Here is a 133,051-nt window from a genome sequence, read left to right as displayed (position 1 = left end):
GAGAGATTGTTTACGGACATGTCCGTCATGTGTTTTTTTGTGTCTTTTAAGTACTCATTGAAATATTATTTATATCGTCAAGCCGGTTCTCGCTTCCTCATTTCCATTGACTGCTTTACACAGGTGTAAATGGGTCAATGACGCCTTGGGCAGTTTGAGGGGAAAACAATCATGCTGTAAGGTCGTTCCAAACAGAAATAAAAATAAAAATGACTTGAGTTCAGAATGACTGTAATTTTAAGCCCCAGACCTTTCAGCACTCCAAGCACTCACAGTGGAGTGTAAAGTCTTAGAGGGGAATAGGGTATTTTCTGAATGGAACGCAACCTGGAACAGATAATGTAGTAAAGATTTGTAGCAGTCTACCCAATGAGCCCTAAAACTTTGCTTCATATTTTTCTTCTTGTTAGGTGGCGTGGATCCTCTGCTCCGAGGATTGATCGGTCGGCCAGCAAAACTTAACACACAGGATCACATGATGGTGAATGCTCTTAGAGAGAGGCTGTTTGCTTTTACTAGCCACATTGCTTTGGACCTGGCTGCCCTCAACATGCAAAGAAGTCGTGACCATGGTATACCAGGTAAACATTCCAGTCTCTTACCAAAGTCTTGACCGTTTGAAAACCAACCACATGAAGCTAATTTAGCCAAACTTGCTGCATTATAACTTAATTTAGTGCTCCAAGTGTTTTTGAGATAAAACTTACCAGATACCTACCTTTTGTTCCTCATAAGGTTATAATGCATGGCGGCAGTTCTGTGGACTGTCCACACCTCAGAATGAGCAAGAATTGGCTGTGGTGATGAACAACACTGAATTAGCTCGCAAGCTGATTGAGCTTTACAAAACCCCTGCGAACATTGACGTTTGGTTAGGAGGCATCGCTGAGCCTTTTGTACCTGGTGGTCGTGTTGGTCCACTTTTTGCTTGTCTTATCTCTACACAGTTCCAGCACATCCGCCAGGGCGACAGGTAAATCTCTGTGCATTTAGTCTAATAGTCTAGTATGTGTGTGATTGGTGTTAATGCCAAGTGTGATTGTGTTCAGGTTATGGTGGGAGAACAAAGAAGTGTTCACAACTAAACAAAAAGCCTCACTTGCCTCTGTGTCTCTGGCCCGCATCATCTGTGACAACTCAGGAATTCGTAATGTTCCCAATGATCCTTTCCGCTTCAGCAGTTCTGCAAGTTTTGTTAGCTGTGACAATATCCCAGCCTTTGACCTCACCCCTTGGATTGAGACTGGTAAGGCACCAACCATAAGAACTCTTAAATGCATACTGTGTGTATGTGGTCATTTATAACACAAATCATCTTCTTCTGACTGCAATTTTCTGCCTAAGCTTCTACCTAACTATGTCAAATTTTAAACTGATTTCTTTAAAAAAAAAATACTTGAATGCTAAATAATTAGGATTATAGCACATAAATGTAACATCTATTCATTAACGCCTCAGATATCGATACCATTCAAGGGCCTCCCGGACCCAGAGGACCTCCAGGGGAACAAGGTAAGTCAATCTATCAACTCACTGAAACCCTGGTTTTAACATTTGTTTCTAGTGAATAGATCATAAGCAGACACTGATAAATAGAGATAGATGGGGTCCAAAACATCTTGTGATCCGATCACTCAAACCACATTTGAAAGTGGTTGAAAAATCATTTGTGTAAACACTAATTTGTTCCTATGCGTCCTAGACAACTGTGACTACTCACTGGTCAGTCATCCCCTGCGTTAAAATAAGTATATTGGGAAGCAATAGTGTGCTGACCTTTCATGCATTTTGCACTTTCTTTTGTGCATTAACACACTGACATATTGAGTGATGCAGTCACAAAATCAAAGATCCTCACCTTGAACTCTGATCACAATTGGCCACAGGAGATACACAAGTTCAAAGGTTAAAAGCTGTAAACAGTTATGTGTCTCAACTAACTACTTGTGATTTGATCACCCAAGAATAATTCTAATATCTGGTGTTAACAGGGCTTCAGTGTTCTTTAATCAAGCCTGATGATAGAACTAACAAACATTAACCAATGGAGGCAAGATTTAATATACAACATTAGAATAAATGTTCTGCTCCTTCTTTTCCATTTAAAAACGGTGGGTAGAGTGGCCAAAAACTGTACTGTAAGTAAAAGTACAATTACTATTACTTCTACTCATGTAGAAGTAAAAGTACTTACATAAATAATTACTTGAGTAAGAGTAAGACAGTATCAAATTAAAAGGTTACTCAAGTAGTGAGTAACTCCTTACATTCACAAATGACATAATGGATGTTAACTCCCTTATATTCCATTACATAATACACATTTAACTTTTATTATATAATTCTTATTATTATTATTATTAATGGAAATTCTGTCATCATTCAGCATCATGTTGTTCCAAACCCATGTTACTTTCTTTTTCCATGCAACACAATAAGTAGATATTAGACAGCATTTTAGCCTTGGTCACCATTTACTTTCAGTGAATGTGATTTTTTTCTCCACGTTATAAAAGAGAATGGTGACTGAGAATGTCAGTCTCTAACATTCTGTCTAACATATTTGGTGTTCCACAGAATACAGAAGGTCACATGGGTATGGAACAACATGTCACTCTCATGTCATCCCAGATATGTATGACTTCCATTTTTCTGCAGAACACAAAAATATGATTTTTAGAAGAATATTTCAGCACTGTAGGTTTGCAAGTGAATGGGTGCCAACATTTTGTTGCTCCAAAAAGCAAATACAGGAATCATAAAAGTAATCCACATGACTCCAGTTATCCACATGACTCCACATGACTTTTTTGCTAGACATTCTTCTCCCTGCCCAGCAGGGGGCAATATGCAGAGAAGAATGTGAATCACCAAAAACACAAGAAGAAGAATGTGAAAGTGATCTGTTTCTCATCCACACCTATCACAACGCTTCTGAGGATATTGATTTTACCACTGGAGTCTTACTTTTATGCTGTATCATGTGGGGTTTTTCTTAGCTTTAAAATGTTGGCACCCATTCACTTGCATTGTTTGTACCAAAAGAGCTGAGATATTCTTCTAAAATCTTCATTTGTATTCAGCAAATGAAAGAAAGTCATACACATCTGGAATGGCATGAGGATAAGTAAACGATGAGAGAATTTTCATTTTAGGGTGAACTATTCCTTTAAGGGCTCTTGTCAGATCTGGATGAATTTGTCAATAAGACAAGAGGTTTGGAAACCCTTCTAATTATTATTACGGAGAAAACGTGAGTGCGAGCGGGCGAGAGAGAGACCCCAATTTACTGCTTCATTCACTCCTGCAATGTTTTATTTCATGCTGAATGTATTAAATTACTTGACAAATCATTACTTGATTAAAATAACATATAGAGAGGCAAAACATACAGATACATTTTAAAATGTACTCTTTATTTATACTTCTACAGATTTTTGCCATTAAATAATTATTTATTGTCATGCCAGTTTCGGGCCCAAAACTTGTATTAGCCCTTAAAGCTGGATAACTGCAGAAGCTATACAACTCCAATCTCCCAACTTTATAATGAATGAGTATATTTTGTAAAAAAGTCTGAATATAAAATAAAACATTTAGTATGAAGTACAAATTTCACTTAAATATTTTTTTTTAATCTTCCTCTCTAATATTTGCTCTTTCCAGGTCCCCAAGGTCTAGCAGGCCCACCTGGACCTCAAGGACCACCCGTTAATACCACAAGACAACAGTCTGCCTTCTTTGCTTCCCTTGGCACAGTCCTCCCGGCCTCTGCTAAAGTTGTTGTGTTCAGTAAGGTCCTTTACAATGGCCAGAACCATTATAACCAAACAACAGGGTTGTTCCACTGCAATATATCTGGTGTATATGAATTTCATTTCTCATGCATAGGAACTAAAACGTTGGGCACTGTGACCTTAAAGAAAAACCAAATTGTACAGCTGACTGCTGAAACAATCAATCTAAATGTACGAACATTAGCTGAAGGGCAGGTAGTTCTGACACTTCAGACAGGAGACCGTGTGTGGATAGAGACTTCTCAGGGTGCAAATGGAATAACCAGTTCCAGCTACTTCTCTGGCCATATTCTCTTCGCTGAGTGAAGAATCTATTACAACATCAATTTCGAAAAAGTTGGGATAGTATGAAAAATGCTAATAAAAACAAAAATGAGTCATTTGTAAATTATAATCACCTTTTGCTATATTGAAAGATCATCAACTACACATTATATGTTTTACCTTGTGAATTTCATTTTCAATGGTAATTAATTATTTCTTAATGTACAGTAATTTCAAATCAGATTATTGCAATACACTCCAAAAAAATTGGGTCTGTCGAGTGTTTACCACTGTAAAACATCACCATTTCTTCTAATAACAATTATTAAACATTTAGTTTGTTAAGTTTAGAAAGTGGAATTTCCCCCCATTCATCCATTATGTAAGTCTTTAGCTGCACAATTGTACAGGGTCTTCATTGCCATCTAATGCGCTTAATAATGCGCCACGCATTCTCAATTGGAGACAGGTCAGGACTGCAGGCAGGCCAATCTTGCACCCGCACTCTCTGTTCACAGAGCCATGCACTTGTAATCCAGGCAGTATGTCTGCATTAATGGTGCACCCACAGATGTGCGAGTTACCCATGCCATGGGCACTGACACACCCCTGGCCCATACAGACACTGACTTTTGGACCTGACGCTGATAACAACTTGGATGGTCCTTTTCCTCTTTGGCCCGGATAAAACGACGCCTGTGTTTTTCAAAAACGTTTTGAAATGTGGATTCTTTAGACCGAAACACAGTTCCACTGTTCTTCATTTCATCTAAGATGAGACTGAGCCCCTTGAATTCGGCAGGACTTCTGGACAGTGATGATGTAGGGCTTCTGCTTTGCATAGTAAAGTCTAAAGGTTATTCCAAGCCCATGTTCACAATATTCATTATAGATTAATGCTTTTTAAGAGCGGGATTAGAGATCACATGCATTCAGAAGTGGTTTTCATCTTGCCCTTTACGAACCGAGATTTGACCTGATTTCTTGAATATTTTAACTATATTGTGCACTGTAGAGGGTGAAATACCCAAAATCCTTCCAATTTGTCTTTGGGGAACATTGTTCTCAAAGTGCTGGATTATTTGCTGAAGCATCTGTTGGCAAACTGACAAATCTCGAATGATCATTGCTCTTGAAGGACTTGGCTGTTTTTGGAGGCTCCTTATATACTATAACAAGATTGCCTCACCTGTTTAACATCTCCTGTTTCCCATTGCCTTGTTATTTCAACCCGTCAAATTGTTAGTAGTCTTAAATTGCCCCTGTCTAAAATATTTTGGAGCGAGTTAGAATAATCAGATTTTAATTTTCTGTACATTTTCGAAAAACGGTTAAAACATCGTATTATGTGTAGTTGTGGTTCTTTCAATATAGCAAAGGGTGAATATAATATACAAATCACTCCTTTTTGTTTTTATTAGCATTTTTCATACTGTCTCAGCTTTTCGGAATTGGGGTTGTATGTAAAATATTGTTTTCATTTTATATTCCGAAGTTTCTTATTTATAAAAACAGCAAGTAAATGCTTTATATCCTGTTTTAATCTAGCTTGAATACTCTGAGATCATTGCATAATATTACAATGTAACTTATGTTACAACTTTGAATTCTTTGTTTATTTGAATAGCAAGAAAAATATTTATCAGAAAATAAATGTTATAACCAGAGTAAAATCCTTTGCACTAAACCGAACAGTGGAAGCCTACAAAATGCTAATTATATATTCAATTTAATATGTGATTGCATATCTGGAGTTTTATTGTCACCAAATATGAGTCTAGTATAGTATAGAATTTAGTATAGAAACAACAAATTTAAGGGTTCATCGATACTCATTATGTTTTGTAGCATTATTTAATGCTAAACTATAGTCATTATTATTTATTAGCATTCTTCTAACTTGACATGGACTAGCTAGTATATTTTATGTATGCTGGTTTTGTTGTCATATTGCAACTAAATATTTTGTGGTCCATTCTGTTAAAACGTTTTTGTGTATGCTTTTAACAAATTGAAATAAAAAAAATATTTATCATCCATTGATTAGCAGTCATTTTCTTCTTTCTAAACGCAGAGGTATCAGCGTACCAATATTTAACCAAACAGGACATAATAGGAGTGTGCAACAAAGACATTAACTTTATCTGTTGCTATAGCAAAAGTATCTGTATTCGGATAGAACAGGATGCGTGTGCGGCTTAAACAGGAAGTGCGTCAAAACTAAATGAAAAGCCCATTTTCAAATGTAACTATTACATTTATAGTTTTGTACACTGTATGTTTTGTGAATTACTATTCAAATAATAATAATACAGTTATAATATTACTACTACTACTACTACTAATAATAATAATTACTAATATTATTTTATAATGTTTTATTAACCAATGAAGCTGAATATTTAAGATAACTGTGGAATATGTTGTTAATTGTGGTTTCCCCTTGTATTTCTGACATTAACATATGCTGAAAATTTAATTTTGTTTTGTTTATATCTGTGCATATTTATCAATGTTATGGAATCATGAGGTGTCAAGCAATTGAGAAATCAAACACACATTTTGCAGTGAAAATGAAATACAAATACAAACATTAAAAGAAATGAGAATAAATCAATATAGCATACAAACAGGTCCAAGCACAGTGAGTCTATCAGGAAGTTTTACAATACAGTCAAGGCTGATTTTGTGCACAGATATTTTAACATAATGTGGAGGACATCACAATTAAGTTAAATTAAATATGCAGAATTAGCTAAATGCAGTCGAATAAATGGCAAGAGCGGGCCTCTAAAGTTTCAGAAGAGAACTGTGGAAAAGAAAGATAATTTTTTCGTTTCTGGGTCATATTTTGAGAGTGCTATGCCTTAAGGGCAGCACAGGCTTGGGGAGTAATGAATCAGAACCAGAATCAGCTTTATTGACAAGTATGCTTGCACATACAAGGAATTTGTCTTGGTGACAGGAGCTCAGTCAGTCCTCAGCCCTATTATGATGTTGAGCCCACAACCTGTCCTGCTTTCCTTACCAAATGCCCTGTTGTGTTCCCTATACAGCCTATTATGTTTTGCCACAGAGGAATATAGTGGGTAATATAGTTCCCAGATAGTGGGTTACCACTATCTGGGAAGTCAAAGCTCAGGTTCTGTGCTACTTTTAAAGACTATTAGGAGGAGATGATTAAGGTATTCAACTGCTCGATCAAAGAGAGGGAGGCAGCACATCACTTGGCTGCATTACATTAAGGGGAGCGGTCCGTGGCGGGGTATTCCATCGAGTTCTATACTCTGGTGGCATCCGGTTAGTGGATAAGGGCACCTCAGGTGGATGGGCAGAGGGAAGTTAAAGATATGATATATGCTCGATGATCGAATCTATAGTGGCATTGGCCATTTAGTGGATAATCCCTTGAATCTTTGTCATAGGAACCGTCTGGTTCTTCCTGCCTGGAGAGAGTCTTTATCTCCATAATTTCCTTCAACTTCCGGCCCTTTGTCTGAACACGAGCCCATGCAGGTGGGCAGAACCCACCTCACCACAGAAGAGAGGCAGCGCCTGATTAAAAAGAAAATACTGGCAAGCACCACACCTCATTCAAACTCCTCCAGTACCCAAACTCTCTTTCCGGCTATCCTGCAGTGGGGAAACAATTCAGATCAGTGCTCTGTTCTGATTGATTCTAAGATTAGGTTAACTTCCCTGACACTGATCAGGTGGGCCAGATTCCCAGCAAACACCTACCAACCCCATTGACTGCCAGTGTGCTCAATGGTTAGTCACTCACCGAGTCACAAACTCTCCTTTTACACCCATTATCCTTGGACATTCCTGTTTGTTTTTACTTAACCCTCACATTAGTTGGGCTGATAATTCTGTGCGATAAATCGTATTTTGTTTATCTTACTGTCTTGTCGCTGCCTCATCTACTGTCTCCTGTATTTCTGTGTTTCAGTAAGAGGCAGTGAATCACTCAGGTGTATTGTCCAATTGTCACGAATCTAAGGCAGCCGGCTGTATTTGCATTTGCATTGCTTCTCTGCATTGAATAACATGAGGTTAAATTACATAATGATTAAGAACAGGTACTCCAGGACCAGGATTGGAAAACACTGCTCTAAGGGGAGGGCTGTCACTGACTGGGCAGTTTGTGACTCTCGCAAAGCTTTCCAAAAATGATTAGGGTTTGCCAATTTTCATAAAAGGTTTATTAAAAACTACAGTCTGGAAGCCATGCCACTGACTGCACTTACTTCCAAAAAAACACTATTTCAGTGGTCCCCCATTGCCCAGTCTGCATTCAGTTTTCTCAAGTCCAATTCACTTCTGCTCTCATTTAGGTGAGACCAGACCTGAAAGGCAATTCATTGTGGAACTGGATGCAACAGATGTAGGTGTCAGGGTGGTTCTCTCCCAGCAATCTCCTGATAATGAGAAGATATATCCCTGTGCATTCTTATCTCAACATCTGTCCTCAGCTGAACAGAACTACAACATCAAAAAAGGAGTTGTTGTCAGACAAGTTGGTCTGGTAGGAATGGGGTCACTGGCTGGAAGGAGTGGCTGTTCCATTCCTGGTCTGGATCGACCACAGACAATTGGAGTATATCCATTCAGCCAAGAGGCTTAACTCCCAGAAGGCTCAATGGGCTCTGTTTTTCGGGCGTTTTGACTTCAACCTTTCTTATCGCTCAGGTTCAAAGAACCTTAAACAGTTTGCCCTTTCACATCAGTTTGCTGCAGGGGAGGACAGTTCCCTTGCTGACACTATCCTGTATTCGGATTGTGTTGTTGGGGCTGTCATCTGGGGAGCTGAGTGGTGCTTGAGTGAAGCCTTGGTTTGGGTCAAGGCACCTGTCAGGTGTCCGGATGGCCTGCTGTTTGTTCCTGAGTCAGTTCAGGCTGCTGTTCTTCAGTGGGGTCATTCGTTCAGGATGACTTGTCATCCAGGAGTCAGGAGGATGCTGGCCACTGTCTGCCACTGATTTTGGTGTGCAAGCCATGGAGAAGGACGTCTGTCGGTTTGTGGGGGCTTGCTCGGTCTTTGCTCATAACAAGTCCAGTAACAAGCAACCTGTTGGTCTCCTTAAGTCACTTCCCATTCCCTCCCCCTCTGGTCCCATATTGCCCTTGACTTTGTCACAGGTTTGCAGTCGTCCAGTGGCATAGTAATTCTCACAGTGGTAGACTGTTTATCTCAAGCTTTTCACTTAATTCCCCTTTCCATATTCACAACTGGTAAGGAGACAGGATTGGTGGTGGTAGACCATGTCTTCCGTCTCCAAGTATTGCCAGTGGATGTGGTTTCTGACAGGGACATCAGTTTGTCTCCATCTTTTGGAGGGAGATCTGCAACAGTTTGACACCTCTGTCAATCTGTCGTCAGGCTTCCTGTGTGATCCACTCTCTGCTTCCCCTGTTTTTCATTGTGTTCCACTGTCCCTTTCCTTGTGTGTTTGTTTTGTTTTGATGGGTGCCACTTGTTATCAGTCGTTATAATTACTGTAACACTCACTTATCCATTTATCTGTCAATCTGATATGACAAAAATGACATCTGAATAAGGAAAAATGCTTGCATATCATAAGAAACATAAGGAAAAACTGTGAATTAAATTCAGATTTGTTCAAGCTTTATCATTGCGGCTGCTCATTATCAGCTACACCTTTTTCCCATTTCCCCGGTTTGATTTCTCTCCTTGTTTATTTTCCCTTAATTTGCTGTCTTGTGCAAGTCTGTGTTTTATTATAGGGTTTTCAATTTATGATTAAAATAAGGTTTGTGTTAAAAAAAAAAAAACATTTAAAAATACTTGGACATTTTGTTCTACAACATAAATTACACACAGTCATACCTCAAATGTGAATTTTGGACTACAACGTGAACAGCTATATTGGTAACATTTTTCAAAAGGTTGATTTTGATTGATTAATGTGATTTAATTATGTGATTTCTCTAAGAAATCTAGGAAAAATCAAATGCAACAAGAAAAAAATAAGCGTGTTGTTTAAGGTGAACTAAAATTCCCTCAGTTATTGAATAGTTTTCCAAATTCAAATTCCCCAAAATTATGCAAAAGCCTTTTTTCCTAACTAAGTTTTTTAGTATAACCAACAGGAGACCACTGATGTGTAAACTGAATTTGATACTACACTTTATTAAAGTTATTGAATATTTTTCATCATAAAATTCCCTAAAATTATTCAAAAGCACATTTCTCCAAACTAAGTGTGGTAGTATAACCAACAGGAGACCACTGATGTGTAAACTGAATTTGATGGTACTACACTGTGTAGCGAATCAGCTCTATGAAATATTAATAATCAATCATAACTTGTTATAATCGATTATGAATATTTGGATCAGTTAATCGGGTTAACTTGATGTAGCTACATTAACATTACAACCAAATACTCGGTTCATCCCGTGAACACTCAACATTGGTTATTAATTAATTAATTAATAGAAAGGTACATTTCCGGGGCATGGGAAATGTCTTTCTTACTAAGTATTAAGAGCAAGTAGTCAAAATCTATGATTAGTGACTTTAGATATGAGCTTGAGACACAGACAACTTTACATGTGACATGAACAAGACTTTATTAACTAGACTAAACATTTAAACTACTCTAACATACATATACATACATTCATACAGTTTACCAAGGGAAAGAGGGCTGAAGCAGAATACAGGAAGGCAAGAAGTTATAGCATTGTTTGAAGTTCAGCAGATCAACAGCCTGAGCAAACCATCATATTAGTTCTGACACGCCCTTTTAGAAAGGGGTGAGGATACTTAATGTATCAAATAATGAGACTAAGTTTGATACTTGCATGTCCCATTTGAATTAAACTGTCCTGATGCAATTTGTTGAGGCTCCAGTTGATCTTTGATGATGTTGTCTTGATGAGAGAGAGAACCAGTGGGAGTCAGAGACAAGGCCGTAGCCTGGCGCACGCTTGGGAGTCCTTGGGGCCTTCTAGTTCAGCATCATTCAGCAAGAGAGTGAGAGAGCACAAGGCTCAGAGGACCAGAAAACAGGAGAGGCAGGAAGCAAGAGCGAGAGAGCTAAGAGAGGGCTAAGCGAGGGCGAGGAAGTGGGCGCAGCAATTTTATACCCTTAGAAAACATGTCCCACCTCTCATTGGCTCGACCAATAAGAAGGGTTTGAGTTCTAGGCGGGAATTTGGTTTATTGCTCTTTGTTGTAAAATTGCCCATTGCATGTGCAAGAAAGAAAATAGGAAATATACTTGTGATACTAATATGTTGTTGTTATCGACATATCATGTACACAGTCATTTCAATCTTCAAAATACCAAGTTATAGAGACCAAATATGCCACACATATGATTTTGGTTAACCATAGTATGCAAAGTCTGTAACATTAACCCATTAGAGTTTGCAAGAAACATAGATCAAGCAACATTTAAGGAAATTGTGAGATGGCCCATTAGATACATGTCAATATTTTTATCACATGGATTATATATATATATAGCATATATAGGATTAAAAGGTGTCATTTCTCCTTCTCAGTAAGAAAGCAGTGAGCTTCAGCAGTCTGAGCATTCCTTTGGGGGTCGTAAAAGTCCCTTTCTTTGGGCAGGAGAATGATTCCTTTGTTCCGTCACGGCTCATTTGCATGTTTCTTATGACCGGGTCTGGCTTTGGTTTGAATAACTCAAAAGATGGTAATACCTAGCAGAACACCATTCTAAGGTAATCTTATATTTATATTCAACTAGGACAAATCGTAAGGTTTAATTTGATACCAAGAAACGTGTGTTTAGTACACTTAAAAAGGGAATATACACTGAGGCTATTAAATATGAGGCCTCAGAGTTTAAAACACACAACGAAACAGTTCTAACGAGTTTGATATACCTCAGAAATACACAACATACAGGGATTACACGTATTTCATTAGCAATATGCAGTTCTGTGTTTAACTGAAAAACACACACACACACATTGTTACGTTCAAAGTTTCCCCCTTCCTGTCCACACGATAAGCACATGGTGAGCATGCGGATGTCACATGCGGTTCTCTGTCAATAGTTCATTGTCTCTTTGTCAATACATTTATTGTGCTTGTGGAGACTGGTTGGCGCTATTTCAGTAATTAGGGAAGTTTTTAACAGTAAGTTCTTGTTTGTTCATGAATCTGTTAAGGCCACTGATCCTCCGCCATACCTTACAGTCCCCCTTTTTCGCCAGGTGGTGTCCCTGTTGGAGACATCATCGGACGACAATCATCACAATGGCGGATGGCAGGTGAATCATGAGGGTTTTGTAGCAGGTGGTTGTTCCACGGTGGGTGACGTAGACAGTATCCACATCCAGGTCTCTGCAGCAGGTGCAGAGGCAGCAGGTGCAGAGGCAGCAGGTGCCTTGACAGTGTGTCACCTGTCATTATGAAGTCAGTTTGTTTGAGGCAGGTGCTTGTTTGTGGCTGCAGGGAGTGGTTATGGGCATTGTGTAGTGTGGAGAGAGTTTCAGACTGACCTAGTACTGGTAGCAAAAGGGCAGCAGGTGGCCGTTCGCCCTTGGTTCGGCACCCAGTCACCAGGTGTCTGAAGTCTGCAGTGTTACTCTGCTCTGGCAGCAGTGCTGACTTGAGCTTGCCTGAGTGGTGTTGGGCAAGAGTCAGAGGTTTGTTCTTCCCAGTACTCCTCAGGGGAGTTCTGTTCCAGGAGCTCTTTTGCTAGTGCTAGCAGCTCTTGTAACTCAGTAACAGGCGTTTCTAGCTGTCTTTGTGCAGCCTCTGTTTGGCACCTGTTTGAAAGGTGTACAGGAGGATGTTGTTGTAGACTGCTGTGGGACGTCCTGTGGTATTTGCTGGGTGAGGCCTTGTGTTTGTTAAAGGCCTTCTGTGTCAGGTCACGCAGTTGTTGGATAGGCATTGTGTGGGGGCAGGCCATAATGCCTAAATGGTGACTTACCATAGGATGGAGGTTTCGGAGGAAAAGGCTCTTGAAGCTGGTGTCCTCCTCCATCCCAGGTTTGTTGCTGAGCTCCGAAGTAAACTCGTCTGAGTCTGTGGTAGTAAACATAGGGAGTTTCATGCCGACCCTGTTTGGTGTCTAGGGCAGCGATCAGTCCGCTTTTAGACTCTGAGAATTCCCTTATGATGGCTTGTTTCAGCTGCTGGTAGTTAGACTGGATGTTTTCTGGCTGTCGAGCCAGAAAGCGTCGCAACTCTGGGCTGGACGTGATCCAGATCAGATGGAGTCTATCTTGATGGTTCACACTCATCAAAGACTGCAGGTGAAAGTCAATGTCTCGCAGGTAAGCGTGGACGTCGTGGTCTCCTGCAAGCTCTGGTGTAAATGCAGGGATATGTCTGGCCATTCGGTTGAGGTCTTTGAGTGTCGCTACACGTGTTGTTTCAAGATTCGTCTGAATCAATCCTTTTCCTTCCGTGGCTGCAGAAGTTTTAAGGAAACTGTCCGATGACGTGTTAAGCAGAGGGGTTTGTTTCCCCCCTTTGTAACTCTGTGCTTGGCTGGGGGAGGTTTCTCTGCTGATTGCAAGTGGGGGAGTGAGATGTCTCTCCTGCTGTGGTTCCTTTTACAGCAGGTAAGAGTGTCTCAGTTCTCGTTGGACCATGTCAAGTTCATCTTTGGTGTTGTCCAGCTGCTGAGTCAGCACTTTAACTTCAGCTCTGGACACATTCAGTTGACCTTCACAGGCCATGATTCTGGCATCTTTGTCCAAGAGTTCAGAATTTGCTGTTTTTAACAGTGAATCTTTGTGAAAGAGTACCTTTTCCAGGTGCTCTCTGGCTGTCTTTTCCAGCTGCTCTTGTTGTTTAGCAGCTGTCAGAGCCGTTTGAAGTCTGTGGATTACCTCCTGTGACTCCCTTCTGCCAGGGTCCTTGTGTCTGTCCTGAGCCTCCATCTCTAGCTGATCTATGCGGTTTTTAGCATGTGTCAGCTCCGTTTGGGACTCAGTGATCTGGCGTTGGAGGTTGTTTACCTCCTGTTTCAAACCTGTGAGGTTGTGGGCCAGGACGATAACCTCAGTCAGATATTTGTGCTCATACCTCTGGTTTGAGTCGTCTGTCATTAGTTCTTTTCCCTCGTTTTCCAGTTGCTTTTTGTTCTGTTGCTGAAGGTCGTCAGCAGCCATTGATAAAAGGGTGTTCCTCAAAACACCTAGCCAGTCCTTTTGGCCTGCCATCTGGGCAGTTAGGCTAAGCATCTGCAACATTTTGGCACACTTCTGGTGAGAGTAAGGGCAAGAGACTAATGCAAGATCAAACAGAATTTGGAGCTTAAGGCAAAGTGAGACAGCAAGGTGTATAATGTACAGCTAGGTTTTGCTAGGTGTGGTTAACAATTGAAATGTGTTCCTGATTATTACTATCTTAGCTGCAAATAGCAGGGTGCTCAGATTTGTGTGGATCTGAGTGGCTTTGCTAAAAGAGCGTAAGCCTAGATTTAATAAATGACTTAAGATGTTTCTTTGGTTCAAATTATTTATCAGCACTTACTGATAGCATACAATAGGCTTGATCTTTGAACACATGAAGAGGAGAAAGAAAGAGGAAGAAAAAAGCTTTCCTATTAGATTGTGTCTATTAGTGGTGCTCAAAATTATGCCATAGAAATCGTCTAGATTACTAGTGTAGCTGGCTCATAAAATTTAAGCAACTTGTTGCAAATAAACACAAAATCGAGAAGAAAAGTATGTCTAGTTACTTTTGCAGTTTTATGGGGAAATAAACTACACTAGACCAAGAGGGTTAAATGGTAAAATGAATAGCTGACTTCTATTATTAGTAAAAATAATAAAAAGACTTGAAGAAGTGATTAAAATAGCAGAATAACCTTGTATTGGGAATAATCAATAGCACTTATGATCAACAATTAGATTTGCTTTGGGCATCATTCTATAGTTGGTCACAGGTGTTGCGTGTTCAAGACCACACAATGTGTTTGTCCCTCTATAAAGTTTAGTCAACGTGTATGGGATCAATTCCATGCCACATATATTTGCAAAAATATAAAGTATTGCAAAATAAAATAAAGTTTTGCAAAACAAAAAAAGTATTGAGCAAACAAAACAAAAAAAATTTAAAACAAAAATTAAGTATCACAAACGTAAAATAAAGTATCGAGAGAAAAAAGAAAGTTTTGCAAACAAAAATAAAGAATTGCAAAATATAAATAAAATATAGCAAAAATCAAGATGTAATTAATTGCAAAAATCAATGACTGTTGTAAAATAATCTAAAGATCTTTTATCCTTTTTTATCTCTGCAACAGATTTTTAGGCAGCAATGATTTTGCCACACATCTTTTTCTTTGCAACGCTCGTTTTAATCTGCATTTCCATCACGAGTGAGCTCGTGATACCGTTTTGCCTTTGCGCTTCACTTTTCTCTGCGTTTCACTTTATGGCACTGTTTTGACGTGGGGGTGGAGTCAGGGGATTGGGGCGTGTACAACGGGCTCAGAGATGCCTCTCTGGAAGTTACGTCATTAGCTTGAGACACGGATCAAACATCATGGCTGAGCACAGGCATGCAGGTGGATCTCAGGTAGGCCTATATAAAGTTGATTGTTTCCTTTTATTGAATTAGCATTAAATGTGTTTTAACAGCGTTTGCTTCAGATAAAGAAGTTAGAGATCAGTTAAAGCGGTGGATTTATTAGCCATACTCGCTAACATAGCCAGCATCTGCAGTTTATTCTCTCTCAATTGATTGGACTATTGATTGATTCTTATGTTTATTTTATAGATTATAATTGTCTATACCATAGTATGTTGTCTTCTAAAAAATGTAAACTCCATATTTAGATGTAACATTATCACTGTTAAAGGAGACAATAAATAGATTACAAATAAAAAGTTAAACGATCGTAACAAACGTGCATGTGTTCTGTCTTTAAAAATAAAGTTTTGAAATATAAAATGTTCACATCCCCTATATTCTTAACCCTGCGTTATACAGCTATGTGGCATGGGGCGTGGTCGTGTGTCAGTCTGCGGAGAGAGAGAGCGGTAAGGCTTGTCACCTGGTTTGTAATTATCTCTAACACCTGTGTCTTGTTGTAGTGATACGGAGAGAGACATTTAAAGGGACGCCAAGTGTCGAGAGGGAGAGGATCCAGAAAGCTCCACAGACTGAGTGTGATATTGTTTTATGTTTACATTTCTACGGCGGTGACCGTCGTATGTTCGTGAAAGAAATTAAAGTGCTGATTTCAAACCTGCTTCGCTGTCTCCTGACTCCTCCATTGCTCAACGAACCTGTTCACAAGCTACTTAAGTTCTTACAATGCTCACAGTAAATGTACGTGTATCTAGGTCATCTCATGTAATGATTTGCCATGTCACATTTAGCAGAGAGAATATCCAGATGTCGTGACGAATCTTATTAGTGTTCTGACTCAAAGCTTCGGTCATATTCAGGCGGGTCAGCAGCAACAACAACAGCTTTCTCCTGCTGTTTCTCTGCCTTGAGTATAATCAGCAGGATATAACCAGGTCATCAGCACCTACTCTTAAGAATCAATCTGTTAAATTTGTTTTGCTTTTGCACAATTAACATTATAAGTGATGTTCTTTTATTGTTTGTAGATCGTTTCCTGGGATGCTTATTTGTTACGATCGTTTAACTTTTTATTTGTAATCTATTTATTGTCTCCTTTAACAGTGATAATGTAACATCTATTTATATATTTTTAAATATGGAGTTTACATTTTTTAGAAGACAACATACTATGGTATAGACAATTATAATCTATAAAGTAAACATAAGAATCAATCAATAGTCCAATCAATTGAGAGAGAATAAACTGCAGATGCTGGCTATGTTAGCGCGTATGGCTAATAAATCCACCGCTTTAACTGATCTCTAACTTCTTTATCTGAAGCAAACGCTGTTAAAGCACATTTAATGCTAATTAAATAAAAGGAAACATTTTTTTTTTTTTTTATTGAACACCAAGAACAGAACAAAAAACAGAATGTACATCTACAATGGCATTGGTAAGTACAGGTAAATGAGTATTAAGCAAGGCACATATCAGTTAAAATAAATAAATTAAATGTATAAAATAAAAAATACAAATACAGAGGGGTCTCTTTATTCCTCTTTTAAGAGCTCAAGGTCTCTTATTATTCCAGCCAATTTCTGGGCCTTTTTACTTCACGTACATTCCAACGCTGGAAAGAAATTACAATTCTCTTTTAAATACAGAAAAATAAGGTTTCGTCTTCATACATTTGGACTTATGAATGAAAAATGTGCCCATTACATTAATAAGAAATTCATTTCTTTTCTCGTCCAACAGCACTCCAAACATAACATGTTTCCTAGCAAAAGTGGGCAGTGAGTGAATCTTTGATTCCAACCAATAAGACATATTTTCCCAAAAAGTATTTGGAGAAAAAAGATGATCAGAACGTCTCTGTCAATTTGACAAAAAGTACAGGCATTTTCTTCAAAATTAAACCGTTGTCTTAAAAATTCACTTGACGGGTATACCCCATTGAATATTTTAAAATGAGTTTCCTTAAACAATCAACTTTATATACCTGAGATCCACCTGCATGCCTGTGCTCAGCCATGATGTTTGATCCGTGTCTCAAGCTAATGACGTAACTTCCAGAGAGGCATCTCTGAGCCCGTTGTACACGCCCCAATCCCCTGACTCCACCCCCACGTCAAAACAGTGCCATAAAGTGAAACGCAGAGAAAAGTGAAGCGCAAAGGCAAAACGGTATCACGAGCTCACACGTGATGGAAATGCAGATTAAAACGAGCGTTGCAAAGAAAAAGATGTGTGGCAAAATCATTGCTGCCTAAAAATCTGTTGCAGAGATAAAAAAGGATAAAAGATCTTTAGATTATTTTACAACAGTCATTGATTTTTGCAATTAATTACATCTTGATTTTTGCTATATTTTATTTATATTTTGCAATTCTTTATTTTTGTTTGCAAAACTTTCTTTTTTTCTCTCGATACTTTATTTTACGTTTGTGATACTTAATTTTTGTTTAAAAATTTTTTTATTTTTGTTTGCTCAATACTTTTTTTGTTTTGCAAAACTTTATTTTATTTTGCAATACTTTATATTTTTGCAAATATATGTGGCATGGAATTGATTCTATAAACGTGCCATTGAAAGTTCCCAATAACTATAAAAATTATTCTCTATCTAAACAGTTTACATGTAATTAAGTTTTTAGATTTAATTAACAAAGTAACTGCAAACTTAGCTGAACAGCGTTCAGTAAGGGATGCACCTGAAAGGTGCAGGTGAATTTAGATGAGAAGAATTAAAGTTAAGGAAAGAGAAAGTGAGAATTCAGAAACCAGAAATGGGGTTAAAGGAAAATGGTTTAGATCACTTCACTCTGCATGCACACAAGCTGTAGATAAAGGCTTCATGTAAATTATGCTAGCAGCTAACTGTTGAAGCTATTAGTTAGCTTAGCCTAAGCTAAGGGGCTGCTAAGTTGGGTTAGCTTAGCCACCTAGGCTGGTTTGTTTACAAAATGGCGTCGGAAGGAAACACATGTGCTATCTGGAGTGAGCACTTCCTGTGACAAGTTGTTGTCATGGGAACCCATGCACTTCAGAGTTTCAGTGAGTGAAACACAGTTTTGATCACCAGGAAGCTAAGCCTTTTAGATGCACAGATAAAGTTTAGATGAAGGACATCAATCTAACTATAATTTGTAAGGCCTTTATACTGTGAATAGGGAGCATCGCCCAAATCTACATTTATATAACACTGTACTGAGATTTCTTCATCAGAAACAGGTTAAGCAATCAATTCTGGTACAGTTTACATGCCGCTGAGCTGAGATTCCTTCATCAAAACAGACTTACACTTTAATACTGAAATTAGGGTTTCTCCGCTAAAATCATATTACTCGTACACTGATACCTTTTGAAAATATGCTTAAATGTGTTAAGACTCTTTCAATTACAGTAGAGATGTCAATTCAAGCCATCACTCTATCCACATCCAAACAAGCCAGCAACTAGTGAAGCAAATGCCGTTTCGCATGTCATGTCCTATTCTGACCGGAATTATTCAATGCACACTTTTAGGTTGACAGTGGTTCAAGCTCATAACCTTTGTTTAATCATGCCCGCATCATTCTCCACCATCAGGTTTAATCATGCCCGCATCATTCTCCACCATTAGGTAGCGAATCAGCTCTATGAAATATTAATAATCAATCATAACTTGTTATAATCGATTATGAATATTTGGATCAGTTAATCGGGTTAACTTGATGTAGCTACATTAACATTACAACCAAATACTCGGTTCATCCCGTGAACACTCAACATTGGTTATTAATTAATTAATTAATAGAAAGGTACATTTCCGGGGCATGGGAAATGTCTTTCTTACTAAGTATTAAGAGCAAGTAGTCAAAATCTATGATTAGTGACTTTAGATATGAGCTTGAGACACAGACAACTTTACATGTGACATGAACAAGACTTTATTAACTAGACTAAACATTTAAACTACTCTAACATACACATACATACATTCATACAGTTTACCAAGGGAAAGAGGGCTGAAGCAGAATACAGGAAGGCAAGAAGTTATAGCATTGTTTGAAGTTCAGCAGATCAACAGCCTGAGTAAACCATCATATTAGTTCTGACACGCCCTTTTTAGAAAGGGGTGAGGATACTTAATGTATCAAATAATGAGACTAAGTTTGATACTTGCATGTCCCATTTGAATTAAACTGTCCTGATGCAATTTGTTGAGGCTCCAGTTGATCTTTGATGATGTTGTCTTGATGAGAGAGAGAACCAGTGGGAGTCAGAGACAAGGCCGTAGCCTGGCGCACGCTTGGGAGTCCTTGGGGCCTTCTAGTTCAGCATCATTCAGCAAGAGAGTGAGAGAGCACAAGGCTCAGAGGACCAGAAAACAGGAGAGGCAGGAAGCAAGAGCGAGAGAGCTAAGAGAGGGCTAAGCGAGGGCGAGGAAGTGGGCGTAGCAATTTTATACCCTTAGAAAACATGTCCCACCTCTCATTGGCTCGACCAATAAGAAGGGTTTGAGTTCTAGGCGGGAATTTGGTTTATTGCTCTTTGTTGTAAAATTGCCCATTGCATGTGCAAGAAAGAAAATAGGAAATATACTTGTAATACTAATATGTTGTTGTTATCGACATATCATGTACACAGTCATTTCAATCTTCAAAATACCAAGTTATAGAGACCAAATATGCCACACATATGATTTTGGTTAACCATAGTATGCAAAGTCTGTAACATTAACCCATTAGAGTTTGCAAGAAACATAGATCAAGCAACATTTAAGGGAAATTGTGAGATGGCCCATTAGATACATGTCAATATTTTTATCACATGGATTATATATATATATAGCATATATAGGATTAAAAGGTGTCATTTCTCCTTCTCAGTAAGAAAGCAGTGAGCTTCAGCAGTCTGAGCATTCCTTTGGGGGTCGTAAAGTCCCCTTTCTTTGGGCAGGAGAATGATTCCTTTGTTCCGACCACGCTCATTTGCATGTTTCTTATGACCGGTCTGGCTTTGGTTTGAATAACTCAAAAGATGGTAATACCTAGCAGAACACCATTCTAAGGTAATCTTATATTTATATTCAACTAGGACAAATCGTAAGGTTTAATTTGATACCAAGAAACGTGTGTTTAGTACACTTAAAAGGGAATATACACTGAGGCTATTAAATATGAGGCCTCAGAGTTTAAAACACACAACGAAACAGTTCTAACGAGTTTGATATACCTCAGAAATACACAACATACAGGGATTACACGTATTTCATTAGCAATATGCAGTTCTGTGTTTAACTGAAAAACACACACACACACATTGTTACGTTCAAAGTTTCCCCCTTCCTGTCCACACGATAAGCACGTGGTGAGCATGCGGATGTCACATGCGGTTCTCTGTCAATAGTTCATTGTCTCTTTGTCAATACATTTATTGTGCTTGTGGAGACTGGTTGGCGCTATTTCAGTAATTAGGGGAGTTTTTAACAGTAAGTTCTTGTTTGTTCGTGAATCTGTTAAGGCCACTGATCCTCCGCCATACCTTACAACTGTATTAGAGTAAAGTTATTTAATATTTTTTTTAAATTACGCAAAAGCACATTTCCCCTTCTGTCACTCACCCGAAGTTGTGTCGAATGTAGTGACACAAGGGGTCTTTCTTGAGAGCCTCGCGTACCTCTGAATTTGAGAAAAGGCCAATGAGAAATTGGCAGATAGAATTTGCATGTCCCGCCCCGGACATACGGGTATAAAGGGAAGCGGGCCTGTGTATGTCAGTCAGATTTTTTCTTCGGAACGAGCGGTTGTGCAGCAGCAGGCTGAGTCTCACTACTGTTCCACGTACTTGTATCAGAGCATTGCTGTTGAATCTACGGCGCGTTACCAACGGCTTTCTCCCTCTCTGCACACTGTGCAGTCCATGCCCCTGGGCACTTCGACAGCACTTCTGTAAAAGAGTGTATACCTCTAAAAGAGAAGTATCTTTCCCCTCTAAAAAAGAGTATTTTCATTCACAAAAGAGCAATACACAGCAGCATCGTCTTTTTGTCTTTTGTCTTTCCGCCTCTGTGTAGTTCCTGGATGCGGCTGTTTTCTCTACGCTCCTGACAGTCATAAGCGCTGCCTCGCGTGTCTGGGCTGCGATCACACAGAGGTAGCATTTATGCATGGTTTATGTTCTCATTGCGAGAACATAGCCATGGCAACGTTGCTATCGCGGCTTTCTCCCTTCCGGGGGAAAGCCATTTTAGCTGCCCCCTGTGCCGTGCCTTCTTCCTACAGGATTAAGGCTGGTGCAGCCGGCGATGAAGGCGATTTTAGGAGAGCAACAGGCTCTGTTTCGCCGGGTAAATCCCTACGAACCACCCGCCACCCCAGCGTGCTCGTTTGCTTCTGTCTGGGTCCGATGCAAGACCGGCTCACCTCACAGCCAGTCCGTTGTCTCATTCGGACCCCACTAGCTGGATGATGATTGCGCCGCTGCATCGGAGAGTGTCAGAGCGGCGTCTGGTGCTAATGACTCGTCTGGGCTGCCACCTTCGGGTCTGCTCGCTCAGTCTGAGGCTGACGCGTGGATGTACGCTATGCTTTTCTAGGCCGCCGTGAGCACGTGGCTGGACAGGAAACTTCCATCCCCCCCACACCTCTCACGGCTAGTTATTGGTTCCTCAGGTCGTCACTGACTTCACTGGACAGGCTGCCTCCGCCCTGCATGCCATGGCTCTCCTGCAAGGCCAACAAGCCAAGGCACTTAAAGATCTGCACTTGGGTAGTCCTGACCCCGACATGCTGAAGGAACTGCGCTCTGCCCCCGACCTCGCTCTCAGTGTGTTTTCCCACATTGTTAATAAAAGAGAGATTTCCTAATTTCCTGGGTCATCTAGCCGTTCTCACAGCACCCCGGCACCAAAAACCACAGTCCCAGCTCCCTGGATGCATTTACTTCACCTGCGGACCCGCGACTGCCCATCCCCGGCGGGCCAGCGCTGATGAGTTCTGAGGACGTCTTCACAGGACATCCTCCTCAGTCTCAAACCCGCCTCCTGCCGGGTGCGTGGAGTAAGGTACGTTTTTTGAATTCTCAGCACCCAAGTCTTGGGATGCGCTTTTGCCTCCTGACGCACTATTACCTGCTCCCCCCGCTGCGAAGCCCCACCTGGTGCATCAAAAAAGTTTGTCCCCTTAGTGCCCCTCGCACAGAGCTTGGACACATGGCTTTCGATGTCCAACCCGTCGAGCTGGTTGACCAGGACCATCTGACTCGTCTGCATGATTAGATTCACCAGGCTCCTGCCTCGTTTCAGCGGTATTCGCTCAACTTCGATGCGCAGTGAAAATGCCAGCACCTTACAGCAGAGACTTAACTCTGCTACTCAAGGATGCAATAGAGCCTGTCCCTGCAGCCGAGATGAAGAAGGGTCTCTACAGCCCTTTCTTCATCGCACAGCGGCAGCACAGCGGTCTAAAACAGTTTCAGAGGCTCCTGGGGAAAAAAGATTCATTTGAAAAGTGAATATGCTTAACACTTGAATAGCGCCATTACATGACATATGTTGCGTATCTAATAGCAAAATCCCAATTGAAAGTTTTGCCTTTAGTGCAGTTAGCCAAATAAATTAACTAGTAACTGAAGTAACTTTCTTTACATTGTTTTAAAATAGATGTGTTTATACATGTAACCAAAAAACAAAAAACATCTGTAGACTCATTTAGTAGTACAAAAGTAATGAATATAATTACTGTGACAGGTCATTACTTGCCATGGCGCCACTAATTATTGTTGCAGAAGTTGGCTGTAAGATTTCTATGGATATACTGAATGCCCAACAATAGAAAGTAGGGCATCTAACAAAACACAAACAACCTGATAAGAAAATTATAATAAAAAGGCAATAAACTCATTTAGCATTCAGCCAAGAGGCTTAACTCCCAGAAGGCTCAATGGGCTCTGTTTTTCGGGCGTTTTGACTTCAACCTTTCTTATCGCTCAGGTTCAAAGAACCTTAAACAGTTTGCCCTTTCACATCAGTTTGCTGCAGGGCAGGACAGTTCCCTTGCTGACACTATCCTGTATTCGGATTGTGTTGTTGGGGCTGTCATCTGGGGAGCTGAGTGGTGCTTGAGTGAAGCCTTGGTTTGGGTCAAGGCACCTGTCAGGTGTCCGGATGGCCTGCTGTTTGTTCCTGAGTCAGTTCAGGCTGCTGTTCTTCAGTGGGGTCATTCGTTCAGGATGACTTGTCATCCAGGAGTCAGGAGGATGCTGGCCACTGTCTGCCACTGATTTTGGTGTGCAAGCCATGGAGAAGGACGTCTGTCGGTTTGTGGGGGCTTGCTCGGTCTTTGCTCATAACAAGTCCAGTAACAAGCAACCTGTTGGTCTCCTTAAGTCACTTCCCATTCCCTCCCCCTTCTAAGGGCTGTAGAGAAGAAAGGGTCTCTACAGCCCTTTCTTCATCGCACAGCGGCAGCACAGCGGTCTAAAACAGTTTCAGAGGCTCCTGGGGAAAAAAGATTCATTTGAAAAGTGAATATGCAATAAACTCATTTAGCTTATATAGAATATTCTCTTCATTTTAATCATTCTTGTTCTCATCGAGCCATTGTGTGTGAACGTGCAGTATTACAGATGTCAATGAAATATTCTGTAAATATAGACATTCTTGGCTTAGAATAATGCTTGAAACAAGTTTCTAATCAGCTTCAAAGCTCAGATCAGTCACAAAATATGCTTTGTTCAAAGCCATAAACTCATTGACAGGTGCAAAGTCAGTAAATATGGTCCCTTTGCTGATAAATAGTTAGAGAAGGACATTTTTGTTCCTAGCATGAACGTTTACTGCCGTGTTAGTCAGAGATTATAGGTCACTAGGTTGTTCGATTTTTTTTTGCCTGTCTATTGTTCATCAGTTTCACGGAAAAGATTTGTTTTAACAAAAGTAAGAAAAAACAATAGAAAAAGGAAGACAAAAAGGTAGTGAAATCATTCACTTAAACAAGTAATTTTTAGGGTTAGATCAAGTTAAAACAGATCCTTGAGATACCAATTGCTTGTTTCCACATTTTACAATGTCTGCCAGGAACAGGGTTGGGAAACACTGATATCAGTAATTTAGAGTAAAAAAGTTTCAGAATATCACTTCAAATAAATCAATAAAACCAATAAAACACAAGGAAGAAGGAACAAATCCTATTGCCACAACTGAGACTCCCTGAGTGATGCTTCACAGATTGAGGATGAGGGTTGCTTTAATAACTCATCTGTTCCATCCTCAGCCAGAACAACACTCTGAGCCTTGAGTTAGAGTTAACTTGTGTGCTGCCTGTATGTTGTAAAAATGTTGTAAAATTGTATTTGCCAAATTATATGTGGTTATTGTTATTCTTAGTAATGCTTATCCCAATGCAAGGCATGCATGTAAAGAATTAATGTGTTAAATTAAAGTCTGAAGACTTTTCTGCCCCTTTAAGTCAAAACACAGTAACTTCTAGGTTACGGATGTAACCTCCGTTCCCTGATGGAGGGAACGAGACGTTGTGTCGAAGAAGCGACACTAGTGGTCTCTCTTGAGTGCCGAATATGCTTCTGATCTATGAAAAAAGGCCAATGGGAATTAGGCAGACAGTATTTGCATACCCCGCCCCGGACATATGGGTATAAAAGCAGAGAAATACATCAAGTTGATTCATGGAATTTCCTGAGGAGCCGGAAATAGTCCGGCCACTACAGTGGCTCGGCTCAGCGACGTGGTCGGGAGGACACAACGTCTCGTTCCCTCCATCAGGCAACGGAGGTTACATCCGTAACCTAGACGTTCCCCGTCTGTCGCTCACTTCGACGTTGTGTCGAAGAAGCGACACTAGGGGTCCAATTCAAATCACGCCATGCGCTGAGCCGTGTAAGTGTACTGCTGACACAAGAGCGGGCAGGTTTTTTAAGTGCAATGGCGACCAGTTGTGTCAGACTGCACGTATCCTTCCTCAATGCCCCACAAAAAGTCATCGGAATCCTTTTGGTTACCCTAAGCAGGGGAACAAGGCGACGCTTGCCAACCTGGGAATGGGCCGAGCCTAGCCGGGCCTCTTTTCTCTCTATGTTTCTCGCATAGAGCCAAATGGCTGGGGCCCTTACACGCATCGTGGGAAGGGGTTCTTAACCAGTTTCCTATTCTTTCAGGGGGAAAAGACTCTGCGGAAACCACACCTGCCCAGAGACGGGGAGATAAAGTGGTGAATACATCAAATGGGCCATTCAGGTCACATGTGGAAACATGGCGTGGTGGTAGATCTAGCCTCAAGGAGGGGGGAGTTGCTACAGCATGGCGACCGGAGGGCAGCTGGAGGGTCGAAGGGAGACGCTGGTCCACTCGCAAGGGGACCGTAACACGGAAAATACACGCAGGAGGAGTCCAAGCAGGAGTCCCGACCTGTGGAGCACCTATTCCTGTACAGGGTAGATTTGAGTACACACAGTGGATTGGGTCAGTAAATTCCTTCGATGAATTGCGGACCCACAGGGCTAGGGACCCACGAGGATGCAACACTCCTTGTTGAGTTTGCTAGGACCCGAAAGGGGGGGGGGGCACGGCCTGGGTGTGATAGGCCAATGAAATGGCGTCTACCACCCAGTGGGAAAGTCTCTGTTTACCAAAGCAGACAAAGAGCTACTCAGAACGTCTAAAGCTCTGCGTGCGGTCCAAGTAGGTACACAAAGCACGTACCGGACACAGAAATGAAGGGGCTGGGTCTGCCTCCTACCGGGGCAGCGCTTGCAGGTTCACTACCTGGTCTCTGAAGGGCGTGGTAGGAACCTTGGGCACGTAGCCCGGTCGCGGTCTTAGGATCACATGTGTGTATGCCAGACCGAACTCCAGGCAAGTGTCGCTAGGAGAGAATGCTTGCAGGCCCCCGACCCTCTTGATGGAGGCGAGTGTGATCAGCAGGGCAGTCTTTAGAGAGAGGTCCCTGAGCCCAACTGATTCTAGCGGCTCGAAGGGGGGTCTCTGAAGGCCCGTGAGGACCACTGAGAGATCCCAGGAGGGGAACAGGATTGGCCGGGAAGCATTTAACCTCCGGGCGCCTCTTTGGAACCTGATGATTAAGTCATGCTTACCCAAAGACTTGCCGTCTACTGCGTCATGGTGGGCAGCGATAGCAGCAACATACACCTTCAAGGTGGAAGGGGACAGCCTACCCTCCAACCTCTCCTGCAGGAATATGAGCACTGACCTAACTGCACACCTATCTGGGTCTTCAGCCCGGGAAGAACACCAATTTGTGAACAAGCGCCACTTCAGGGCATAAAGTTGCCTGGTAGAGGGGGCTCTGGCTTGGCTGATTGTGTCTATGATGGCAGGTGGTAGACCAGCTAGATCTTTTGCATCCTGTCCAGCCCCGAGAGCCAGCTGCCAGTGCGTCTGCCCCGAGGGGAGCCTCTGTTTGGGCATACCAGAGCGGGCAGTGGGAGGTCTCTCGGGAGGCAAACAGGTCTACCTAGGCCTTGCCGAATCATTCCCAAATTAGCTGAACCGTCTGGGGTTGAAGCCTCTACTCTCCACCGGGCCAGCATTGTCGTGACAGCGCGTCCGCTATCACATTGAGGTCGCCGGGGATGTGAGTGGCACACAGCGATTTGAGTAGCGGCTGGCTCCAAAGGAGGAGACGACGGGCGAGTCGCGACATGTGGCGGGAGCGTATGCCGCCTTGGCGATTTATATACGCTACCGAGGTGGTGCTGTCTGACCTGACTAGGATGTGTTTGTCTCGAACTAATGGGAGAAACTTCCACAGGGCAAAGACAACAGTCAGCAACTCTAGGCAATTGATGTGCCAGCGCAGCGGGGCCACTTTCCAACAGTCTGCTGCTGCGTGCCCGTTAATCACACGCCCCAACCCGATCTGGAGGTGTCGGTCGTGACCAGGACGCATCGGGACACCTGCTGCAGGGGCACTCCTGCCGGTAAAAAGCAGAGGTCTGTCCAGGGTTTGAATGTTTGGCGGCAGGCGGGGTGATTGTTATCCAGTGTGTGCCGTGGCACCATGCTCGTCTCTGGACTCGAGTCTGAAGCCAGTGCTGAAGCGGTCTCATATGCATCAACCCCAGCGGCGTGACTGCCGCGGAGGATGCTATATGCCCCAGGAAACTCTGTAAAAGTTTTAAAGGGACCGTTGTGCCTGTTCTGAAGGTGGCGAGGCAGTCCAGCACTGAGAGAGACGTGCTAACAGGAGAGAGGTGCTAACATTGAGACTGAGTCTAACTCCATGCCAAGAAAAGAGATACTCTGAACCGGGGTGAGTTTGCTCTTTTCTGACCTGAAGCCCCAAACGGCTGAGGTGCCTGAGCACCTGGTCTCTGTGAGTGCATAGTAACTCTCGGGAGTGGGCCAGTATGAGCCAGTCATCGAGGTAATTGAGTATGCGGATGCTGGCTTCTCGGAGCGGGGCAAGAGCTTCCTCTGCGACTTTCGTGAAGACGCGAGGGGACAGAGACATGCCGAAGTGGAGGACTTTGTACTGATACGTCTGGCTGTCAAACGCGAAACGTAGGAAGGGTCGGTGTCAAGGCAAAATTGGTCTACAGGTCTATAGGTCTACCGCTGCGAACCAATCTAGATGCCGGATGCAAGTTAAGATGTGTTTTTGCATGAGCATTTTGAACGGATACATTCGGCCTTTCTTGGGTACGATGAAGTGCTGTAGAAACCCTTCTTCATCTCGGTTGGAGGGACAGGCTCTATCGTGTCTTTGAGTAGAATAGTAGCGATTTCGTAGCGAATAGTAGGGCTTCGCAGCGGGGCGGAGCAGGTAGTCGGGAGGCACGGACTCGTCCCGAGGCTCTGGTGCTGAGAAAGGCTCGAAGCACTTACCTTGCTCCGCGCACCCGGCAGGGGGCGGGTTAGTGAGTGAGGAGGAGGTCCTCTAGCGGCGTCCTCTGGACTCGTCAGAACAGGCCGGCCAGGGAACAATCATGGGGCTGAGGGCGGAGGGTCCGTGTACAGCATGCCGGAACTGTTGAGGTGTGGCGGCAGAGTGCCGTGAGAATGGCATTTGTTGGCCAGGTAACCCAGAGACAATGGAAATAGCTCTTTTACTGAGAATGTGGTACGCAAATGAAATAAATCCAACAAAAGTTTCTCCACCGGGGATGGAGCGGTCCGCTTACCCGCTCCGGAGCTAACGTCTTGGTCCCTGGGTCGATCATCTCAGGAGCGCCTTGGAGCCTTGCGGGTCCTCGAGGGGGTCCGTGAGATGGGGGGCATTGACTTCCTGCGGGGTGCTTAACGCATGGGCTGAGAGATGGGCCCGGGTTGAGGCGGAGCAGGACGTTTCTTCGCTGCAGGAGGATGCCCTCAGCGAGCAGATGGGGCATGGTCCATGGTGGCTTTATAATAAATATTAGAATTCAGATAATACAATACATTACATCCTATACTGTACATACATACAGGCAGCACACAAGTTAAACATTTCTACAATACAAAAAATTTTGTTAGTTGAATATAACCCTATTATTGGTCTAAGTCCGTCTGAGCTACCATATTTTTAATTGTTAATAAAAAAAAACAAATCTATTACAATTACAAGTACAAGTACACCTTAAAATGTAATTTTAAGCTTTGAAAAACGCATCACAAGATCCTTGTATTCGGTTGTGCTCGGGTCCAGTTGTCTTTGAGCTTAAAAGCACATCTGTAGAAGGTTGTGCTGCCTGTTGCTCTTGTTGGTTTGACGAGGCATGTTGGCTGTATAGCTGGAGCGCTGACTGCCCCCTACTGCCACATCAATGTGGAACATCAAGTTTGGATGTTTAGGAATTAGCATATGGCTCAGGGGCATGATTAATTGCATTCGTCCTTTTTTATGTGTACATTTTCATGTAATTAATTGCACTAAATTAACGTGTTAAATTGACAGCCATTAGCTGCAAGAAATGCAGTTTTGTGGTCATGAGTCATTAGACTTTCAACTCATTCGTCTGAAAAAAGTTTGCTATTGTATTAGTCATTATTAGTCTGTCTAGCATATGTCTCATGTCATAATACCCTTTTCTTATTTAGCAGAAGAAGAGAGTCCTGGGAGACAATTCATACTAGATTCAATAGAGGAAGCTAAAAAAATGGTGGATGCTGCCTACAAATATTCCCGTGATGAGTGAGTAAAGTGTGTAAGAATGTAAATTGCTCAAAATTATTTTGCCGTCATGCCAGTTGTTGATCTATTTTCATACATTTTCCCAATCCCAGGAGTTTAGCAAGGGTGCGCAAGGATGTCATCAAGCCTTCGGACAAACTGCGTCTTATGAAACAGCCAGTTTGAAAAACCTGTGAAGCTGTGAGAGCCGCAGATTACATGGAGCAGACGCTTATACTGATCAATGAGAAGGCTCATCATGCACACAAGAGGTCCATCAATGCTACGTATGAGGGCAATACCTTGCAAAACTCACAGAGTAATGCAGATCTGAGCCATTACAGTGTGATATTCCATGATAACAACACTCATTGTGTTTTTTCTCTTAGGCCTGCTCACTCCAGACGAGCTTAACACCATCAAGCGTCTGACAGGCTGTGCTGCTCAAACACAACCCCCATCTTGTAGGACCACACCCCTCATAAACAAGTATCAAACTGCCTCCAATGTTTGCAACAACAGGTCAGTCCTGCCCTCCTTATTCAGAGTATTTTTACAAAGTCTGAGTGATTCTTCATCTAATTACCACCTGATAGAAGTATTTTACTGATACAATACATTGGGGTTCAAAAGTTTGATTATTTACTGTATAGGTCACTAATAAAATTGTGACATTGTGACATTGACCATGTTAACCCCTTTATACAAAAGGTCAGGTTTCCTTCCTTATATAGAATTACACAAGATATCTCAAATCATGCTTGCAACATACAGGCTGTCATTAAAGCAAAAGGGGCACAAATAAATACTAAGAAACTCTGAAAGTCATGATAATTTTTCAAATATTTTTCCCCAAAGGAACAGTCCTGACACTTGTCTCCCCTTCTTCCGTTCATCACCTGCTTGTGGTTCTGGGAACACCGGCTTTATCTATGGTGGTGTCCCCAAAGTCCGAGAACAGATCAACGCTCTTACAGCTTTTCTAGATGCTGGGCAAGTTTATGGGGCAGAGGACAGGCTGGCAAAGGAGCTGCATGACCTGACCAATGATGGTGGTCTGCTATGCTTCAACGATCAGTTTCTTGACAATGGGCGAGAGCACCTGCCCTTTACCAATGTACAGAGCAAAATGCACGTAGAAAAATCCTCAACGACACAAGCCTGACAGAAGTGCCTTGCTTTATTGCAGGTCAGGAACTTTTTCATTCTTTGATGGTAAATGCAGCAAATTTGTCTTCATATAAAATTTTCACATTGCATAGTAGTTGACAGTTGGTACATTTTGCCTCTCAAATTATGCATTTGTGTAGGGGATGGTCGTGTTGATGAGAACATTGCTCTTACCTCCCTACATGCCCTATTCATGAGGGAGCACAACCGATTGGCTCGTGCCCTTCACATACTCAACCCTAGTTGGAGTAGTGAAACCCTCTATCAAGAGGCACGAAAGATTGTGGGTGCATACCAACAGGTAAAGCCACCCAAAAAAATCCATTGATAAACATAAACAATTACAAATTTTAATTAAACAGATATACACTATCAAAAACTCCTAAATCTTTCTCTTTTAGATACTGGTGATTAAGGAATACCTGCCGCACATTGTTGGCCCTGGTGCTTACAATAAACACCTTGGCCAGTATCCAGGGTATGATGAGAATGTGGACCCTAGCATTGCTAATGTCTTTGCCACTGCAGCTTTCCGTTTTGCCCACCTGGCCATTCAACCCATCATATTTCGTCTTGATGAAAATTACCAGAACCATCCTCAATTTCAAAACGTGCCCCTCTTTGAGGCCTTTTTTACTCCTTGGAGGGTGATTTTTGAGGGTAAGTTTAGGAAAAATAGAGATGGCATAAAATATCTTGTTTACACCTGGTATTAAGATGCATCTAGGTTGATCCGATAACATGTGGTCAGGCGAGACACATCACTGTTTACTCCTGTCAACATTTGTGTTTGGTTTTTGAGTGGTCTCTGATTTCATTACGACATACATCAATCATATGCATGATAATAAATGGCAAAAAAGATGCAAAAGTCTCTCCTAGATGCAGTTGAAATTTCATCTTAAGCACAAACGCAACATTTAGAGTAAATTTATTCATTAATTTAGTTGAATAACCATGTTAGCTGAGCTTCAGATGTGTGTGATCCAAAAAGAATTCCAATAAAAATGACTTGAGTTCAGAATGACCATCATTTTAAGCCCCAGATCTTTTGGCTCTCCAAGCACGCACAGTTGAGAGTAAACTCTTAGAGGGGAATAGGGTATATTCTGAAATGAACACAACCTGTAACAGATAATGTAGTACAGATTTGTTGCAGTGTACCCACTGAGCCCTAAAATGTTTCTTTTTGTTAGGTGGCGTGGATCCTCTGCTCCGAGGATTGATTGGTCAGCCGGCAAAACAGAACACACAGGATCACACGTTGGTGAATGCTCTTAGAGAGAGGCTATTTGCTTTTACTAGCCACATTGCTTTGGACCTGGCTGCCCTCAACATGCAAAGAAGTCGTGACCACAGTATACCAAGTAAATATTCCAGCCTCTTATCAAAGTCTTGACCCTTTGAAAACAAACCACCTAAAGCTAATTCAGCCAAATTTCATGCTGCATTATAACCTAATTTAGTTCCATGTGTTTTTGAGAGGAAACTTACCGTATACATGCATTTTGTTCCTCATAAGGCTACAATGCATAGCGGCAGTTCTGTGGACTGGCCACACCTCAAAATGAGCAAGAAGTGGCTGTGGTGATGAACAACACTGAATTAGCTTGCAGGCTTATTGAGCTTTACAAAACCCCTGCGAACATTGACGTTTGGTTAGGAGGCATCGCTGAGCCTTTCGTACCTGGTGGTCGTGTTGGTCCACTTTTTGCTAGTCTTATCTCTATGCAGTTCAAGCACATTCGCCAAGGTGACAGGTAAATCTCTGTGCATTTAGTCTATTAGTCTAGTATGTGTGTGATTGGTGTTAATGCCAAGTGTGATTGTGTTCAGGTTATGGTGGGAGAACAAAGGAGTGTTCACAACTAAACAAAAAGCCTCACTGGCCCTTGTGTCTCTGGCCTGCATCATCTGTGACAACACAGGAATCCGCAATGTTCCCAATGATCCTTTCCACTTCAGCAGTTCTGCAAGTTTTATTAGCTGTGACAATATCCCAGCCTTTGACCTCACCCCTTGGATTGAGACTGGTAAGACACCAAACAGAAGAACTCTTAAATGCAAACAGTATATGTATGTAGTAATATATAGCACAAATCGTCTTCCCCTGACTGCAAATTTCTGCCTAAGCTTCTACCTAACTTTCTATGTGCTTGTAAAGTACTGTACTTTATTTCATGGTAGCATAGGCTATGTCCCTGAAGGGCCGTTCAATGCTCATAACAGCATTGGGGGAGGTTATGTGTCGACCTGGTGCGCTGGCTATGAGGCACGCAGTAGTCTGCCTGTCTCGCACCGCCAGTTCACGTAACACAGTTCAGCTAGTTGTGACGTTTTTGTAGGGGACCCCTAGTGTCCCTTCATAGACACAACATCGAGTGAGTGACAAATAGGGAATGTCCTGGTTACTTCCATAACCTCTGTTCCCTGATGGAGGAAATGAGACGTTGTGTCCCTCCTACCACAATGCTGGACTACCCGCTGAAATGGCCGGGACCTTCTCTCTCGGCTCCTCAGCACAAAACCTGAATGAGCGGTTCGCATGCCAGCTCCTTTATGCCCGTATGTTCAGAGGAGTAGCATGCAAATATCACTAGTCAATTCCAATTGGCCTTTTATCAAAGATCAGAGGTGTCTCGGGCTCCCAAGAGTGACCCCTAGTGTCACTTAATCGACACAACGTCTCGTTCCCTCCATCAGGGAATGGAGGTTATGGAAGTAACCAGGACGTTTGGTTCACCTTTGTTTGACCGTCCAGGTGACAGTGGCATCCATGTTACAAAGTTTTTATTTTCTGCTGAATGCAAGAAAAGGAGCAAATAACTGTGTTTTGTGTATTGACTATTATTTAGCTTGAATGAAAGTGAACATCTCTGCAAATCCTTTCAACTGGCATGAGCATGAGCAGATTTGAATTGCAAATATGTATTGCTTTACACAGGTTTAGTGCAGTGACATGTATGATACTCAGACTAACTGTTAAGCAGTAATTTATAGATCACCAAGGATCTTAACCAACTGTTAAGTCCTGAACTTCCTTGATTTTACTTGCTTAAGATTAGATTAGATTCAACTTTATTGTCATTGTGCAGAGTACAAGGACAAGGACAACGAAATGCAGTTTGCATCCAACCAGAAATGCAAAAAAAGCAGAGAGGTGCAATGTGATATTCAAGTGTAGGTGGTGCACAGGCAGGACAAGAAATATATTGCAGTGTTAAGAGCCAATTGTCACCGGGATGCAGAGCTAGAGTTCAGTCCTCCCGGTCTCCCGGACAACAGGGTTGTTCTACTGCAATATACCTGGTGTATATGAATTTCAGTTCTCATGCATAAGAACTAGAACGTTGGGCACTGTGACCTTAAAGAAAAACCAAATTGTACAGCTGACTGCTGAAACAATCAATCTAAATGTACGAACATTAGCTGAAGGGCAGGTAGTTCTGACACTTCAGACAGGAGACCGTGTGTGGATAAAGACTTCCTGGTGGCGACCCTGCTGGTGTGAGAAGGACCCTACCTCACCATCCACAGGGGAGTCTCTTCAGCCACCCCCGGCGCCCCCAGTAACACCAGCTCCACCTTTCAGCTAACCGACCCTCACGCCAGTCGCCTTCCACGAGCCAGTGCGGCCCACTTCGTCTGCCCGGAGGAGGGAGAGAAGACTGGCTTCCGCCTTCCGGCACACGCCTGCCCCCGTCAGCGAGCCAGCGCCTGTAGCCTCCGATGTCAGTGAGCCAGCGTCTGTAGCCTCCGATGTCAGTGAGCCAGCGCATGTAGCCTCCGATGTCAGTGAGCCAGCGCCTGTAGCCTCCGATGTCAGTGAGCCAGAGCCTGTAGCCTCCGATGTCAGTGAGTCAGTGCCTGTAGCCTCCGACAGCAGTGAGCCAGCACCTGTAGCCTCGACCGTCCCTGAGCCAGCGCCTGTGGTCTTGTCCGCCCCAGTGCCAGTAGCCATGACGTCCAAGAGCCAGCGCCAGTGGTCGTGTCCGTCCAAGAGTCAGCGCCTCTCGAGCCTCCCAGGGCTCCTCCTCCCGAGCCTTCCACGGCTCTGCCTCCCGAGCCTCCCACGGCTCCACCTCCTGAGGCCCCCGAACCTTCCTCGGCTCTGCCTCCTGAGCCTCCCTCGGCTCTGCCTCCTGAGCCTCCCTCGAGTCTGCCTCCTGAGCCTCCCTCGGCTCCGCCTCCTGAGCCTCCAGAGCTTTCCATGGTTCCGCCTCCCTCTGCTTCATCTCCAGAGCCCCTCTCCGCTCCGCCTCAGGACCTGTCCCTGTCCTGAGGCTGCCTCCCAGGCCTCCAGGACCGGCCCCTGTCCCTCGACTGCCTCCGAGGCCCCCCAAACCTGTCCTTGCCCTGTGGCCAGCTCCCAGGCCCCCTGAACCGGTCCCTGTCCTGTGACCACTTCCCAGGTCCCCAGAACCGTCCCTTGCCTTGTGGCCAGCTCCCGGGCCACCCAAACCTGTCCCCATAGCGTGGCCGCCTCCCAGACCACCTAAACCTGTCCTTTCCCGGTCAATACCTCCCTGGCCTCCTCAACCTGTCCCTACCCGGTGGACGCCCCCCAGGCCACCTGACCCGGTTCCCTTCACACACCCCCAGAGTCTGCCTGTCTGCCCCTTGTACCCCCATGGACTGCCTAATTGCCCCCGTGAACTGTCTCAATTCCCTTTTTTCCCCCGTGGACTGCCTACTTGCCCCTTGTGCTTCCTTAGTCTGTCTCTGTGTCCCTTGTGCCTCCTTGATCTGTCCCGGTGTCCCTTGTGCCCCTTTTGGTCTGTCTTTCCTCCCCCTCTTCTAGCCCCCCTCGCCTGGAACATTTTTTGTTTTTGTTTAGACCCTCTGGAATCCGGTCCTTTTGAGGGGGGGCTATGTTACGATCCCTGTGTTCTCTGTTTCACTGTCACGTTTATGTCACAAATGGTCCGCCCCACGTTTTCCGTTTCACTCTCGCCAGTCGCGTCCCATGTCACTCTTCTTTGTTGTCCGTCCCGTGTTTTCCGTTTCACCAAACACGCTCCCTGTCATGTCTTCCTTGTTGCCCGCATGTGTTTCACTGTCTCTGTTAGAACTACACTTCCCTTCGTCCTCACTCCTCATCACCGCTGTCACGGCGTAATTATCGCACCTGTTCGTGATTTTGTTATCACCGTGTCCGGTCTATTTAAACCCGCTTGTTTTCCCGTTCCTTTGTCATTTGTTGAATGTTCATGTCTGGTTTCTGGTTGTGCATTCGCCCTTGTTTCCTGCCCTTCATGTTCATTCTTCCAGCTGTGTGTTCGTTTGTGTTAGTTAAGTTTTTCCCATCGTGGACTGTTCTTTTGTTCTTGTGATTGTTTATTTTGCTAGTTTGTTAATAAAACCTGCTTTTGGATCCGCAACCCCTGTCTGCCTTCTCCTGCTTCCTGCATTCGTTACAATAACCAGTTCCAGCTACTTCTCTGGCCATATTCTCTTCGCTGAGTAAAGAATCTATTATGAAAAACATTGTTTTCATTTATAATATTGCTTCTTATTTATAATAAGTGCAAGCAAATTACATTTTTCAACTTATGTTACAACTGTGACTTTTTGTTTATTAGAATACTAAGAAATAAGTGCCTTCCACAAAATAAATGTAATAACCAGATTAAAATCCTTTGCCCAAAACCAAACTGTGGAAACATATTGAGGGTAATATAACACTTTTGTATTTTTGAATTTATTTTACATTGTGATTGCTTATTTGCCCTGGACTGAGTTTATTGTTAACATACATATTAACTATGTTTTTATCAAAGTAATGCGCTGTAATAATTTGAAAATCAGTTTAGGTTTAGTGATACTTATTGTTTAATTTGTAATGTACTACATTACTACAGAATATTCAGCACTATTACTGTATACTATATGAATATCAACTACTGTATATTCATTGTTTAGAGCATTATTGTAACTTTACATGCACTAGCTCATTTTATTTTTTGTATGGTTGTTTTGTTGTCATATTGCAACAAATCTGTAGTCCATTCTGTGACAACTACATTTTGTGTATGCTTTTAACAAAGCGAAATAAAAAATTTAAAAACTTGATTAGCAGTCATTTTCTACTTTCTAAACGTTGAGGTTTCAGAGTGTGAAAGCATAAACAAATAGGAAATAATATAAAATAGGCCTAATTATGTTTGCCTATGACACAATTATTAATGCTAATCTACAACTGTGATGTGTCTGCGTACAGGAATGACAGAAATGTCTTCACTAGAACTGTCGCAAGTCCTGAATGTCACCATCTCTAACCACCACTGACCACTTTTTTTGCCATTGCAGTGTGTTTCTCAACAACTGCTTTCACACCAATCTTGTGTTTTATAGTTTGAGAACCACACTAATATAAAATATGAGGCACTGAATATAAAGAAAGCTCTGTTGTAAATGGTTTTGGAGATTTTCCACAGAAGTCAAATTTGTAAGAGTTTAAACTAACATTTATACATTGAGGTTGAAGTAGTTATTTAATGAATATTCAGATAGGATATATATTTAATTATTTTCTAAATCTAAAAACAATTTCAGCTATTATAAAGGCTAAATAAGTGACCACCCCAGGATGATGTCAAACTATGCTGTTGCTAAACTAAAGAGCTGAAAGAGTGCAACAAGTTATCAAATGTGTCATACAACTGCGTATGTGCATTATCTTCTATCAGCAAGCTAAGACTGTGACGTAATGAAGCTAGGAAGCAAGTTGCAAGTTGACAATTAGTTTATTGACAGTCAAATTGAGAAGATAGGGGAAAAGTCCGGGGTGATGGTCTAGTGGCGCAGAGTCTCCAATGGTCAGATGATCGTGGTGAGAAGAGTGAAGAGAAGTGTTGAGCAGACACGGCGAATCCGGGTAACAGCAAACAGGACACGAAACAGGGACAACGAGAGAACTGGACTGGAACTCTGAAGAGCGAACAACACCGGACATCACAAACAACGATCTGACAAGGAGATGAGAGAGTGGTGAGAATTTAAAGGGAATGGGAATGAGTAACAGCTGGTGAGAGGAGTGATTGCGGCAGACGCTAATCATGGTACAAACAACACGCCCACACATTCACGCACCCACACAACACACACTAAGAACAAGGCACGAGACAAGGAAGAGACATAGGATTAAATACCGTGACAGTACCCCTCCCCTAGGAACGCCTCCTGGCGTTCCCAGGCTCCCTACCTGCCGATTGTAGTCATCGATAAGGGAGTGATCCAGAATGTCTCTGGCGGTACCCAACCTCTCTCCTCCGGACCGTAACCTTCCCAGTCCACCAGGTACTGAAATCCGCGTCCCCTCCGTCTTGAGTCCAGAATACGGTTGACCGAATAAGTAGGTTCCCGTCTACGAGTCGGCGGGGGAACGGAACCGGCCGGGTTAATCGCGGGAATAAAAGACGGGTTTTATTTTGGATACATGAAATACGGGGTGAATTCTCCTGTGCGCTGGAGGAAGGTTGAGGCGGACTGCCACCGGACTAACGATCTTGGTGACAGCGAGCGGGCCAATAAATTTAGGTGCAAGTTTATTAGATACGGAGCGTAGAGGAATGTTCTTAGTAGAAGGCCACACTTTTTGACCAACGGCGTATCATGGGAGGCCTAGACCGGTGGCGATCAGCTTTGGCCTTGGTGCGTGACCCCACTTGGAGTAGAGTCTCCGGGCCCTAGTCCAAGTGCGGTGACACCTCTGGACCGAAGGCGTGGCGGAGGGACCGCGACTTCGGATTCCAGACTAGGAAAAATAGGTGGCTGGTAACCTACACTACACTCAAGCGGAGATAGGCCCGTGGATGATACTGGTAGCGTGTTGTGGGCGTACTCAACAAAAGACAGTTGCTGACTCCATGAGGAAGGATTCTTGGATACCAAACATCGTAACGTTCTCTCCAGATCCTGGTTGGCTCGCTCAGATTGACCATTGCTCTGGGGATGAAACCCTGAGGACAGACTAACAGTCGCTCCCAGTAATTTACAAAATTCTCGCCAAAATTTGGACACAAATTGGGGTCCTCTGTCAGAGACCACATCTGTCGGGAGGCCATGTAGCGAAAGACGTGGTCAATGACAATCACCGCTGTCTCCTTGGCAGAGGGTAATTTGGGCAAGGGAATGAAGTGGGCCGCCGAGAACCGGTCCACCACGGTTAAAACTACCGTGTGTCCCTGTGAGGGTGGGAGGCGGTGATAAAATCTAGAGCGATATGGGACCAGGGTCTCGATGGCACCGGCAGCGGTTGAAGTAACCCGTCTGGGGGTCGATTGGAACTCTTACCAGTGGCGCAGACTGAGCAAGCCAAAACAAAACTGTGAGCGTCCACGAACCATCAAAGGCCACCAGAATCGTTGCTTGACTAAAAACTTAGTTCGATTAACTCCTGGATGACAAGCCACATTAGAACAATGTCCCCACTGAATAACGCTGGACCGTAACCCCTCCGGCACAAACAAGCGGTTCGGTGGGCACCGAGCCGGGCGTTACCCTTCTAAGGCCGTCTTGACCTTCGATTCGATCTCCCATGTGAGTGTAGAGATGAATAGAGTCTCTGGTAAAATGCACTCGGGAGTAGACGGGCGTTCGGAGTGATCAAAAATACGTGATAAAGAATCGGGTTTGATGTTCTTGGAACCCGGGCGTACGAGAGTAAAATCAAAGCGACCGAAAAAAAGAGCCCACCGAGCCTGCCTGGAGTTTAATCTTTTAGCTGTGCTGAATATATTCCAAATTCTTGTGATCGGTCCAGACGATAAAAGGTACCCCGAACCCTCCAACCAGTGGCCCATTCCTCCAAAGCTAACTTGACTGCCAACAACTCTCTGTTACCAATGTCATAATTACGTTCGGCCGAGGACAAGCGATGAGAAAAAACGCGCAAGGGTGTATCTTGTCGCCTGAAGGAGAACGCTGGGATAGCACTGCGCCTACCCCCACCTCTGAAGCATCGACCTCCACCACGTAACTGACGTGATGGATCAGGGGTTATCAGGATGGGGGCTGAAACAAAGCAACCTTTCAGTTTGGCAAACGCAGCCTCAGCTGCGTCTGACCACCTGAACGTTGTTCTGGGGAGGTCAGGGCGGTCAGAGGTGTGGCTAGTTGACTGAAATTGCGAATGAAACGCCGGTAGAAATTGGCGAACCCCAGGAATCTCAGTAGGGCCTTACGAGACTCTGGACTTGGCCAATCTACCACAGCCTTGATCTTCTCAGGATCCATCGCATTCCCTCAACCGACACGATGTACCCTAAGAAAGGAACAGACTGTGCATGAAAAGCGCATTTCTCCGCCTTGACAAAAAGCCCATTCTCTAGCAATCTCTGAAGCACTAGCCGGACGTGCTGCACATGTTCCTGGAGAGAAGAAGAAAAATCAATATGTCATCCAGGTAAACATATATGAACTGATCAACCATGTCTCGCAGCACGTCATTGACGAGTGCCTGGAAGACCGCTGGGGAGTTGGACAAGTCGAACGGCATGACCAAGTATTCAAAGTGACCCCTGGGGGTGTTAAAAGCGGTTTTCCATTCATCCCCTCCCTGATGCGGACCAAATGATAAGCATTACGTAAATCCAATTTCGTGAAGATAGATGCTCCCTGCAACCTCTCAAAAGCTGAAGACATCAACGGTAGAGGATAAGTATTCTTTACCGTGATGTTGTTCAGCCCCGTAATCAATGCAAGGTCGCAGAGATCCATCCTTCTTCCCCACAAAAAGAATCCGCCCCGCTGGAGAAGAGGAAGGGCGGATGAATCCATTAGCTAGAGAATCAGAAATATATTTCTCCATAGCCTCCCTCTCTGGAATCGAGAGTGAATATAGCTTGCCCTTAGGCGGAGATGTACCTGGCAATAACTCTATGGCACAGTCATAGGGACGATGTGGAGGGAGAGAAGCCGCCCGAGACTTACTGAACACCTCCTTCAGGTCCAGGTACTCCGCGGGCACGTTAGATAAATCCACCGCCTCTTCCTGAAAAACAGGGACAAAAACAGACGAACAGGCAGAAACAAGACAAGACTTATGACATTGAGTGCTCCACGCTGACACAGACTTAGACTGCCAGTCCACTTTAGGGTTGTGATGGGTGAGCCAGGGATGACCAAGGACGATGGGGGCAAGAGGAGTGTCCAGTATGTAGAAGGAGATGGTCTCGGTGTGATTGCCTGACGTGACGAGAGTGATGTCTTCAGTGGCTAGGAAATGGTGGGAAGTTTCTGGCCATTGAGGGCGTGAACAGCGATCCGGTGAGTGAGAGACTTGAGGGGACTTGGTGGTTGAGTGCAAAAGTGTAGTCCATGAAATTTCCTTCGGCCCCAGAATCCAGAAGTGCTCGACAGTCGTGGACGGTGATTAGACCATTGAAGACTTACCGGAAGGAGGGTAGATGTGGATGAGGTCTTCTCGTGGAGATCCCACCCGATAGTAGCCTCATACTTGCTATCGGGCGGATCCTTTTAAAGGACAGTTGTAGGCAAAATGTCCAGCACCACCACAGTACAAACACAGTCCCTGGGATCTCCGCCTTTCCTTCTCCTCCCGGAAAGCCGGGCTCGACCCACCTGCATGGGCTCGGGATCACAGATGGGGCTGAACGCGTCCCGCCTCCAGAACATTGACCGCCTAATCCTCTCAAGGGGCGGTTGGTTTGTACTCGCTGTTCCATTCTGGATAACCTTAGCGTCCACTCTAAGCGCCAAGGCGATCAAATCGTTTAGCTTGGTGGGGAGATCCATGGCGTATATCTCCTTTTGGACGCGATCAGCCAGCCCATGCAGGAACATGTCCCACTGCGCCTCCTCGTTCCATTGGCTCTCCGCCGCTAGCGTCCGAACTTCGATAGAAAAGTCTGATACAGATCTCTCCCCTGACGCAAGTCGGCCAGCACTCTGGCTGCCTCTCTACCGGAGACAGCACGGTCGAAACTCGCTTCATCTCCGCGGAGAGTGCTTGAAAAGAGGTGCAGCATTCATCTTGATTCTCCCACACCGCCGTTCCCCAAAGGGCCGCTCTCCCAGAAAGTAAGCGTCAGGACAAAAGCTGACCTTGGTTCTTTCATCACAGAATGTTCTGGGTTGTAAAGAAAAATGCATTGAGCATCGTGTTAGAAAAGCTCGGCAAAAATTGGGTTCACCTGAATATAGCTCTGGAACCGGTAGGCGGGCTCCGACTGGGAGGGGGCTGGTGGTGGTTGAGGAATCAGCGGTCGCGGGTGGCGCAGTGGGAGCTCGCAGAAGTTGAATTTGCTGGGTGAGTCCGGACACCTGCGCCACTAGAGCCTGGACAGCTGAGCCGTGTCATTGAGATTCTTCTCCTGGTTCTCCATACTGAAGTCTGCTGTTCATCACGAATTCTTCTAGGCTGTCTGAATTGTTACTCGCTGCTTCCATCTTGTGGTCAGATCGTTCTGTGACGTAATGAAGCTAGGAAGCAAGTTGCAAGTTGACAATTAGTTTATTGACAGTCAAATTGAGAAGATAGGGAAAAGTCCGGGTGATGGTCTAGTGGCGCAGAGTCTCCAATGGTCAGATGATCGTGGTGAGAAGAGTGAAGAGAAGTGTTGAGCAGACACGCGAATCCGGTAACAGCAAACAGGACACTGAAACAGGGACAACGAGAGAACTGGACTGGAACTCTGAAGAGCTGAACAACACCGGACATCACAAACAACGATCTGACAAGGAGATGAGAGAGTGGTGAGAATTTAAAGGGAATGGGAATGAGTAACAGCTGGTGAGAGGAGTGATTGCGGCAGAGCGCTAATCATGGTACAAACAACACGCCCACACATTCACGCACCCACACAACACACACTAAGAACAAGGCACGAGACAAGGAAGAGACATAGGATTAAATACCGTGACAAAGACAACATGCTAGCAGGTTTGTGTAAGTGAATGGTAGGTGGGCTTATATCTTCACTGTTTTGCATTTGCCTTGTGTGCCAGCGATTGAGCATGTTTACATGCACACCAATATGCTGACAACAACCAAAACTCAGCTTATGCAAAAAATAATCAGACAATTAACACAAGAAACCCACATTTACATGAGATTTGATATCATCAGTTTATTCTCAGCTTTTGATGACAAAACACGAAAAGGCATGAGCACAACATTGCCGTATATTGGATAAACCCCAAAGTATACTTTGCAGTGTAAATTTGGTCCTCAGCAGAGTACAAAACTGTACCCAGTTTTCCTAACTGTATCCTCTCCCCATAAATGTGGAATATTTTGCTCAATCTAGTGGGTCCACAAGGTAGAAACACTCACATATGGGCCATTTCTTTCATGAGGTAGTGCTCAAAGACAACACAAACGCTGGTGAACAAAAGGAGACGAAGGTTGAAACAAAAACAGTCAATGTGCAAGTCAAGAGCACGTGTGTGAGGACCAGTGTGGTTAACGTTACTTTTAAAAGTAACTTGTTAGAATATTACATTACTCCTTAAAAAGGTAATTGAATTAATTACAATTTTTTATTTTATATAGAAAGTAAAGAGCCACAATACTTTTGTGTTACTTTTTCTCACAGCCACTTTCTCTTCTGCTATGTTATGCATTCCATACAAATAATCCATGCACTGCATACAAGAGACATTACAGGTCATGCTAGCTACTGTACAACACTCATGTCAAAACAACATAGTAAACAAACAGATATTTAGAAAGTAGATATTAACGTCATATTTATAATAAAGAATCAATAACATGAATATGCATGATTTGTTTTTTCATCAACATGGCAGCCAATATGAATAATGAAGAATAACCACTGTCTTACATAAAGCAGCAAAGTCCAACACTTGAACCTGCATCATATATATCATCATGTGCTGTGCCCATCGACACTGTCAGAGTCAACTTAAGAAGTTTTTCAAAAGTCAGGATAAAATTCAGTGGGGAATGCCAGCCTAACATGTTCAAGGAATAAATTAATATTATTCACTTGATCATCTCAGTGCATGCTTATTTTGAGTTGATCCATGGTGCGTACTGACGCCACAACTTCAAAGGCGCTTGTTGATACAACTTGAATGAAATTGTTTTAATGCTACCAAAATGTCATAAAAATGGTTTGTTTCATGAATCAAACTACTTGTTAATTATAAAACAAAAATGTAGAATATTTTTAGAAACTAAGACATTATCTCTGCGTACACAAACATGTAGAACGTTGTTCTGAGCCACTGATCCAGAGTCAGCTTTTTTCATTCCATTCTCCTGGTTACAGGGAGCTCTAACACAGAGCAGTTCGGCTGCTTAAGTCCATGAATTGAGCGAGTCATGGCCAGTGGAGGACTAGTCTTATAATCCCTCTGCCTAAATGTGTTTACTGATTTTTTTAATGCATTGTGTATTAACACACGAATCAACCGTGATCCACTCAACCGAATGTTGTTGAACTCGTATTACGCTAAAAACACGAAATGCGCATGCACATTAGCGAGATGAAGGTGATATGCTCTTTTACCTGCAATGCAGGACTTCTTTTCTATATCCATTCACTATTGGGTGCTTGGTTGGACATTCCAATTTGTCCCATTCATTTAAATAGAAGTGACTTGTTTCTTCTGCTAAATAGTCTCTGGCCTCACACTCTAAACAAATACAATGCCCATCATGCACTATGTCTCCTCCCTGAAGTCTGCACACTTTTACTCATGATTTCTCACAATACAGGGACTGTAGAGGTGTACAAAATCTAGGAGTTACTTTATTTAAAACGTAACTCTGATACTATGGTCTTAAATAAAAAAAATTGCCTTAATTTACTCGTTACTCAAAAAAGTAATCTGATTACGTAATGCACGTTACGTTTATCACATTACCCCCAACACTGGTGAGGACGTAAGGAGATACCTGCATTTTTATGACTCAAGTGTGAAAGATATCTTTATGGGTCAAAACTCCTGAAGAACAATTTCAGTATTGCATAGCAATAATCAGGCAAATCAAAGTCTCAGAGAGGGATAAAGGCTGACTGGAGACTGCAGTGCGACAGAGAGAGAGAGAGATTTATGGACAGCTGTCCGACACCTATGTGTGTTTGTCTTTTTGTTTAAGTTCCTATATTAAAATATAATTTATATCGTCAAGCCGGTTCTCGCCTCCTCCTTTCCCTTTAAACCCTGTACAATGTTAAATCTTAAAATAGAATTCATAGCTAGAAGTAAAGTACAGTGTAAATACTTTAGTATGTGAACAACTTGAAAAAGGGAAGGAAGGAATTTCAATTCACAACAGTACAAAGTGACGGATAGATAATTTGGAGAAAAAGAAATATAGTAATTCGAAAAGTGAACATGCTTAACACTTGATTATCGCCATTACATGACATATGTTGCTTATTTAATAGCAACATCTCTTTTGAAACACAAATTTTGTCTTGAGGTTTTGCCTTTACTTCAGTTAGCCAACAAAATGAAGTAACATCCTCTACATTGTTTCAACACAGATGTGTTTATACATGTAAGCAAACATAAACATCTGTAGACTCATTTACATTTAGTATTACAAAAGTAATGAATATAATTATTGTGACAGGGCATTACTTGCATGGCACCACTAATCATTGTTGCAGAAGTTGGCTGTAAGATTTGGAATTGACTTCTGTAGACAAATTCATGAAAAACATATTGTACTATACATGAGAGACCCAATATACTGAATGCCCAACAATAGAAAGCAGAGCGTCCGACAAAACATAAACCTGATAAGATCGTTGATAATTATGAGACAATAAATTACGTGTTTTTTGGCTTATATTTTATTTTTATTTTGTTTTTTCATTTAAGTCAATCTCATTCTAGTCAGGCCAAAACACTTTCTAATCAGGCTATGGGCTCAGCTCAGTCACAACATGTGCTTTGTTCAAAGTCATAAACTCATTTACGTTGACTCACAGTCTCTTTGCTGATAAATAGTTAGAGAAGGAAATTCTAGTTCCTAGCAAGTCCATTTACTGTCAGAGATAAAGTCACGAGATTGTTAAAACTATTTTGACCTAAATATTGTTCGTCAGTTTCACAGAAGATATTTATAATATTTTTTAAAGAAACAAAAAATTGTGACACTTTACAAAAAGGTTCCATTTGTTAACATTATTTAACAAGAACTAACAATGAACAATATATTTAGAACATTTATTAATCTTAATTAATGTTATTTTCATCATATACTAATACATTTTTAAATTATTGTATTTGTTAACATTAGTTAATGCACTATGAACTAACGTAAACTAACAATGAACAATTGTATTTTCTTAACTAAAATTAACAAATATAAATAAATGCTGTAAAAAAAAACTGTACATTGTTCATTGCTTGCTCATGATCCCTAATGCATTTACTAATGTTAACAAATTGAACCTCATTGTAAAGTGTTACAGAATAAATAACAGGAAGACATTAAGTTAGTGAAATAATTTACATTAAATCACTTCCAGATTCAGAAAATGTTTTATTCCTAGGTGGTGCATCTTATGGTCTGAAATATATTTATACCCTCTTTTACCCTCTCTAAATCGCTAACTGTCAAACTTCATATTGTATTAATTTTTTATAATTATTTTGTGATTTATAATTTATGTAATATAATAATACACATGTCATACTGTTTGTCACATAGTGTATCATCATTTCCACAATATGTTTTCAGTACTAGAATATTATTACATATTTTGTGTCAGAAATGTTGCTTGTTCTGTGTTGCACATTGTAAAAAATGTTTTGTCAAATAACCTAAAAGTGTGCTTCATTTAAGAACAACTAAATGGCCTGGTTTCACCTTGGTCATATTAAATCAACCTTCCTACATAAGGTTACCAAGTGGAAACAGATTCTTTTAACAATTGCTTGTTACCACTTTTAACAATGTCTGTCCCAAAAATCTTTATCTATTTTCTCAAATGAATGTAATGTTTTTCCCAAACCTGGTCCAGGAGTTCCAACAACACTACACACAACGCACCTGACCCAGTTGCCAGTAGAGACTCTGTGACCTGAACTGGGTGTCCAGAATCCAGAATCGGTCTGTCTTCGCCGGCCAAAGGTGGTCAGCGCAGACCACAACGATCTGCCCAGGTCTGTCGGTCCTGGGCGAGTCCCATCCAATTGTGTCCCAGATCTCGTCGTAGCGAGTCACGACATCGTGTTGCAGGGCGCCCGCGTGGCCGCTTGATGTCGATCGGCAACCAGACGGTGACTTCGCGTGTCCATCTTTCGTCTGTCCGCCGCATCAGGTGTCCAGCCCAGCGCTTCTTGGCCTTGTTGGCCAGGTCCACCGCGTCGGCCACCCTGGTCATGGCCCGCAGCTGCTCATTGCGGACGTGGTCGATCCTTTTAACCCCGACCATGCGGCGCTCGATTGCGCGTTCAGTCACGGCCAGCTTTTGTCGGTCGGCCGCCGTCGTTGCCCAGGTCTCGGCCCCGTAGAGCATGGCCGGCAGGACGGTGCTGTTGAATAGGGCGGCCCTGATGTCCGGGTCGATGGCTCTGTTGGTGGCCGTCTCGGCAATTGAGCTAAAGCTGACCCAGGGTCTGGGAACTGGGTGTGTCATTGTCAAATACAGAGACTTTCAAAATGTGTAGTGATGTGGGGCACCAGGGACAGGGTTATGAAACACTGGTGTCAGTAATGAAGTATAAAAAAGTGCTCAAATGAATCACTAAAACAAACTACACATGGTCATTGCAATTGTACTTGCTACTACACTGTAATACTACAGTGCACTATTTCTAGGTCACTATTTTCACCTATTGTCAAATTTGTGACATTGACCATGTTAACCCCTTTGTACAAAAAGTCAGGTTTACTTGATTATATTGAAGCACACAAGATACTCTTTGGAATATTCTCAAATCATGCTCATATACCATGAATCATCAGGTTTTGCACAAACTTCTAACATACAGGCTGTCATTAAAGCAAATGGGGGACATGCCAAATATTAAAACATTCATGTTAATATTTCAATTATACTTTTCACTCAACTTGCTATGGTCATAATATATATGTTATAAAACAAAAAACAAAAAATATTGTATAAGATAAAATGAAAATTGAAGCATTTTCAGTTGTGGACTCCCAGACCCCACAATATTACTAACAACTGTATTTATACAGTTATTGCAAAACATGAGAATCAGTGCTGTGGACTGAACATGAAATCAGTGCTGTGGCCTGCAACATATGAGGATAGAATCTCACAGCCAAAAGGGTGGGATCCAAACACATTGCACAATGGTGCATTACTGCCCCTGGTATGATGGAGATACTTATAATAAGCTTACTAATATGCCCTTGACAATCAAGTAGGTCACAAATCAGTTCACAGATTCTAAATTCTGTCATTTTCGTTCCAGGTCAGACTGGTTTCCATTCATATTCACTGCAGATGCTGACATAGAGAATGATACTGACTTCACCTTCATTCTCACCATCTTTGGACTCTTACGCCCACCTCACCGAGCATTAGGTCTTTCAGCAATGGCCTCAACTGTGATGAGAGCTGTGAGCGCTCCGAACCTTGCTTCCCAATTCCCAATGTTTGTACCTTTCATGTCATGTCCACTTGTTTACTTCCATTCCTATTTTGTTGTGTCTTTTATGCTTTTTTTTAATTTTCTGAACTCTGAGTCCTGACACCTGTCTCCCCTTCTTCCGTTCAACACCTGTTTGTGGTTCCGGGAACACAGCCATTATCTTTGTTGGTGTCCCCAAAGCTCTAACAGCTTTTCTAGATGCTGGGCAAGTTTATGTGTCAGAGGACAGTAATTTAATATAACAGATATGCTTGGTCAAGAACCCCTAAATCGTTCTCTTTTTGATACTGGTAATCAGGGAAAACCTGTCACACATTGTTGGCCCTGATGCTTACAATAAACACCTTGGCCATCCATGGTATGATGAAAATGTGGACCCCTAGCATCGCTAATGTCTTTGCCACTGCAGCTTGCCATTTTGCCCATCTGGCCATCCAACCCATCATATTTCGTCTTGACAAAAATTACAAGAACCATCCTCAATTTCCAAGCGTGTCCTTCTTTGAGGCCTTCTTTTCTCCTTGGAGACTGATCTTTGAGGGTAAGTTTGAGACTTGCACTACTTTCTAAATGGCATAAAAGACTTAAAGTGTGTCTCCAGTCTCCAGTTTGAATTCACAAACTGTTCTGTGCATTTCCACTGCAGAAAAGGAGTTGTCAACGTTTTAACAGATGCGCAACATTGTAAACTGAAAAAATGCCTTTATTATTTTAAATATGTTTTTATTCAATGCCTTTAAAATATTGAATCTACTTGGCTACAAATGTTTGGATGAAATAATGGTTCCTCTGATTAAAACAATCACTTTTGAGCCATTTCAGCGCAAATACATAATCATCAGTATATTGAATATCCTCAGTAGGCTGAAAAATATTGAGATATAATTTTGTAGCCATATCACCCATCCCTAACCCTAAGATATAGACACTGTTGTTAAGATTTGTTGTAGTATACTCACTGAGCCCTAAAATTGTCCTTTCAATTTTTCTTCTCATGAGGTTGTGTGGATCCTGTTTTCCGAGGACTGATCGGTCGGCCAGCAAAACTGAACACACAGGATCACATGATGGTGAATGCTCTTAGAGAGAAGCTGTTTGCTTTTACAAGACACATTGGTATGGACCTGGCTTCACTCAACATGCAAAGACGTTGTGACCACGGTATACCAGACAACATTCCAGTCTCTTAAAAAGTCTTGACCCTTTAAAAAAATAACCACATGAAGCCAAACTTTATGCTGCATTATAACTTAATTTAGTGATCCATGTGTTTTTGAGAGAAAACTTACCCAATACCTACCCTTTATTCCTCATAAGGCTATAATGCATGGCAGCAGTTCTGTGGACTGTCCACCCCTCGGAATGAGCAAGAATTGGCTGTGGTGATGAACAACACTGAATTAGCTCGCAAGCTGATTGAGCTTTACAGAACCCCTGCGAACATTGACGTTTGGTTAGGAGGCATCACTGAGCCTTTTGTACCTGGTGGTCGTGTTGGTCCACTTTTTGCTTGTCTTATCTCTATGCAGTTCCAGCACATCCACCAGGGTGCCAGGTAAATCTCTGTGCATTTAGTCTATTAGTCTAGTATGTGTGTATACTCTATGTATATATATATATATATATATGTATATACACACACACAATATCACATTAGTCTTCTCATTGCTGGGAAGATCCAGCCTGCTGACTCATGTATGTCGACAGCGAAGTAGAAGGTTTCTATATGAGAGATGAATTGCTGTCTTGAAGGAAGAAAATCCTGAGGAATGGTGTTTGCGCATCCGCTTTTATCCCAGACAGTTTTGCACCTAAAAGGGGGGCTTTTAAACACCATAGCCAATTTTAGAATTGCCGTTATTGTAGAAAAGTTTCAACTAGGTCGCATAGAAGGACCAGTGTCAAGTGTGCTGAGTCATAAGGGAACTCGGTTTCTCCAGATCAATCCTTCACTCTATATGTGATCAGGTGCTTATTCACAGCCTCTAAAGCGGGAAGTGAATTCTCAAGCAAGTCTTAATGACTGCTTTCCTCTGTGTCCAGTGGCGAAAAAGAAGTGCGATTTAAGAACATGGTATGATGTTGGAGCTTAATCTAATTTCATCTACACTCTGACATTCATTTCAAAAGTCAATGTTTCTCAAAATCAGTTTTGATAATGGAAATTGAATAATATATACATTTTCATGAATATAATTCTAGTGTTTTCATTCATTTTTTATTTCAGTTTATTAATTTAGTTTACTCCCTAGTAACCTGGGTTACGCTCTCCCCTCCTGAAGATATGTATGTCCAGTTGTATCTTCTGAGTTGAGTAATTACTTATAATAAGGGAAACTACTAATAAGGGAAACACATGTGGCATTTCCAAGGAGGAATTTTAATGGAAATCTGACTCTTCTAAGGATGTAGTGAATGCTGAACTGAGTCTGTGCAACAATGACTGTATAACCGAGGTAAGGGGATTACCTAAATGAGGGTACTGAAATCTTTTTGGTGGTTTGTGTTGTCTCTGAGAACACTTTCTCCATTATGATGCTAAGTTACCACCATCTGATAATTCATAGGGTCTCTCTGTCACGGTTTTTAAATCATATGTCTCTTCCTTGTCTCGTGCTTTATTACTTGTGTGTGTGTGCGTGGATGTGTGGGCGTGACGACTCGTTACCGTGATCAGCGCTCAGCCGCAATCACTCCTCTTCACCAGCTGTTACTCATTTCAATTCCCTTTAAATACTCACCACTTTCTCATCTCTTTGTCAGATCGTTTGTTTGTGATGTCCGGTTGTGTTGATCCCTCTGAGTTCCAGTCCAGTTGTCCCTGTTTCGTGTTCTGTTGGCTGTTACCCGGATTTGTCGTGTTTGTTCAGCACTCCTTATCACTCTTCTCACCCCATTCATCTACCATTGGAGCCCCTGCGTTACTAAACCTTCACCCTGGACTTTTCCCCAATCTTCACATTTTGACTGTCAATAAACTTATTGTCACTTGCAACTTGCTTCCTAGCTTCATTCGTGACACTCTCAAAGGGGTAGTTTCACTTTGTGGCAGGTTATCATTCCTTCCTTCTGCTTGATTGGAAGTAATAGGTGATTGTTCATTAAGCTCATTTGTTTCTTGCATTTGTGCTGCTGACTCTAACTCATCTCTTTCCAAATCATCATCAGGCACATTTGTTTCTGTAGGATCCATAACATTTTAAATTAACAGTCTTATCCAGTAGATTTTCATGTCCATTTTAAAATTCAGGTAAGTCAGGTGTTATCTCTCACAGGTCCCACTAGAACAGGCTGCAGATCTTCCATAACAGTTACAAGTTCCTTCCCATGAAAGTTACATGGGATCTGTATCTGTTGTCAGTTGACTCAAGTAATTCAGTGATTCTGCATTGGGAGAGAATTCTGGTCTCAACTTTTTGTAATCTTTAACATGATAGAATTCACAGCCCGCGGACGGGCCCTTAAATGTACAAAATAGAAGTATGCGATAAACAAAACTGCTGTGTGTTACATTGGTACACATGCCACATATCTTTGGAAAGCTAAATTTCTTGATTTTCTATTGATATAAACCATTTTAAGATACAATCACAACAGCAGGTACAATCTATATCTTTGTCAGACCACCAACATATAAACAACCAATAACAAAATTTAGGCAACTCACCTATGAAGCATCATAGTATTCCACTGATCCATAACTTTCCGACAAAAACGGTGTTGTTTCATTATCAAATGTCCAAATGATCAAATCAAGTAAAATGTTTAGTCCAAATCACATTATTACATCAATAAATATCCACAGACTCTTGTTGCATCATTTCAAAGCACCTGGCAGCTGTACCTAAACTTTCACATATTATCGGTAATAACTTCAGTTCAGATGTAAACATTTCCTATATCCGGTATCAAAATGGAAGCACGCACTCTGACCTTTCGATTGACACCTCATTTGACCCAATAGGAGCTTCCATGTCCTGTCCAAAGCCTTCAATACCCAACCACAGTCTGTGTCGAATGTAAGGGCATACCCACTTTCCTTTGTTTACTGATCAAACCAATTACATCGAAGAGTGGAAGTGACTGACGCATCGTATAGCCAATGAAATTCTGAAAACAGTGATATGCAGCTTTAGTGGGAAGATTAGAGCATGGTTCTGTAATGTGTGTGCGCAAAATTGCCTTGCCATTACCGAGTGTGTCGTGCGTCTGTGCGTAAAAATATTGGAGAGCTGTTTTGGAACTGTTTACACATTTGGCGATTTAAATATGGTGAAACGGATGCGAAAAACAGGATTTTCACCCCAGGATGTGATATAAGAAGGTATTTACTGTGGAAATGATGAGTTTGGAGATGAAATTTCTGAAAACAATACGGATAATTCGGAGGCAGAGGAAATGTTTATGGAGAGATGAGACATTGCTCTGGACAAGTAAGTGTTTTCTTGTGTTTTATAACATATATACTGTATATTCCGCATAAATAAGCTTTAGTTTGAATAATGAATACACATTTTGTAATTACCCTTTGTCGTGTGTTTCCTCAGTGAGTGTTTGAACCGTTTGTGCGTGTTTTTTGTATTTGTTTGTGCGTGTGTGAGGTTTTAGTTCATTGTTTCAGATCTACTGACATGCTATATAGATGTTTTGTATATTTACTGTAAATATGTATTTATATATATATATATATATATAAATGGACGCGAAATATATATATAAATAAATCAATAAATATAAGTTGAAAATAAGAATATATGTTGTGTTTGAGAGTCTATTTGTTACAATGCGGGGAGGTGGGGGAGGGGTAGGCCCATATATTTGTTACAATGCTGAATTCATGGGGGGAGGTGTAGGCCCATCTATTTGTTCCATAGTACATTGGCAAAGTATACAGTATTTACAGTAAATATACATACAATAATACATATTTACACAGTCGAAAAGAAAAACTATATATATATATAGAATACAGAAAAGATGGAAAAGTTGTGTCTAGCTTTGTAAATTACATTTATTTATTCTCACTGAATCAGATAGCGATTGGGAGCCGGATGCGGGCCACATAAAGTGGAGCAGCAGGACAGCACCTCATCAAGAGAGGAGGTGGCAGAGTTGGGGTCTCACTCCACAGCCAGACCCGTATCTCCTGCTCCACGAAGAGCACATCACAGGCCGTTGCACATCACCAAATCTTGCACCGCTGGTCGTCTGAAGTGCAGGCAGTGTCATGCAAAGACTCCAGTGAAGTACTCTTCCTGTGATGTGCCTTTGTGCTTTGTACCCAAATGTGACTGCTACAATGACTGGCATGTTGCTAGAAACATGTACAATTTTATAATGGTTTGTAAATACTTTGTGTAAAAATTCATGTAAATAGTTTGTGTATTTTTTATATAAACAAATTGTCCACCATAGCACTAGTTTTGACTCTTTTATATGCACAACATTTAGTTTCAAGAAGGAAAAGGCACTCTAATGTGTTTATGCATCAGTTACTCTGTGTCAGCAAAACTAATAGTGGATCTGAATATGGAATATGATAGCTCTAAGTGTCATCTTTCATTAGAGCCCAAAATTATGACTCTACGTTGAAGCGTTCAAAAGTAGTAGCCTTTTTGTCCTAGGTTACCAAAGGGTCCTTTTGGAGTATCCAAAAGGCACTTTTGTAAAACGCCTGGGTGTACCCTTAGAAAAACATATGTAAAATATTCATTTTTTATGGTATTGTTATAACATTTGAACTTGGACTAGGTAAGGCTTCATGCTGTGATCCCATTGTGTTCTCAAGCTAATAGCTACAAGTTATAGTCATCTGCAGGCATCTGTATGCAAAAAAAAATTTTAGGCGGAAAAACAAACTTCTATTTCATTGTGTTCAAACTTCTGTTACTCAAAATCAGTAGCACTTACAGTAATTCTGACTGCTGAGGAAAAAACTTCAGAGTGTCCCCTTTCAAATGTGACCAAAACCATGCATGTACTCCAAACGGTTCAAGAACAGCTTTAAATTTACTCTGGGTATGCCTTGATTAGGCGTTTTAGGCTAATTTTACAGGATTGGGAAGGTCCATAATAATCATCTGGGTCATCTTCTGAGTTAGAATGTTCAGTTATTGTTTCTGATCCTTCAGCATTTTAACATGGGGGTGAGCTTGAGTTCTAGGTCTAAGAGGCATTTTTTTCCCTTTTTGGTTCCTCAGGTTCATCTAAAGGTAGAAATCCACAAGGCAACAACAAATTATGCTGCAAGGTACGAAGAGGACCGTCCTTTCCTTTGGTTTGGTGTACACTGGTAGATCCTTGGCCTTTCAAGCTATCACATGGACATCACACTCCCACTTGTCAGCAAGCTTGTGTTTCCCCTTATTTGGACATTCCTCTCCAGAACACGATCACCTATTTTGAGGGTGGAGTCAACAACACTTTTGTGAAATCTTCTCTTGTTTCATTCAGCGACCTTCAAATAATTCCCAGTGGTGACTCTGTAGCTTATCTCCAGTTGACTCTTTAGATCATTTACATACTGAGAATGAGACTTGGATGTGCTACTGATAGGTAGACAAAAGCTAGGGCAACTAGTAGCTGAGGCTATCTTTCAAACACCAGTGGGTATGGTGTAAATCCAGTCATCATTCCGTGTACAATTGTATGCGTGCACCAGCGGTTTGACAAAATCTTTCCAGCAGGCTTTTCCTTTGCTGTCTAGCATACCCAACATCTGGAGAAGGGTCCTATTGAAACGCTCCACTGGGTTCCCTTTTGGACAGTATTGGGTAGTTCTAACCTTTCATATCCCAAAATGGCACAATGGCACAGCTCTTTAATGGTGTGTGTCTCAAAGTCTGGGCCTTCATCGCTATAGAGTTTTTCCGGGAATCCGTAGTGCATAAGAAAGTTGTTGGACAGGCATCTGCAGTAGCTAATGTCTAGGCCAGGTGAGTCAAACTCAGTTCCTGTAGGGCCGTAGCCCTGCAGAGTTTAGTTCCAGCCCTGATACAAAATGCCTCCTTGTAATCTTCAAGCACCTTTCCTGAAGACCTTGATTTGCTGTTTCTGGTGTGTTTAATTAGGGTTGGAGCTAAACTCTGCTGGACTGTGGCCCTCCAGGATCCGAGTCTGACACCCCTGGTCTAGGCTTTTTGATTTCATGTAGGCACTGCAACAGCATATTTGGTAAAGGGATCTGTAATCACCTGTATATCTTTGTTGTTATTCTGGTCAGTTTCCATCAACAAAAGTCCATACAGACTAACTTCATGGTCTTGATTCACTAGTGGTGCTGCTCTTTCTGGTGGTGTCTTCCTTCTGACACAATGTTCACAAATCTTTCTTCTTTTTAGAATTCTCTGGCCAGTAGAACCTGCATCAGATGAGTGTTTCCATAGTGATCCATATCATCATGGATGTTTGTTAGAACCATTTTGCGGAGATCAGCAGGCAATGCTAGTTGGTACATCAGGTTTCCTTGATCTTTTCCTCACCTGAACAGCACTCCATTCCTCAGTTCTAACTGATTCCATTCTTTGAACCACAGAGCTATATCAGAAGATTCAAATCTCAAGGTAGAATGTTTTTTCTCAGATATAAGGTGCTTTAATTTCTATATTGGCTCTTTGTCTTTCCTCTTGTTGAGCCAAGGTTTCAACTAGAGTTACTGAGGGATATTGAGGTTCAATGGTGTCTGACAGACTTGGTGTCTTTCACAAATAGCTTTCACTGCCTCAAGCAGAATTGTTGGTTGTTCTGCTTCTGCCAAATTGTGAAGGGTGAATTGTCTGATTCTCTCTCGTTCTTTTTAGATGCTAAATCATCCATGGGCCCAATGTGTGGGTGTCTAGAAAGTCCAATCTGCATCTTAATTTCGGCTGCCAGCTTGAGCTTGAAGGTGAATTTTAAAAGACTTGACAGCTTAGCGGATGTCAGAATGTACGTCAAGGTGTTGTTGCCATTTACTACTGTGAGCTCAGTTCTGTACAATGATCGATGAACTTTGCGGTGACAGCCCACTTGAGTGCTAAAAATTCCAGCTTATGTGCAGGGTATCTGACTTCACTTTTTGTCTGTCCTCTGCTTGTTAAAGCGATGACTCTCAACTGTCCTTCTTGCTCTTGGTACAGTGCAGCACCAGGTCCAGTGGTACTGGTGTCAGTGTGCAACATGTATGGGAGTTTGGAGTTGGCAAATCCCAACACAGGAGCAGACGTGAGATTATCAATGATGGTGTTAAATGCCTGTTGACATGACTGTGTCCATTTCTCTCCAAATTGTTCTTTGCTATTTAAGTACTCTTTGTGTTTGTTAGTCTCTTTCTTATTGCCTTTTTTAGTGGAGGGTACTCTCCAGTCATGTCATTAAAGGGCTTAGTGATCTTAGTGTAATCTTGCACAAACCTTCTGTAGTATCTGGAGAACCTGAGAAAGGATCTGAGGTCCTTGAGGTTCTTGGGTGTTGGCCAGATTTGGAGAGCTTTGATCCTTGTTGGGTCTATTTCGACTCCATTCTTGGATACTATGTGGCCTAGGTATCTGATGGACATCTGAAAAAACTTGAATTTTTTAGATATAAGTTTCAGTCCATATTCTCTCAATCGTTTGAGGACATGCAAGTTGGGACTCCTGTTCTTCAAGAGTCTTAGAAAAGACTATGAGATCATTAATGAAAACAAGCACTTCTTTTCTTTTAAGATCTCCCATGCACCTCTCCATTAATCGTTGAAACGTGCTTGGCGCATTCATGATTCCTTGCAGCATCCTGTTGATTTCCAGAATCCTAGGTGACAAACAAATGTAGTTTTCTTTTTATCAACCTCTTCCATCTCAATTTGGTAATAGCCTGATTTAAGATTGAGAACTGTGAACCATTTTGAGCCAGTCAACACTGAGAAAGCGTCTTACAGATTTTACAGGGTATATGCATCCTTTATAGTTTGGGACTTCAGCTTCCTGAAATCAATGCACAAGCGCACAAAATTGTTCTTCATCCTCACCACTACTATGGGGATGTTAAGTGAGATTATGAATCTTGGATGATACCAGCATCGAGAAGCTCTTTGAGATGTTTTCTGACTCATCAACGTCTTGAGGGTGAATCTTCGAGCTCTGTGTTTGAAGGGTGTTTTGTCACTGAGTGTGATGTGATGTTTCATTTTTTCAGTGTGGCCAAAGTCAAGATCATGCAAGGAGAAAACTTCAGGCATGGAATTCAACATATCTGTTATTCACTCTTTCCATTTCGATGGCAGAGTGGAATATCCAAAGTCAACGGGTATCTTGGATATGACAGGTTTCACTTTTTTATTTAAAGTGTTACATCTGGAACAATATTTCTCCATTACATGCTGGACAGCATGCACTTCAGCACTTTTTGGAGGAATCAAAAGATTGGTTTGAGTTTCATTTTTAAGCACGACCGGTAACTGAACAGGAAGTTGTTTCACAGGTAAGGTATACAGGCATCTGGTGCCTAGTAGATCACCAGGTAAGAAAGGTTTTGTTGGTGGCTCTATGGCTTTCCACTTTTCAAAGCAAGGGCCTTTTACTTGGAAAAGTCCATCAATTACTACTGTACATCATCCTGCTAGCACAATTTCAAGCTTGTTTCCTTTTATCTTCACCCATCCTAATGTATCAGTGCATGCATGTTGTCTTGTTGTCTTTCAAAGATTTGATCACTGCTTGATAGCCATGAAAGGAAGATTTTGGGCTGACTACATTTCCTTGAGTGCAATTGACGTATAGGACATCTAGTTAGTTGGTGCCAATAAGAATTTGGGGCACAATTGTCAGATCTGGAACTACTAGTGCTAAAGTGGGAACTTCTGCTTCAGTTCCAAGGAACTCCTTGGGAAACTTAAGTCAGCTCAACATAATCCAGGTAGGGCACAGCTAGTCTGTTGGCTCCTGTCGACCTCCACGTGATGATCCAATGGCCTCAAAGAATATTGTGATAAGTGACTTTCATAATAGGACTGGTCACTTGAGATCCTGTATTCAAGAGGCACTTCTTTTCCTACCATAGTAATTCAGAGCAGTACATTTGGTCCCCACTAGTCCTGCTGGTAAGCCATGGCAGGGGGTTCCGTTATGAACATGCTGGGTGAGTGCTGGTCTATATTTGTTTTCCAGTCTTCATCCGCCCTGTGACTGAGACTGCCTTAAGTTTAAATGCTGTATGGTTACATCATTCTAAAGATCCCTCTGAGCTTGTCTTTCCCTCAGTTTATGTCACTGTTCTTCCACTATAGAAGCATTTGGGACATTTTTGCAGTTGATGGCAAGATGACCATCATCTCCACAATGGAAACAATACTAGGGACGAGGTCTGTTATTCATTGGTACCATGTGTCTAGGCGGCTCATTCACATGTTAATCAACTGGCTTGGATTTAGAAATTGTAGGAAAGTCTCTTGAATGAAGAAACTTCTCAGAGCAATTTTTCTGTATTCTTGGGGAAACAATTTGGATTTGGAGGCCCGACATTTGCTTTTTTTTAACTCTTTCAACTTTTTATATTTGATTTACATATGAGCTGTCTTCCACTTTTTGCACTGGTACTGCTTCCATAGCTGCAGTTTGTGCCTGAAACTTGGTGACTTCTTTCTTAAGCATATCCACTTCAGACATTTAGGGTGATGTGTCTTGCTCTTTTGTTTAGATGACTTCTGCTTGGAACTGGCTTGAGCCTGGATATCAGTTTTGAGCTCATGGGACACCACATTAAGATAAGTAGACTGACTAGGAGATGATGGTCTTGAAGGAACTGTGCAAAGTGCTTCAATGCTATAAACACTGACAGTAACTTCAGAAAGTTTATGTGCTTTAATTTGTAGTGACACAGGCCAAACCCCATTCATTATTCTGCCTTCGCACACCACATCCCATCCTGTGAGTGACGCATCTGTTGTTACCACTTTCCCGAGAGAGAACGCACCCAAAGAGGTACCCACATGAAGGAAAGCTATGATTCCCTAATAATGAAAGTGTGCATCCCTTCTGACGTCACTCTCACTCTGCGGTTTAAGTGATGCCAGGGATAAAAGCGCTGTTCTCTTATAAAATGCTCTCTTATTCGCATTAGTACCTATGTAATGACTGACACTGTAGAAGCCATCAGACCCACTAGGCGTAGAACAGGCCTGCATTAGATTTTTTCAGTCTCTGAAAAGGGGAAAAACAACTGTGAATTGATCTGATGTGCTCCTCTGACAGGAGTTCAATCTGAGACCCAGATATATTATTTCAGGGAAGCACACCAGACAGCTCTTTGTCTTGTTTATTTTGAAGTCTAAGCAATCTAAATGAGACACTACCAGCTCTTGTATATATCTACACCAGCTGCCATGACAGAGCACAGAGAAGTAAACTGCCCAGATAAGCATACAATCTGAGACCTGTTAATCTCAGCAGTGTCAGTGCTGCTTCCACACACTTGCTGACAACTCTATGTGCTAATAAGAGTCTGAACCACTGATCTATATATATAACTGGATTGCTCATAACGTCACAACAGTGAAGATACTGCGCCGCCATCTTGGTATTCCCTAACATTCTGTACTCTTATGGGTCTCAATGGGAAATCGTCTGTTTTGGTGAGTAATTTTTACCTATCCAGTCACATTAAAAAAATGTTTTTAAGTCTGCATATATTGCATCACAATGCAATCTTCCAAAATAATTAAATATGTAATTAATTATTTATTTGGACTATCATATTTCCCCCCTGCTTATTGTAAGTTTGAACGTGGTATGTTACTCTATTGCATGTTACTCAATAGAAACAAGTTAAAGAAACTGAGGTAAGATATCAGTAGACATTATCAAACATATGTTTTGCAGGCTTTAAAGTTTTTATTCTGAATACATAATTATGCTTTGTAGTTTTGTTTACGTTGAACGTGCATTGTGGTTATTTTCTTAGTATAAATACATATTAGCTATGCAGCTAACGTTAATTTAGGAAAATAACCACAATGAAAAACAGTATAACTCACCAAATTAGCTTTTTTGGTAAAGTTGAATATCTACTTGCAGATCAACACCGGTTACATGTGATGAATATAATTTGGGCATTAATTCTCTGTGTGTAATTTGTTCTTTTTGCAGTGCACTCCTGAATACGGCCCAGCTCACGGGCATAATTTCTAAAGTTATCAATTGGAATTGACAAGGAGCACATTGTAGAAGTTAAACAAGGTAAGTTTGCAATTTGGATTTCAATAAACATCCCTCTGAATGTTAGATAAAACTGGAATTGGTTTTCAACAGGTGGAAAGAGCTGTATGAGGAGACAGTTGTCAGCCTGGCTTCACTGAAGAGCTGTTTTAACAGGTAAGAGAATAGACAACATTAGCTGAGTCAAAAATATTATACTATATGTTTCTATTTTGAGTTTGTATGGTAATTAATCGTCATATTCATGAAACACCTAAAACAGGCAATTAATTGTTTGACAATTAATTGTCAGCCAAATTTCACAATTATGACCCATAATTTTAATTATTAGGTTCCTACCTAGTGAATTGTGTGGCAGGGCGGAGGGCGGGGCCGGGTCGTGATCCTACACACCTGGTCCAGTATTAGGCTAATCAAGCCTCTGAGAGGGATAAAGGTCGACTGCAGAGGGTCGTGCGGGAGAGAGAGATTGTTGCCCCGGCCTAAGTCAGCGGTGGGGGCATGTGGCATGGGGGGCGTGGTCGTGTGTCGGTCTGCAGGAGAAAGGAGGAGGTGACCTTGACAATATAAATAATATTTTTAATGATAAACTTAAAAGACAAACACACACACATGACGGACATCGATCTCTCTCTTCCGCTCGACCCTCTGCAATCGACCTTTATCCCTCTCAGAGGCTTGATTAGCCTAATACGGGACCGGGTGTGTAGGATCACGGATTGTTTTGTTAAAAATGTGTATGAAATTTCAAACATTGTCAACAGCTTGTATCATTATTAAAAATGTGATTTCATTATGTCATATAAATTGATAAAATGTGAAATTTGTAAATTTTTAAAAAGCTAAAATTATATTAAAATCACAAAGAAAAATATAAAAAAAAATTGCAATATACTATATTGCGTGAATATATATATGAAGTGCCCCCCCCAGTTTGCTTAATATATATTTTGTTAGTTATATTATGCTTACATGTCATCAAAACTGGCGAGTAAAAACAAAAATGTATTAGCCAATGACACTTCTTTCTCCTACATGATCGTAGAGGGCTGAAAGGGTCTACTTAAATGTACTAAAACTGCAAAATGCTGCATTTTAAATACTATTATTACATGCGGATTAATGCAAACATTACAAAATTTACTTAAATTCTTTTATAGACTTTAATAGGGTCACTGGCTGGATGGAGCGGCTGTTCCATTCCTAATCTGGATCGACCACAGAAACGGTTTCCCCTATTTTTCTTTGTGCTTTCCCTTTCCTTGTGTGTTTGTTTTGTTTTCTTATGGGTGTCACTCTTAAAAATAAAAATTCCCCAAATTATTCAAAAGCACATTTCTCTAAACTAAGTGTTGTAGTATAACCAACAGGAGACCACTGAGGTGTCAAGTGATTTTGGTGACACTACACTGTATGAGAGTAAAGTTATTTCATATTTTCCCCAATAAAAAGTCCCTAATATTATGCAAAAACACATTTTACAAATGAAGTGTTGTTGTATAACCAAAAGGAGACCACTGATGTGTGAAGTGATTTTGGTGATAGGCTGTATTTGCATTGAACTGTATTGTCTCAGAAACACACAACACAAACATCTGCATTCACTCCAACAGCTGAAGAAAGAGAGCAGCTCCTCTATCACTAAACTCACGGCAGCTCCCAAATAACTGCAAGAAGAAAATCATGCTCTCTGTGCACAGCCAGCCAACAGAGACACAGAGAGTAAAGAAACAAATCTCTCAAGAAAGTTTCAAGATGAGATCTACAGGAGAATATCTGAGATAGTACACCTCGCTGCAGCACTACAATGCCTGCATCCCAAAGAAATTACACTTGCACAGACACACAGTCTTCATCGAGCACACAGACACCTGGAAAACACAGGCCTCATCACCCCAGCCTCCTCACTGTAACCAATCAGACCCTGGTCCAAAAGTTTCCCACTTGTCTCTAATGGGAAGTTCCTGGACCCACAGAAGCTCTTCGCACATCAGAAAGTTACAGAGAAACGATGCAGCACAACAGGCCACATCCACCAGCTCCTAAGAGACTTCTCTGGAAACCCCACATGTGTGATTATTCACACTGGGACTAATGACCTTCACTCACTGCACAACAGAACCGCTGATGCTGTGAAGAAAGTTGCAGAAATCACCAGCAAAAAGTTCTTAGAAACCTGTATTGTGAGCTCCACACTCCTGCTGAGGAGCGACTCACGCCTCATATCATCAACAGCTTCAATGCTGAAATCTCACAATAATGTTCTACACTCCCCAATGTAAACCTGGCCCACCACCACCACATCAGCCTCTATGATGGACAAAGACGGAGTACGCATTTTTGCAAAGAATCTAAAGTATGCTGCCCTGGGCCACAATCCAACATCACTAAGCCCCTTTCCAATGACACCAGCATACTTCCGGTCCATCCACCTCTACATGCCCAGATATGCCCTTTTGACCCCGGTGAGGAAAGACAACAGCTGGACAATCACCTTACATCATCCAGTCCCACAAACACATCTACCTGAGGCTCCTTACACACCTGTATACCCACACTTACCTGCTCCACATCCACCTGCTGGCCATCAACCCCCAACAAGGAAAAGGAAACAAAAAACGGCCCACTGGCACACCTACACTCAAGGCAACCAATGAGCTGGGGCACATTAAAGAGATGCTACAAACACTGTGCAACCAGCTATTACAGAAATAAGAACACTATTCACACATACACACACACACACACACACACACACACAGCAAAATAAAAAGATTGCTTATGCATTTTGTGCAAATAATTGTACCCTTTGTTTAACAGAGTGATTGCCGCTGGTACAAAACTGTTTTTAAATCTTGTGGTTCTGTAACCAGGAACTTTTAGCCTCCGTCCAGAGGGGAGATATTCAGAGGATGTAGGCTATCTTTTTTGATAGCCATAGCTAGCCGCTGTAACTGTTTAGCATACAGGAATGCGGGGTGCAGCTGGGGCTCCCCAGTCAGCTTACTTGACCATTTTACAATTTGGTTTAGGCGATTCTTGTGCTTGACTGAGACACAACCAAACCATGCCACTAGGGAGAAAGATATGATGGTTTCAATAAAAGCATGATAAAATAATGTCATCATAGTCTTGTCTATATTAAAATGGTACAATTTTCTCAAACAGTATAGACGTTGTTGTCCTTTTTTACAGAGAGCCTCACAATTCTCCTGAAAATGTAATTTAGAGTCAATACTTGTCCCTAGGTATCTATAGGATTGTACTTGATCCACTAGTTGACCAGTTATAGTTATAGCCTCATATCCTGGAGTTTTTCCAAAATCAATTTACATATCCTTCGTTTTGGATATGTTCAATTGAAGGTGCGACTCCTCACACCATCATTTTTATGCCTCTATCATTTTTATGGAGCAGACTTACTATGACAGAGTCGTCCGCATATTTAATAATGGTCCTATTTACATATTTGCTCTGACACATGTTTGTATATAAAATGAACAGAAGGGGTGAAAGTACACACCCCTGTGGTGAACCTGTAGAAGAGCAAAGCTGACCAGACAGAGCTCCATTCACCTTTACTTTCTGTGTCCTGTTTGTTAAAAAATCTAAAATCCATCCAACAAGATTAGGACAAAAATCAAATTGCTCAATAAGACGGTTGGCTAAAATATACGGTTGAATTGTATTAAAAGCAGATGAAAAATCGATAAAAAAAAATGTGTGCATGGGACCCACTTCCCTCAAGATGTTTGAGGAGCAAATGAAGCAGAGTGAGAGTGGCATATTCTACACCCCTGCGTGGCCTGTACGCAAATTGCATGCGATCCAATGCATGTTCAGTTATACTTAAAATATGTGGCCTTATCAATTTTTCAACATTTTTCATTAAAATTGAAGTGAGAGCGACAAGTCTAAATTCTTTTAGAGTTTTAGAACTACTGCATTTTGGAACTGGGACCACTACCGCATCCTTCCAAATTTTTGGTACATGTTGCGTATGCAGGGATTTATTAAAAATATATTGGAATATGTGACTCAGCTCTCTTGTACACTCCCACAAATGTTATCAAGTCCATGGCTTTTATTAATCTTTGTCCTACTAAAGACATTTTCAACATCTTTATATGTGATATGTGTTTGTGTTGGAGTCCTTGGGCCTCCTGGCTGAAATCATACTTATCAAAACATGTATAAAAAGAGTTGAAAGCATTGGCAAGCTCTGGCTACTATTACTGTGCTTCTGGGTATCTGCTATCGTTTTCATACAGGACCAGGCAGAGCTAAGGTTATTTTCAGCCAGACTTTTTTCAAGTTTACACTTATGTCTTTGTTTTGCTTTATATATCTCACCTTTAAGCTCTTTGGTGGCTACATGTAGATCAGAGGCAGTTCCCTGCTTATGAGCATGTCTTTTTTTCTGTATGTTTTTTATAGACCTATTTACCCATGGTTTATTATTAGGGTATATCTTTACTTGTTTGCAGGGTATAATCATATCTCTACAAATGGCCACATATGAACAAACAGCATCAGTCATTTCATCCAAGTCCTTCAGGATTCTTTAAAAATATCCCAGTCTGTGCAATCATAACACTCCTGGAGGCACATAACTGATTCCTCAGTCATACTTGTACTGCCTTGGTTTGCACTTTTTCCCTTCTCAGGACAGTATGATAAGTGGGGAGGAATTGTATACAATTATGGTCTGCGGAGCCCAATGGGGGTAGTGGCATTGATTTATAAGCGTCTTTTATTGTACCATAACAGAGATCCAGTGTATTTCCCCGCCTGGTAGGACAGGTGACATACTGGTAAATATCTCTCAAAGTCTTTTTCAGGGTGACATGGTTAAAGTCGCCTAGGATAAAGTTTGGCGCATCTGGGGAGAGTGACTGTAGTTTCTGCACTACGTCAGAAATCACAGTACAAGCGGTGATGGCATTTGCCCTCGGGTGTATGTACGCGACTGTTAAGAAAATTTGTGGAAACTCCCATGGTAAATAAAATGGTCGTAATGACACAGACAGGAGTTCGATATCGGGCAGGCATATTTTTTCTCCAACAGTCACAGAGGTACAATACCGTCTATTAAAGTACACACATACCCTGCCACCCAGTGTCTTCCCCGTTGCACTGGCCTCCCGGTCCATCCGAACAGGTGATCCAAAGCCGTCAATCCACAGGTCTCGGTCTTGATCCCGGTTAGACAACCAGGTCTCCGTGAAGGCCAGGGCACAGCATTCCCTGAAATCCTTCTGTAGCTGGACATTTCCCTGGAGTTCATCCACCTTGTTCCTAAGGGATTGCACATTCCCCATTATCATCGTGGGCAGGGGGATCCGTCTCATTCCCTGCTTTCTCAGTCGTAGTCTGACGCCTCCACGTTTTCCCCGCTTCCTCTTTTTTCTCTGCCATGTCGAGGATCCGGACCTGTAATCCTTTCGTATACAGTCTGGTAAGTATAAGGTTATATCTGATACACTAGGCAGGTTCCCAGAGCTAAGATAAAGCAATTGGTCTCTGCTGTACTGTGTTCTTCCTTGGGTAGCTGCCTGCTTTGAATCCTGGGCAAGCAGCAGACATGATAGAATCCATGTCACAACCAGGTAGAAAATTTTCATTTGTAGGTTAACACCTTCGGTTGGAGACTAGCTGCTCATTAGGAAGTCTCAGACAAACCTTGTACAAACTTTAGACAAAACTTGGCACACTTAATGACGCTTACAAAACAAACAAATCAGACTCTCGCTGCCAACTCTCTCGCTGCCAGTCGCACGCGTATGCATGTGCCAAGTCCTCGTGGTGGCGAGGAGTGGTAGTCAGCATCCATACACGCTGAGCTACCCAGGCACCCTAACATTTGGCTTTAAAAGCACAGACGCAGAATTTTAAAAAAATATCATAGATGTCGATATTATCGTACTCACTGAAACCTGATGTGTTTACCCACTGTCCCTCAGGCTACTATGAAATAATAGTGCCCTAAATAAAGCACAGTCCATTGCGGATGAGACTAGGGAGGGATTTTGGTGTGGTCTCTAAATCTGGCCAAACACATGCCATCGAGAGTGGCAGACACAGAAAAACATGGTTACCCAAAGAAAGAATGTGTGCACACTGTACGACACTTGAGGTTGAGACAGAGGTGCACTTTCTCCTTAATTTTTTTACATATTGTCTTGGTGCAAATGTACGGAAGAGGATTAGGGCCAAGCAATAATAAAAAAATAAAACCATCTCGAGATTAAAGTCATTATAATGCGAGATTAAACTTAACGAGTTTTTTCTCGAAACACAACAACTTTATTCTCGATATTTAATGAGTTTATTCTCAAGATTGTATTTCGACTTTTTTCTCGAAATTTAACGAGTTTAATCTTGCATTATAATGACTTTAATCTCGATATTTAATGAGTTTTTTCTCAAGATTGTATTTCGACTTTTTTCTCGAAATTGAATGAGTTTAATCTCGCATTATAATGACTTTATTCTCGATATTTAATGAGTTTATTCTCAAGATTGTATTTCGACTTTTTTCTCGAAATTTAACGAGTTTAATCTCGCATTATAATGACTTTAATCTCGATATTTAATGAGTTTATTCTCAAGATTGTATTTTGACTTTTTTCTCGAAATTTAACGAGTTTAATCTCGCATTATAATGACTTTATTCTCGATATTTAATGAGTTTATTCTCAAGATTGTATTTTGACTCTTTTCTCGAAATTTAACGAGTTTAATCTCGCATTATAATGACTTTAATCTCGAGATGGCTTTATTTCTTTTTATTATTGCTTGGCCCTAATCCTCTTCCGTACAAATGTGAATAAAAACTTGATGCGACAAAGAAAAATGTAAGCAGCATCATAAAGGTTTCTTCTTCCGCGGTCATGAAACTTGTTTCCCACCCTTTTTTTAAATAATTTGAGACATGAGCTAAGGATTATGGGTAATTGAAAGCCACAATGGACACACCCGATGAATCCTCCAAAATATAGCAATTAAGGCTGCGAAACGAGGCTGCCTTCCAAGTGTCCTCACAATTGAGATGGCCGTCGATGGTGCTTGATGATGAGGCAGCCGAGATATCCAGCCTAACGAGGCTGCAGCCAACCACCCTTAGTCTGCCACTCTCTGTCAGAATAATCAAGTAAGGAAACGTGAACACGAAAAGTGGTATCAAATACACAGAAAGTATGAGTCCTAACTGCACGTCAATATGAAGAAAACCAAATCTCAGACATTTATACACAATTGTGAAATCCTGGCCGGATGCTTTTTTCAGGTCAGAAAAAATAGGGCATGTCCGGGAAAAAGAGGACATGTGGTTACCCTACATTATCAGCATTGTTTTCCTATAACCATAGTATTGTGTTGTGGCATTGTATGTGCTTGCTTTTGCCCTGGAGACTTGGTGTTTCCCTCAACTCTGTGAAACATGTTCAATTTACTAATCTGACACAGATAAACACCTAAAAATATAATCTATAGTTCAACAACAATGTAAATACAACAGTATATAAACGACTTGAGGTTAAAAGACTGAGCTGAGACAAAGGGAAGGAATGAATTTCAATTCACAACAGTACAATGTGACGGATAGATAATTTGAAAAAATAGTAATTTGAAAAGTGAACATGCGTAACACTTGATTATCGCCATTACATGACATACTGTATGTTTCTTATCTAATAGCAAACTCCCAATTGAAAACTGATTTTGTCTTGAGGTTTTGCCTTTACTTCAGTTAGCCAACAAAATGAAGTGTGTGTGGGGGATGTCAGGACCCTATCTGAGGGTTGTCCCCCCTAAAATATCATTAAAATATGTGTATTGTAAATAATATAATGATATATTCTTAAAATAATTGTTTAAGAAATAAAATAATACAAATGCAAATGGGGCAACAACAAAAAACCCCTTGGTATCCCCTTCAAAAATTGCTCTTGAGAATTGTTATGTTTATTGTCCCCCCAACATTTTGCTGAAATTTTCGCCCCTGCATAGATATGTATGTAACCAAAAAACAACCATCTGTAGACTCATTTAGTAGTACAAAAGTAATGAATATAATTACTGTGACAGGGCATTACTTGCCATAGCACCACTAATCATTGTTGCAGAAGTTGGCTGTAAGATTTGTCTGGAATTGAATTCTGCAGACAAATAAATGAAAAACATATTGTACTATACATGAGAGACCCAATATACTGAATGCCCAACAATAGAAAGTAGGGCATCTGACAAAACACAAACAACCTGATAAGAAAATTATAATAAAAAGGCAATAAACTCTGATAATTTTTAGCTTATACAGAATATTCTCTTCATTTTAATCATTCTTGTTCTCGTCGAGCCATTGTGTGTGAACGTGCAGTATTACAGTTGTCAATGAAATATTCTGTAAATATAGACATTCTTGGATTAGAATAATGATTGAAACAAGTTTCTAATCATTTTCAAATCTCGGATCAGTCACAAAATATGCTTTGTTCAAAGCCATAAACTCATATAAATATGGTCCCTTTGCTGGTAAATAGTTAGAGAAGGAAATTTTAGTTCCTAGCATGAACGTTTACTGCCGTGTTAGTCAGAGATTATAGGTCACTAGGTTGTTTGATTTTTTTTAGCCTGTCTATTGTTCATCACTTTCACGGAAAAGATTTGTTTGAACAAAAGTAAGAAAAAACAACAGAAAAAGGAAGACAATAAGGAAGTGAAATCATTCACTTTAATAAGTAATTTTTAGGGTTAGATCAAGTTAAAACAGATCCTTGAGATACCAATTGCTTGTTTCCACATTTTACAATGTCTGCCAGGAACAGGGTTGGGAAACACTGATATCAGTAATTTAGAGTAAAAAAGTTTTAGATTTCAAATAAATCAATAAAACCATTAAAACACAAGGAAGAAGGAACAAATCCTATTGCCACACCTGAGACTCCCTTAGTGATGCTTCACAGATTGAGGATGAGGGTTGCTATAAAAGCTCATCTGCTTCATCCTCAGCCAGAACAACACTCTGAGCCTTGAGTTAGACCCAGAGAGCCATACATCTGATATACAGGTGAGAAATGCTAAACATTTTGAAGTTCTCTCTTAATTCATTTTCTTAATTGCAAAATTGTATTTGCCAAATTATATGTGGTTATTGTTATTCTTAGTAATGCTTATCCCAATGCAAGGCATGCATGTAAAGAATTAATGTGTTAAATTAAAGTCTAGAAGACTTTTCTGCCCCTTTAAGTCAAAACTGATTCAAGTTTAATTGGTGTTAGTTTTTTTAAAATTATTATTATTATTATTTATTTTTGAGCTGCTGCAGTTTTCACTCTCCATTTTCTCTGAATTTGAGAACAGTTGAACCAAACCCATCTGTTACAGGACATACTATGTTCATATTAACAGTCAGATAATGTGTAGTTTATAGCGCTTTGCACAGCAGTATTGGTATTTAGTTGTCATTTGTTTCTGATTCTCTGTCAGTATTTCGATATTTTCTTTGTGTATTTTCCTGATCACCCCAACGTTAGTTACATAGACGTGTTTTTGAGCAGATATTTTGTGTTAGAATTTTAACTACAAAGGTTAATTTCCAAAAAAGTGTTAATGCATAAAATGGCACTGCATGAGTTGCCCCAATGCAATTTCCACAAACATAAAATTGTCTGTTATATGGTAAAAAAAAATTACTGTTCTCTGTATATCTGTTTCAGAGATGAATCTTCACAAATTTCTTTTTCTGGTGGGCTGCTGTTGTACTCTTAAAACTAATGCCTTAGGTAAGTTTACCAATTAATCATGAAATCAAAAACAGCAAGAGATGCAATAGATAGCATCAAATGTGTTTATGCTGTAAGTAGGGCTGTTGATTGATTAAATTATATGATGCATCAATGAATTAATCACAGTTAATAGCTAATATGTATCAATATTGACTGAGAAAGGCCCAAAAATAATGATATTTTAGTATATAATAATTTAAATAATTATACATATAATATATAATGAATATTAGAATTCAGATAATACAATACATTACATCATATACTGTACATACATACTGGCAGCACACAAATTAAACGTTTCTACAATACAAAAAGTGGCTTAAAAGTCAAAATATTGTTAGTTGAAAATAACCCTATTATTGGCCTAAGTCCGTCTGAGCTACAGTATTTTTAGTTGTTAAAAAAACATTTAAAAAATCTATTACAATTACAAATACAAGTACACTTTAAAATGTAGTTTGAAACTTTGAAAAATGCATCACAAGATCCTTGTATTCGGTTGTGCTCGGGACCAGTTGTCTTCGAGCTTAAAAACACATCTGTACAAGGCTGTGCTGCCTGTTGCTCTTGTTGGTTTGACGAGGCATGTTGGCTGTATAGCTGGAGTGCTGACTGCCCCCTACTGCCACATCAGTGTGGAACATCAAGTTTTAATTGCTCCAATAATAGGAACATTCCTTATTAGGTAATTACAGTATGGCTCAGGGGCATGATTAATTGCATTCATATTTTTATGTGTATTTTTCATGTAATTAATTGCACTAAATGAATGTGTTAAATTGATAGCCCTTAGCTGCAAGAAATGCAGTTTTGTGGTCATGAGTCATTAGACATTCAGCTCATTCGTCTGAAAAAGGTTTTGCTATTGTATTAGTCATTATTAGTCTGTCTAGCATATGTCTCATGTCATAATACCCTTTTTTTATTTAGCAGAAGAAGAGAGTCCTGGGAGACAGTTCATTCTAGATTCAGTTGAGGAAGCCAAAAAAATAGTGGATGCTGCCTACAAATATTCCCGTGATGAGTGAGTAAAGTTTGTAACAACGTAAATTGCTCAAAATGGCCGTCATGCCAGTTGTTGATCTATTTTCATATATTTTCCCACTCCCAGGAGTTTAGCAAGGGTGCGCAAGGATGTCATCAAGCCTTCGGACAAACTGCGTCTCATGAAACAGCCAGCTCGAAAAACCCGCGAGGCTGTGAGAGCCGCAGATTACATGGAGCAGACGCTTATACTGATCAATGAGAAGGCTCATCATGCACACAAGAGGTCCATCAATGCTACAAGTATGAGGGCAATACCTTGCAAAACTCACAGAGTAATGCAGATCTGATCCATTACAGTGTGATATTCCATGATAACAACACTCATTGTGTTTTTTCTCTTAGGCCTGCTCACTCCAGACGAGCTTAACACCATCAAGCGTCTGACAGGCTGTGCTGCTCAAACACAGCCCCCATCTTGTAGGACCACACCCCTCATAAACAAGTATCGAACTGCCTCCAATGTTTGCAACAACAGGTCAGTCCTGCCCTCCTTATTCAGAGTATTATTTCAAAGTCTGATGAGTGAGTGATTCTTCATCTAATTACCACCTGATAGAAGTATTTTACTGATACAATACATTGGGGTTCAAAAGTTTGATAGTGCACTACAGTGGACTATTTACTGTATAGGTCACTAATAAAATTGTGACATTGGGACATTGATCATGTTAACCCCTTTATACAAAAGGTCAGGTTTCCTTCCTTATACAGAAGCACACAAGATATTCTTTGCAGCATTCTCAAATCACTCTTGCAACATACAGGCTATCATTAAAGAAAAAGATGGACAAATAACTACTAAGAAACTCTGAAATTCATGTTAATTTTTCAAATATTTTTTCTTTTATCTTCTCATAATATATGTTATAAAAAAATTATTAAATCAGAAAAATGCCAAATGGACTTCAGGACCCCACTGAATTACTTACAATTGTATTTATGCATAATACTGAAAACAAGTGAATCAGTGCTGTGGACTGAATTCTGTTTGTGATCTTTATCAATCCTTAGGAGGAACCCTCTCCTTGGTGCATCCAACACCCCTTTTACCCGCTGGCTGCCTGCAAAGTATGAGGATAGCATCTCACAGCCCAAAGGGTGGGACCCCAACACATTGCACAACGGTGCATTACTGCCCCTGGTATGATGGAGATACTTATAATCAGCTTAATGAAATTAACATGACAATCAGGTAGGCCACCAATCCGTTCACAGTTTCTCAATTCTGTCTTTCTCATTGATTCTAGGTCAGACTGGTTTCCAATCGTATTCTAAGCACTACAGATGCTGATGTAGTAAATGATAATGACTTCACCTTCATGCTCACCATCTTTGGACAGTGGGTTGACCACGATCTGACTCTTACGCCCACCTCACCAAGCATTAGGTCTTTCAGCAATGGCCTCAACTGTGATGAGAGCTGTGAGCGCTCCGAACCCTGCTTCCCAATTCCGGTCAGTCAATGTTTGTACCTCTCAATGTCCTTTGCCACCTGTTTACTTCCATTCCTAATTTGTCTTTCATGCTTTATTTAATGTCTGAACTCAGATCCCGAAGGAAGATCCACGTCTGAGTCCTGACACCTGTCTCCCCTTCTTCCGTTCATCACCTGCTTGTGGTTCTGGGAACACCGCCTTTATCTTTGGCGGTGTCCCCAAAGTCCGAGAACAGATCAACGCTCTTACAGCTTTTCTAGATGCTGGGCAGGTTTATGGGTCAGAGGACGGTCTGGCAAAGGAGCTGCGTGACCTGACCAATGATGGTGGTCTGCTACGCGTCAATGATCAATTTCTTGACAATGGGCGAGAGCACCTGCCCTTTACCAATGTACAGAGCAAAATGTGTGCTACGCGTCGAAAAATCCTCAACGACACAAGCCTGACAGAAGTGCCTTGCTTTATTGCAGGTCAGGAACTTTTTCATTCTTTGATGGTAAATGCAGCAAATTTGTCTTCATTCAAAATGTTCACATTGCACAGTAGTTGACAGTACATTTTGCCTCTCAAATTATGCATTTGTGTAGGGGATGTTCGTGTTGATGAGAACATTGCTCTTACCTCCCTACATGCACTATTCATGAGGGAGCACAACCGATTGGCTCGTGCCCTTCACATACTCAACCCTAGTTGGAGTAGTGAAACCCTCTATCAAGAGGCACGAAAGATTGTGGGTGCCTACCAACAGGTAAAGCCACCCAAAAATCCATTGATAAACATAAGCAATTACAACTTTTATTGGAACAGATATACACTATCAAAAACTCCTAAATCTTTCTCTTTTAGATACTGGTGATTAAGGAATACCTGCCGCATATTGTTGGCCCTGATGCTTACAATAAACACCTTGGCCTATATCCAGGTTATGATGAGAATGTGGACCCTAGCATTGCTAATGTCTTTGCCACTGCAGCTTTCCGTTTTGCCCACCTGGCCATCCAACCCATCATATTTCGTCTTGATGAAAATTACCAGAACCATCCTCAATTTCAAAACGTGCCCCTCTATGAGGCCTTTTTTACTCCTTGGAGGGTGATTTTTGAGGGTAAGTTTGGGAAACAGCATAAACGATCTTGTTTACACCTGGTATTAAGATGCGTCTTGGTTGATCCGATAACATGTGGTCAGGTGAGACACATCGCTGTTTACTCCTGTCACCATTTGTGTTTGGTTTTTGAGTGGTCTCTGATTTCATTACGACATACATCAATCATTTGCATGATAATAAATGTCAAAAAAGATGCAAAAGTCTCTCCCAGATGCAGTTGAAATTTAATCTAAGCACAAACACAACATTTAGAGTAAATGTATACATTCATTTAGTTGAATACCCGTGTTAGATGAGCTTCAGATGTGTGTGATTCCTCATCTGAGTCCCTGCATGATGATCTCATTAAACATACAGTTATTTCCTTTTAAAGCTGCATGTAACCGGCAAAGTTTAAAACTTGTTTTAGCGAAAGCGTTTGATTGAGCTTAGGGGTGGTGCTTCTCTGCTGTCTTGAACACATCAGGACAGATGATCATTTACGCCTCAAATGCGATGTTGTCAGGGGCGGACTGGCCATAGGGAGAACCTGGGAATTCCCGGTGGGCCGATCACGAAACGGGGCTGAATGGCTGGTGATAAGCTGAAAAGGGCCAACACATTATGCCGAATGGGCCACAACTGTTAGCAGAGCCTAGGGCTGTATCAGAGACAGGAGTGATATTTCATGCCACTTATTACAGTGTTATCTAAGGGATATAGGGACGTTTTCTGCATTTCATTTAATAAAAAAATCACTTACAGCACCAGGTGTAAACTAGGTCAATGATGCCTCGTGAGGACGTTTAAGGGAGAAAAAGAATTTCCAATAAAAATGACTTGAGTTCAGAATGACCATAATTTTAAGCCCCAGATCTTTTGGCTCTCCAAGCACGCACAGTTGAGAGTAAAGTCTTAGAGGGGAATAGGGTATATTCTGAAATGAACACAACCTGTAACAGATAATGTAGTACAGATTTGTTGCAGTCTACCCACTGAGCCCTAAAACTTTTCTTCTTGTTAGGTGGCGTGGATCCTCTGCTCCGAGGATTGATTGGTCAGCCTGCAAAACTGAACACACAGGATCACATGTTGGTGGATGCTCTTAGAGAGAGGCTGTTTGCTTTTACTAGCCACATTGCTTTGGACCTGGCTGCCCTCAACATGCAAAGAAGTCGTGACCACGGTATACCAGGTAAACATTCCAGCCTCTTACCAAAGTCTTGACCCTTTGAAAACAAGCCACCTAAAGCTAATTTGGCCAAATTTTATGCTGCATTATAACTTAATTTAGTTCCATGTGTTTTTGAGATAAAACTTACCAGATACCTACCTTTTGTTCCTCATAAGGTTATAATGCATGGCGGCAGTTCTGTGGACTGTCCACACCTCAGAATGAGCAAGAATTGGCTGTGGTGATGAACAACACTGAATTAGCTCGCAAGCTGATTGAGCTTTACAGAACCCCTGCGAACATTGACGTTTGGTTAGGAGGCGTTGCTGAGCCTTTTGTACCTGGTGGTCGTGTTGGTCCACTTTTTGCTTGTCTTATCTCTACGCAGTTCCAGCACATTCGCCAGGGTGACAGGTAAATCTCTGTGCATTTAGTCTAATAGTCTAGTATGTGTGTGATTGGTGTTAATGCCAAGTGTGATTGTGTTCAGGTTATGGTGGGAGAACAAAGAAGTGTTCACAAACAGACAAAAAGCCTCACTGGCCCCTGTGTCTCTGGCCCGCATCATCTGTGACAACACAGGAATCCGTAATGTTCCCAATGATCCTTTCCGCTTCAGCAGTTCTGCAAGTTTCGTTAGCTGTGACAATATCCCAGCCTTTGACCTCACCCCTTGGATTGAGACTGGTAAGACACAAAACAGAAGAACTCTTAAATGCAAACAGTTTATGTATGTAGTCATATATAATACAAATCGTCTTCCTCTGACTGCAAATTTCTGCCTAAGCTTCTACCTAACTTTATATGTGCTTGTAAAGTAATGTACCTTATTTCATGGTAGCATATTGGGTATTGAATACATTTTACAATCTGTCTGCATGATCACCACAGTTTGGTTCACCTTTGGTTTGGTGTTTGACCTTCCAGGTGACAGTGGCAGCCATGTTACAAATAGTGGAAATGAGGTTAGACAAGTTTTTCTTTTCTGCTGAATGCAAGAAAAGGAGCAAATAACTGTGTTTTGTGTATTAACTATTATTTAGCTTGAATGAAAGTGAATTTCTCTGCAAATACTCTGCAAAACCTTTCAACTGGCATGAGCATGAGCAGCTGTTAATTGCAAGTATGTATTGCTTTACACAGGTTTAGTGCAGTGACATGTATGATACTCAGTCTAACTGTTAAGCAGTAATTTATAGATCACCAAGGAACTGCACCAGACCTTTGTAAACTGTTAAGTCCTGAACTTCCTTGATTTTACTTGCTTAAATCTTCTTGTTTGCGCTTTCTGCCTCTTTTGCATTTTAAATGTTAATTTATTTATTTATTTACTATTATGTAAAATAATTAGGTTCATAGCAAACATATAACATTCATTCATGAACCCCTCAGATTCCGATACCTTTCAAGGGCCTCCCGGACCCAGAGGACCTCCAGGGGAACAAGGTATGCCAGTTTATCAACTCATTCAGACCCTGTTTACACCTGGTTTTAACATCTGTTTCGAGTTATTCAACCATAAGTGGACACTGATAAATTGAGGTGTAGACAGGATTCAAAACATCTTGTGATTTGAACACTCAAACCACATTTGAAAATGGTCGAAATACCATTTGTGTAAACACTAATTTGTTCCAATGTGTCCTAGACAACAGTGGCAAAATGCCTACTCACTGGTCAATCATCCACTGCACTAAAATAAGTGTATTTGGAAGTGCATTTTTGCACTTATTTTGTGCATTAACATGCTGACATACTGAGTCACAAAATCAAAGACCCTCCCTTTGAATTCCAATCACAAGTGGCCACAGGAAAAGCACAAGTTGTTAAAAACTAACAGTGATGTGTCTCGACTGACCACTTGTGATCTGATCACCCAAACTGCTTGTAATATCAGGTGTAAACAGGGCTTCAAGGTTCTTGAATTATACCTGATGACAAATCTAACCAGTATAAACTAAGGCAAGATTAGATAAACAACTTTATTCTAAAGTTTCTGCTCTTATTTTGCCATTTGAAAACTAATATATATCTAAAAAATTATGTATCAATGTTTACGCCAACTTTACATTTAACAGGGCTGTTAAGCGATAATTGTTTCAGGTCCAGAATTTGTATCATCTCTTAAAGCTGGATAACTGCAGAAGCTATACCAATCCAAACTTTATAATGAATGAATATACAGTATTATCTAATAAAGTATAAAACATGTAGTATGAGTATTAATATCACTTAAATATATTTTTTTTATCTTCCTCTCTAATCCAGGTCCCCGAGGTCTAGCAGGCCCACCTGGACCTCCTGGACCACCCATTAATACCACAAGACAACAGTCTGCCTTCTTTGCTTCCCTTGGCACAGTCCTCCCGGTCTCTGCAAAAGTTGTTGTGTTCAGTAAGGTCCTTTACAATGGCCAGAACCATTATAACCAAACAACAGGGTTGTTCCACTGCAATATATCTGGTGTATATGAATTTCATTTCTCATGCATAGGAACTAAAACATTGGGCACTGTGACCTTAAAGAAAAACCAAATTGTACAGCTGACTGCTGAAACAATCAATCTAAATGTACGAACATTAGCTGAAGGGCAGGTAGTTCTGACACTTCAGACAGGAGACCGTGTGTGGATAGAGACTTCTCGGGGTGCAAATGGAATAACCAGTTCCAGCTACTTCTCTGGCCATATTCTCTTCGCTGAGTAAGGAATCTATTATGAATCTATTACATTCTGATGCTTCTTATATATAATAAGTCCTAGCAAATGCTAAATTTCCTCCTGATATAAGTTTAATCAGCCTTCCACTGTTTGGATACTCTGAGATTCTTGTATATTATTAAAATTACATTTTTCAACTTGTGTTACAACTGTGACTTTTTGTTTATTAGAATAGTAAGAAATAAGTGCCTTCCAGAAAATAAATGTAATAACCAGATTAAAATCCTTTGCCCAAAACCAAACTGTGGAAACATATTCAATGCAAATGTTATATTTCTATCACACTTATCCACTTTTTTGTATATTTGAATTTATTTTACATTGTGATTGCTTATTTGCCCTTGTCTGAGTTTTATTGTTAACATACATATTAACTGTTTTTATCAAAGTAATGCGCTGTAATCATTTGAATCTCAGTTAAGTGTTCAGTGATACTTATTGTTTAATTTGTAGTACATTACTACAGAATATTCAACACTATTACTGTATACTATATGAATATCAACTACTGTACATTCATTGTTTAGAGCATTATTGTAACTTTACATGCACTAGCTCATTTTATTTTTTGTATGGTTGTTTTGTTGTCATATTGCAACAAATTTGTAGTCCATTCTGTGACAACTACATTTTGTGTATGCTTTTAACAAAGCGAAATAAAAAATGTAAAAACTTGATTAGCAGTCATTTTCTACTTTCTAAACGTTGAGGTTTCAGAGTGTGAAAGCATAAACAAATAGGAAATAATATAAAATAGGCCTAATTATGTTTGCCTATGACACAATTATTAATGCTAATCTACAACTGTGATGTGTCTGCGTACAGGAATGACAGAAATGTCTTCACTAGAACTGTCGCAAGTCCTGAATGTCACCATCTCTAACCACCACTGACCACTTTTTTTGCCATTGCAGTGTGTTTCTCAACAACTGCTTTCACACCAATCTTGTGTTTTATAGTTTGAGAACCACACTAACATAAAATATGAGGCACTGAATATAAAGAAAGCTCTGTTGTAAATGGTTTTGGAGAAGAGTTTAAACTAACATTTATACATTGAGGTTGAAGTAGTTATTTAATGAATATTCAAATAGGATATACATTTAATTCTTTTCAAAATCTAAAAACAATTTCAGCTATTATAAAGGCTAAATAAGTGACCACCCCAGGATGATGTCAAACTATGCTGTTGCTAAACTAAAGAGCTGAAAGAGTGCAACAAGTTATCAAATGTGTCTTAGAACTGCGTATGTGCATTATCTTCTATCAGCAAGCTAAGACAACATGCTAGCAGGTTTGTGTAAGTGAATGGTAGGTGGGCTTATATCTTCACTGTTTTGCATTTGCCTCGTGTGCCAGCGATTGAGCATGTTTACATGCACACCAATATGCTGACAACAACCAAAACTCAGCTTATGCCAAAAAATCAGACAACACAAGGAACCCACATTTACATGAGATTTGATATCATCAGGTTATTCTCAGCTTTTGATGACAAAACATGAAAAGGCATGAGCACAATATTGCCGTATATTGGATAAACCCCAAAGTATACTTTGCAGTGTAAATTGTAAACTGTATGCGTGCAGCACAGTTTTCCTAACTGCATCCTCTCCCCATAAATGTGGAATTTTTTGTTCAATCTAGTGTCCACAAGGTAGAAACACTCACATATGGGCCATTTCTTTCATGAGGTAGTGCTCAAAGACAACACAAATGCTGGTGAACAAATGGAGACAAAGGTGGAAACAACAACAGTCAATGTGCAAGTCAAGAGCACGTGTGTGACGACCAGTGTTGGGTACTTTCTATAAATGTTTTTTTTATAGAAAGTAAAGCGTCACGTTACTTTTGCATTACTTTTTCTCACAGCCACTTTCTCTTCTGCTATGCTATGCATTCCATACAAATAATCCATGCACTGCATACAAGAGACATTACAGGTCATGCTAGCTACTGTACAACACTCATGTCAAAACAACATAGTACACAAACAGATATTTAGAAAGTAGGTCTTCACGTCATATTTAGAATAAAGAATAAATAACATTAATATGCATGATTTGTTTTTTCATCAACATGGCAGCCAGTATGAATAATGAAGAATAACCACTGTCTTACATAAAGCAGCAAAGTCCAACACTTGAACCTGCATCATATATATCATCATGTGCTGTGCCCATCGACAATGCCAGAGCAAACTTAAGAAGTTTTTCAAAAGTCAGGATAAAAATTCTGTGGGGAACTGGTAATCTGGTAATCAGATGGACGCTGGTTCGAGCCCCACAACCACCACCATTGTGTCCTTGAGTAAGGCACTTAACTCCAGGTTGCTCCAGGGGGATTGTCCCTGTAATAAGGGCTCTGTAAGTCGCTTTGGATAAAAGCGTCTGCCAAATGCATAAATGTAAATGAATACCAGCCTAACATGTTCAAGGAACAAGTCTGATGAATAAATGAATATTTTTCACTTGATCTACGGTGCGTACTGACGCCACAACTTCAAAGGCGCTTGTTGATACAACTTGAATGGAATTGTTTTAATGCTACCAAAATGTCATAAAAATTGTTTGTTTCATGAATCAAACTACTTGTTTATTATAAAATAAAAAAGTAGAATATTTTTAGAAACTAAGACATTTTCTCTGCATACACAAACCATGTAGAACGTTGCTCGGAGCCACTGATCCATGTATTTGCCAAATAACCTAAAAATGTGATTCATTTAAGAACAACTAAATGACCTTAGTCAGATTAAATCAACCTTCCTACATAAGGTTACACCAACAAGGTAATACCAAGTGGAAACAGATTCTTTTACCAATTGCTTGTTACCACTTTTAACAATGTCTGTCCCAGAAATCTTTTATCTATTTTCTCAAATGAATGTAATGTTTTTCCCAAACCTGGTCCAGGAGTTCCAACAACACTACACACAACACACCTGACCCAGTTGCCAGTAGAGACTCTGTGACCTTAACTGTGTCATTGTCAAATACAGAGACTTTCAAAATGTGTAGTGTTGTGGGGCACCAGGGACAGGGTTATGAAACAATGGTATCAGTAATGAAGAGTAAAAAAGTGTCAGAGTGCTCAAATGAATCAATAAAACAAACTATACATGGTCACTGCAATTGCACTTGCGACAAGGAAGAAGAAAGAAATCTTGTAGCCACGCCTGAGGGTTCTCAAGTGATGCTTCACAGATTGAGGATGAGGGTTGCTTTAAAAGCTCATCTGCTCCCTCCTCAGCCAGAACAACACTCTGAGCCTTGAGTTAGACCCAGAGAGACATACATCTGATATACAGGTGAGAAATTCTAAACATCTGTAATAATTGCTTAATTAATAACTTAATCTTGAATTCATATGTGATTATGGATAATCTTAGTGATATTCATTCCAATGTAAGGCATGCATGTAAAGTAATTCATGTGTTCAATTAGTTTATGAAAAGTTATTTTGTCCAGGATATTTTCCATGTGTATTATCCTGATTGCCCAAGCGTTAGTTAAATAGACATATTTTTGAACACATATTTTGTTTAAGAGTTTGCTCATTTTAATGCAGCTATTTAATTTAGGAGGAAAATAATTCATAAAATAACAATGCATGAGTTGTTCTTGTGCAAATTTCATAAAAATACAATTGTCTATTATATGGACAAAACATTACTCTCCTCTGTATATCTGTTTCAGAGATGAATCTTCCCACATTTCTTTTTGTGGTGGGCTGCTTTTGTGCCCTTAAAACAAATGCCTTAGGTAAGTTTACCAATTAATCATGAAATCAAAAATTAGACTGCAAAACATGAAAAATATCGAATCAAATGTGATTATGCTGCAATTAAGGCTGTCAGTGGATATCATTATTTAATGTAAATAATTACAAGGTGTGCTGTTAAATGAATCACAAATATCAATATTTACGGAGAATGGCCCCAAATTAAGATGTGATATATAATAATTAAAATAATTACTAATTTAATATATAATTCAGATAATTCTAATCATTACATGATATACATAAGCATTTCTACAATAAAAAGTGCCTTAAAGGTCAAAATATTGCTTGTTTTACTTCCATATAATTGAAAAAATCATAATGTTGGCATACTTCCATCAGAGCTATTTTTATTTGTTTGTCAATGTACTTGTGCATCAGATGGATGCTTTTGGAGCGTCTCACTTTGGTTGTGTTGCAATTCACTAGATTGCATGCCTCCAGTCATAAGCGCTGAGTTTTCTGAATGCCAGTGCTCGAAATGAGGGGGGATACGGGACCCCTCATAAGAAGTAAAAAATAGACTTAGGATACTTATATTGTTATGAAGGTAAGTGAGGACCCAAACGCGAGTAAGAAACAAAACAGAGTCTTTAATAAAGCTCAGTAAAAAGTCAACACAGGGTCTTCTCCTTGAGAGGAATACAAATAAAACAGTCCGCAGAGAGGACGATAACAAAAACAGCAAACAAACGCTCCCTTCGAGCGGTGGTGGTCCACAGGTAGTAGACAGGGTGAGTGGAGAAGCGATAACAGCCAGCGGGTCTCTCCCAAGGCAGCGGGTAGCTGTAGAGTGCCACTAGCTCGTGGCGTCAGGTAACTGGGCACAGAGATCGGAGAAGGTCCTTAGTGGAGAACAGTATAACAATGGTATACGCCAGCAGGACAGGACTCTGGACAGAGACAGACAGGGCAGTAGTTGCTTCTAAGGGATAGTATAACTGAGTGGAGAATCCGACAGAGAATGTAGCGAGAGCGAGGAGAGAAATAGAGAGTTAATCAGAGGAAAGAGGGAACAGGTGGGCAGAGGATTAACGAGGAACTCAGGGAAAATAAGAAACAGCTGGGAGCGGAGTAAAGGAGAGGGAAGTAACATAGAACGACCAACAGAGGGAGACAGAGTAGGGGGAAAGAACAGAAGTGAGACATAACATGACAAGACAGGACAAGACATGACAGTATCCCCCCCCCCCAACGAGCGCCTCCTGGCACTTACAAGGAGGAGACCTGGCGGCGACGGAGTCTGTTCCCTATAACGGCAGAGAGCTGACCTAACACCCCTCCAGGTGCGCTCGCAACGTTGGACAAAGGCTTGAGCGGACGGAACGCTGGAGTCGGCGATCTGCGATGAGAACAGCGGAGGCTGGTACCCGAGGCTGCTCTGAAAAGGAGACAGGCTGGTAGCAGATGACGGAAGCGAGTTATGGGCGTACTCTGCCCAGGGAAGATGTTCGGACCAGGACGCGGGGTTACGGAAGGATAGGCTGCGCAAGATGCGGCCGACAGTCTGATTGGCCCGTTCGGCTTGACCGTTAGATTGAGGGTGGAAGCCGGACAAGAGACTGACGGAAGACCCAATTAAGCGGCAAAACTCCTTCCAAAACTGGGAAGTAAATTGCGGACCTCTATCCGAAAGAATGTCAGAGGGGAGGCCATGAATCCTGAAAATATTCTCAATGACTATTTGCGCAGTCTCTCTGGCGGAAGGGAGCTTAGGGAGGGGAATAAAATGGGCAGCTTTAGAAAAACGATCGACGACAGTGAGAATGACTGTATTTCCCGCCGACGCAGGGAGTCCGGTAATGAAGTCTAAGGCTATGTGTGACCACGGTCGAGAGGGTATGGGAAGAGGTCTGAGAAGTCCGGCCGGGGGAGAATTCCCGGCTTTAGTCTGCGCGCAGACGGAACAAGCCGCCACGAAACGACGCGTGTCACGTTCCCGAGTGGGCCACCAAAAACGCTGGCGAATGGAAGCGAGCGTGCCCCGAACGCCGGGGTGACCAGCCAATTTGGCTGAGTGAGCCCACTGAAGAACGGCCAGGCGGGTGGGGGCGGGAACGAAGAGGAGGTGTCTAGGACAGGTGCGCGGCGAGGGAGTGAGAGCGAGTGCTCGTTTAACCTGCCTCTCTATTCCCCAGACAGTTGATCCAACGATACGGGCTGTAGGGAGAATCCCCACGGGGTCCGTGGAGACTTCGGGGGAATAGAGACGTGACAAGGCATCGGGTTTAGTGTTCTTGGAACCAGGGCGGTAGGAAATAACGAAATCAAACCGGGCGAAAAACAGCACCCAACGAGCCTGGCGCGCGTTTAGTCGTTTGGCGGAGCGAATGTATTCCAGGTTCCGGTGGTCAGTCCAGACGACAAAAGGGACGGTCGCCCCCTCCAACCACTGTCGCCACTCGCCTAGAGCTAGGCGGATGGCGAGCAGCTCGCGGTTACCCACGTCGTAGTTACGTTCAGGCGGCGACAAGCGATGCGAAAAGTACGCGCAAGGCTGGACATTGTTGTCCGAGGGAGAGCGTTGGGAGAGGATGGCACCCACGCCCACCTCTGATGCGTCAACCTCGACCACGAACTGTTTACTGCGGTCAAGCCAGCCGCCACTTCGAAATGAGCGGTCAACCTAGCCGCACCTATATTTCGCGGTGCGCGTATACACTGGTTATTGCGATATGACCATCAGAACTAAAACAAGTTAATTCCTGCTAAGGCAATTTCACATGCATTCATTTATTCTGTCTGTCTGTCTGTCAGAAAGAAAGGAAGACAGAACGAAAGAAAGAAAGATTTCAGCACACCTCACAACCTGTCACTGCATGATATATTGAAGTCCAAAATAAGAACCCTCCCCCCTAAAACTCATATTACCTTTTTTGTCCATACATTCAGAAAATCATAAAAATAAAAGTCCTAGCTTCCACAGACCAATTTCACCTCAGGTGGGGAGGACACCTTCTCAAGGTGTGAACTACAATGTTTCAGGACATTCTGATGTTGAATTCCAAAATAAGAGCCCCCCAAACTCGAATATTAGATGTTTTGTTTACACATTCAGAAAATCATAAAAATAAAAGTCCTAGTTTCCACAGACCAATTTCACCTCAGGTGGGGAGGACACCTTCTCAAGGTGTGAACTACAATGTTTCATGACATTCTGATGTTGAATTCCAAAATAAGAGCCCCCAAACTCGAATATTAGATGTTTTGTTTACACATTCAGAAAATCATAAAAATAAAAGTCCTAGTTTCCACAGACCAATTTCACCTCAGGTGGGGAGGACACCTTCTCAAGGTGTGAACTACAATGTTTCAGGACATTCTGATGTTGAATTCCAAAATAAGAGCCCCCCAAACTCGAATATTAGATGTTTTGTTTACACATTCAGAAAATCATAAAAATAAAAGTCCTAGCTTCCACAGACCAATTTCACCTCAGATGGAGAGGACACCTTCTCAAGGTGTGAACTACAATTTTTCAGGACATTCTGATGTTGAATTCCAAAATAAGAGCCCTCCCAAAACTCATATATTACCTTTTTTGTCCATACATTCAGAAAATCATAAAAATAAAAGTCCTAGTTTCCACAGACCAATTTCACCTCATATGGGGAGGACACCTTCTCAAGGTGTGAACTACAATGTTTCAGGACATTCTGATGTTGAATTCCAAAATAAGAGCCCCCCAAACTCGAATATTAGATGTTTTGTTTACAAATTCAGAAAATCATAAAAATAAAAGTCCTAGTTTCCACAGACCAATTTCACCTCAGGTGGGGAGGACACCTTCTCAAGGTGTGAACTACAATGTTTCAGGACATTCTGATGTTGAATTCCAAAATAAGAGCCCCCCAAAACTCATATATTACCTTTTTTGTCCATACATTCAGAAAATCATAAAAATAAAAGTCCTAGTTTCCACAGACCAATTTCACCTCAGGTGGGGAGGACACCTTCTCAAGGTGTGAACTACAATGTTTCAGGACATTCTGATGTTGAATTCCAAAATAAGAGCCCCCAAAACTCATATATTACCTTTTTTGTCCATACATTCAGAAAATCATAAAAATAAAAGTCCTAGTTTCCACAGACCAATTTCACCTCAGGTGGGGAGGACACCTTCTCAAGGTGTGAACTACAATGTTTCAGGACATTCTGATGTTGAATTCCAAAATAAGAGCCCCCCCAAACTCGAATATTAGATGTTTTGTTTACACATTCAGAAAATCATAAAAATAAAAGTCCTAGTTTCCACAGACCAATTTCACCTCAAGTGGGGAGGACACCTTCTCAAGGTGTGAATTACAATGTTTCAGGACATTCTGATGTTGAATTCCAAAATAAGAGCCCCCCCAAAACTCATATATTACCTTTTTTGTCCATACATTCAGAAAATCATAAAAATAAAAGTCCTAGTTTCCACAGACCAATTTCACCTCATATGGAGAGGACACCTTCTCAAGGTGTGAACTACAATGTTTCAGGACATTCTGATGTTGAATTCCAAAATAAGAGCCCCCCAAACTCGAATATTAGATGTTTTGTTTACAAATTCAGAAAATCATAAAAATAAAAGTCCTAGTTTCCACAGACCAATTTCACCTCAGGTGGGGAGGACACCTTCTCAAGGTGTGAACTACAATGTTTCAGGACATTCTGATGTTGAATTCCAAAATAAGAGCCCCCCAAAACTCATATATTACCTTTTTGTCCATACATTCAGAAAATCATAAAAATAAAAGTCCTAGTTTCCACAGACCAATTTCACCTCAGGTGGGGAGGACACCTTCTCAAGGTGTGAACTACAATGTTTCAGGACATTCTGATGTTGAATTCCAAAATAAGAGCCCCCAAAACTCATATATTACCTTTTTTGTCCATACATTCAGAAAATCATAAAAATAAAAGTCCTAGTTTCCACAGACCAATTTCACCTCAGGTGGGGAGGACACCTTCTCAAGGTGTGAACTACAATGTTTCAGGACATTCTGATGTTGAATTCCAAAATAAGAGCCCCCAAACTCGAATATTAGATGTTTTGTTTACACATTCAGAAAATCATAAAAATAAAAGTCCTAGTTTCCACAGACGAATTTCACCTCAGGTGGGGAGGACACCTTCTCAAGGTGTGAACTACAATGTTTCAGGACATTCTGATGTTGAATTCCAAAATAAGAGCCCCCCAAAACTCATATATTACCTGTTTTGTCCATACATTCAGAAAATCATAAAAAAAAAGTCCTAGCTACCACAGACCAATTTCACCTCAGGTGGGGAGGACACCTTCTCAAGGTGTCAACTACAATGTTTCAGGACATTCTGATGTTGTCTTCCAAAATAAGAGCCCCCCCAAAACTCATTACCTTTTTTGTCCATACATTCAGAAAATCATAAAAATAAAAGTCCTAGCTTCCACAGACCAATTTCACCTCAGGTGGGGAGGACACCTTCTCAAGGTGTCAACTACAATGTTTCAGGATATTCTGATGTTGTCTTCCAAAATAAGAGCCCCCCAAAACTCGAATATTAGATGTTCCACTTCTGTCGCTCTCTCGTGGTCTAGGGGTCTCTCTTGAGCGCCGATATCCACCTCTGATCTATGAAAAAAGGCCAATGAGAGTTGGCAGCCAGTATTTGCATGTCCCGCCCCCGGACATACGGGTATTTAAGCAGCGCAAATACGGGAGTTCATTCAGAAAATTTCTTCGGAGCCGATTCTACGGCGCACAACAGTGGCTTTCTCCTGTTTGCACAGCTGTGCATTTCCTGCCCCTGAGCGCTTCGACAGTGCAGATTATAAAGAACTCTCACGAGTCCTTTTCTTTCATAAAAGATTGATTTTATTTAAAAGAGTAATTTCCTCTAAAAGAGCAATACACAGCGGCGTTGAACGTCCTTTTAAGGATGTGTTGTTCCTGGATGCGGTAGAGTACTCTCCGCTTCCGACGGCCACAGGCGTTGTCTCGTGTGTCTGGGTAGCGATCATACCGAGGCTGCGTTAGTGGATGGTTCATGTTCTCACTGCGAGAACATGACCATGACAACGTTGCGGTCGCAGTTTGCTTACAACCGTAAGCAAGCCACTCCAGCCGCCCCCCCGCATCGCTCCTTCTTCCCACGGGATTGAGGACGATGCGGCTGGCGATGGAGGCGATTCGGGGATGGTAGCGGGTGCAGCTCCGCCGGGTACGCCCCCTCGGACCACCCGCGCCCCGGCACGCTCATTGACTCCCGTCCCCGCTCGAGGCGGCGGCGACTCGCCTCACAGCCAGTCTGCCTACCCTCTTGCAATGGAATCAGACAAGTTTGCCGCGGAATCGGAGGCCGTGGTATCTGATGCTGAGGACTCCTCTGGGCTGCCGCCTTCGGGCCTGCATGCCCAGGAAGAGGCCGACGCACAGATGTCCGATATGCTTTCCCGGGCAGCCAACAGTGTGGGCATGGATTGGAACCCTCCATTCTCCCCACAGCCATCACGGCTGGACGACTGGTTCCTGGGTGGTGGGCGCCGCTCACAGCCTCAACCCCCGGTCCCGTTCTTCCCGGAGGTGCATGATGAGCTGACGTCTTCGTGGAGAGCACCCCTCTCTACTCATCGCACTGCCACCTGCTCATCCGCCCTCGCCACCCTCGACGGCGGAACGCGCCAAGGGTCCACCGCGATTCCCCAGGTGGATAGGGTGGTTGCGCTCCATCTATGCCCCGGAAGCCCTACCACCTGGCGGGGCCGCCCTATACTCCCTTCCCGGACCTGTAGAGCAACATCCTCGCTGACCGCGAAGGCCTACAGCGCCACCGGACGTGCCGCTTCAGCCCTGCATTCCATGGCTCTCCTGCAGGTCCACCAAGCCAAGGCACTGTGAAACATGCATGGGGTGGCCCTGATCCCGACGCGCTGCAGAAACTGCGCTCAGCGACCGACCTCGCCCTGAGAGCGACGAAGGTCACAGCGCAGGCGCTCGGGCAGGCGATGGCCACACTGGTGGTCCAGGAACGCCAGCAATCGCTGAACTTGGTCGAGATGCGTGAAGTTGACAAGACTCGCTTTCTCAATGCCCCTGTCTCCCAGTTTGGCCTCTTCGGCGACACCGTCGAGGACTTCACCCAGCAGTTCTCCATGGTGAAGCAGCAGACGGAGGCCATTTCCCACATCATGCCTCGCCGCAAGCCTGCCGCCATGGCCCATGCCCCGTCTGCTCGCCGAGGGTGTCCTCCCGTGGCCAGAAGACCTTCTGCTCTGCCTCAACCCGGGCCCAGCTCTCAGCCCCAGCGTCGAGCAAACCTCTCACGGACCCCCTCGAGGACTCGGAAGGCTCCCAGGTGTTGAGACAACGTACCCAGAGTTCAAGAAGTTAGCTCCGGAGGTGGTAAGACCACTCCATCCCCCGGTGGAGGGCCAGGAGGAGAATCTTGTGTTTTTTCATTTGCCGCACCCCTCAACAGGGGCTGCGGTACCCAAATTCTCAATAAAAGAGCTATTTCCTTTGTCTCTGGGTCATGTGGCCCACAAATGCCGTTCTCACAGCACTCTACTTTCAGGCCTCAACAGTCCCGGCTCCCTGGACGTGGTGCCCCCGCCCTCAGCCCCAAGACTGTTCCCCCGGCCGGCCGGTTCAGACGAGTCCAGAGGACGCCAGCATCAGACCTCCTCCTCAGTCACGAACCCGCCCCCCGCCGGGTGCGCGGAGCAAGGTAAGTGCTTTGAGTTTATTCTCAGCACCAGAGCCTCGGGACGCTACGTTGCTTCCCGACGCCGTGTTACCTGTTCCGCACCGCTGCAAAGCCCCACCGGGTACGTACAAAATACTCGTCCCCTTGGTGCCCCTAGCACGGGCTTTCACTGCCCAACCCGTCGCGATGGCTGCACCGGACCATTCGACTCGGTTACGCAATTCAGTTTGCCAGGTCTCCGCCCCCCTTCGTGGGCGTTCATTTTACCGCAGTGCACGACAAACATGCTCAGTCCCTGCGTGAAGAAATTGCCTCCCTTTTAATCAAGGACGCGATAGAGCCTGTCCCTCCAACCGAAACGAAGAAGGGTTTCTACAGCTCTTACTTCGTTGTACCCAAGAAAGGCGGCGGCTTACGACCAATTTTGGACCTGCGAGTTTTCACAATGCTCACCCAGAAACAAATTCTATCTGGCATCCGGCATCTAAATTGGTTCACAGCGGTAGACCTAAAGGATGCGTACTTCCATTCCTGCGGTTCACGTTCGACGGCCAGGCGTATCAGTACAAAGTCCTCCCCTTCGGCCTGTCTCTGTCCCCTCGTGTCTTCACGAAAGTCGCAGAGGCGGCTCTTGCCCCGCTCCGAGGAGCTGGCATACGCATACTCAATTACCTCGATGACTGGCTCATTCTGGCCCCCTCGCGAGAGTTACTATGCGCGCACAGAGACCAGGTGCTCAAGCACCTCAGCCGTTTGGGGTTTCAGGTCAACTGGGAGAAGAGCAAGCTCACCCCGGTCCAGAGCATCTCTTTTCTCGGTTTGGAGTTAGACTCAGTCTCAATGACAGCAATGACTCAATGACTCAGTCCAATGCCCTGACAGAGGCTCCCCTCGGGGCAGATGCTCTGGCGCACAGCTGGCCCAAGTACGCATTTCCCCCAGTGAGCCTTCTTGCACAGGTGCTATGCAAGGTCAGAGAGGACGAAGAGCAAGTCACTCTGGTGGCCCCCTACTGGCCCACCCGGACTTGATTCTCGGACCTCACGCTCCTCAAGACAGCCCCTCCCTGGTGAATTCCCCTGAGGAAGGATCTTCTTTCTCAGGGATGGGGCACGCTCTGGCACCCGCACCCAGACCTCTGGAACCTCCATGTCTGGCCCCTGGACGGGACGCGGAAGATCTAGCCGGCCTACCACCGACTGTCATAGATACTAATACTCTGTTCGCATACTGGTGTTCTTCCCAAGCCGAAGACCCACAGAAGTGCGCGGTTAGGTCAGTGCTCGTGTTTCAACAGGAGAGGCTGGAGAGGAGGCTGTACCCTCCACCCTCAAGGTGTATGTCGCCGCCATCGCGGCTCACCACGACACGGTAGATGGCAAGTCTCTTGGTAAGCACGATTTAATTGTCAGTTTCCTCAAAGGTGCCCGGAGGCTGACTCCCTCCCGGCCTAACCTGTTCCCCTCCTGAGACCCCCCTTTGAGCCGCTAGATTCAGCTGGACTCAGGGCCCTCTCTCTCAAGACCGCCCTGCTGATCGCGCTCGCCTCCATCAAGAGGGTCGGGGACCTGCAAGCGTTCTCTGTTAGCGACACTTGCCTGGAGTTCGATCTGGCAGACACTTACGTGATCCTAAGACCGTGACCGGGCTATGTGCCCAAGGTTCCTACCACACCCTTCAGGGATCAGGTAGTGAACCTGCAAGTGCTGCCCCAGGAGGAGGCAGACCCAGCCCTTTCGTTGCTGTGTCCAGTATGTGCTTTGCGTATCTATCTGGACTGCACACAGAGCACTAGACGGTCTGAGCAGCTCTTTGTCTGCTTCGGGGGACAGCGGAAAGGGAACGCTGTCTCCAAACAGAGGTTCGCCCACTGGGTTGTCGACCCCATTTCATTGGCTTATCACACCCAGGCCGTGCCCCCCCCCCCTTGCGGGTTCGAGCTCACTCCACCAGGGGTGTTGCGTCCTCGTGGGCACTGGCCAGGGGCACCTCCCTAGCAGACATCTGTAGAGCAGCGGGCTGGGCAACACCTAACACTTTTTCGAGATACTGCAATCTCCGAGTTGAGTCAGTATCGTCCCGTGTTTTCTCAGGTCCGAGCCCGTAGAACTTGGTAGCATGCTGACGATCTGCCCTTTCGTTGCTGTGTCCAGTATGTGCTTTGCGTATCTATCTGGACTGCACACAGAGCACTAGACACTCTGAGCAGCTCTTTGTCTGCTTCGGGGGACAGCGGAAAGGGAACGCTGTCTCCAAACAGAGGTTCGCCCACTGGGTTGTCGACGCCATTTCATTGGCTTATCACACCCAGGCTGTGCCCCCCCTTGCGGGTTCGAGCTCACTCCACCAGGGGTGTTGCGTCCTCGTGGGCACTGGCCAGGGGCACCTCCCTACCAGACATCTGTAGAGTAGCGGGCTGGGCAACACCTAACACTTTTTCGAGATTCTGCAATCTCCGAGTTGAGTCAGTATCGTCCCGTGTTTTCTCAGGTCCAAGCCCGTAGAACTTGGTAGCACGCTGACAATCTGACCGGGTGAATCGCTTGCGCCTAGCGCCCTTTCCCACAACCGAGGGAAAACTGTGCGCCTCCGTTCCCAGGAGATCCCATCTTCGGGTCGCTGGTTGACTCCTCCCTAGCCCTCGTGGGTCCGCAGTTCAGCGGAGGAACTCGCCGACCCAAGCCACTGAGGGTACCTCAAGTTACCCTGTACTGGTATAGGTGCTCCACAGGTAAGGCCTTCTGTTCGGACTCCCCTGTGTGTAATGCCATGGTACTGTCCCCTCACGAGCGGACCCCCGTGTCTCCTTTAGGCAGTTACAGCTGCCTCGGTCGCCGTGCTGTTCGCTACCCCCCCCACGAGGTTGGGCCTACCACTGCACCAACTTTTCCACATAGGTCCTAAGTTAGGCCATCTGATGTATTTGCCACTTTTTGCCTCCCCTGCCGGGTAGGTGTGGCCTCCGCAGGGTCTTCTCCGCCCTGAAAGAAGGGCTAAGACCCCCTTCCCTCAGTGCGTGTAAGGGCCCCGGCCGTAGTTGCTCTATGCGAGAAACATAGAGAGAAAAGAGGCCCAGCCAGGCTGGCCGTTCCCAGGTTGGCGGCCATCACCTTGTTCCCCCCTCCAGGGTAGGATAAGGAGTCTGATGGCTTGAATGGGGCATTGGGGAAGGGTACGTGCAGCCTGATGCAGTTGGTCGTCCTGCACGTAAGAATACCTGCTCGCTGCTGTATCAGCAGTTCACGTACACGGCTCAGCACATGGCACTTTATAAGTGGACCCCTAGTGTCGCTTCTCTGACACAATGTGGAGAGTGCGACAGAAGGGGAACGTCTAGGTTATGTATGTAACCTCCGTTCCCTGATGGAGGGAACGAGACATTGTGTCTCTCCCGCCACGTCGCTGAGCCGAGCCACTGTTGTGGCCAGATCATTTCCGACTCCTCAGAAAAATCCTGAATGAACTCCCGTATTTAATACCCGTATGTCCGGGGGCGGGACATGCAAATACTGGCTGCCAACTCTCATTGGCCTTTTTTCATAGATCAGAGGTGGATATCGGCACTCAAGAGAGACCCCTAGACCGCGAGAGAGCGACAGAAGGGGAACATCTAATATTCGAGTTTTGGGGGGCTCTTATTTTGGAATTCAACATCAGAATGTCCTGAAACATTGTAGTTCACACCTTGAGTAGGTGTCCTCCCCACCTGAGGTGAAATTGGTCTGTGGAAACTAGGACTTTTATTTTTTATGATTTTCTGAATGTGTAAACAAAACATCTAATATTCGAGTTTGGGGGGCTCTTATTTTGGAATTCAACATCAGAATGTCCTGAAACATTGTAGTTCACACCTTGAGAAGGTGTCCTCCCCACCTGAGGTGAAATTGGTCTGTGGAAACTAGGACTTTTATTTTAATGATTTTCTGAATGTGTAAACAAAACATCTAATATTCGAGTTTGGGGGGCTCTTATTTTGGAATTCAACTTCAGAATGTCCTGAAACATTGTAGTTCACACCTTGAGAAGGTGTCCTCCCCACCTGAGGTGAAATTGGTCTGTGGAAACTAGGACTTTTATTTTTATGATTTTCTGAATGTATGGACAAAAAAAGTAATATATGAGTTTTGGGGGGGCTCTTATTTTGGAATTCAACATCAGAATGTCCTGAAACATTGTAGTTCACACCTTGAGAAGGTGTCCTCCCCACCTGAGGTGAAATTGGTCTGTGGAAACTAGGACTTTTATTTTTATGATTTTCTGAATGTATGGACAAAAAAAGTAATATATGAGTTTTGGGGGGGCTCTTATTTTGGAATTCAACATCAGAATGTCCTGAAACATTGTAGTTCACACCTTGAGAAGGTGTCCTCCCCACCTGAGGTGAAATTGGTCTGTGGAAACTAGAACTTTTATTTTTATGATTTTCTGAATGTATGGACAAAAAAGGTAATATATGAGTTTTGGGGGGGCTCTTATTTTGGAATTCAACATCAGAATGTCCTGAAAAATTGTAGTTCACACCTTGAGAAGGTGTCCTCCCCACCTGAGGTGAAATTGGTCTGTGGAAACTAGGACTTTTATTTTTATGATTTTCTGAATGTGTAAACAAAACATCTAATATTCGAGTTTGGGGGCTCTTATTTTGGAATTCAACATCAGAATGTCCTGAAACATTGTAGTTCACACCTTGAGAAGGTGTCCTCCCCACCTGAGGTGAAATTGGTCTGTGGAAACTAGGACTTTTATTTTTATGATTTTCTGAATGTGTAAACAAAACATCTAATATTCGAGTTTGGGGGGCTCTTATTTTGGAATTCAACATCAGAATGTCCTGAAACATTGTAGTTCACACCTTGAGAAGGTGTCCTCCCCATCTGAGGTGAAATTGGTCTGTGGAAACTAGGACTTTTATTTTTATGATTTTCTGAATGTATGGACAAAAAAGGTAATATATGAGTTTTGGGGGGCTCTTATTTTGGACTTCAATATATCATGCAGTGACAGGTTGTGAGGTGTGCTAAAATCTTTCTTTCTTTCATTCTGTCTTCCTTTCTTTCTGACAGACAGACAGACAGAATAAATGAATGCATGTGAAATTGCCTTAGCAGGAATTAACTTGTTTTAGTTCTGACGGTCATATCGCAATAACCAGTGTATACGCGCACCGCGAAATATAGGTGCGGCTAGTTTGACCGCTCATTTCGAAGTGGCGGCTGGCTTGACCGCAGTAACTGTTTGGACAAATCAGGCATCACGAGGATGGGCGCGGACGTGAAGCGGGTCTTGAGGAGATCAAAGGCCCCCTGGGCGGAACCGGACCATTTGAAACATGACTTGACAGACGTAAGGGCAGTCAGGGGGGCAGCCACCTGACTGAAGTAACGAATGAATAGTCGATAAAAGTTTGCGAAGCCGAGAAAGCGCTGCAGCTCGATGCGCGATTTAGGAACGGGCCAGTCTAAAATGGCTTGGACCTTAGCAGAATCCATCTTAATGCCTTCTGCAGAAATGACAGAGCCGAGGAAATTAACGGAGGCGGCATGAAAGGAGCACTTCTCAGCTTTAACGTAAAGACGGTTCTCTAAAAGGCGCTGGAGGACTCGACGCACATGCTGGACATGAACTTGGAGAGACGGAGAGAAAATCAGGAGAACCCGATCAAGGCCGAACGGGAGAACCCGATATTCAAAATGCCCTAACGGAGTGTTAAACGCAGTCTTCCACTCGTCCCCCTCCCTAATGCGCACAAGATGGTAAGCGTTACGCAGATCCAATTTGGTGAAAAATTTGGCTCCATGCAGGATCTCGAAAGCTGATGACATAAGAGGGAGCGGGTAACGATTCTTAACTGTTATGTCATTCAAGCCTCGATAATCAATGCAGGGGCGTAAGGAACCGTCCTTCTTCTGCACAAAAAACCCCGCCCGGCGGAGAGGAGGAGGAACAATGGTACCGGCCTCGAGAGCTACGGATAAATAATCCTCGAGAGCTCGGCGTTCAGGAGCCGACAGCGAGTAAAGTCTACCCGGGGTGGTACCTGGACGGAGATCGATACTACAATCATAAGAACGATGGGGAGGGAAGGAAGTGGCCCGGGAGCGACAGAACACCGGTCCGCAGATCGTGATATTCCTCCGGAACCCCGCCAAATCACCAGGCTCCTCCTGAAAAACAGAGACAGAGGATACAGGGGAACAGCAGACATCAAACATTTAACATGACAAGAGACATTCCACGAAAGGACAGTATTCTTGGCCCAATTAATAGAGGGATTATGTTGAACTAACCAGGGATGGCCTAAAACAATAGGGGCGAAAGGGGACTGAAAAATAAAAAAGAAATGGTCTCGCTGTGATTACCGGAGACAGTGAGAGTCAGGGGTACCGTCTCACGCTGAATCCTAGGAAGGAACTGCCGTCCAGAGCAAATGGGGCTGTGGGCTGACATAAGTCCAAGAGAGGGATACCATGTTCCCGGGCCCAGGTGTCGTCCATGAAGCAGCCCTCCGCGCCAGAGTCCACCAATGCCCTGCAGGTGGCAGCAGAGCCAGTCCAGCGGAGATGGACGGGAAGAGTGGTGCAAGACCTCGAAGGAGAGACCAGAGTTGTAGTGCTCACCAGTAGCTCTCCTCTTACTGGCGAGCACTGGCTTTTACCGGGCAGGAGGTGACGAAGTGAGTAGCAGAACCGCAGTAGAGGCAGAGACGGTGGGTGATTCTCCGCTCCTTCTCCCTGGCAGAAATGCGAATGCTCCCCAGTTGCATGGGTTCAGGAACCGGGGCGGTGGAGGAGGGTGGTAATGCAGCAGAGGGGGGTGCAAAGGAAAATGTAGACTCCTGGTCGCGAGCTCGGCGACGGCGATCGAAACGCCTCTCTAGGCGAATAGCGAGCTCGATCACAGCATCCAGACGGGAGGGTACCTCTCGGGAGAGAATCTCCTCCCTCACTTCCGAGCAGAGACCGTCCAAAAAACGAGCGAGCAACGCCAGCTCGTTCCAGTCACAGGAGGCAGCGAGAGTACGGAACTCAATGGAGAAGTCAGTAACAGACCGCTTACCCTGATGCAGAGACGATAGGACCCGGGATGCCTCCTCCCCAAAAACAGAGCGATCAAAAACCCGAATCATCTCCTCCTTGAAATCTTGATAACTGTTTGTACATCCAGCCTCCGCCTCCCAGATGGTGGTACCCCACTCTCGAGCCCGTCCAGAAAGGAGAGAAACAACGTAGGCGATACGGGCTCTGCTCTGGGAGTAAGTAGTGGGTTGGAGAGAAAAAACCACGTCACACTGGGTGAGAAAAGCACGGCATTCAGAGGGCTCACCAGTATAGCACGGCGGGTTATTAATCCTGGGCTCTGGGGGCTCGGGGACCCTGGAGGAGGCCGGAGGCTCTGAACGAAGGATGAGAACCTGCCTCGAGAGTTCGGTGACTTGGGCGACCAGTCCTTCTATGGTGTGTCGTGCAGCAGACAGCTCAGCCTCGTGTCTGCCCAACATAGCTCCCTGGAGCTCGACGGCTGAGTGGAGTGTGGCTGGGGTCGCTGGGTCCATCTTGGTCGTATTCTTCTGTTATGAAGGTAAGTGAGGACCCAAACGCAATGTAAGAAACAAAACAGAGTCTTTAATGAAGCTCAGTAAAAAGTCAACACAGGGTCATCTCCTTGAGAGGAATACAAATAAAACAGTCCGCAGAGAGGACGATAACAAAAACAGCAAACAAACGCTCCCTTCGAGCGGTGGTGGTCCACAGGTAGTAGACAGGGTGAGTGGAGAAGCGATAACAGCCAGCGGGTCTCTCCCAAGGCAGCGGGTAGCTGTAGAGTGCCACTAGCTCGTGGCGTCAGGTAACTGGGCACAGAGATCGGAGAAGGTCCTTAGTGGAAAACAGTATAACAATGGTATACACCAGCAGGACAGGACTCTGGACAGAGACAGACAGGGCAGTAGTTGCTTCTAAGGGGTAGTATAACTGAGTGGAGAATCCGACAGAGAATGTAGCGAGAGCGAGGAGAGAAATAGAGAGTTAATCAGAGGAAAGAGGGAACAGGTGGGCAGAGGATTAACGAGGAACTCAGGGAAAATAAGAAACAGCTGGGAGCGGAGTAAAGGAGAGGGAAGTAACATAGAACGACCAACAGAGGGAGACAGAGTAGGGGGAAAGAACAGAAGTGAGACATAACATGACAAGACAGGACAAGACATGACATATATTTTAGTAAAAATAATAATGACAAATCTAATTAAATTCATGTAGTGGATACAGTAAATTTAGTGAATTAATTATTAACAATAATTTATATTAAGTTTGTTTATAGACTAGTTGTCTTGTTGACATGACTGCTTACTTGGCACCACTCCGGTGAAGCTAACTGTAGGTAAAAAAATGGAGAATAATAAACCTCCACTCGCAGTCGGGAAGAGAAATCTTCTTACTGACTTTTTTGAGGGGTAATTTTCTCTCTCTCCCTCTATCTTTCTACTATATCTATCCACTCCATGTCGGGGCTTTTGTATTCCTTGCATAAATTGGAAACATTTAGGCTTACTCATCTACCTCATGCTTGTTTGCGCTTCCCAGAGCATTAAAGTCAAGTCAATTTTATTTGTATAGTGCCTTGCACGACACACATCATTTCAAAGCAGCTTTACAGAAGATCAGGCATTAACAGAAGATAAAACTGTAATGTCAATTATGTCAATGAATCATCATTGTGTAATTAGTTAAAATACTATTGTTAATCATGTTTAAAAATAAGTAATTAAATAATAATTGTATTAATAACCCCAGTGAGCAAGCTGAAGGCAACTGTGGCAAGGAACACAAAACTCCTTAAGGTGTTGATTAATGGAGAAAAATAACCTTGGGAGAAACCAGACTCACTGTGGGGCCAGTTCCATCATGAATATAATGTAAATATTACTTATGTATTGTTTAAGTCATGGTTTAAAATGATTAAACTAAGTAAGTGTTAAGGGTCAGTGTTTAAACATCGATTTTGTTTGAACTGTAAGATTAATAACCAATGTCTTTGAAGTCCATCCTGGATTAACTGCAGAAGTTCACATAGATGCAATTGTCCTTGTTAATTGGCTGGTGAAGGCTTTTGTTGGCATTTGTTAGTCTATGCATTTCATTTCAAGAGTGCAATCCTTCATTAGACCAAGGTGATGCAGGCAGAGATCAGGGAGGTGGATCGCAGTTCAACCGGCAGGGCATTTCAGTGAGGTTCGGTGTGGTCCATCCTAAATCCAAGGTTCAGACAATGGCATATGAAGTATTCCATGTCTTATGGTTGGAGTTGGCATCAGTTCATCCTCTGAAGTCCATCATAATAGACTGAAGTGATGTTAGGCTGGCACCGGCTGCATTTAGTCATCATCATTCAGCAACACGTAGCAGTGGAGTCCAACACGAAGCAGGAATGGAGCTGGATCCAGCCGGTTCTGGTGACCTCAGGATAGGAGTCCCGAGGCTGAGACAGGGAAACAAATAAAATTATATAAGCATAGATGCCATTCAATTTATTGCAGAGTTATAAATCATGATCAATGTTTCTGGTTTCTGGTTCCGGCAGACTAAACTAAAGCAGTGTAATTGTGAGTTAATGGATAAATTAGGTGTATGCCTGGCTAAATAGATGAGTCTTTAGTATAGACTTAAAATGAGGGAGTGTGTCTGCATCTCGAACAGTGTTAGGGAGACTATTCCATAGGTTAGGAGCCAAATATGAAAAGGATCTGCCTCCTTTTGTGGATTTTGATATTCTAGGATCTATTAACAGGCCAGAATTTTGCGATCATAATGAACATGATGGAATATAGCGTGTAGAGGGTCACTGAAATACTGTGGAACTAGACCATTTAAAGCTTTGTACGTAGTTAACAGAATTTTTTAATTAATACGGAATTAAACAGGTAGCCAATGTAATGATGATAAAATGGGGCTAATATGATCATATTTCTTGTTTCTCATTAGCACTCTGGCTGCTGCATTTTGAACCACACCAGATGCTCGTTAGTGTGCTTTAAAAAAACACTGCCGTGACAATAAGTCTTTGTCTGGCCTTGAATGTTGTAATACGTACTCTCTGTGCACTCAGGGAAGGACTCTTCGTCTTATGTTTTCCTGGATGTTATTTGTGTCTTAGATTGGCCTTCATATAAGTGTTTTCTACGAGTGCTGTTTACATGGAAAGAGACTTTCCTTGTTTGATTATTTTGCCATCATTTTGCATCTGTTTAAGAAATAAAAAAAGGTCCTTAAACTGGTGCTTTGAAGTTACTGACTGCTCCTTTATCACTGCTTTCTGAAACAATATGAAATTATTATTCCTGTGCCTCTGCTGAATCTGAGAGTGATACCATCCAGTGAGTCTGGAAGCCATCAGATTATTTTCTACTGTTTTTGAGACATTTCAATGTATTTTGAAGTCACATGGATTTACGGGTCTTCAAGTGCCTTATACGTAGTCCCCTGGTATATTTGCCATAGTTGCCCTTTTGGGTCTGCTGCTTTGTTACCCTCTAAATCCAGTATTACTGTCACGATTCCTTGTCGTCTGCACCGTGTTTCGTGTCGTCAGCACCGTGTGTCGTGTCATCTGCACCGTGTTTCGTGTTACGGTCCCTTGTCGTCTGCACCGCGTTTTACGTTTCACCCTTCACCATTCACGTTCCATGTCACGTTTTCCCTGTTGTCCGCCCCGAGTCTCACTGTCCTTGTGTAAACTACACTTCCCGTCTTTCCCGGCCCTTCACTGCGTTATTGTCCGCACCTGTCTGTTGTTTTGTCATTACTATGTCTCTTTATTTAAACCCCGCTGTTTCCCCATCCATTTGTCGTTCGTTGACGTTTCATGTTGTTACAACACTCCATGTTCCTGCCTATGCCTGTGTGTTATCTCCATTCGTGTTTGTTCGAGGTTTCCCAGCCCTTCGTGGATGTTTGGTTCTCTTGTGCTCACCGGTGATTTAGTTTGTGTTTGAGTTTGCTTTTCCCCTCGTGGACCTTTCATTTGTTCCAGAGTTTGTTTATTTTATGTTAATAAAGCCGTGTTTGGATCCAACCTCCCGTCTGCCCTGTCCTACTTCCCACAAATCATTACAATTACTTGGAGTAAGCCATTTAAAAGAAGAATAGTAGCTTATATCTCTTTGTTATATAACATTGGACTGAAAATGTATAGATTTTTTATTCTTTATCAACACAAAAGCATGTTCTTTTATGTAAGCCTGTTTTAAAAAAATAGTACATAGGTATACATATTATGATCAAATAAATATTTTGCATATTGCGAGACACACACCACCAAAATAAATCAATTAAATTTGAGCACTGCTTAACGCTCTATCAAGTTAAATGTAGTTTGAAACGTTGAAAAATGCATCTCGAGTCACGTTGCCTATACAGCTGGAGCACTCACTGCCCCCTACTGCCACATGTGGAACATCAAATTTAAAATGCTCCGATGGTAGGAACATTTTTTATTATGGAATTTACATGTGGATCAATGGTATGATTAATTGAGATTAATTCTTTTTTTGTTGTCATGAGTCATTTAGACTGGCAGCTCTTTCATCTAAAAAAAATATATATATACTGTACTGTGCAAAAGTCTTATAAAAAAGGCTTAAGTCTTAAGATGATTATTTATATCTTCAGCTTTAGTTAGTCAGTAGGAAATATAAAGGTTGGACTCCCAAACATTACATTTGCAAATAGAAAAGATTAGAACAGAAGAACAGGGAGCCCGCAGAGACCCCCACTGAACATCGTGTCAGTCTGAGATTACATAAAGAGACAGAAGCAATTGAGACAGCCTAAATAGAAGAACTGTGGTGAATTCTCCAAGAAGCTTGGAACATCCAATCTGCCAACAACCAAGAAAAACAGTGTCCAGGTGTACCTAGGAGAATTGGTGCTCACAAAGGTGGTCACACCGAATATTGATTTAGCTTTTTATGTTTACTGGACTTGTGATAAAAGAAAACGATTTATTTAATTATTTTTGAATACATCCTCACTATGCAACATTTTTTACAAGTGCCTTAAATGATAGGCCTACTATAGTATTAGTCATTGTTAGTCTTTCTAGTATTTGTCTCATATCGTAATGCCCTTTTTTTAGCAGAAGAAGAGAGTCCTGGGAGACAGTTCATTCTAAATTCAATTAAGAAAGCAAAACAAATCGTGGATGCTGCCTACAAGTATTCCCGTGATGAGTGAGTAAAGTTTGTAAGAACGTAAATTGCTCAGCATTATTTTCCAGTTGTTCATCTATTTTCATACATTTCCCCGCTTCCAGGAGTTTAGCAAGGGTGCGCAAGGATGTCATCAAGCCTTCGGACAAACTGCGTCTTATGAAACAGCCAGTTCGAAAAACCCGCGAGGCTGTGAGAGCCGCAGATTACATGGAGCAGACGCTTATACTGATCAATGAGAAGGCTCATCATGCACACAAGAGGTCCATCAATGCTACAAGTATGAGGGCAATACCTTGCAAAACTCACAGAGTAATGCAGATCTGATCCATTACAGTGTGATATTCCATGATAACAACACTCATTGTGTTTTTTCTCTTAGGCCTGCTCACTCCAGACGAGCTTAACACCATCAAGCATCTGACAGGCTGTGCTGCTCAAACACAGCCCCCATCTTGTAGGACCACACCCCTCATAAACAAGTATCGAACTGCCACCAATGTTTGCAACAACAGGTCAGTCCTGCCCCCCTATTTCAGAGTAATTATTCAAAATCTGAGTGTTTCTTCAGCTAATTGCCACCTAATAATATTCAATTTACTGATACAATACATTGGGGTTCACAAGTTTGATAGTGCATTTGTGTGCTATTTCTAGGTCACTAATAAAAAATAATAAGCAAATTTGTGACGTTGACCATATTAACCCCTTTGTACAAAATGTCAGGTTTACTTGATTATATTGAAGCACACAAGATACGCTTTGGAACATTCTCAAATCGGGGCCGGATATAGGCATGGGCAAGGAGAGGCAATGCCCCCCCAAATGCCGTGACTGCCCCCCCAAACGTGATGGCATGCAAAGATCCCAAATTTAACAAATATTTCAAGAAAAATGGTCAGAGTGAGCGCTCTCTGCTCTCTATCCCTCATTCAAAGTAGCTACTGATTAGTAGATGCACAGGGAGGGCGTGGCCGCTTCACCGGCTTGTGGTGAACCTGCTGAGCTTCACGTCTCAGTTAGTCACTGCAGAGCGGAGCAGGCAGACACACTGTCGTCAGCTGAGCTCAGCCCCTGTTTTGAGTTTCCTTCACCGTCAGTCACTGAAATTATTTGGTTACTCTTTCTGTAAGCGTGTTCTCATTCCCTCCATATCTCTCTATCGCTTTCTCTTGTAATTTGCACCGAGTGACGAGTCGAGTATGCGCCGATTTCTGGTTGCTAAAGCTAGCACTGGCAGCAGCAACGAGGCTGCTAGGGCATTAACTGCAGCAGAAACCGAATCCCCCTTCGTTCCCAGCCCATCCGTGGCTGTTGCGGATGAATACAACATAGGCTTAAACACTGAAGCACCGTCACAACCCATAGCTCTGGTTTTCCCCAAACTTAATTTTGGCAAGTGCTCCCGCTCATTCTGCCCAGGTTGGTATCGTGGGAGACCATGGCTCGAATATTCAGCAAAGCTTGATGCGTGCTTTTGTTTCCCGTGTCAGAAATTGGGGGGGAACAATGATAGGGATTTGGTTTTCACAAAACAAGGATTTACTAATTGGAAAACTGCATTGGAAAAGGACAAGGGATTCTCAAAGCACGCATCAAGTCAATGCCACATAAAAAATGCAAAAGCCTGGTCTGAAATGTCCCAAAGAGAGGCCACAGGGGAGACCATTTGTAATTTAATAGGGCCCACACAAATGGAAAAAAATAGGTATTATATTAAAACAATTGGAGAAGTAGTTCAGTTCCTAGCAGTAAATGAACTTCCACTTCGTGGCAGTGTGGAAAGTTCAAATGATGATGATTTCTCTGCAGGACTGTTCTTAAAAATGGTTGACTACACACTGGCAAAGGACCCCAAATTTAATGAAATTAACAAACACATCCCACCAAATGCAAATACACCTCTCACAACATACAAAATGAAATTATTGAAACACTGGCCAAAATGGTATTAAATCAGATAAAAGGTAATTATGACAAAGCAGATTATGCTGGGTTTTGCATCAAAAGTGACGGAACGAGGGACAGATGTAATGTGGAGAATCTGTCAATCATGGTTAGATTTGTCTGTAAAGGCATTCCAGAGGAACACCTGATTGGCCTGCTTGACCTCAGTCAGTTAAATGCTGAATTTATTACCACACAAATTCTTGAGCATCTTTCTGACTCAGGCTATAGTGCAGCTGAAATTATCAGTCAGTGCTATGATGGAGCTTCTGTCATGAGTGGGGTCAGGGGTGGGGTTCAGGCCTTATTGCAAAAGAAGGTAGGGAAGGATATTCCTTATATCCACTGCTATAACCACCAGCTGCACTTGGCCGTGGTCCATGCAATGCAAGGAGAGCCGTGTGCAAAAATCTTTTTGATCTACCAGGATCACTGCACTCTTTTTTCACCGTCATTATGTGTCACAGAACTATAATGTTCCCTCCCTTAAACGACTGTTGGAGATCAGGTGGACAAGCCACCATGATGTGACCAAGTGTCTTGTGGAGAATCAGGATGCTATTCTGAGTATCCTGTCAGAGGTTACAGAGGACAGAGCCACTGCTGTTGATATCTGTACAGAGGCATCAGGGCTGTTGATGATGTTAAGGAGGCATCATTTCTTTGAAATAGGAAAATTCCTCCTCAAAGTTCTGGGTTCCTTGAAGTCTGCAAAAGCTATGCTGCAGGCTCATTCTGTTGACCTGTGCTGTGCTTCAGAAGTAGTCAGTGCATCTCTGCAGGCTCTGAAGCAGATGAGAGATTTAACCAGCATGCCTGCACCAGCTGCTAAAAGAAAAAGAACAATGAGCTCATTGCTCGTAGGTAGCGTTGTTACGTCCACTGTAGGCCATGCAGAAGACTCCATGACTCCTAGCCAGGCTCTGAAGAGAGCTCTTCTCAACATTTTGGACATCGCCATTGTAGAGATGGAGACAAGATTCTCCAAAAGCAATCTGGATCTCATGAAAGCAGTTAATTGCCTTCAACCACAATCTCCCTCTTTTCTGGATGTTGCCATGTTAAGTCCTCTGCAAAAAATGGCAAAAAGTGACAGTGACAAACTTTCCAATGAGATTCTTGTCGCAAAAATAATGTTGGAAAAAGAATTCAAAAAGACTAATGATGATGAGAACGTAGAGTTTGTAGACCTCTCCACCATTTGCACTTATCTACACAGGTATAAATGCCTTCCTCAGCTCCATGCATGTATGTGACCTCACTTGTGATTGGAATATCATCTGCATCATGCGAGAGCTCTTTCTCCACTTTGTCTCGTGTTCTTACCCCTTCCGCAGCACTATGCTACATGAGAGAAAAAGAAATTTAGTTATTCTGGCTCACGAGAAGGCTATAACAACAGGTCTAGATATGGATGCATTTGTTAGGACTTTTGCACAGAAAAGCAGACGACTGATGCTATAATGACTGATATAAGCCATGCTGTGTACAGAGCTAAAGAAATGAAAACAAAAAAAAAATAAATAAATAAATAAAAAAGATTGAAATAAAAAACGAAAGGACAGACAGACAGACAAGACAGACAGGAAGACAGACAGACAGACAGACAGACAGATAAAAAAAAAAAAAGAAAAAAAAAAGAAAGATAAATGCAGCCTCAACAGGGCACAAGCCAGTGTCCTATTTGTGCCGGTCCCAAGCCCGGGTAAATGCAGAGGGTAGTGTCAGGAAGGGCATCCAACATAAAACCTATAAGACAAATCAAATGGATCAAAGGAGCTGATAGATTAGAGCTGGGCGATATAGGATTTTTTCATTTCACAATATATTTTTTCATTTCTGGCCATATCGATATATATCACAATATAAATCAAATCACTATATTTGTCAAATTTAAATGTTCCGTTAAATGACTTGCCCCCCCTGATATTCTACCTGCACCCCCTAGTGGGGCTGGCTGAATCCGGCCCTGTCTCAAATCATACTCGTATAACATGAAACATCAGGTTTTGCACAAACTTCTAACATACAGGCTGTCATTAAAGCAAAAGGGGAACATGCCAAATATTAAGAAATTCGTGTTAATATTTCAATCATACTTTTCACTCAACTTGTTATGGTCATAATATACTGTATATGTTATAAAACAAAAACAAAAAATATGAAATAAGGAAAAAATTAAATAGAAGCATTTTCAGTTGTGGACTCCCAGACCCTACAATATTTCTTACAACTGTATTTATGAAGTTACTGCAAAACATGAGAATCAGTGCTGTGGACTGAACTTTTGTATACATTTTTAGGAGGAACCCTCTCATTGGTGCATCCAACACCCCTTTTATCCGCTGGCTGCCTGCAACATATGAGGATAGAATCTCACAGCCAAAAGGGTGGGATCCAAACACATTGCACAATGGTGCAATTCTGCCCCTGGTATGATGGAGATACTTATAATAAGCTTACTAATATGCCCTTGACAATCAAGTAGGTCACCAATCAGTTCACAGATTCTAAATTATGTCATGTTCATTCCAGGTCAGACTGGTTTCCAATCGTATTCTAAGCACTGCGGATGCTGACGTAGAGAATGATACTGACTTCACCTTCATGCTCACCATCTTTGGACAGTGGGTTGACCACGATCTGACTCTTACGCCCACCTCACCAAGCATTAGGTCTTTCAGCAATGGCCTCAACTGTGATGAGAGCTGTGAGCGCTCGGAACCTTGCTTCCCAATTCCGGTCAGTCAATGTTTGTACCTTTGCAGTCTTTTCCTTTCATGTCATGTCCACCTGTTTACTTCCATTCCTAATTTGCAGTGTCTTTCATGCTATATTTACTGTCTGAACTCAGATCCCGAAGGAAGATCCACGTCTGAGTCCTAACACCTGTCTCCCCTTCTTCCGTTCATCACCTGCTTGTGGTTCCGGGAACACCGCCTTTATCTTTGGTGGTGTCCCCAAAGTCAGAGAACAGATCAACGCTCTAACAGCTTTTCTAGATGCTGGGCAGGTTTATGGGGCAGAGGACGGGCTAGCAAAAGAGCTGCGTGACCTGACCAATGATGGTGGTCTGCTACGTGTCAACAAACAGTTCCTTGACAATGGGCGAGAGCACCTGCCCTTTACCAATGTACAGAGCAAAATTTGTGCCACGCGTGGGAAAATCCTCAATGACACAAACTTGACAGAGGTGCCTTGCTTTATTGCAGGTCAGGAACTTTTTTTTCTTTGATGGTAAATGTAGAAATTTGTTGTCTTCACAACAAATTATCACATGTTTAATTAGTCAACAGTTGTTAAATTCAGCATCTCCAACTATGCATGCCCTACTCTTTGCATTAACTCCATTAAGCTAATGCTAATACACTCTCTTTAAAATATGTGCTTCACATGGAACAATCCTCAATGACACAAAGCTGAAAGAGGTGCCTTGTTTTATTGCAGGTCAGTTACATATTCGTTCTTTGGTAAATGTAGCAAATTTGTTGTCTTCATATGAAATTATCACATGTATTAGTAGTCGACAGTTGGTAAATTTTGCCTCTCAAATTATGCATTTGTGTAGGGGATGTTCGTGTTGATGAGAACATTGCTCTTACCTCATTGCATGCACTTTTCATGAGGGAGCACAACCGATTGGCTCGTGCCCTTCACATACTCAACCCTAGTTGGAGTAGTGAAACCCTCTATCAAGAGGCACGAAAGATTGTGGGTGCCTACCAACAGGTAAAGCCACCTAAAGAAAAATACAGGGTTGGGAGGGTTACTTTTGAAATGTATTCCACTACAGATTACAGAATACATGCTGTAAAATGTAAATTGTAATATATTCCATTAGATCACTTAAGGTCAGTAATGTAATCTAAATACTTTGGATTACTTCTTCAGCACTGGTAGATGTTTTTCACTTGTTTTGACTATAAAAACTCTGCCAGTACAACAACACAAAATACACAAATTAAAAATACATTCTCTGAAAAACCTAAATAGCTCATGCAGTGTTGTTTCTAAAATAAATCAAGTTGATCTTGTTTTAAGGATCTTTTGATATTTTTACAGGAAAATTATACAAAAGGTATTATTAAGAATACAATTTTTGCCCTAATATCAAAGGTCTTACTAGAAAAAAAGAAATTATGATCCAACGTGAATTTTTTTGATAAACAATATGATCGTGTCTGGTAACATGTGCATGTAAAATGGATAGAAACAGCATTTTAGCTTAGTGTAAAGATGACAATTTACACAAGGCTTATTTCTATTTCTTCTGCTCCAAACTTAAATTCTCTGTCTGCTCGTATGAATGTATCACATCATAAGAAAGTGTTTCACCACTGTTCAAACGCACATTGGATCATATCATTTATATGTATAAATGTTTTCCATCTGAAAGGACTAAATATTAAATTAAACAAATGACAATAAAATGCAAAGTAATCTCTTCAGTAATCAAAATACTTTTTGAATGTAACTGTATTCTAATTACCAATGTTTTAAATTGTAACTGTAGTGGAATAGTTACTTATATTTTGTATTTTAAATAAGTAATCCCATTACACGTATTCCGTTACTCCCCAACACTGAACACAAGCAATTACAACATTTAATATAACAAATATGCTTTATCTAAAATCTTTCTGTTTTAGATACTGGTGATTAGGGAATACCTGCCACACATTGTTGGCCCTGATGCTTACAATAAACACATTGGCCTATATCCAGGGTATGATGAGAATGTGGACCCTAGCATTGCTAATGTCTTTGCCACTGCAGCTTTCCGTTTTGCCCACCTGGCCGTTCAACCCATCATATTTCGTCTTGATGAAAATTACAAGAACCATCCTCAATTTCCAAGCGTGCCCCTCTTTGAGGCCTTCCTTTCTCCTTGGAGGGTGATCTTTGAGGGTAAGTTTGAGACTTGCACTGCATTCTAAATAGCATAAATTATTTAAAGTGATCTCCAGTTGATTATGTGTTGAGTTCCAGACAAGATCTGAAGCTTTCACATACCCCTTTTCCACTGACATGGTTCGGACGCAGGTTCTTGGGCCGGTGCAAATTCTCAAATTGTTCCGTGCATTTCCACTGCAGAAAAGGCCGTTCCGGAGGCCGAAAACCTGGTTCGACACCAGCCCCAAAAGGGGTCTCTACTTGTAGGTTTCTACTCAGGAACCAATTATGTCAGGGAACGGAGGGCGGGCTAATGTTTTGTCACCATGGTAAAGTTTTCCCAAACAACAACAGTAGTTATCGTCTGCAGCAAGGAGTACTTCTTCACTCTATAACAACAATAAAAAACCCACAAAATTATCAGATCTCAAAAGCGGTCAGGCAACATGACAAAATGAGTGCTCTACTTGCGATATGGTATTTACGAAGATCCGAGATAAACTAGAGAGATCGCAAAGAAAAAACTCAAATATGTGATTATTAAACCGCAAAAGGCTATGATTTAAGGCAGATAAACATGGTCTATGCACTTCAGAATAAACTGGTGATGCACTATTTTGTCCACACATGGGGCTCATCTGCTCGTGTTTTTAGCACATTTAGAGCAGTTTATGTTAAAGCATTTGTGCAATTCCTAACGTCAGTAACCACTACAAGTTTTTATACAAATTGTGACAAAGTATAACAGAATAGGAGTTGACAGCATTTTACCAGATGTGGAACATTGTAAACTGTCAAATACATACTTTCAGTGTCAAAATAAAAGCTCCACTTTTGTTATAATCCTCAAAATAATAATGATACTTAAGTATTATATTAGAATAATAAACTTGACAGGGTCCAACAGTAATAATTTAGTATAATGCAATATTCAGCTGAGTTCCAAAAAAAAGTTGTTTTTGCTAACCTTGATCATTCACAATAAAATAAAATTAAAGATAAATAATATTTATTAAGCTACTATAATTAATTGTATATAAAATATACATATAAAACTGCATATCTCATTCTCCCTTGTGTTCATTTAGTGAAAAACTGTGGGGAAAAAATGCCTTTATTATTTTAAATATATTTGTATTCAATGTCTGGCTACAAATATTTGAATGAATAATGGTTCCTCTGATTAAAAAAATTACTTCTGAGCCAGTTCAGAGCAAATACATAATCATCAATATATTGAATATCCTCAGTAGGCTGAAAAATATTGAGATATACTTTTTGTAGCCATATCACCCATCCCTAACCCTAAGATATAGACACTGTTGTTAAGATATTTTGTAGTATACTCACTGAGCCCTAACAAATTACCCTTCCAATTTTTCTTCTTGTTAGGTGGCGTGGATCCTCTTCTTCGAGGATTGATCGGTCGGCCTGCAAAATTGAACACACAGGATCACATGATGGTGAATGCTCTTAGAGAGAAGCTGTTTGCTTTTATAAGCCACATTGCTTTGGACCTGGCTGCCCTCAACATGCAAAGAGGTCGTGACCACGGTATACCAGGTAAACATTCCAGCCTCTTACCAAAGTCTTGACCCATAAAACAAATAATCACATGAAGTAAATTCATACAAACTTTATGCTGCATTATAACTTAATTTAGTGATCCATGTGTTTTTGAGAGAAAACGTACCCGATACCTACTTTTTATTCCTCATAAGGTTATAATGCATGGCGGCAGTTCTGTGGACTGTCCACACCTCAGAATGAGCAAGAATTGGCTGTGGTGATGAACAACACTAAATTCGCTCGCAAGCTGATTGAGCTTTACAAAACCCCTGCGAACATTGACGTTTGGTTAGGAGGCGTTGCTGAGCCTTTTGTACCTGGTGGTCGTGTTGGTCCACTTTTTGCTTGTCTTATCTCTACGCAGTTCAAGCACATTCGCCAGGGTGACAGGTAAATCTCTGTGCATTTAGTCTATTAGTCTAGTATGTGTGTGATTGGTGTTAATCCCAAGTGTGATTGTGTTCAGGTTATGGTGGGAGAACAAAGGAGTGTTCACAACTAGACAAAAAGCCTCACTTGCCTCTGTGTCTCTGGCCCGCATCATCTGTGACAACTCAGGAATCCGTAATGTTCCCAATGATCCTTTCCGCTTCAGCAGTTCTGCAAGTTTTGTTAGCTGTGACAATATCCCAGCTTTTGACCTCACCCCTTGGATTGAGACTGGTAAGACACCAAACAGAAGAACTTTTAAATGCATATTTGTATGTGGTCATATATAACAAAATTAATCTTTCTCTGACTGCAAATCTTTGCCTAAGCTTCTACTTACCTTTATATGTGCTTGTAAATAACACAATTTTATGGTAGTAATGGCACACATTAGGTATTGAAGACATTTTACAATGTGTCCATATGGTCACCATGGTTTGGTTCACCTTTGGTTTGGTGTTTGACCTTCCAGGTGACAGTGGCATCCACGATGCAAACAATGGAAATGAGGTTGGTCAAGTGTTTCCTGAAAGCAAGAAAAAGAGCAAGCAATTGTTGTTTTGCGCATGAACTATTATTTAGCTTAAATGAAAATGAACTTCTATGCATAACCTCTCAAAGGGAATGAGCATGAGCAGCTATATGGGGCCAAGTATGTCATCATCTCACCATAAACATAAAGTTTCATTCCATTGTTACGCAGACGATACACAATTATACATAAAAATGGACTCCTCACTCCCCTCAGCACTGCCGTCTGCACTTCAGGTTTGCCTGGAGGAGATAGGGGCATGGATGTCTGACAACTTTCTTCAATTAAATAGCAGTAAAACCGAAGCCATTCTGATCGGTACCCCACACCAAACCCAGTCCTCCTCCCTCAGCAGTATATTCATTTTTGGTCATCACACCGCCCTGTCTACCTCTGTTACAAACCTCGGAATCAGATTTGACTCAAATCTCACATTGGACAACCACATCCGCCACCTCTGTAAGGTCTCCTTCCACCACCTTAAAAACATTGCCAAAATCCGCCCTTCACTCTCCCAACCGGATGCTGAGAAGTTGATACATGCCTTTGTCTCCTCCAGGTTGGACTACTGTAATGCCCTCCTCGTCGGGATCCCTGGCAGAAGCCTGCAAAAGCTTCAGCATATTCAGAACTGCGCTGCCCGGGTCCTGACGAGGAGGCGCAAATACGATCATATAACACCTGTCCTGAAATTCTTACACTGGCTGCCCATTCAACACAGAATTCAATACAAAATCTGTCTCCTTACCCATCAGTGCATACATGGAACTGCCCCTGCCTACCTCACTTTCTTACACCACAAAACGCCACACGAAACCTCCGCTCCTCTACCTCTACCTACTGCCTGTACCAACCAAGGACTAAACTTTTCTCTATGGGAGACAGGGCCTTTCAGGCAGTCGCCCCATGGCTCTGGAATGCCCTCCCAGAGACCCTAAGGGTTCCACAAACTGTGGAGGTTTTTAAGAAGGGCCTAAAGACATTTTTATTTCAAAAGGCCTTTTAACTTTCATGATTTTTATTTTATCTTTGTGGTGTTTTATTGCTATTTATTGATTTTGTGATATTTCTCCTGGAACTGTGTTTAAATTCTTTGTTACTGTAGCACTTTGAGATTTAGTTGAAATGTAAAGTGCATTATAAATAAAATGTATTATTATTATTATTATTATTAAGTATGTATTGCTGTACACGGGTTTCGTGCAGTGACATGTATGATACTCAGTCTAACTGTTAAGCAGCAATTCATAGCTCGATCAGGAACTGCACCAAAGCTTTGTAAGCTGTTAGTCCTGAACTTCCTCCCTTTTGCTAGAGTCAAGCTTATTGCTTGGGTTTTCTGCCTCTTACACATTTGTATTTTTTTACTTTAATGAAAAATAATTAGACACCAAAAATATAACATATTTATTAACCCCTTAGATTCTGATACCTTTCAAGGACCTACCGGGCCCAGAGGACCTCCAGGGGAACAAGGTAAGCCAGTCTAATTACTCACTTTGCCTTGTTTACACCTGGTTTTAACATCTTTTTCATTAGATTTTTTTCATTAGATTTAATCATAAGTGGACACTGATAAATAGAGGTGTAGATAGGGTCCTGTCGGAATGCATGACATTGAGATTAAGGAGGAGCAAGGTAAGCACGGTACAACAAGGTGTGTTCAGGTGAAAAGTACTCTTTATTTACATTCTGTGATAGAGGGCAGTGCTATATACATTAAATTGCAAAGAAAATTGCATGATAAACCAATCAAAAGAACAAGAATATTTACAAAAAATGGTGCCATGATGCAACACACTCACTTTGACTACAAAACACAGCAAAAATGCTGGGAGCAGCAAATACCTATGCAATAAACAATGCATAAAATTGCCTCACACTCTATTTGCACTTTTCTGGTTTTGACAAAGCTTGAACAACCTCAGAACTGAAATAGATGGAACCAGTCTGTCACAAAAGCTCATTCAAGCTCACATCAAATAGGCTATATTCATGCCTAAAATCAATGGGTCATATATTATTATCATGGTGGCGCTACTTCCCTTATACACATTCTCTTATACATATGAATATGCATTAACACATATGCTCACTTAGCACTTTATTAGGTATACCTGTACACCTTCTTATTCATGTGATTATCTAATCAGCCAATCAGTGCAATGCATAAAATCATGCAGATAAGGGTCAGGAGCTTCAGTTAATTTTCAAATTTTCACAACCAAAAAGTTTTTATCTCAGTGATTATAAACGTGGCATGATTGTTGGTGCCAGACGGGCTGGTTTGAGTATTTCTGTAACTGCTGATCTCCTGGGATTTTCACACACAACAGTCTCTAGATTTACTCAGAATGGTGCCAAAAAACATCCAGCGAGCGACAGTTCTGCAGACGGAAACACCTTGTTGATGAGAGAGGTCAACAGATAATGGCCAGATTAGTTGGAGCTGACAAAAAGGCTATGGTAACTCAGATAACTGTACAATTGTAGTGAGCAGAATAGCATCTCAGAATGCACAACATGACGAACCTTGAGGCGGATGGGCTACAACAGCAGAAGACCATGTCAGTTTCCACTTCTGTCAGCCAAAAACAGAAAGCTGAGTTTGCAGTGGTCACAGGCTCACCTAAACTGGACAGTTGGAAAACATAGCCTGATCTGATGAATATTAATTTCTGCTGAGGCACACAGATGGTAGGGTCAGAATTTGGCACCAACAGTATGAATCCATGGACCTAACATGCCGTGTGTCAACAGTCCAGACTGGTGGCGGTGGTGTAATGGTGTGGGGATTGTTTTCTAGGCACACTTTAATACCAATGAATCATTGCTTGAATGCCACAGTCTATTTGAGTATTGTTGCTGATCATGAGCATCCCTTCATGGCCACAATTAACCCATCTTCTAATGGCTACTTCCAGCAGGTTATTGCACCTTGTCACAAAGTAAAAGTCATCTCAGACTGGTTTAATAAACATGACAATGAGCTCAGTGTTGTTCAGTGTCCTTCCCACTGAACATGTGGGATGTGGTAAAACAGGAGATTCGCAGCATGAATGTGCAGTTGACAAATGCAGAAATTGCGTGATGCAATCATGTCAACATGGAATGTTTCCAACGTCTTGTGGAATCCATGCCACAAAGAATTGAGGCTGTTTTGAGAACAAAGGCTGGCCATACACAGGATTAGTATAATGTTCCTAATAAAGAGTTAAGTGAGTGTACATTGTCATGACATTTCAAGTTATGCAGTGCCAAGTTACAACTCTGAAAAGGAGATGCAAGAATGGAGCTTTACATGCCCAGTTGCAAACACTGGAATCAGAGGCAAGAGTCAGAGTCTCTCCAGAAACATCGCGAGGAGGTTTGTGCATCCTCGATCACGTCACACAGGATCATGAGCGCCACGCCTGCTCAGTGTGCACAAAAGACATATATCAGAGTAGGAGTAACTCACTGTCCAGCAACACACTGGAGAGCAAGTCAGTCACTTTACAATCCTAAATTCTCTAACTGCTCCCTATGCACCGTGCTTTGGACTATGAATGTGCATTTTTCTCACATCAGCATGGATTGCTTGTGAACTAGTCATAATATGATTCAAGCTTTGCAAAGGAACTGTTATTGAGGGATGGGGCAAATAAAAACTCTTGGACCCAACCTCAAAACAGTAAGTAAACAGTTTCATTCATGAATATTTCAAATTTCATGACTGATTGTTTATGGTGCTGAAGTTTTAAGGAGGCACTTTGGTACACATCATCTACAGAACCTCCTAAAAAAAAGCTGTTCAATGAATTTTGATCAAATCGTTTCGAATATATTAGCTAAACAATTCCTTTGGTTGAACATGATTTTAGTTAATAATCAATATCTACACAACACAAACTCCAAACATAACCAAACTCGATATAACTTAGTCAACAGAACATTTTGATGGCCTATAATGTCTAATTAGCCTGTATCTTGAAAGTGCATCTAATATTCACAGCTTGTGCTTTGTGGAGTTTGATGTCTACTTATTTTGAAAGATGCTTTTTTAAATTTTTTTGTCCACATAATGATCAAAAACACTACAACCCAGTACAACCCATTGAGGGGACTGTAAGATCCCTGTCAAAAACCATACAGCTCTGATGAAAATTAAGAGACCACTCCAAATGTTCAGTTTCTCTGGATTTACAATTTATACTTATGTGTTTGAGTAAAATGAAATGTTTTGTTTTATTTAAGACTCAAACTCAACATGAATTGTCGACTGATAATGCATACATGTCACCTACTGACAAAATTTCTCCTAAATTTCAAATACAAATATTGTCATTCAGAGCATTTATGTATTTGCAGAAAATGTCAACTGGTCAAAATAACAAAAAAGATGCAGTGTTTTCAGACATTGAATAATGCAAAGAAAACAAGTTAATATTCAACACAATACTAATGTTTATCTTAGGAAGAGTTCAGAAATCAATATTTGGTGGAATAACGTCTCGGTTACATACGTAACATCGGTTTACTTGAGACGAAGGGAATGAGACATTGTGTTTATTAACACATATGGGGAGTGCCTTCATACACAACCTATTTGAAACCTCTCTACAATAACGGCAAAATTCTGTTATTGGCTATGGTGTTTGAGCCCCGCCTGTTTTGGTGCGAAACTGACCTCTATAAAAACAGGTGCACGGTCACCATTTCCTCAGAATTTCTGACTGAGAACAAGGAGCGCATTGGCCAGTGAACAGCAAGTGCTCTAAACAGAGAGGACTTGTGAAGAAAGAGACGTTACATCTAGGTTGTATAACCTTGAGAATGTGTTTTGTGAGGACCATCCTGCTGCAAAACATATGTCTTGTAAGCACACACCATTCGTACATGCCCATGAGGATACCATGCCTCTAGTTGAGTGTGCTTTCACACCAATTAGGCAAGTCTGACCCTGAGACTCATAATCCAGGGTAATTACATTGACAGTTCAGTGAGAAGTCTTTGCTTGGAGACGGACATTCCTTTTGGGTGCGCTCAACATATGCATGTAGTGCCAGTACAGGGCATAACAAATGCAATGATTGTTCCTCATCTGAATCAAATTGAGGAGGAAAGAAGGTCTGAAGTTGAACCACCTGCGCTTTGAAGGGTGTGGTCAGGACCTTGGGTACTTGACAGTGGCTCTTGAAAGACCAGGGCCAACCTCGACATGAATTGTCGACTGATAATGCATGCATGTCACCTACCCGTCTTACTAAGGCCAGAGCCAGCAGTAGTGCAGTCTTGATGGAGAGCAAGCGCAAATCAACAGAGTCCAAAGGCTCGAAGGAGGGCCCTGCGAGAGCTTTTAGGACTTAAGTTAAGTCCCAAGTCAGACTGTAGCCGGCCGAGGTGGTTTTAATCGTCTTGCTCCTTTAAGGAACTTTATGATTAAATCATGCTTGCCAATAGAGGCGCCGGTTACATGTGCGTGATATGCAGATATAGTTGCCACATACACTTTGAGCATTGACGGGGTGAGTCCTGCATCTAATCGCTCTTGAAGATATATTAGAATTTCACGTATTGGGCAGATTACTGGGTCCTTGTTGTGTGAGAGACACCAATCAGTGAATACCTTCCATTTTAGTGCATAGAGGCATCTTGAGGACGGTGCTGTGGCTTGTAAAATGATTGTGGCAGCGGGGGCGTGGTCAAGCGCCCGTCCGGGAGAGAAAAGCGGTAAGGGCGCTCACACCTGAGCTAAATGATAACTAACACCTGTGTCTAATTTCAGTAACGTGAGGAGAGCGGCATAAAAGGGAGGAGCGACGGAGCATGGGGAGAGAGAACCAAGGAAGACTGTCTGATGTGTGTGATAAAAACTTAAGAATTAAAAACTTACCCCTTAAGTTGACGTTTGTTTCCGTCCCGTCCTTGAACTATTCCACAGTGGTGCAGAAACCCGGGACTATTTTTATTTTTTTTTTTGGTTACGTAATGGAACCAAGTCGCCCCATAGAGTCCTCCCAGCTGGCGGAAATCCTCCAGTCCCTCGCTAATCTCCATCAGGGCCACCAACAAACCCTGCTTGAGCTCCGGCAGGATCAAGATCGGCGGTTCTTCGAGGTCATGCGGGCTCAGGCAGAGGACCGACTCGCTATCCGGAGCCTCCTCAGCCAGGAGGCTGCGTCAGCCCCAGCCGCGACCCCGGACACCCACGCTACGCTGCCCCCGCCCATGTTACAGAAGATGGGGGTGGCAGATGATCCTGAGGCCTTCCTCGACCTCTTTGAGAAGACGGCTGAAATCTGGGGCTGGCCGCCTGAACAATGGGCAGCCCGGCTAATTCCTCTTCTGTCCGGGGAAGCACAGCTCGCGGCACAACAACTGCCAGCGACGAGCCTCCTGGTTTATTCTGACCTGAAGAGGGCCATCCTGCAGCGGGTTGGTCGGAGCCCGGAAGAGAATCGCCAGCTCTTCCGGAGTATGAAGCTGGAAAAATCCGACCGCCCGTTTGCGTTTGTTCAACGGCTCCGGGACGCTTGTCGGCGGTGGCTGCTCGCAGGGGACCGCGACGCCGAGGGAGTTATCGATCAGATGGTACTGGAGCAATTTACGCAAAGACTGCCCAGGAGAACGGCGGAATGGGTCCAGTGCCACCGCCCGGCGCCGCTGGAGGCAGCTGTGCAGCTCATGGAGGACCACCTGGCGGCGATCCCGAGGGCAGATGAGCCCTCCCCTCTCTCTCTCTCTCCCTTCCCCTGTGTCTTCCCCTGTTTTCCCCCTGTTCCCTCTCGCTCTGCTCTCTCCCCAGGACCCGTTCCTGCCCCCGCAGGCGTGGAGGATACAGTCGACCAGCTTCCCGGTCGTGGGAGAACCCGCCCAACCCTTCCCCGTCTTTCAGTCGCTCTCCTCCTCAGGTGGTGGCGCCCGCCAGCACGGGTGCGGCCGTGGCGCCTGGGCCGGTCTGCTGGAGGTGCGGGGACCCGGACCACTTCCGGGATCAGTGTCCGCTGATGGAGGTGGGGACGGTGGTGCGGGTCTCCGATGTCCCGCAGGCTGCCCCCGGTCGGGCTGGAGCGTACCGGATCCCGGTAAGGATCCAGGGGGGTACATACCAAGCTTGGATGGATACCGGCTGTAATCAGACCACCATCCACCAACGCTTGGTTCAACCCGGGGCTTTGGGCACAGCTAAACGGGTGAGGGTGAGGTGTGTGCATGGGGATATTCACAAGTATCCCATGGTGACTCTGGCAATTAAATTCGGGGAGAAAAGCATAGTGTGGAGGCAGCGGTTAGTTCCGCCTCACCCATCCGCTAATCTTGGGTACTGATTGGCCAAATTTTAGAAATGTATTAGAGGGAGTCTGTGCGGATGGGTCCTGCATGAAAGTAAAGAAATGTGTGATGTGCGATGCTTTGGCGGGGAGGCGGAGCCGGGGCCGCCCTCGGCTGCTCCAGGTGACGAGGGAAGGGGCGAGGGGGACACCCCTCCTCTCAGGGAGTTCCTTGAGGGGATTTTCCCTTGGAGCAGTCGCGGGATGAAACCCTTAAGCACGCCTTTGACCAAGTGAGAGTAATCGATGGTCAACAACTCCGCCGGGTGTCGCCGTTTCATATCCATATTTCTCAGTTATTAAAGATCGGTTGTATAGAGTGACGCAGGACGCTCAAACAAAGGAGGAGGTGACACAATTGTTGATCCCACGGAGCCGCCGGAAATGGTTTTCCAGGCGGCTCACTATAATCCTATGGCCGGTCACCTGGGGAACGGAAAACACTTTTCCGTCTAATAGCCCGTTTCTATTGGCCGGGCATTGGCGGCGACGTCCGCAGGTGGTGTGCGGCGTGCCGCGAATGTCAGCTGGTAAACCCACCGGCCACCCCAAAAGCGCCTTTGCGCCCCTTCCATTGATCGAGGTTCCCTTCGAGAGAATTGGAATGGACCTCGCCGGGCCATTAGAACGGACGCCACGCGGACATCGCTTTGTGTTAGTCCTGGTGGATTACGCAACGCGGTATCCGGAAGCAGTGCCTCTGAGCAACATCTCAGCACGCAGTGTTGCAGGGGCACTCTTCAAGATAATCTCCCGGTGGGGTTCCGAAGGAAATCCTCACCGACCAAGGCACTACTTTTATGTCACGAACACTTCGCGAACTTTACGAATTATTGGGCATTAAATCGATTCAGCACTAGCGTGTACCACCCTCAGACGGATGGACTGGTGGAACGATTTAATAAAACACTCAAAAATATGATTCAGTAAATTCGCGCACGAAGACGCTAGGAATTGGGATAAGTGGCTGGACCCCTGTTGTTCGCGAGTACGAGAGGTTCCGCAAGCCTCCACAGGGTTTTCCCCATTTGAGCTACTGTACGGACGACGCCCACGCGGGTCCTCGACGTCATCCGTGAAACTTGGGAGGAGGGACCTTTAGTGCCAAAAATGAAATTCAATACGTTCTTGATCTTCGAGCAAAACTCCACACGCTGGGGCAATTAACACAGGAGAATTTGCTCCAGGCTCAAGAACGCCAACGCCGGCTGTATGACAGGGGTGCTCAGCTACGGAATTTGCACCGGAGATAAAGTGCTTGTATTACTCCCAACATCAAGCTCAAAATTACTCGCCAAGTGGCAAGGACCGTTTGAGGTCACGCGACAGTAGGGGACCTCGATTATGAAGTCAAACGTACCGATAGAGGGGCGCGTCAAATATATCACCTCAACCTCCTGAAATTGTGGAGGGAAGAGGCGGCCTCTGTGACGTTGGCAACGGTAGTTCCGAGAAGGCGGAGCTCGGACCGGAGGTAAACAAAGCCTGCGATCCTAACACCCCGGTTCTGTGTGGAGACCACCTCTCACCACGCCAACTCGCAGAGGTTTCCGAACTGCAAAAGGAGTTTGCGGACGTGTTCTCTCCTCTACCGGGCCGTACAGACCTCATACAACACCACATCGAGACCGAACCGGGCGTAGTGGTACGCTGCCACCCTTATCGCTTGCCCGAACATAAAAAAAAATAGTTCGGAAGAATTGGACGCGATGCTGGACATGGGAGTAATAGAAGAATCTCACAGCGATTGGTCCAGTCCGGTCGTCCTTGTTCCCAAGAGCGACGGGTCTGTCCGCTTCTGTGTGGATTATAGAAAAGTCAATCGCGGTGTCTAAATTTGACGCGCACCCAATGCCCCGTGTTGATGAACTGCTCGATCGGTTAGGTTCTGCTCGGTTTTATTCGACCTTGGATCTAACGAAGGGTTATTGGCAGATCCCCTTGACACCAATATCCCGTGAAAAACGGCCTTCACCACGCCGCTCGGATTACACCAATTCGTGACGCTTCCTTTCGGTTTGTTCGGGCACCAGCCACGCTTCAGCGCCTCATGGATAGGATCCTCAGACCGCATACTGCTTACGCCGCTGCATATCTAGATGATATCATCATTTATAGCAATGATTGGCAGCGGCACTTGCAACATCTGAGGGCCGTCCTGAGATCGCTGAGACAGGCGGGCTCACGGCAAACCCGAAAAAGTGCGCGGTTGGGCGGTGGAGGTACGGTATCTGGGGTTCCACTTGGGTCATGGCCAGGTGCGACCCCAAATTGACAAGACCGCGGGCGATTGCGACTTGCCCTAGACCCAAGACCAAAAAGGGGGTGAGGCAGTTCCTGGGGCTGGCTGGCTATTATAGACGGTTTGTTCCTAATTATTCGGATGTCACCAGCCCGCTGACTGACCTTACTAAAAAGGGAGCTCGGATCCGGTCCAGTGGTCGGAGCAGTGCCAACAGGCGTTTACAGACATTAAAGCTGCACTTTGTGGGGGCCGCTTTACATGCACCTGACTTCTCTCTCCTTTTGTTTTGCAGACGGACGCTTCAGACAGAGGGCTGGGGGCCGTACTCGCGAGGTGGTGGAGGGAGAGGAGCCCGGTGCTGTACATTAGCCGGAAGCTCTCCTTGAGGGAGACTAAGTACAGCACCGTGGAGAAGGAGTGTCTGGCCATCAAGTGGGCGGTTCTCACCCTCCGATACTATCTGCTGGGGCGGGCCTTCACCCTCTGCTCGGATCATGCCCCACTGCAGTGGCTCCACCGCATGAAAGACACTAACGCCCGGATCACCCGTTGGTATCTGGCCCTCCAGCCTTTTAAGTTCAAGGTGGTCCACAGACCGGGGTGCAGATGGCTGCCGCTGACTTCCTCTCCAGGAATGGGGAGTGGTAGGCAGGCCGGATGATGCCCCGGCCTGAGTCGGGCGGTGGGGGTATGTGGCAGCGGGGCGTGGTCAAGCGCCGTCCGGGAGAGAAAAGCGGTAAGGGCGCTCACACCTGAGCTAAATGATAACTAACACCTGTGTCTAATTTCAGTAACGTGAGGAGAGCGGCATAAAAGGGAGGAGCGACGGAGCATGGGGAGAGAGAACCAAGGAAGACTGTCTGATGTGTGTGATAAAAACTTAAGAATTAAAAACTTACCCCTTAAGTTGACGTTTGTTTCCGTCCCGTCCTTGAACTATTCCACAATGATGTTCTTGACAGAAAGCATCAATTCTGGCACGTGTAGTGCACTCCGTTCAGGGGCTACACATACAGGTTCCACAGCTGGGGCTGGGGATGCCAGATTGTGCCTTGTTCCTCCTTATTGGTACTTCCCATGGTGAGCTGTACAGCATCGCCATCATTTCGGGAAACCATGGCTGGTTGGGCCATTTCGGTGCAACTAATAGAACCAATGCTACAACAAATCCCAATGCTTTCTGAAACAAGTTTCAGTGAAAATGTTATCCCCATTTTGAACTGAGACGGACACTGTAGAATGGCTGAAGCAGTAAGTCTGTGCTGGCATAACAAGCATTCTCAGAGGAGCGAGAACCTCACCGATGTGCATTGTGAATGTGAGAGGAGCCAAAGACAGTCTGAAGGGCAGGACTTTCAATTGATATGCTTTTCATTCAACCGCAAAACATCCTGTGATGTCGAACAATTTGGACATGAAAGTACGCATCCTTCGGAACTATCAATGCAAACCAATCGTGTGGGCATACATGCGATAAGATCAGTTTCTGAGTAATCATTTTGAATAGGCGCTTTATAAGTGCACGATTTAAATGTCCAATGTCTGCCATCTTTCTTTGGAACAACAAAATAACGGCTGTAAAACCCTTTTTGTGCTTGACAATTTGGCACAATCTCACAATGAGACTGTGTATTTCGGCTCGTAACACATCTCGTAACACTATTTGAGTGCAAGACACAGAAAAACCTTTGAACAATATTTTTCAATATTTTAACTTTTTTGGAGCAGTCCCGGAGGGAATTGCGGGCTCTGCTTTCCGCTTCAAAGGGTTGTGCCCGTCAGGACGCTTTTGCTGTGTGTGCTGATACACAGGTGCTTGTGAGGAAGCAGGTATGGTGCTTTAAGTTGGGCACTGGCTTGAAACAAATAACACTTATGGAACGATATCTTGAAAATGATGTGAAAAGTGACTCTTTTAGATATATATATATATATATATATATATATATATATATATATATATATATATATATATATATATATATATATATATATATTTATATAATTTATATTTATATCACACAAATACAATTGCTTTTTAAAAGGATACTCTACACCTGCCGACACGCTGTGGAGAATCAGGATGCTGAGGTCCATTCACCAGTGAATTGTCAAGTGGCGAGGCAGAGAGATTTTTGCTGGAGCAGTGCAGGGGAGAGAACAGTGCTGCCGTGAAGATTCCGTTCACTGACTCATGTGTATCAACGATGAAGGGTAGAGGGATTCGAGACAATATGATTGCTGTCTTGAAGGAAGAAATTCTGAGGAAATGGTGTCTGTGCACCTGTTTTTATAGCGGTCAGTTTCGTACCAAAACTGGCAGGGCTCAAACGCCATAGCTAATATTAGAATATTGGCTTTATTTTAGAGAGGTTTCAAATAGGTTGTGTATGAAGGTACTCCCCATATGCGATAATAAATGCAATGTCAAGTGGACTGAGTCATGAGGTGACCCTGATTTCCAGTCACAGCTTTCATGTGTCTTTGCACGCTTTTCACCAGTCTTTCACATTACTGTTGATACTAGTGATTTTATGCCACTCCTGGCTCAAAACTTAAAGCAGAAATTCAACAGATGCTGGAATGGAATGACTGCCATACATGTAGAGATGCTGATTTAAGAAAATTTGGAGTGGTCTCTCAAGTTTTTCTAGAGCTGTATATTGTACTGTGAAAAAGGTTCATGCCTGCTTGGCCCCCAATGATTGCCGCTTGCTGCTATATTTATTACTTCTTGTTAATGACATTAAAGCAATCACAAGTAAAGAAAGGATGTGGTGCCTAAACTGTTTTTCATCACCATGCCTGAAATAATCATTTTAATCATTTAACATCAAATTAGTATAATATTTAAGTAAATAGCATTATTTAGTTAACTGAATTAGTGCTGAAGAGCTACCATTGAGCTACCTTCTGGAAGCTGACCACATCATTGATACTTGATCTGACTAAAATATAGAACAAAAACAAGAAAGAAAGAAATCACTGATATTTATTTGTTTACATGGCATGGAGGTAAAAGACCAACTCTAATGTATTAACATTTTAATTAACATTAACACGTGTATATGACTATACTCCAAGCAATACAAGACCACAAACATTTAATTTGGGCAAAGTAGTTTATTAACTGAGGGGCAGCAAGCTAACAAACTATATTTAACTATGGCTTCATAAATGGTTTAGCTAGCTAGCTTGCTGAGCACAAATAGAAACAGCTTATTTACCCAACATTAGTTAAGTAACATTACAATGATATTTATAATAACTGAGAAATGTGATTTCCTATAACAACTTCAGTGAACACAATGAGATCCACTTAAGAATCCATTCCCTTTAATGGTCCACATACAATGTTGGGTGAAAAATGTGCCAGTGGATCTGGCTTTAAGATTTTTTTTATGTTAATTTTGCAGCTACATTATCAATGTACGTAGTTAACAATAAAGATTTTCTTAATAGGTTACACCTTTATAAATGTAATTCTTTTGTCTACTCTATTTTATAATGAAATGTGTTGCTATACAAAGTGTTTTTGATGCATCACTAATAATAACATGTAGAATTTGTTCAATAATTCCAAGCAAATTCTAATTTAAAATTATTATTTTCCATTTCGGCATAGGATTTAAATTTTGGTGCATGAAAATAAGTATGTCCAGATGAAGTTGTAAATGAACCATACAGACACACAGACAGTGAGCTAAACTAGACTACCAGATACATGTAAACAGTACACAGAGCGGCGCACTGTTGCTTTCGTGATGATGTCAGCACTGCACAGCCTGCAAAACTGAAATGATGTGCTTCAAAACACGTTTTGCTGCATTTAATGTAATTTCAGATGGAGGTTTTAATAAAAACGTACCTCCCTAATCTAAAACTTTACTCTAAACTTAACAAACAGTGTCTGAAAAGAGTCTTTAACAAAAAGACATCCTTAACCTTAACCAACACCTAACCTTTACGATAGTGTTTTAAAATGCAGAAGCAAAATGAAAAGGACATTTTCTGAAGCAACCACGTCAATATTGCCGTAATGTAAACAAGTACGGGCAGCATTTAAATGACATAAGATGTGGATGTAGATAAGTCATTAGTTTTATAATCAGAAACAATGTTTTGATTTTTGTATGATTCAAGCAACTTGAAGGTGAACTAGTTGTGAAAAAAAAAAAAAAGGAAGACAGAACAGGCAGTCAAACTGATTTCACAGTGTTTCAGAAGTATCAGGTAAGTAACAGGTTTGTAAACACATTTTCTTTTCCACATTTAGTAAACATTTTCTTTCACATTTTACTTTTTTTTTTTTTTTTTTTTTAATTTTTAGGGCAGCGATCCGCCTACACCCTTTACATTACAAGTCAAGGACTTGTCTTGGCCTGGAGATGCGGCCAAACCGTGTTGTGTAATTGGGCTTTTGTTGGTTTGTTGGTTGCGGGTGGTCCGCAGGTTCAGGTTGTGGTAGCTGTGTGCTATTGGTGTGTGTTTCTGCATGCTGTGTGTCTTTAGTGCCTGGAGCATCTCTGCTTTCGCGGAGGTGCCAACGGTTGCGTCGTAGAGTTTGTCCATCTTCTGTCTGGATGTGGTAGCTCCTATGTGTGTGTGCATGTTGTGTTACCGTTGCAGGTCTCCAGGAACCATCCTCTGGACGGAAACGAATAGGTGTGCCAGCAGGAAGGAGAGGCAATGGCTTGGTGCCTCTGTTGAAGTATGCTTGTTGGCGGTGTTGGCACGCCTTCCGTCTGTCTTGGATAGCTTTCTGAGGTGTTACCTTTGGCTGCAGATGCCTACTGGTCGCTGGGAGTATGGAACGTAGTCGTCGGCTCATCAGAAGCTGGGCCGGTGACTGGAGGTTGTCCACTGGGGTGTTCCTGTACTCGAGCAGAGCGAGGTAGGGGTCTGTGTTTCCGGCTTTTGCCTTGTCCAGGATGCGCTTTGCTGTCTGGACAGTCTTTTCAGCTAGGCCGTTGCTCTGTGGGTAGCGTGGACTTGTGGTGGTGTGGGTGAAATTCCACGCGTTTGCGAAACAGCGGAACTCCTCAGAGCTGTAGCATGGTCCGTTGTCACTGATGACTGTCTCTGCGATGCCGTGACAGGCGAACGCAGACTTAAGTTTGGCGATTACTGCAAGTGAGGTGCAGCTCGTGAGTTGCTCCATTTCAAAGAATCTACTGTAGTAGTCTACAATGACGATGAAGTTTTTGGTGTTCCATGTGAAGAGGTCTGTGCCTACCACTTGCCATGGTCTCTCGGGTATGTCATGTGACCATAGGGGTTCTTTTTGGTTAGCATCACGTCGTTCCTGGCATATATAGCACTGTTCTACTATGGCTTCTATTTGTTTTCCCATTCCAGGCCAGAAAAGGAGGTCTCGTGCTCTATGCTTGCTTTTCTCCACACCCATGTGTCCTGCGTGTATGCGCTGGAGCATGTCTCCCCTGAGGTTCTGGGGAACTATGATTTTCTCACCTTTGAAGAGTATTCCATCCATTTCAGAAATTTCATCTCGGTGGTTCCAATATTCCTGGATGTCGAGCAGGCATTTCCTCCTTTCATCAGGCCATCCGTTCTGTGTGATTTTTCTGAGTGTAGCGAGCTGTGCATCTTGTGCCGTTGCATCCTTAATCTCCAGTAGCTTGCTGTCACTCACTGGAACAGTACTTATGAGTGTATGTACCTGTGCTTCCATGCTTTCCATAAGGCTGCTTGTGCTCGATGGATTTCCGGGACAGGGTGTCGGCCACTGGGATGTCCTTTCCGGGCCGGTGGATGATGTGAATGTTATATTTCTGAAGCTGTAGTATCATCCTCTGTAGCCGCGGTGGTGCTGCGGCCAGCGGTTTTCGGAGGATTGCTTCCAGGGGTTTGTGGTCAGATTCTACAATCACGCTCCGGCCATACATGTATTCGTGGAAACGCTTACAGCCGAATAAAACTGCATACAGTTCCTTTTCTATTTGGGCGTAGTTTGCTTCGGTGCTGTTGAGTGACTTGGAAGCATAGGCAATGGGTTTTCCGTCCTGGAGCATGAAAGCGCCGAGGCCGCATTTTGAGGCATCTACCTGGAGTCTGAGTTCTTTTCGTGGGTCAAAGTATGCGAGCACAGGGTGATCTGTTATCAGTTTTTTAGTCTGCGTGAATGCTTTGTCGTGGTTTTTGTCCCATAAAAATTCACTGTCCTGCTTTAGCAGTTGCCGTAGTGGTGCGTTTATCTCGGAGAGGCGTGGTGCGAATCTGGCCAAGTAGTTAATCATCCCAAGGATGGTTTCCAGCTCCCCTCTGCTTGTGGGTGGCTGCATTTCTCGTATCGCTTTCACCTTCGCCGGGTCTGGCTTGACGCCTTCTCGCGAGAGCGTGTGACCGAAGTAGCTGACCTCTGATACGCATATTTGGCATTTGTCAGGATTTAGCTTTACCCCTCTTTCTCTTGTGCGCTTCAGCATGGCCCTGAGGTTGTTATCGTGTTCAAGCTTTGTCTTACCGAAAACGAGTATGTCGTCGACGATGGCAGCTACACCTGTGAGGCCTTCATATGTCTCGTCAACACGCCTTTGGAATTCGTCTTGGGCTGAGTTAATTCCGAATGGCAGCCTCAGGACCTGTATCTGCTAAAAGGGGTATTAAATGTTGTTAACAGGGAGGACGTTGTACACAGCTTTATGGCCCAATAGCCTGATCTGGCGTCGAGGACGCTGAAGTACTGCGCTCCGGCGAGCTTTATGGTGACGTCTTCTAGAGTCGGCAAGGGGTAGTGGGGCCTTTTTATTGCCTTGTTGAGGTCTCTGGGGTCCAGGCAGACTCTCAGCTTGCCAGTCTGGGGTTTTTCGACGACTACGAGGGCGTTAACCCATTCTGTGGGCTCTGTCACTTTGCAAATTACATTGTTCTCTTCCATCTTGTCGAGCTCTTTTTTCAGTCTGTTTCGCAGAGCGATCGGTACTCTTCGTGGTGGGTATACTACTGGTGTGGCGAGTGGGTCGATATGGAGGTTGCACTCCCCTGGAAACTCTCCTATGCCCTGGAAGACGTCTGCGTATTATTTAAGGAGGCTGTTTGTGTCTGTACATGGTTTCGCTTCTTCCTCAGCCACAGCCAGTATCAGTTTGATTAACTTGAGGTCTAGGCTAGCTCTCATCCCTAGGATGGGAGGTGCTTTGGTGTCTACTATGTAGAATTCGAGCACGATGGAGGTGTTTTTGTACTTGCACTTTAGACGACAGGTGCCCTTCACTTTCAGGAAATCACCACCATAACCGGAGATCTTTTGGGTGGTTGGTTTTATGGCGGTATCCCTAAACAGTCTTTCAAATGTGTGTACGGGAATCGCATTGGTCTGTGCGCCAGTGTCAATTTTGAATTTAACTTTCTGGGTCCCGATTTCAATGTCAGCATATGCTTGTTCGTTACGTTTTCCTGTGTTTTCACTTGTAAGTCCGTCAATAAAAAGTTCTACCTGCTCATCTTCGGTGTCTTCATCCATGGTGTGAATCACTTTCCTTGTGTGTGTGCTTGTGTGCAGTTTTGACTTACAGACTTTTGCAAAGTGATTGAATTTTCTGCACTTCATGCATTGCTTTCCTTTTGCTGGACAGGCGCCTTCTTTGGTGGTATGCAGGCCGCCACATCTATCACATTCTCTTTGAGCTGTGGCGGGCACTCTCGGCCTGGCTTTGTAACTCGTGCGCGTTTGTCTGTGTTCCGGTCTTCGGCTATGGCGTGTACCGCGTCGTTGTTGGGGTATTTATTTCCCACCATCTCTTTGAGTTGGACTTGTGCTAGCTCATGTGATCGCGTGATGTCAATGGCTTGATCTAGCGTTAGCTCCGCGCCGTGGCTAAGCAGTTTCTCCCGCACTCGCGGTGAATTTGTAGCGAAAACAATGCGGTCTCGCACCATCTCATCACTATTGGGGTATCCACAGTCCTTTACTAACAGCTTCAATTCCGTGACAAATTGTTCGAAAGTTTCCCCATCACTTTGCATTTTCTCATGTAAACGATATCTTGCATATATCGGGTTAGATTTGGTGTGAGATACGCGGTGTACTTATCGTAGTATATTTGTAGTTTCGTCGCGTCTTCGTCTGTTAGTGTCCATGTGTTGAAAATGTCGCGCCCTTTTTCCCCGATCCATAAGAGGAGATAGCTGCATTTGTCCTGTTCGCGGTTTTCTCGTAGGGGTCCAGAGAATATTAGCTCCGCGTGCTGCCTGAAACGTCGCCACGCTTCTGGTAAGTTAGCTGACTCCCAATCCATCTTGGGTGCTGGGACGCCGAAACTATCCATGTTTCTGTCGGACGTGGGTGCTAGCCTCTACTCTGACACCATGTAATGTTTGTTCATCGGCTATTTCATACTTTACATGTAATAACTGGAACGGACGCGGACCGTTAGAACTGTGTGCTTATTTATTCTCCTTCTAGCATTCAACCCACCGTAGTCTCACGAGCATCGCGAGACTTGCCACAGGGCTACGGTGTCCCTTTTAGGACATACAGTCAGGATGTTACATGTTCAGACCAGAGGCGGAAAATTTGTGGACACTCGTATTTGAAATAGTTCGTTGAGAATGCTTGGTTTTATGAACTATATTAAAAAAGGGCCACAAAAGGTTTTTTGACGACATATCACAAGTAGCGTATATCCTCATGAAATATTTTAACATATTATTATTACATAATATTATATAAACCATAATATCCACTTCATCAACTCACCTGGCGCACCAACAATTTCAGACACCTTTGTCTATGCATCATTTTTTATTTTATTTATATCCCTGTAAGCAAACAGGGACAGATCAAATATTATGGGAAAACCCGCCACGGCAATAATCAGTTACTCCTCCATTTTGTCTTCGGACCTAATGTGCTTGTTGCACTTAAATCTGTTTTGTATACTATTCTGATGATAGTGAAACTTTGTAATATGGCACTTTTTGTACCACTGTCTCCCTAAGATGATTCGCTGATGTTCTTCCTCTTTTGTAAGTCGCTTTGGATAAAAGCGTCTGCCAAATGAATAAATGTAAATGTAAATGTAAATGTTTGGTGGGAACCAAAGTTTACACGGTTGTGTTCTCTAGATTTCGCTAGAGTGGAGCACTTCTATATTCCAATAGGTTGCCGCTGAACCGCGTCAAAGCTCATTACATAATGTTGGCTGCACTTGAACTTTCCTCTGACGCCCACACCGCCCAATACTCGCCGCGCCGCTTCTCGCCGCCGAGAGGCGCTGGCTGTCATAGAAAATGAATGACTTTCAGTCGATTTGATGCTCTCGACGCCTCTGGTCTGAATGCACCATAATTGTTTCCTAATGTGTCCAAGTTGAAATGCCAACCCCCTGGTCACTCACCAGCTGTTCTGAAAGAACTAAATTTGGAAGCAATAGCCTGCTAACTTTTTGTTATTGCAATAATACGCTGATGTATTAATGCCGAGTTTACACTACACGATTTTAAGCCGATTTCGCTCACCAACAGTTTTGTGGTGATCACCAACAAAAGCCCGAAATCACACCAAATCAGAGCTCGCTCCTGTGAGCGACGATCGCAATGTATGAATTATCAAAGACACGATCTGAGAGAAACGCTGACGCGTCGACGATGTCAGCGAGATATTTAGAATGTTAAATATCTGGACCTGTCTGCGATTCCAAATCACGCAATGTGAAATGTGTTTTGACTGAATACAAGTGCAGCATTGACCTACAGCCAATGAGAGAGCAAGAAACAGGGCACGGGAAGTTTCAGTGTAAGTCCTTGTAATGTGTCTACCCATGTCACCGATTCCTCGTGTAATTTGAAAATGCTACGACTTATATGACAAGACAGACAGTTGTGTAATATGAATAGTACCACGATCCGATGTCTTTGAAAGTCCTGTAGTGTGTAGGAGGCATAAGTGATTGTGGTGATGTGGGTCTGGCCAAGTGACGTCTATGGAGAGCGAGGCTGGGAGAAGGAGAACGGTAAGGATCGACACCTGTGGGAAATTATTTGTTCTGTGTTTCAGTGAGAGCTGGAGAGGGATAAAAATGGTGTCCAGACTGCAGGAGGGGAGAGAGAGACGCACACAGCAGAGTCCTGTGCGTGCATATATATGACGCTGAAAAGCGAACTTTAGGTGCTTGCAGCAAGAGATTCATCACTGTGACTTTTGTGAAGCTACTCACAAAATCAGAGACCCTCCCCTTGAATTCCAAACACAAGTAGCCACAGGAGATGCATGTTGACACAAGGTGTAAACAGGGATGTGTCTTTGCTAACCACTTGTGATCTGACACCTAAGATCAGAAATAAGATCTTATTGTCAGGATCCTGTCACCTTTGTCAGTCAGATTTATTGTGGTGACAGAATCCGGATACATATGTTCTATGTCTCTGTGTGAGCGCATGGCTTTGGTTGTTTTTCTTGCTGTGTGCTCTTCTGTCTAGTCTGTGTTTCATGTTCAGTGCAGGGTGTCTGGATCCTGACTCTTTGGTCTGGTTCGGTCTTGTTTCTGAGTCGGGATCCAGATACTCATGCTCCATGTCTTTGTGAGAGCTTGGCTTCGTGTTCGGGTCTCTTGCCATGCACGCTTGTTTGGTCTTGACTTTTTGTTTGAGCACATGGCTAATGATAGCTTCATTGCCATGTGCTTTATTGTCTTGTCTTTGTGTTTGTTTGAGCACATGGCCAATGACCGCTTCATTGACATGTGCTCTTCCTGTCTGGTCTGTTGTGTTTTTTGTGAGCACATGGTTCTTGTTAAGTTATGCGCCATGTGCTCTCCTGTCTCTCGTCCTGACCCCGCCCCTTGTTACCGCTTTATTAGTTAATTTGCTTCACCTGCTTTCCTTATTACCCTCTTTGCTTTCTTTCCTATTTAACCCCATTGTGTCTTTTGTCTTGTGCCAGTTCGTTGTGGTTTATCACCCTGTTAGGTTCTCCCATGTTGTTTCCTGTTGTGTCGAACCCAGTCTGTTCAGCAGTGTTCTGTCTTGATCCTTTGAGTTTTCCCCTTCGGTAGTTTTTATTTGTTTTGTTTATTTTTGGAGTATTAAATAAAAGCCCATTCTTCTCATTTTCTATGAGTCTTCGCTCTCTCTTCTACCATTCCTGACACTAATACCAGGTGTAAACAGGGCCTCAGTGTTCTTTTTTTAATCATACCTTATAATAGAACTAACCAGCATTAAACAATAGAGGCAAGATTAGATAAACAACATTAGAACAGTTATGCTTCTATTTTGCTAATTAACTTTCCAGGCCAGGCAGAAGAATTATGCATTGATAAACTACTAATTATACCAAGCAGGGATATTTAGTGATAATACTTGTCATGCAAGATCCAGGCCTATAACATTAGAATGCTATTCCTCTCTGATCTGCCTACTTTAAAATTAAAAAGATACTTTGTAACAGAATTAATCTGAAATAAAGTATGAATCTAAAATAAAACATTAAGCATGAGTATTAATCACTTAAAGATTTTTTATCTTCCTCTCTAATCCAGGTCCCCGAGGTCTAGCAGGCCCACCTGGACCTCCTGGACCACCCATTAATACCACAAGACAACAGTCTGCCTTCTTTGCTTCCCTTGGCACAGTCCTCCCGGTCTCTGCAAAAGTTGTTGTGTTCAGTAAGGTCCTTTACAATGGCCAGAACCATTATAACCCAACAACAGGGTTGTTCCACTGCAATATACCTGGTGTATATGAATTTCATTTCTCATGCATAGGAACTAAAACATTGGGCACTGTGACCTTAAAGAAAAACCAAATTGTACAGCTGACTGCTGAAACAATCAATCTAAATGTACGAACATTAGCTGAAGGGCAGGTAGTTCTGACACTTCAGACAGGAGACCGTGTGGATAGAGACTTCTCGGGGTGCAAATAGAATAACCAGTTCCAGCTACTTCTCTGGCCATATTCTCTTCGCTGAGTAAGGAATCTATTATGAAAATAATTATTTTCACATCATTTTTCCATCCTTATTATTTTTAAAAAAGCAAGCAAATGTTCAAAGGTTCAGATAAAACTGTATTCAACATTCCACTGTTTGGAAACTCTTCTTGCAAAAGCATTAGAATTACATTTTTCAGAATTTTTGTTTATTAGAATAGCAAGAAAAAAGTACATTCAGATATGTTGTGAGTAAATTAATTTCCCCTAAATCAAACAGTGGAAGCATATATTTCTGCTACACGTTTTGTACTTTAAATGTTTTTTTTACAGTGTGATTGCTTTTTTTGTCCTGCTCTGAGTTTTATTTTAAACAAAGAATATAAATGTTTTTTTATCAAAGTAATAACTTGTTAAATATTAATAGAAACACCAATTTTAAGGTTCCAGTTATACAAATTATTTAAATTGTAGCATTTTGAAATGCTAAACTATATTTGTTATTTAGTAGCATTCTTAGAACTTTTCGTGCACTATAGCTCATTTCTTTTTTTTATGTTGGAATTGTTGTCATATTGCAGCAACATCCATTCTATGAAAACTATTTGTATTATTTGTGTATGCTTTAACTAAGTGAAATAAAAAACATTTTGCACATTACAGGGCTCTACGCTAACTTTTTTCTC

General features: G+C 42.5%; 3 protein-coding genes, 1 long non-coding RNA gene and 1 pseudogene across 6 annotated transcripts in view; 4 read left to right on the top strand and 1 right to left on the bottom strand.

The window, feature by feature from the left end:
* The window catches only part of LOC127636283 (eosinophil peroxidase-like), a 10,603-nt gene extending 4,509 nt beyond the window's left edge, over nucleotides 1-6,094 (top strand). For both annotated transcript variants that reach the window (XM_052116733.1, XM_052116734.1), the window contains exons 11-15: nucleotides 411-581; nucleotides 736-973; nucleotides 1,050-1,246; nucleotides 1,459-1,512; nucleotides 3,667-6,094. In XM_052116733.1, the coding sequence (XP_051972693.1) occupies nucleotides 411-581; nucleotides 736-973; nucleotides 1,050-1,246; nucleotides 1,459-1,512; nucleotides 3,667-4,103 (1,097 nt within the window). In that variant the 3' untranslated portion in view covers nucleotides 4,104-6,094. The remainder of the gene's footprint in view (nucleotides 1-410; nucleotides 582-735; nucleotides 974-1,049; nucleotides 1,247-1,458; nucleotides 1,513-3,666) is intronic.
* Nucleotides 6,095-25,910: 19,816 nt separating this feature from the next.
* Nucleotides 25,911-62,917, top strand: LOC127636642 (myeloperoxidase-like; annotated as a pseudogene).
* Nucleotides 62,918-69,671: 6,754 nt separating this feature from the next.
* Nucleotides 69,672-78,538, top strand: LOC127636284 (eosinophil peroxidase-like). 2 transcript variants are annotated; one of them, XM_052116736.1, is made up of 16 exons: nucleotides 69,672-69,705; nucleotides 70,355-70,420; nucleotides 71,357-71,450; nucleotides 71,538-71,713; nucleotides 71,816-71,948; nucleotides 72,485-72,614; nucleotides 72,721-72,927; nucleotides 73,022-73,379; nucleotides 73,497-73,657; nucleotides 73,756-74,014; nucleotides 75,021-75,191; nucleotides 75,347-75,584; nucleotides 75,661-75,857; nucleotides 76,098-76,135; nucleotides 76,563-76,616; nucleotides 77,439-77,587. In XM_052116736.1, the coding sequence occupies exons 2-16, from the start codon at nucleotides 70,357-70,359 to the stop codon at nucleotides 77,451-77,453; spliced, it is 2,295 nt and encodes a 764-aa protein (XP_051972696.1). In that variant the 5' UTR covers nucleotides 69,672-69,705; nucleotides 70,355-70,356; the 3' UTR covers nucleotides 77,454-77,587. The 2 variants fall into 2 exon arrangements, with proteins under 2 accessions (XP_051972696.1, XP_051972695.1); XM_052116735.1 differs by lacking the exon at nucleotides 76,098-76,135 and having other exon boundaries at nucleotides 77,439-78,538.
* Nucleotides 78,539-81,054: 2,516 nt separating this feature from the next.
* LOC127636286 (myeloperoxidase-like) lies at nucleotides 81,055-132,132 on the top strand. Its single transcript, XM_052116738.1, has 16 exons — nucleotides 81,055-81,199; nucleotides 81,588-81,653; nucleotides 101,473-101,566; nucleotides 101,650-101,825; nucleotides 101,928-102,060; nucleotides 105,796-105,925; nucleotides 106,028-106,234; nucleotides 106,347-106,704; nucleotides 107,061-107,221; nucleotides 108,142-108,400; nucleotides 109,778-109,948; nucleotides 110,107-110,344; nucleotides 110,421-110,617; nucleotides 110,856-110,893; nucleotides 112,338-112,391; nucleotides 131,975-132,132. Exons 2-16 carry the CDS (start codon nucleotides 81,590-81,592, stop codon nucleotides 131,987-131,989), a joined length of 2,295 nt encoding a protein of 764 aa, XP_051972698.1. The 5' UTR covers nucleotides 81,055-81,199; nucleotides 81,588-81,589; the 3' UTR covers nucleotides 131,990-132,132.
* LOC127636288 (uncharacterized) lies at nucleotides 85,721-86,591 on the bottom strand. Its single transcript, XR_007969573.1, has 3 exons — nucleotides 86,541-86,591; nucleotides 86,275-86,375; nucleotides 85,721-85,940 (listed from the first exon to the last, which is right to left on the bottom strand). It is a non-coding gene; the product is annotated as an uncharacterized LOC127636288 (long non-coding RNA).
* Nucleotides 132,133-133,051: the final 919 nt, after the last annotated feature.

The sequence above is a fragment of the Xyrauchen texanus genome, chromosome 44 (genome assembly GCF_025860055.1).
Source record: "Xyrauchen texanus isolate HMW12.3.18 chromosome 44, RBS_HiC_50CHRs, whole genome shotgun sequence".
In the NCBI taxonomy this organism is placed as follows: domain Eukaryota; kingdom Metazoa; phylum Chordata; class Actinopteri; order Cypriniformes; family Catostomidae; genus Xyrauchen; species Xyrauchen texanus.
This window is presented reverse-complemented; position numbering and strand designations above follow the sequence as displayed.

What these genes read in the sequence shown, in the direction of transcription:
- LOC127636284 (XM_052116735.1), top strand. Translation starts at nt 70,357, where the DNA reads ATGAATCTTCACAAATTTCTTTTTCTGGTGGGCTGCTGTTGTACTCTT. An exon ending in ACGGTGCATTACTGCCCCTG is followed by an intron (nt 72,615 to 72,720) that starts GTATGATGGAGA and finishes CATTGATTCTAG; the next exon opens with GTCAGACTGGTTTCCAATCG. An exon ending in TTGGAGGGTGATTTTTGAGG is followed by an intron (nt 74,015 to 75,020) that starts GTAAGTTTGGGA and finishes TCTTCTTGTTAG; the next exon opens with GTGGCGTGGATCCTCTGCTC.
- LOC127636286 (XM_052116738.1), top strand. Translation starts at nt 81,590, where the DNA reads ATGAATCTTCCCACATTTCTTTTTGTGGTGGGCTGCTTTTGTGCCCTT. An exon ending in AACCTTGCTTCCCAATTCCG is followed by an intron (nt 106,235 to 106,346) that starts GTCAGTCAATGT and finishes GTCTGAACTCAG; the next exon opens with ATCCCGAAGGAAGATCCACG. An exon ending in TCGTGACCACGGTATACCAG is followed by an intron (nt 109,949 to 110,106) that starts GTAAACATTCCA and finishes ATTCCTCATAAG; the next exon opens with GTTATAATGCATGGCGGCAG.